Genomic DNA, 144,179 nt, shown 5'->3' on the forward strand with positions numbered 1-144,179 from the left:
AACACTAGCGACCACACTTTGTGTTTAGGGTAGCGTGGGCTGTGTTCCTGCTCAGACAGGAGCCATCAAATTAGAGGCTTTGCAAGTCGTTCATCAAGAGAACTGCTTTGGCTGTAGGCGAGTCAAAGGGAGCTTTGCCATCGCCGGCGCATTCCTGCCTCCCCTGCACAGCCTGTGCCAGCCATAGCCCCTAAGCTGGCGTTCTCTTCTGTTTTTAAAGGGCTGATGGATGGGGATGAGGATGAATTGTGCCCGGTCCCTACGTGTAGGAGAGGGAAAAGAAGCAACAGCAGAAGCAGTACCTTCAAGTTGGGCCCCTACATCACGTAGGAAAAGATCCCTCCTACAAACCGGTAACTACGCTCCCCAGATTCAGGACCACTTCTGATTTCACATTAATTGCACACTGACATAAGCTCGCTAGCACAGAAACCAACCCATGCTGGCAAAAACAGAGCCAGCAAGGGCTGCCTGCCTTACCCTCCTGCCCTCCCTGCTGCCAGCCAGCCCCTCCATGCTCTCCCCATCACTCCTGCTTGCTGTTATCTCTGCTGGCAAGATCTGGTAAGCGTGCTGCAGCAAGCCTGTAATTAGCTGTGAGATGTCGGGGTGGCAGCAGAAACTCACGGTGTCAATCAGCAACTCTGCCTTTTACCAACACACCCCCGCCCTGAAGCTCCGGCTCTGTTATCTTGGTTTATTGTGTTTATCAAGGGCGCAGATTGGATTTGAAAGTTTTGAAGATGTGGAGAGCCCCGTGGCATTTGAGGAAGGAGATGAAGCCTAAGAAACAGAGAAGTTAATATGGTTTCAGTTTGCAAGAGAGCTTGGAAATGCCACTGATGCTTTATTCATCTCGTCTCCCCCTGGAGGACAACAGTAATCTGCTTTTTCCTCTCTCTAGGCTCAATTTCCTTTACAAAGTAAAGTTAAAAGGGGCAGTGGCAAGTTAGTTCAATTTTGGAGACAGACCGTTTTCATCTGTGCCTTTCTTAATGCTTTTGGATTATTAAAACTCCTTTAAAACAGGATTTTTAAATTTATATAAGTAGTTCAATTTTCTCTTTCTATGCTGTTTCACTCCAGCAATTTCTCTCTCCCAGGAAAACCCAAATGACTCAAGTCTAACTCTTTTCATTGTCACCCTGGGCCTTATTTCCATCACGTCTTGGCTGCTGGGGCAGCACTGCCAAAGCAACGCAAGGGCAGAACACAGCCCACAAGTAGGATGTGGCCACGCTCCCCCAAACAAACAGAAACGAGTCCGAAGCCAAACATTTCAACATGATGATCAGTTGTATTTTCAGTCCATTAATACACATTCATTTACCAGATACAAATGGAGTGGAAAGGAAAGCAATCGTTAGCAGAAACAAGGATACAAAACTCAATTCCAGCAGCCTTCACAGAAGGGATATTCAGTGTTCACAACTGCACCGTCGGAAGGTACTGACGCATGGAGACCTGCACTCACACCTGAAGTGGAAGCTCTCCTTTTGTTGATTAGTTTAGCTAGACACACAATTTCAAAAAAACATTCCCAGAACTGTGACTTTCGACACTTCTTCTCATTTCCAAAGTGTCAGGAAAGAGGTAAGTTGGAATTATTTACATGGAGATTTTAAGAAAATACACCGGGAGGTTAAAAATAGAATAATCACAAATACTGGAAACTGCAACAAAAAAGCAGGCAGGGAAATGGAAAAAAAAAAAATAGAAACCCTAAGAGGACTAAGAGGATCATTGCATTCAGTGGTCGATGTACAGTTTGTGGGTCTGCTCCACTTAGATCTACCTCAATTTTGCATGCTTAACTTGATTCACTGCCATGGCGTTACGCTCGTGGTTTAAACCTCGATTCTGCAAAGCTCCTGGTTTCAGCAGGATCTCAGCTGTGCAGAAAGGATTGATCGTTTGAAACAATTTGCAGAACGAGTGCCACAAAATGTGAGAGTGTATTCACAGCTCGTGGGCCACTCGAGATGCCAACCTCTACTCATATGCCTGGTCTGGAGGCCACTTGCTTTCTTCACTTTGGCCACCACTGCATCATACAGCCCAAGTCCCTTCTGCCAGAAAGCCAGAGCAGCAGCTCTGCGGCTGATGGAAGTGTGTCAGTTTAGACCAGCGTGGATTTTGGCTTTTACATTCACCAGAAGGAGATGGTACTAGCCTGAAGGACCATTCAGACTTATTTCAAAGTTTCCACAAATGCAGCTTTGTGCACAGATTGCAACTCCCCAACTGTCCTAACTGCAAGTGCACAAAAGACTTGTTACACTGAAATAACAACAGCAAACCACATCTGAGCTTGATTGTACATGAATATTTCCTTGGAAGGAATAAAGGTATTGTAAATTATTAATACCAGGGTCCCAGCTAGGCAAAACCTGCACTGAGGTCTCCCCCAGGGACAGCACCAGGATTGCAAAATCATGTTGTGAAACCTGATCAGAAAGGAAAATGGCAAGTTTGGGATTTCATCCAGCAATCGTCACATCAAGTCAGGCAACAAACTGAGACCACGAGACCAGAAACTGAGTTGAGCACTTTGCATCTGCTGTGGAGCACTGCAGTAGTTCTCCTACAAATTATTTTTTATGATGACATTTTAGCCTTCATTTTTTTTAAACCATGCGTTAACTCTACAGTGAAACATTTATCCAGTCCAACACCTATGCAACAAAACACATTTTAAAATATCAGACTATTAAAAAGATACAGTAAAGAGTGTGAGTTCTCAAAGTGGCACGTGTTAAGGAATAAATTAATGGAGAAAGTGTTCTACTCAGGTTGAACTACAAAATAAAGTCTGACCCTGGGAGAAATTCTCATGTCCTACAGTTTCAACAAATAAATGTCGCAAGAAATAGTTCATGTTTCCAGGTTTACTAGTGCTTGAATCCACATCACTTGTTAAAGCACAGTATTTGCAAGTGATCCTCTCCAGTTGGAAGGTATTAAAAATAAACCCATGCTGGTTGGAATAAGAAGTAGTGATTGTTTAGGTGCAGAAATTAACTCTTTCAAGGCGTTCAACCTCACAGGCTTCTTAATATAAGAAATAAACCTCCAGTTGACAGGACCCAAGGAGCCAGCTCCGAACAGCGCAGCCCGTGGGTGCAAACCAGAGTCGTGCCTTCACTGGAAATGGCTCCAGCCCCACCATCTGTTTGGGGTTCGGTGGCCCCACGAGCACCTGGGGATGCAGGGCTCTCTGCACTGTGCTGAGGATGCCTTGCACACCTTGCTTGCATTTGAACGTTACTAAATTCCTGGCATCAGGAATTTAGCACCAACACAGGGATGGGATGTTCAGCGCGGCTCCTCCGTTCCCACCAAGAGAAGTGTCCTCCCGGACAGAGAGCCAGTGTGAGGCCCATCTTCTACTTTAATAATGAAAAACCTTCTTAATCAGCACCTTTTAATTCATGATCAGTCAATGAAGTCTCTTCTCCATGGCTCTGTTGTGTCACTTGGGACCAGCAGCCATGACATAGTGGACTGAGTGTTGAAGAACCCAGGTGGTTTTTCCCCAAAACAGCCTGGCAGAGGGGGACTTAATGACACTGGGGTTATGAAGCCCCCCATAGTTAGCTACTTACCACCTTAAAAGACAATATAAGGATAATTTAACAATTACAAGCATCTTTGCTAATATGAGGACAGGGACAATAAGAGCACTTAGAAGATGACAGGAGCCTTGCACTTCTTCAAGGTTCACGTGTACGAGTGGTGGAGTTGAATGCTTTCTTTTCAACAACGAATACAGATTTGTGAGACTTACAATGATTCTCTAACAGGCTGTAATTGTTTAAAGTTAGCAGCTTTGTTCAAACTAAAACAGCTAAAAATCTATCAGGAGAGAAAAGCACTGAACTAGCACTGACATGAAATAACAAGACACCTTTGATCTTTCTTGATTGCAAGTGGTCAGGGCACATATTGCTCTGGCTCTGCGGGGGGTGACCCTAGGTCAATTTTTTTTAAGGGAAAAAAAATCAAGGGAACGTACTTATCTGTGTACAGCGTGCCAACTAAAAGCATCAACCCCTCAGACTAAAGATCATCACATAAAATGCTGCAGATGCAATTCCAACAGGCCAAGCAGACCACAGATGCACCAAGCAGAAAGGAGCATAACTGGCAATTGCACCTACAAAACACGAGCATAAAGCAGTGGAAACCGTAGGAAGGGACTGAGGCTCGGGCTGCCCTGGAGGAACGTCTGGGGTTGTTACTTACTCGGGTGATGTAGCAGGTGCCTATTTACAGGTATGAAGATGTAGAAGACAATCAGCTAAAATGTGATGCCAGCTACGTTTTGGGGATAGCTAGGTGACCAGTGTGACTCTTTTCCAGTTAAAAACAGGTGATGCTGTTGGAAGAGCCGCAAAAGGAAAAAATAAACTTGTTTGTGAACTAAAGTAAATACCAGTGCATCTAGTCTTTTGACTAAGGAGAGCTGGGCACAGGGTTAAACCCAGCTAGTGAAGGGATCTCCCCGGATGCAGTGGCAGCAGAGGAGCTCAGCCTCTCACTTCTCCAGATCCGACTCTTGTTAGTCATTTCCAACAGTCTGATCTCTTAGTGTTTGACACAGCACTGTCAGGGAACACCTTCCCGGGACTGCAGTTGGAGCTGGACTTGAAATTGGGAAACATGGCTCACTGCAGGATGGAATAAAGACGCAGGACTGCAGCCCCCATGCGAGGTCCCGACACAGGAGTGGTAGTGTTTTGCCCAGGGATGCTGAATGGAATTGCTGCTTTGCTGCACTGTGAGATGCAAAACAGATTCGGAAACTGTCTTACAGAAATGGAAAACAGGACTGGGCATGCTGAGTTTTACCTGTGCTTGGGAAGACACATCCTGCATGACTGAGCTCAATATTCTGGCTGGTCTAATAACCAAGTAGACCAGAGACAAGCCTTTGCTAACTGCTCCCCTTCCCCCTCGCATTCATCCCATCTACAAAGCAACATGTCAGCTCAGTTTGGGCATGGTATCAGCTCTAGTTTAATGGCCTTTCTCTTCATTTAAATAGGGAGGAAAGAGATGGAAAGAAAGGCCTATCTATGTACTGCAATAGAAATGCATGAACAGACGATCCAGAGTGCAGGGCTTAGTTCGGCCCATGCTGGCTTTTGAGTTTCTGTCCCATCACATGCAGTGCCACTTGCTTTCCTTGAGCCCTGGGGATCTAAGGCTTGAGTTTAAACTTTGATCCTCTCCTGGAGAAAGCCTTCATGCACAGTTGGAACAAACTGATGTGCTGAATTTCTGTAAATGCCAGCCAGCTCCAGTGATTTCCAGCACCTCTGGCTCCATCGAGGCTGCCCTTTGCCAAGACCTAGGCAGCACCGTGCTGCATGAGGACTGCTGATTGCTCTAGCTGTGGTAGAAATGGTGTTGCTTTTTTTTTTTTTTTCCCCCCCAGAGGGAAGAAGAGACCAAAATGCTGATTCTGATACAAGATTGTTAGTCTGTTTGCATTTAAGAAGTGAAACACCTACACTTGGCAAGCTGTAGGACAGCCCAAGGCAGCACCAAGCAATCCAACAGTGTACGAAGTGGAGATGGGGGACTCCAGCGAGCCAAGGCGCAGACACCCAAAAGCCTCAGAAGCACACACAGCCCATGACTGCAGCGCAGCCACAGCAGGACCACAGTATGTATGCAACCACAACATACAGCTGGCAGGAGTAACAACATCAATGGGGATTTGTTTCCTGTCCTAGGAAGTGGCCTGCATCCTTTAGGTGCTCAGAACATGTCTTAAGTACTAACTCCTCCAGAGGTTAAATGACTCATTTGCCATAATTTCCAAGTCTTTCTGTTCCTCTCCTTTGCTAGTGTCAATTTGCTTCAAGTTCCTCCACCAAAATCCTTAAGAAAGGCACATTAGCTTGGTGGAGATCTTTTTCGCCTCCCTTAGCAATAAAAAGCTTTCCAAAATCCCGTATCGTTCATCAACTCGTCTCTAGAGAAACAGACTTTAAAATGTAAAGCAGTCTGCGTTTTAAGTCCAAACCTCCATGGGTACCATGGACTCCTTTGTTCCGACAGAGGGAAGCAAATACTCTTCCTCCAGAAAACGAAAGGGGAATTGTACTAAAAACCCACGAATCTTTTTTAATTCTTCTGCTGCTTTTGCAGGATCATCATTCGCTAATTTGGGCTTGTTGATGAAATCACGCAGTTGGGTTAAATTATTCACCTGGTCACTGGGAAGGCATCGAAAAACCTGATCAAAACAGAAAGAAGTGACATGTCAGGGTGGGGGAAATACTGCAGTGCAGAGTTCCCAAGAAAAACCAAAACATCTAATACAAATTCCCTGGGATGGGAATGACTTAATTAACAGACTGGAGGAAAAGGAGGGAAGATGTACGTGCGCATCTGTGATACGCCGGAGCTGGCAGAGGGAAGCTCCAAGGCTTTTTATGATCACTGAAAAAGCTCATTAAAAAACAGAAGTAAAATTTGCTTCTACTCCAGTTACGCTACAGCCAACTAGAAGCAGTAAGTACACCGTGGCCATTCACCAGAGCTATAGATGACACAAACAAAAGGAGAAGTCAGAACTGCTGCCTTCTTGGGCTGCCATCACACTTCGAGAACGTACAAACTCCAGTTTCGTGTTCACAGCTTTTGCATCTGACACTACTCATTCCTTCAAAGCACCTCGGAAGGTCCGGCCCCAGGAGCTGGGCCTGCTGCCCTTGCCCTCCCCGTGCTGCTTCTCCTGTTGGCATTTGCTGCTGCCGCGCGGAAAGAAGAGAGGGAAAAGGCGCCGCATTCCTCACCTTATCGAAGATGGTGGCGTTGCGAGCTGCCGTAGAAATCCACACCTCCTTGAAGAATTTGTCACAGACGGGATCCTGGTGTTCCGGACTGAGATCAGAGCCACCGAGGACAACCCTAGGAAGACAAAAGGATCAATGCTCATGGAGGCTGACGCACTGGGCACTCCCCCTCTGGAGAAATGCCGGGGGAGGAAAAGGTTTCACTTGGGACTTGCCAAACCCTGCGTGTTCCCAGCACCCTCCTGCTCCCATCCCCTGCAATAGTCTGTCAGCCACAACGCTGCTCAATTTTCTCTTTTTTTTTCAGTGCAGTAACTGCCCAGATGGGAAATAGGATGGGGGAAGAATAAAAAGGAAAAAGGTCTTAAATCAAAAATGGCTGTGCTGTGGGCCAGATGGCTGCTCCAAGCTAAAAAACTTCCATTAGCAAGAGACACCACCACCCAAAATTGAGAGTGTGAAAACAGGATCCGGAGGCAAAGTACCACTGTCTTGTTTATGAGCTCTGCTAGTGAAATCCTGGAGCAAAATGATTTGTAAGTCAAGCTGCCAAGCTGAGGGCAGGAGCGGCATGAGAAAGGCCAGTGAAACAGGAGCAAAACTCTGGGCTAAATCCAGGCCAGGCAATGCCAAAACCAGAGCAGGCAGCAGCAGCCCCGTTGGTTTGAAAGGCTGCGGGCAGGGATAATCCCGAGCATCCGCGCTCGGCCAGCCCTGTGCGTCCCACCTGAAGCACCGCAGCCGGAGGGACTGGGCAAACTTCCCAGCGCTGTAGTCCTCCCCGTCCATCACGGAGGGGACGGTCTCGGTGTCCTGCACGATGATGGCCATCTCACTGTCCCGCTTCCCCAGCATGCTGCGGTCGTTGATGTTGGCAGAGCCTGGCGAAGAGGAAAACGAAGCACCGGCAATGCATCTCCTGCCGCGTGAGATGCTCCTACATGCCCTCCCCATCACCACCCCCCAGCCCCAGGGCCCTCTGCACCCCTCGTCTCCATGAGGGACCGTCTGTGGCTTCACCAGAAGGCTTCCTTATGGAAACACAGATCCTGAGACCCAGGATTTGGGGGGAGAAAAAAAAAAAAACAACCTTAACTTTTGCAGGTTTCAAAAGGTCCAGGCTTGGAAGAAAGTTAAATCATATTCAGGCCCGGGCCAACATTTCAACATTTTCAAAAGTTTACTCTCTCTGTAACTTCCCAGATGATTTTGCTAAAGGATGACTGAGCTTTCAAAGGTCTTAACTGCATTTGGTTTGGATGCCAAGTTACATGACGCAGGATGGGCTCTGTGGGTAAATCCCACTCTTATCTTTAGTAGTGTAAAAAGGGGAAGTTTTTCATTTGCATTTGGAAGGCAGGGGTTTTTTGGAAAGGGCATCTAGGAGGAAGGGCATCATCTCCTCGCTATGGGTAACCAACACCCAGAGCCTCCTGTCCTGCCAGGACCACGCTTTAGCATCTGCAGACATGAGAGCTCAGGCGCGGTCCCTGCTAACGCAGCAGCAGACCCCAGGGCTCCGGGGGACCCGCCGACCACGAGAGATGTTTATTCTCTGCTCCTTGCCCTGTGCTTGCCATGGCACTACTTCACGCTGAGTAAAACCCAAACCCCAGAACGGAGAGAGGTGCTTTCCAGAGGGGCGCAGCGGGGACATCTTCCCGGCAGTGGGACCCACGGGTGTCCTGTGCACAGTTCCCTTCTCACACCCTGGGAAATAACCACTCCAGTCCCAGCAAAGCTGCTGGGGGGCAGCAGAAGTTTCCCCACTGTTGCATTTCTAGTGTATGGATCTGGCGGTGCCTTTCTTTGGGGGGGGGGGGGGGGTGGGGAAGAGGGGGGTGTCCCTCTCCAAAATGTACCACCCCTCTCACATAAGGGTGTGGGCTCGTGTGGCTGCTCCAGCCCCAACTCTACACCACGGTGGCAGCTCCCCAGCCTGCGTGTGCCGTGCAGGGTCTGACACCTGCAGCACTGCTCGAGACCAGCGGAGGCTTTATCCCCCCCCCAGACGGGTTCCTCTGTCCCACGCAGCCGCCAGAAGGCGAGGAATGGGGGATACCATGGCACTTGTTGGCCCCAAGGGAACGGCAAGATGCAGACAGCGATAGAAGTCCTCAGGTCACTGACCCACAAAAACGACCAAACAACAGCAAAAAAATATCTCCAGACGTGGCCCCCAGCTTCGTAAGAGACCCTCAGGCACTAGTTAGCCATTTAGCCTTCCCAGTGACTGAATTAACTCAAGGGGAGCTAACACCTCCAGAAGAAAAACAAACCAAGGCCCTCTCCAACCTTTCACTTCCCTCTCCAGCACAGTAACCCCATTAGCATTTTATTCCAATGCACTATCTCTTTCTTGGGTGGAAAAGGGATGACACTGGCTCACTAGCCAGCACAGATGCACATGCTGTATGAAAATCCATCCTCAGGCTTATATGTACAGAAAATAAAAATTAAGAGCTGTCTCAGGCCCCAGATCATCACAGTTGCAACAACACTGCTCCTGCTGTAATATCAGAACCACCTCTGGGCTCCTCTGCACACTGGGGGCAGGATCGGACCCCTGAGAAGGCGACAGAGGAGCAAACCTACCCACAGGTCATTCCAGACTACAGGCTGAACTGCTACTTTGAAGGAGGGGAGTATTTTGAGTCTTGCAAAATCTGGTATTAAGTTATTCTTTGGTAAAGTTTTTATTGCTGATATAACAGATCAAAAAGGTTTTCTTTAAAGAAACAGGCTAAAATTCTGCTTTTCTGCTGCGATGTAGAACTCTGAGCCTGAAGTCTCTTTGCTTTGTGATCTCACAATAAATATGGTAAGAGAAATGGATGAAATGATATCTATTACTTGTTATAACATATTTCCCCATTCTTAGGAAACGGAGCTGATAAATGACACATGTTGTCCAAACCTTCCAAATTTTACGGCACATTCTGTTCTTTAAGAAACAGATGACAAGTCTCACAAGTCTTCCTGCTAGAGCAGAGTTTGATACAAGACAGATGGACAATATTCCCTGCACTGGGATTCTTTTCACTGTTTCACAGAGATTTAAAACCATTTTACGAAAACAAATTAAATGACAGCCCTCTAAATCCTTTCCTCCCTCCTACCTACCCTCCTGATAAATTTACGAGTTTGGTTTTTTATTTTTTTTTTTGTTGTTTCTTTAACAGCAAAATATTTCACAAGAAAGAACTCACAACATAGAAAAGCACATGGCACTGCAGCCTGCACTGTGTACAGGGCAGAGAAGCGAAGGGACTAATCCAGATTGAATCGAGTGGTCCAAACCTCTTGCGCAAGCCCCCGCTCACCGATTATAACTGTGTTGTCATCAGCAATAAGCAGTTTGCTGTGAACATAAATGAGCTCCGTGACCAGTTTGCCTTCCAACTCTGCATATGTTCGAAGTCCACAGAATGATATGTAGTTTATCCACTTATCTCCAACTGAAAATTAAAAGAGAACAAAAGTGATGAGGGAGGTCAAAGGAGAAGAAAGATAAAAGACCTGCTTTATATAAAGACCCATATGAGTAACAGTTCACTTCTGATTTTTTTTTTTTTTTTTTTAAATAATAAGCAAACAAATAATGGAAATAAGTCTCTTCAAAAATAGACTTTAAAAGCTGCCTGTGGGCTCTGCGTGCTGCTCTGATCCACTGTCTGCTTGGATACCTCCACTTTGGTGAGAAATGACCCCAATCTCCCTCGCACAGCATGCAAGTGCTCATAATGGATCCGAACATCTTAAAATAACTCGACTATGCGACTGCTCTTCTGCAGATCCTGCAGAGAGGAGGCTGGAAGCAGGTGTTTTGTCCATACACGGCATGGAAAATATGTCCTAATGTACTTGTCTGCAGTTCAGATTTAAACAAAGACCTAGAACGAATGAGGCATTATGTACGCCCTTAGTATTTGTGATATGTGGGTTTTCACAGTGCTCCGATTCCCAGCGGAGCAAATTCAAGCAGGCATCCTCATGGTGAGGAAGCAACTCAGGAACAGTGTCGTGCTCAAGCAGGTTTTTCCTCTCCGTGCTCGACAACTGCCAGAAACAAACCCAGGGTGGGATTCACGGGGGAGGCCGAGGGCTCATCGCTCCCAGAAGCGTGACCCTGCTCAGGATATTTTTCCAAATAACATGATCCCGAGCAGCTGCAACCTCGCCGTGCTCCTCCCCGGGGTCCTCCCCTCCTCCAGGTCCGGGCTGCATCCAAGCGTGAAGTCTGACAACCGGCCACGGCTCGCGTGACCCGACGGACCTCGCCGCGGGGTGATGGCACAGGAGGAGGTCACTCACCCGCCCGCAGCACACGTTGCTGTGAGATGCCCCCGTCCACGCCTGAACCCCGCAGCCACAGCAAACCCACGTTAGTAAGAAGCCGGGGAATCCGATTTGTTTTTTGTTATGGATGTATCCATAGAACAGCAGCCTCCCAAGACTAAGCAACACAGGGGAAGTGGAATAAAGCTCTTACCCTCTGTCTTCAGCTGGCTCAGGATTGAGTTTTCTCCTCTGCACATGGTCCTAAAAAGAAGGTAGGCAACCATCAGCACCACCACGACTCGAGGCAACGGCATATGCTGAAGCAGAACCGGGAGAGGTAAATTGCAAACACATATGCCTTTTAAATACCCCATGCAAGCAGAAGAAACACGGTGCTTCCAGAGCATACATTTTTCCCAAACAACTGTTGATACAGCAGGGACTGCTCATTTCCTAAAGAAGCCTGTACCAACCCGCCTAGGAGCTGGGGAGCATTTTTGCCTTCTAGAACACACTGCAACCATGATAAACATGCTACAGACAGGGCTGCTACCATCTGTGCCACAGGTTTGAATACGAAGTCACATCAAGAAAAAAGGTCAACATGTGCAGAACACCAAGACAGCGAGTTTGTATGATTACAGCTGGGCTGGAAAAGACACAGCTGGCATCTCATCTCATTCAAAAAAACCAACCCATGAGCAATTTCTCAAGACCTATGGCTGCCCTTGCAGAAAAAAAAGCTCAGGCAGAAGGGGTTGGTTAGGGAGACGTGCTTCTTTCCTTCTGCTTGTGTCTCCTGCCCTGCTCGTCCTTCTGGAGGTGCAGCAGGACCCCTGCAGACCAGCAGACACGGGAGATGTCACTCCGGAGGTAGCAGTAGTCTCCACAGACCCACTGTGCCCTGGCCATACTGTAACACAGCAGTCTCCCAGTAAAACCATCTCGCCTTGGGACGTTTTGCTTTCCTCTACAGCCCGTTCCCAGCGCAGGACTCCCCAGCACCGCTGCGTCTCAGTCCTTCCCATGAGACCTGCTAGGTTGCAAGTGCTCCCCAAAAACATCCATCCCAAAGCGGGGGGAATTGCACCGGGGAGGATGCTGTTGCCTTCACAGGGCCGAGGGGTAGAGCCAGGTGAAACATTGGCCAAAAAGGCAGATTTGAAGACAAAGCCCAGCTAACAAGCCCGAAGGGTTGCAGGCTCCCACCCCGCCCCAGGGGCGATGGGGATGCTGCCGGGAGGACCCGCAGTAAAAGCCACGGTCGGTGCCTGAAGGAGAGCGGGAGAGGGAGAAGTCCTGATCTGATGAGCTAGAAGGAAAGCAAATGCACTTGGCAGCGTTATGCTGCACGCAGGGAGCAGCTAAGGCGCCAGGAATCAGGGGGGGGTTGTGGAAGGGATCGGGGGACCCACCGCGCCAGGGCAGAGGCAGGGATTTTGCTGCACAGAGCACCCAGCTTTACCCGCCGCGCTTCCCCCCTCAGCTAGCATCGCCTCACCTCCTGCAAATCCTGAGCCTAGCAGAGAAATGAGCTTAAGTACAAAGTAAAAGCTACACAAACAGTTTTCTTCTCCATTCCCAAACGCTGTGTGCTTGCACGGGCAGCACACGGTGACGGCAGCCGGAGCCCCGGGCAGCCCGGGAGACCCCCGACAGCCCTGCCCGCAGCGGGGCTGCCCCCCACGGTACCTGTAGTTGAAGTGCATTATGGCCTGCAGTGCGTTCCCTCCGCCGGTCGAAATGTCACCTTCAAACCCAGGCAGCAGCGGGATCACCACGTATACTCGGAAACGCTTGTTTTCCCTGAAAAGGTAATTTGGGGGCAGGGGGGGAAATGTTAGCCTGCAAATGTTACAGCTTCGTACAAGGTGAAGTCCCTTCGGTTGCACTTTTCCTGGGCTGATTGACTTGGTTTTCATCCAAGGCTCCTACATAAATTTTAAGGGAGAAAAGTGTAAAGTCTATTTCCAGTTTCAGGTCTTTATTACCAGTCATCAATACCTCAGCGAGTGCTCAGACCTTCAGGAGGAGGAGGAGTAATTTACTCTCAGCAAACAAAAGAAGCTAAAGGAAAAAAAAAAAACAACACATTTTCACTGACATTCAAGGGCAAGCTAATTATTTTGCGGATTGTTTCTGTCACTACAGAAGTTCATTTGAGCACCCTAATAGCCTAGTCACACCGATACTGGTGCAGACTGGTGTGTACAGCTGCCTGGCAGAGCACAGCAAAGATTACAGAGCTATCACGGGCAGAAAACCAAAATCTAATCTGATGTTTCCACTACATCGTGGTTTTTAGAAGTCAGAAACATGACAAAAGGTGGAAAAAGCTCAGGGCACAAGCAAAGCACTGATCATTCAAGGAAGGCAAGTATTTCACTGATCCATCACAACCCACAAAAACTCAGTTCCAGAGTTCCCTCAAACTAAGCTGTACCCTAACCGTGACCCGGATCAGGACAAAAGCTACTATCTCAGCACTGCCTGGGTCTTTTCTTAAAGCCCACCTCTGGGTTTTCTTAGCTGACAAAAGTCAGTTGCATCTGCCCTGCCAGCGCTTTCCAGGCACCCCTGGGTGTTGGCAATCCCCTGCCCTGCGCCTTGAAGGAGGATGAGGATGCTCCATTGAAGGGTGCTGCCACTAGATGGCAAACACAGTTTAATCAGGACAAAACCATTTCAGGAGCAGTCTGAAAATGAGGAAGTCTGCAGTTTTTGTGAAAGTATTCCTTCCTCAGGCAAGTCATGGCTGTGAATTTAAGAACATGGGAATCATAAAGCACTGGGGTCTTGTCTGAGCTGGGAGGGAGACAGTGTGGACCTGCGTTTCTTTCATTTCAGCCAGTGTGGACCTGCGTTTCTTTAATTTCAGCCAGTGCTTCCTTACAGCTGTGCTACGTGCTGTAAACTAGCTTTAGTTTGTCAGCAGACCTCAGAAACAGTTAATGAGGTCTTATCCTTACAGGACAAGAGACTTTGAAATGAAGCCTGTTTGTATCATGAAAACGATCTACCAACAACAGCAGCTTGTTTATCTAAGCCCAGTGCTTATTAAACTAGTTAGAGTCACCCACAAAAAAAAAGAAGAAACCAAGAAAAGAACATTATTAGTTACATGAACTGAAAATATTTAGTTTAGAAGAGTGAGATGTGTACAAGCTTAACTAAAGACCTTAGTTTACAATTAAACACATCTGCGTCACCTATGCTGTTTTCCCATGGCAGTCTGGAACATAAGTGTTATGATACCAACCATTTAGGTCTGAATTTACTTTTAATCTTAGGCAATGCCAACTACTCTGGAGTGTGCAGAATTTGAATCTTCTATTCAGTTAGGAATCCCTGACGTTAAGCTGGCACAATATTGGCATAAAATTGGAGTAATCCAGAAGCGAGCATCACATCTGAAAACGGGTCACAAGAATTTGTGTGACTCCCTTTTGTGTTAGACTTTTTGATATCTGGACAGAATGATGCCCGTTACATAAACTTTATATAACAGGAAAATCTTAATGGATTAGCTGGAGAATTTGCTGCTACCTCAGTAGCATTGCTGAAAGCAGCCAACTGATGCAATCAGTTCCCAAAGGCAGGAAAGGCAACTCAGAGCGGTGTTCCAAGGGGACACAGCATGGAGATGCCAGGTCTGGCTACCTGCGAGCCTCAACGCTGCAACACAGACCCCAGCAAGACCAATTCCAGCAGCGCTGGCACCACTTCCCATTTACCCCAGGCGAGAAAATCCACCCCATCTTTCCATCCTTAGCTAATTTCAATTATTTGGGCTATGCAGTGCAGCTCACAGATTACCAGCAACTCCACCCTCTTTCTCTGCCCTGATGTTAATGGCATAGCAGGTAACACCCATGCCCTCCCAGTTTGAGCAGTGCTCCTCTTTCCACAGTGGCTCTGGACAAAGCCTTGCAGATGCTGCCCATACCCTGGCGTCTCTATCTGTCTGTCTCAGGTGGATTGTCTTTACTCAAGTGGGAATTTCCAAGCTCAAGCGCCAAAGAGAGAGAAATTTCTGTGACTCCAGTGAGAGCACCTCTGGGAGAGCAGCCCCTGCATAGCTCTGGACAATTACAATATGGAAAAAATAATCATTGCAAGGAACTTCTTCATGCACTGTAAAAAAGCACATGAGGGATGAAAGGAAGACGTTTGGAAAGTTTTCTGTATATTGTGCCAGCAAGACCAGGATGCAGTTTTAGAATAAGATATATATGTATCTTAAAGAAAGACTCCAGGGGAGCAACCTTAAGCAAGGCAGTCCAGGATCAAAGCAAAGACAAGCCACTACCTGTGGTATTAATGTTAACACAGGGTTAGGTTTGCTGAAGTAGAGGAGTGACTAAAACATGGTTGGGTTTGATCCATCCAGGAACAAAGGATGGTCCCTTTGCAATGGCTGGAGGTTGTAAATACCCTCTAGCACTTACCAGAAGAAGTTGTTCAAACAATAGCTGAACCCTACAGTCAAATCCTTGAAACATATTTGCTTCCTCTATTTGAAGCCAATCCTCTTTATAGATAATTTAAATAAACCACAAATCCTAGTTCAACCTTCTCACCCATTAACTCACCTTACCACACAGTTCAAGACTGGTTGGCTATGGAGCAAAGGTGTCACTGAACCACAGTATAAAGGACTTGCCTTTAAATGAGTTCCATAGTTAAAAATACATTTGCATCAGAGTAAGTCCAGAAAATCACTTTCTGGATGCAAAGAAACCACTAAAGAGTCTCACTGCTGCAAACACAAGCAGATGTTTGACCTAATCGGTTCTGTGTTGGAAAAGCTATTGTACAGCTGTGTCCATTAAGATATTATTTCACACCACACCATATAAATGCACCTGGAAGACTTTCATTGCCTTATTAAGAACAGGTTACCTGTGAGCTTTAAGAATCCTCTGAGCAATCGCATCGCCGATCTTGTTCCAGACAACTTTGTCATCAGCACAGCTAATAAAAAACTGGTTCTGCAGGAAAAGCAAGCAAAGCTACTGTCACTGGCAGTAACGAAGAAAAAAAATATTTGCACGCTTGATTTCAGACCAAAAGCAACTAAAGATAGCTGGGTTTGTGTGCCATTTGAATTGGTGCTTTTTTTTTTAATTATTATTAAATGATGCGTGTGCCTGTGCTTGTTTAGAGAATTAGTCCTTATTAATCACACTCCTTAGAAAATTCACATAAAGAACGTCCTAACAAGAGGCTAAAAAAAAATAAAATAAAACCAGAGACAAATAAACATCTCCAGCCAGCCAGCACCAGGAGTCTCTCTGACACGGGAGATTCCTGCAGCTCCAGGCTGTACAGATGCTAGACCAGCTCCGTGAGCGGGAGGCTTGGGGATGCACAGGGGATGCTGCAAAGCCATGGAGGGGACAGAAAAACTATTGGCACAGATCCTGGAAGCTGCTGGCAATTTTGCAAAGATGTTCAGAAAAGAGAGGTCTACTTTTGCGGCCAGAAGGCCGTCAGCCTGAAGTCAGTGGAAACACCCTCAAAAATTCAGAGCATATTCTGTATTAATACGCGTATGATGATCCTTTTGGGTCCCTTCCAACTTGACATGATACGTATCTAAATTCATAAAAAATTAAGACCCAACCTCATGAGGAAGAACTGCCCCGATGGCTGCGAGCCATGCTCAGAGCACCAGGACCCTCCTGCTTTCCCTCACTGCCACTCACTTCTATATATATGTAGTGCTTGCTGTTTTCTATCACGCTGACGTAGGCATTGTGGATGGACTCCTCGTGGTATTTAATGCCGGCAGACCAGTCAGCAGCAGAACGGATCACCTGGAAAGCAAGAGATTAACACCTTCAGCTCTCTCCCATCCAGGACAGCACAGCATTGCAACTGAATTATTGAAGAGGCAATGCTCTTCCCTGGCACCGTTCTCTTGTCAGGATTTCACTAAATATGGTAGTATGTGCAACATTCAGCATTTGTACTGCATCTATAGTAAGCAGAAAGGATGCTCAAAAATAGTATCAATGCTTAATAATGTTCTGATTAAAAACATAAGTGCCCTGTCCCATTGCTGCGTTACTGCCCTCTCCCACCTCGGCAGTTTTAGATGCGATAGAAGCAGCATAGAAGTTCTGCTCTTGCTTAAGGTCTTACAATAAACTTCTTTTAAAACAACCTAAGTTTCCAAGCTTTAGGGGTGCACGTCCAATCAGTGATCTCCTCTCTAGAGATATTTAAAGCTGGTCTCCAGCTGAGGCAATGCATTCTTCCCACAAACAAGCGGTACGTAATTATGCAGCCAGACTGATAATGCAGGCTATGTCTTTGTCCTGAGCACTCAAGGTCATTTATTTGTTCTGCCAAATTCTTGCACAAGCCATCTGATTTGTGATGATGCGATTTAAAATTCATAGCAGTTCAGCTGCCCGCATTTATTTAATAATTTTTACTGGAAATTCACATTTAAAGTAGATACTGTGAGATCCCTGGGGCATGTTCTCCCCCCGCCTCCTGCAGTTCTTGTGCAAGAGGGCCAAACCAAAATGAGAAACAACCTTTGCTCGTGCTCTTGGTCCCGCAGCAGACAGCTTCCCACCCCCGACAGCCAGAGATGCTGCAGCATCTCCCACTCCTGCGCTTTGAATCAAGAAGCTATGCCCCAAGTGACATTTTCCTAGATGTAAATGTAGTTTTTAATTAAGTGTTGGCAAGGTACATGCTCAGGGGAAGTAATTACTCTTGATTAGCCTCTGTCTTTAAACATTGTCAAGACAAAAACATTGAAACAATAGCTTTAAAATAGCTCAATACAGCCATTATACCGGCACTCAGGGCCAGTCACACACAGAACAAGATCCCAATGCTGAGGATCTGTGAAATGCGTGTGTCAGTATGTGAAAAATCCTGATCTCTCTCGTGGCTCAGTAACAGTTTTCCCTGGAAATCCCTCCCATGGATTTCTTCGAATTCTCCATGTCCCGCTTCTGCTTTGCTCCACGTTACTCTCCCTGCCTCCCCGACATCCCGAGCCTGAGCAATGCTGTGACATTACCATCACCATCCACCACCAAAGCAGGCTGCTGGCCGTGGCACAGCTGAGGACTTTTGGGGGCTAATTAATTACCAGTAGTATACCAGTAGATAAGGATTTGACCCAGGTGCTGCATGCCTGAACCAAACCAACCCTCTCGTCTCCAGAGCACCGCTGAAGGTGGCACTGAGGAGCATTGCTGTTAAGTAGCACACGACTCCTGAGCTAATTCCTTCCCCTAGACAGAAGGAACCCTTTCCCACAGGCCACCAAAAAAGAGATCCTACAACTTTCCTATTTGGCTGCCTGCTTGGCCAACAGGAGTGAGCACGCTGCAGCCTCCCAAACTGAATGTTGGGCTCACAGATGCTCGAGTGAGGGAGCCAGCCTGAACGCAAGGGCCATCACAGCATTTGCTGGTCCTAAACAGCCACCCTTTGCTTGCAGAAACCTCTACGAGGCAATGCTGCTCATGCCTGTGGGGTTTCAATCACTCATTTGGTTTGCAAAGCCAACGCTGCGTGCTCCCACATGCCCTGGACCGGGCACTGCTAAAACCCCACCGAGCACCACGGCAGACAAGAGCTCCTGAACAAAATTCCACTATTTCCATTAACAAGGACAGAAAAATAGTTTTTTTTCTGGGTAGAAATCACGCTATTTCTTCCACACACACAGCTGAGGCTACAGCCTGGGCAGGAGCTCGCAGCCCTTCCACCTTCACTGGCACAGCCGGCGATGAGCAGCCATGCTGCCCCTTCCCTGTCTTTTTGTCCTTCTGCAGTGAAAACCAGGGGCCATAAAGCATGCCCCTGGATGCTGGAGACCTCTGGCAAACAGAATCTGGAATTGGAATTGCACTTCAGAAAGCTGCAAATTATAGCTTCATAGTGTACAAAGTATTGACATTTAATCTTTTCTTTTTTTTTTTTTCCTTTTTGCTAGCTAACTTTGTCCACACTCCAAAGAGCTGCTTCCCTTTTCAAGATAAGTCACTGAGCCCTGCACTGAACAAAGTAACTTCCACACCCTCATTTACAGATTTAGAGCAGCAATAGCTGAAAATGCTGTGGGCAAGAAAGAAAGGTCTTTTTCTAAATTGGGAGCTTGATAGCACCAAAGCCCCTCGCTTTGAAAAACAACTTTACTGCCAGAAAACAAGTTTATTCCAAACCAGGGATGCCACCTGATCCAACAGTGCCATCACTCAGGACCGTCCTTTTCCAGCACGTTGTCCACCTGCCTTTCCCTGCTCTCTTCTTCACCCCCTGGCACGTCAGCACCTCAGCTCCCTCCACACACCAAGCTGCCCTTACCCCAGAACGTGGCAGTGGCTCATCCTAAAAAGCTGGCTCAGCATCACCCAAAAAGCTTACATCAAGTATAACCTCAAATGCATGTGTGGAGGGAAGAAGAGGTGACAGGAGATGCTGCCTAGGGCAGCAGAACAGGGTGTAAGGTGTTCCACCTTGGACCTCCTCCAAATGAAGTTGTTTTTCATCTGGATCACCTTGGAGGCCAGCACCGGTCACGGCGCAGCTCCGCAGCCACGGAGCCAGGTGAGGAGGTGGCAGGCCAAGGCCACCAACGCCGGTGGCTCTGTGGCCACCACCAGCAGCATCTCACCGATGTGGCTCATGCCCCGAGGAAACGAAGCTGCGGCTGTGGCACTCAAAGATACACACCTTGAATCTGCCTACACAGGCCTTCCCTCATCACTGATACTTCACCTCACACTTCTGGACATCTCTCCTTTCCTGTCAAGGTATTTAAAGTGAGCTGGTTCAAACCCAACCTCTTTTCCTAGGGAGAAAAGGCCACACGCTGCCCAGCACAGCACTTCCCGACCAGAGCTGCTGTCTCCATGCTCCGCTCCTCTCCCTCAAGGCTCTCAATAGCAGCCCTGAGGGCTGTGCCGGGCTTGTCATCCCTTTAAACTTCTTTAACCGCTACAACAGTAATAAATTTGATGTTCGCTATGGGCTAGTGCATAAATCCTGAACAATGCAAGCTCTCACGCAGACTTCAAAGAGGTAAGGGCATTAGCTGTTGCCAGAGCATTAAATTTTCATTGCATTTACATCAGGAACTGGATATTGCCTCACCACGTCAAACCTTTTGCAGCACTGGCTTTGGCTGATAACTGCAAACTCTGGAATGGAAAGAGAGAGCTGGAAAAACCTGGCACCGCCTTTGGCAGATGGCTATTTGACTCTTGCAAAAAAATCACACTGCTATTACAAGCAAAGCCCAAAAGTTCAAATGAAAGAGGATGAGAGACCATGTCTAACTAAATCTGTGGAGCTGACAGGTTCCTTTCCTCCTTCCCGGCCTGTTACCTCCACGTTGCTTCCTATGAATATTGCATTCACCCTCCCTGTCCAGGGAAAAGCTCCCATCCGTGCTGCTCCTGCTATCCCCACTGTCCCAAAAACATCTTCCTGCTCCTCTGACAAAGGAGAGCAAAACTAGATGGTACAATGAGGTCAAAATCTGTTGCTGACAGGTCAGTGGCTTGGGCTTGCGGCAACATTGCAATCCCCACAGACCCTTTGTGTTTTCCCTCCCTCTGATCTGCCCACAATTGAAGACAGATTTACAAACAAGCTCAGAAACAAGAAAACTGGCAGCCAGCTTTTCTTCAATCACCCCACAGCCAGGGACAGTCACTGGAGTCTGGATTTTACCTCAGGGCAGTAACTTCTGCCTATAAAGTCCCTACACAGCACCAAAATGGGAATAACACAGGTTTGGTTGTTGGCAAGCCAAAGGATTCAATATCAAGAGAAACAACAACATTGCTCTAATTTTTCTGGATAAAAAAGTTGGTGAAAATTTGAAGGTATCTGCTTATTTCTGAGCTGGACCGTACCACTGAAAGGAGGTGTGAGCACCTGCAGCCCTCTGGTCCAAAACTAATATATTGGACAGGCAAGAGACTGATATTCCTGTGACTGCAAGAAAGGAGAAGCCACACAGGGACACCCCCCTGCATACCCTGGGAGCTCCAGAAAAAGGCAACCAGGAGGAAGGGGGGGCGTTCAAATCCAGGCTCCATGTGTCTTCCCCTCTCCCCACCTCCTGCAGCAGCCAAATCTGAAACCTTCATCAGGAACAGAGCCTGAGCCGCTCACGGACCCACAGCGGGGACTTCAGGGATGCTCAGGGCACTCGTGTCATCTGAGGACCTATGGAAACCGGGCCAGTGTGAGCATCTTCCCTCTGTGCCCAGCAAGATCACAGAGTGGATCCTCTTGGAAACTCTGCTAGGGCACATGGAAAATAAGGAGGTCATGGATGACAGCCAACATGGCTTCAATAAGGGCAAATCGTGCCTGACAAATTTTCTGGCTTTCTACTACAGGGCTACAGCATTGGTGGATAAGGGGAGAGCAACTGATTTCATCTACCTGGACTTGTGCGAAGCATGTGACACTGTCCCACACCACATCCTCGTCTCTACACTGGAGAGACATGGATTTGGCAGATGGACCACGCCGTGGATAAGGAATTGGCTGCGTGGTCGTACTCGAAGAGCTGAAGTGAACAGCTCAGTGTCCAAATGGAGAGCAGCGACGAGTGGCGTTCCTCAGGGGTAAGTACTGGCACCGGTGCTGTTTAACATCACTGTTGGTGACATGGACATGGGATTGAGTGCACCCTCAGCAAGTTTGCTGGTAACACGCTGGGGGACAGGGATGCCATGCAGAGGGACCTGGACAGGCTGGAGAGGTGGGCCTGTGCAAACCTCATGGAGTTCAACAAGGCCAAGGGCAAGGTCCTGCACCTGGGTCAGGGCAATTTCAAGCATAAATCCAGGCTGGGCGAGGAGTGGATTGAGAGCATCCCCGAGGAGAAAGACTCGGGGGTATTAGTGGATGGAAAAACGACTGTGAGCCAGCAATATGCACTCGCAGCCCAGAAAGCCAACTGGGGCTGCACCAAGAGAAGTGTGGCCAGCAGGTCAAGGGAGGGGATTCTCCCCCTCTGCTCTGTTCTCATGTGAGATGCCACCTGCAGTGCTGGGTCCAGCTCTGAGATCCCCAAGAGAAAAAGGACATGGATCTGTTGGAGCGAGTCCAGAGGAGGACGATGTCTGGGGGGCTGGAGCAGCTCCCCCATGAGGCCAGGCTGAGAGAGTTGGGGGGGTTCAGCCTGGAGAAGAGAAGGCTCCGGGGAGACCTTTGAGTGGCCTCCCAGGGCTTAAAGGGGGGACAGGAGAGGTGGGGAGGGACTTTTTATCAGGGGGTGGGGATAGGGAAAGGGGTAATGGTTTTAAACTGAATTAAGGTAGGGTTTACATTAGATGTAAGGCAGAAATTCTTCCCTGTGTGGGTGGTGAGGCGCTGGCCCAGGGTGCCCAGAGCAGCTGTGGCTGCCCCCTCCCTGGAAGGGTTCAAGGCCAGGTTGGACGGGGCTGGGAGCCCCCTGGGCTGGGGGAAGGGGGCCCTGCCCGGGGCAGGGGGGTTGGAACTGGATGATCCTTAAGGTCTTTCCAACCCAAACCTTTCTATGAATCTGGAAGAGACAGCCAAAATTACAGTACGTGCATGCAAAACCATGCCTCGGAGCTCAAGGAGGTCATCCAGAGATCACAACCCCGCTGCAAGCAGCTCAGGGCCAGGGGACCTGCACCCAGGCAGGGTGCACCAGCTGGGCAGAGGAGCCACCCTCAGGGCTTCCACTGTGCTTGGTGCTGCAAATGCGCTTTCCCCACAGTCCTCCCTCATACCAGAAAGGCTGGTACGTTGCAGAGCAACATGTTTTCAGCCTAATATCATACCGTTTTATTTATCTGGCTATATGCAGGGATGGGCCAACCTGACAGGTCTCTAAAAGCTGCAATTCAACATAAATTAGAAATGAGCAAGGTAGTTTCAAATGAATAATTTACAAGACAAACCTGCTCTCTTTTCCCTGTTTATTGCATCACTGAGAACAGTTCCTGATTTCCTGGAACACACCAGTTATTTGAAATGCCCCAACAATGTCGTGACGAGGCTGGTTTTCAAACAGTTCATCCATCACTCAGCATTGGTGTATGCAGCATTTAGCATCACCATTTGAGCTTCATCCCCGCCCCCATGCAACTGAAGGAAAGTTGGACAAAGACATGCTCAGTTTAGTTTCTCCTTTGGGAACCGCTTCCAGTTCTGTAATCAGTAGAACTTAACTTTTTGCTGCAGCAATCCCCATGATTTAGAAGTTGAGGTATATCCTGAGGCTAGAGCATGCTCAGGGGACACAAGCCCCCTCAATTCCATGAGAAAAATTTCCCCAAAAGCTGGTATCACAGACACAGTCAGGGAGGCATTTACAGCCACAGGGAAGCATGATAATGCCTGAAGTGAGATTGTTTCTCAACAAGCTGTAAGCATTGTTTTAGAGGCTGATGTAAAACGCCCGAGATCCATGCCACAAGGCCCCTGTGCTGGCCAACCCTCACACCACACGGGGAGGAGCAGACAATGCCCTGGCAAGCCATAAATCCAGAAAAATGTGTCTTGTTACCCTAAGCTTCCCCAAGAATTGCTGCCATTTGGGTGGACCCCTCTGTATGAAGAGCAAAGGCACGCACTTTTCCTGGCTTTGGTCTAATTGCTCCTATTTCATATATCTTTCATCCACAGACACACACAATTGTTTTGCTGCTTCAGCATAACTATTTTGACTTTGTATTCTTCAACAAGTCCACGCTTCTGCTGGGTAATAGTAGTATTCAATAAACGCACTCAATATAGCTAACAGGGTTTTAAATATAGGTATCTTGGCAGTTATGACTATGAGGAATGATTGTCACAAATGAGACTGTGGGCTGACTGTGCAGAACTGCAGAGGACCCACAGGGCTGAGAGGCTACAGAATAAAATGCAGATGAAGTTCAACGTGGAAAGCAACAGCCCCTAGAATCCACTTAATGCTGGACTCCAGCTGCCCACCACCTGCCTGAATGAGGCATTGGGGGCCTGGTAGACTGCTCTGAGATAAATATCCAGTGGGCAAACTCAACCCATCAGGACTTCCCAAAACATAAAAAACAAATGTTAGGCATTAGAAGGGCAGCAGAAAAACTACCCCAGAAAATTACATTTATACACAGTGTTCCCACATCCTGAGTACTGCATACAGCTTGGTGGTATAAATTAATTCATCTCTACTAGAAGAGTTGTATTATCTTATTGTAACCGAGGATCTGACTACCTATGCTGTGAGTTAAATTAGAGTTTTTCATTTTATAATTTCAAGTTCTGCAGAATGTCTGTTAGGCATGAACAATTCTTGCTGGAATGATGCAAAACAAGCTCTCTTAGGAGAAGGTGAACAGGAGACCATCAACACCCACCTGGACTGTGGCATGAACAGCCTCGGGCACCTGATACTTCAACTCATTAGCAGTTTGCTGAGATTTTGGCAAGAGGAATGGGTAGGACAGGGATCGATACTTGGGCTTCATAATCTGCCCGGGGAAAAAAAGAAAAAAAAAAAATCCTTTAAGATATTGCAACATAGCAGAATAACAAAAAAACCCTAAAATGCACGCCTACAGAGGGCACACAGATGAGGCAGGGACTTTATTTGTTTCCGTGCCCCCAGCAGCGATGCCCACACCCCACCTTGGTGAAGTTCCAGCGCTGGATGAAGTGTCGGGCGACGTCACGCGCCGCTTTGCCGTGCACCACGGAGGAGATGTCGTGCCAGGGCATCCTCGGGGTGGTGTATCTGTCAATGAAGTCTACAGAACAGGAAAACACGTTTGGCCTCCTCAGACAAACCATATCAATGTGGAAAAGCATGGTGTCCCCCTCCTCAAACTGAAGTTTTTGGGACACGACCCCAAGGGTGGTGCAGATGAATTTCGATTTATCATGCAATCGCCCACAGTCCAAGTCCATGGACTGAAACAGCATAGCTGGCCCTAGAATCTCTCAAAGGGAGTTTTGCTGCTTCTTTCTAGCAGCCAAACCAAAATAGCTTCGTTACCTATGGCTCAGAAGCAGGAAAAAATACAGTTTGAGACTGAAAAGATGCAGAACAGGGTTTGGGGGAACATAATGACTTCCAGGATGCAAAGGCACTTACCAGCAAAAGGTTTGTCAAGTTGAACCCAGTCTTTAAAGACAAAGTTGCAATAGTCTTTTCCATGCCAGAACCTGGTTTCCCCAAGCAGCTCACCGACACCCGTCTTCAAGCTGCGGATGGATCCTTTATCTGTCACAGGCAAACAAGATAGCAAAAACTCATGCTCCAAAGTCAGGGCTGCCCATCACTCACCACTGCCATGGTTAAGCATTGGTGGGACTTGCCTGTCCCAGTTGGCTGACCTATTTTCTCCCTAGTCTTCCTGTTGCTTTCAAATGATGCATATTAGGTTTTTTTCTTCTCTATTTCAGTATTTGTTGGAGAGGTAATATATAGAAGTCTGTTATGGAAACAAAAATCGGATGCTGAATTCTCTCTACGTTGGACTGAAAAAAAAATCACCCAATAATCTTTTGTCTTTCCACAGTCCTATGATATATAAATATTACCATGTGTCAGTCCACTCCCAGCAGTGACTGACCTTAGTGGATCCTGGGTACAGGAACATCACATGCATCTTCTTCTTAATATATTTTACAATACTAACGAACTAGTTCCAACTTCTCTGATAGAAGGTTTATTATTTTGCCTCTCTAGCAGAGTATATCTCATCTAACAAAAGCTAGTCTCTATTAACTAGAATGAGGTCATTAAAGAGCTCATGTTCCCTCATTAAGTACTGTGGGGCTCGTTTGTTTGATTTTGTATTTCCAAATAACAATATCAACTTTTGATACAATTTTACATCTTGAACAAATGTATCCCAAATTCCAAACTGATGGTGATTAAAAATGCTCCAAAATATTGTAGACAGGGATATTCCCTCCTAGCGGGAACCCTTTTCTAGAGCACATATTTTGGACTCAGAGTGAGCTCTTTCCTCTCTCCTAAGAAAACCAAAAATGTTGGCCTGGGCCATAAACATTTAACTAGCATTACTTCCTGATCCTGAAAGCAGCCTTCAGCGACTGTACCAAATATCAGTACGATAATTACACAGTAACATGCCACCAGCAGAAGCCTTCTCCTAACCCAACCACATCACCAGGCAACCACGAAAACTCCTTTAACACAAAACCCCCCCTTTCAACATTCAACAAAATACACATGGGCAGCAATGCAACAAGACCAGTTTGCATGAAGCAAGCCCTGCCAGCACTGCCGTAACCCCACCGAGCCGAGCTGAGCCAAGCCATGCCAAAAATGCCATGCAGCAGGGATGCACCACAGCTGCCTCGGGAAGACTGAGCTTCTAGTGAGAGTCCAGGTGGAGCTGGGGAATCGCTGACTCAGCATGCTCAAATGGGAACGGGTGGGACACGCCATCCAGCCCAAACCCAGTTCACGCACCGGGCTATGATGACTGCACACTGACTCATGAATGAGCATGAGGTGACCACAGGGGAGACCACACATCCTTTCCATGAAGCAAATGCATCTCTTCCTTGTTACCTGCCACACTTTATAACCAATATCTTATGACTGGCAATTAACGCCTTAGAGGAAGACATTAGCAAGAGGAAGACGTTGAAGAACTGCTCCTCACCCCGCACCAAAACTCAAAGGCATCTTGATGAGGTACCATACTTAAAAATGCCCTTTCAACATCAGTCCAGAGATCAGAACAGCTCAGTGCTCATAACCACCCAAGTCCTTTCTCAATCAAGTATGCTTTTAGTGATTTTAATAAAGGACAAAAGGGGTGGCCCCCCAAGTCTTCATCCAAACAGAGATCGGGCAGCAGCCACTTTGCTGTTTCCTCTTTCTGCTTGCATTTGTCTTCCTGCATCAGGCTTATTTTAAAATAATTAGTGCAAAAGTTCCCAATTCCACTAAGAAGCCCCTTCCTTCACAGGAAGAGAACTGCTAAAATAATATGTCAGAATCAGACCTATTTCCTTAACTGTTCCCTGCTGTCATTATTGCAAATTTCTTTGGGTTTTTTTCGTTGTTGTTGTGGGGTGGGTTTATTGTTTTGGGGGGCTTTGGTTGGTTGGGGTTTTTCTCCCTCATTTTTATTTATTTATGCTGCAGTTTTCGAAACTTCTGGAGAAGGTTCTTCAGCCAGGATGTCCTGAGAGGGGTGCTAAGGATGCCATGAGAACAAGAAGCAGTGAAGGCCGATCCTGGCACCCAACCTAACTCTCACCATTGTTACAGTGCAAAAACATTGGCAGCTAAAGCCTGAAGGGGTCTGCACCTCTGCCTTCCCTCACTTACCCTCCCGAGGCTCAGCAAGCCCCTGTTTGGAATCACTGTGGTGATGGAACATTTTCAGATGGGGCCTTAAACTCTGGATTATATTCGGTTGACTTCTAGTGGTGTTACAGTAACCTGCAGAAAGTCAAGATGCTCTATTTATGACAAAAACACAGGTCCACTTCTGCCAGAGTGGTGCCTGATCCTGTCTGAAGACACTTTACATGACAGGATCTCAGGAAAGACACCAATTTGCCAAAACTACAAGTGATCAGCAGGCAAAGGACCAAATTCAAGACCTGGTTTTAAACCAAACATGTCCTCAGCTGACCACAACCAAGGCAAACGATGCTCCAGCAAGTCTTCCTCTGCAATGAGTGATGGAAACTCAAATAAGTTCTCATCATGACCAATATACAGCTTCAGGAGCTGAGGACTTCAAGAACTGATTTTAGGAGGGACTCCATGCTAGAACAGATGTCAAGCCTATCCTTATAAGTTTAGCTTTAAAGCTGTTTTTAATGTGGGGAATTAAAAGCTGCATACAAATATTCAACTGTTGAATAGTCTTTCCTCTGTAGTAAGTAGGTAAATTGGGAATATTTCCATTTAAGTGAACCATTTAAACCTGAGTAACACTATGAGAGGGGATAATCACATTCAGAAACTGTTTTGCTTGTTACAATATATACAAGTTGAAAAAGGAAAGATTTGATTCTCCCTTGCAGAACAAGTTTCCAGCAGTAAAAACATTAAGTATCACGTATGCTGTATCATGTCCTCTGAAAGCTCATGACAATTGCTAATTAACTAAATGCAAATCCACTTAAAACTTTTCTAGTATGTTTTGCAGTGACACAGATTTACATATTGACTACACATAGTTATTATTCTGATAGTTAAGAAATTCATCAACTTCCCTTCCTCACAAAGAACACATTACCCTAGAAATTATGTGAATCTGCATGTACGCCCACCCACCCACCTCCACACATGCTTTATATATGTTGTTTATTTGAAAAACATTACTTACTTGATTCACTGTCTATGCTGCTGACGCTGTCAGCGTGGTGCATGCTGTGTTTATGGAGATGCTTGTAAATACTGAACCTTGAAAACTTTTTGGGTTTTCCTACTCCTTTCATTTTTGATGTGTCTGCGGCATCATCAGCGTTTCTCTGGAACAAGTGGCTTTCTGGGGACAGAGCTTGAGACTGCAGGGGGACACATTCAGACGACTCTGCTGCAGACTTAAAAGACACAGGAGGTTGTTGCAGGTGATGTACGGACAGGTTCCCCTTTAATTACAGATTAGCATGCCTATCAATGCACAGAAACAACCACGAGCCAAACACTGCTCCATGACAAAGACACACTTCGGTGGGAACTACAAACGCTTTTGAGAGAGTCTGTACCGAGGAGGCACTTGACAGGAAAACCCTGTAATACTAGCAGTATTTGATTCTCTAAATCTATTCTGGATTATTACTCCCCTTGAAATTCGCATAAATTTAGACCTCTTTTTATTACAAACGTAGCCTCCAAATTGTGACCGCTGCTCCAAGCTCCAGGAGAAACCTAGCTGCTCACCTCCATGCCCAGGCAAGGGCTGGTCAAGATCTAGCCCTGAAGAGTCTTCCAGTGCTCAGACACTTCCTCCTTCTCACTCCTTTTCAAACCTCCTAAACCCAACCCAGCTTGCACGTCCCCACCGCAAACCCGACGCGCAGGCGTTGAGCACGGCCACCAGCTGGAACAGCCTCACTTACTGCCAGGTTGGTCGCCGACACCGACTTGGCCGCTGCCACTCGTTTCACGCTGCCCACGTCGGTCAGGCGGTGCTCGTCGTCATCCCACCTGCCGTACGCCAAGTCAATGCCGCCCACAAACGCCACGGACTGGTCAACAATGACGAGCTTCTCGTGGTGGGCCCAGAGGTACACGGAGGAGGACACGTGGTCTGGGTGTCTCATCACCTGGGGGGAACACCAGAACTCAACCTCAGCATCACTGCCCAATTTACATACCTCTAGCCAGAAAGCTGCTCGGATTGTTGGTTTTCTCCTTTTTCTTTTTCTTTTTTTTCGGGGCTACTCAGGATGATGGGGAAACACTGGAGTTTTTAGAAGATGCCTCCACACAGATTGCTGTAATTACTGGAGCTAGACGACACCCCCCATGTCGGGCTCAGCCTTACTGGCAAGCAGGTGCTTCCCCATGACACGGGTATTTCCGAACCGCAACGGTTACTGATTTTGGGATAGGTCGCACTTACAACAACAGAGTTCGTAAGAGGACCATAGCCAAGGAAACTGTTTCAATGAATAAAATCACGCTTTCAGTAGAGCTATAAGAGCTGAGCTTTCAAACACCAAGTCTGCTCTAAAAGAAAACAACATATTGGTGATCTGACTCACTTCTCATTTTACTTACGTAGTGGCAACAACTAAAGAAGTTGGCTGTTTTTTTCCCCATTTAAAATCAGCAAGTTGTTTGACATTTGTTTATGAGATTCTTTTTGATATGTGTTTCTGGCAAAGTAATTTCTATATCTTAGCATACATTATATAGTTTTGTTTTTTAATTCTAGAGGAGAGCCACTAGACCAGCTTCCTGGGGAAAAAGCTAGTTTCACTTGGCTGCTCCCCAAACCTGTTACACAGTTGGCACGTATCTTCCAGTTACACCTTCCAGTCTTGCCACAACAATGATGGTGAATGGATGCTTCCCTTCACCGTGACAACCGATCAAGTGACAAAAAAATCTATTAATCTAGAAGTTTGTTAGCCACCCTGACCTATAACATGTATCTTATTGCTCATTAAAATACATATGCCTCTAATTTCAAGAGACTGGATCTAGCCTTATCTATTGGTTCACGTATCACAACTCATTTTCTTGGTGGCAAAGCAGCACAGGACAGCGCAATGCTGTTCATTTATGATGGGAACGTAAACATCCAGTGCCCATTCCCACCATCTATATATGAACAGAAATGCTGAAATGAGACAACGTTCTCAAATTGTAATTTTCCATTTGATGTAACCCCACTAACTTGTCACATGAAATAAGTTTCTTGTGAATTAGATGAATAGTTGCTTTGGCAAGTCTAAACTAAGCAATTTTATGTTCAATTATAACCAAAAGAAATTAAGTTGCCAGATGTAGTAATCACTGTATGGGTGATTTTCAGACTACTTCCACTGCAATGGTGGGTATCGCTGTTCTTCTAGTTCACACCTAAATACACCGAGGGTCAGCACTAGCTATCAAGAACAAATGAATGCAAATGACCTTCATACAACTGCCCGACGTACAATTACCTTAATGTTTGGATGGAGGTGCATGAGTGTCCGCTTGCTATATTCACTGTTGATCCCTAGGGCAAGCTCCACCTCTTTGTATAGCATAACAAAAATTCTCACTCCTTGTTGCTGTCATAAATGAAAAGAAACACATGGTACGCGGGTATGTCAATGGATACAGTCCATTTCCAAAGCGAGCAAAAGCTAAGAGGCAGTCAGCATGTTGTGCCTGCAAGCAGAAATGCAGACTGAGATTACTTGTTCTTGGTGTCGCTCTTGCAGGTCCACCACGGTGACCCCACAGTGTGGAAGGGCACACACTGATCAGGAAAGCTCTTCAGCTTCCCGAGGAGGGCTCGGTACCTGGATTCACGTGTGAAGAGCTGAGCTTAACCAAAGCCCATCAACAGGCTGTCCTCACAGCAGTCCCTTTCAAACATCCTTTGAGGTAAGATTTTGCAAAGGTGATTCACTCCACATACAATCGTGTTGCTCACAGACACTGTAGTTAATTTTTCTACGGCTTCATGTTGCCCTGAGGTTTGCCCACAGTTAAAAGCCTTTGCAGGACAATGATACCAGTGCGGTCATATGGACATCCCTCTCCTAAAGGAGATGCAACCAGCTCAACACCAGCAAACAGGTTCTTCCCGCGGGTAGCTCCTGGAATACACTGAACAGTGCTCAAAGGATGGTGCTTTTTGTGACCTGAATGGTATCCACAGGAGGGATTCTAAGGACACTTGTGAAAGCACTTTCAAAACATTCAAGTACTTTCCAAACCTTGGCAGATGCTGGTCACACACTGGGACACCTTCCGTTGCCATAAATCAGCATGGTTTAAAATCTTGCAGTGGAGTTTGGCAGCTTAAACTTGGGATGTAAACTTTCCACAGCCTGCTGCCATAAAGCTGCTACTGAGAGCTCAGGCAGTTGTGCGTGATACTCTGCTCTCTGCTGCACCCAGAGAAGTCCAAGGTAGCCCTGTACATACAGAAGGGACAGCCTTACCCCTATACCTAGACACCAGCTTGCTGACTGCCCTCTCAAATCAAAGAAATGCCACTAGTGAAAGAGCAGGCAAGGATTTCCAGGAACTAACCTTAAAACACTCCTCACTCTCACAAGGTATTTATAGCCATAGGAAAATCCATGTCAACATGACAACCAAAGCCAAATTCTTCTACCCAGTGAGCATGCCTCTTGGCCACGTTTCACCTGCCAGGAAATAAGACTACTTCCAAATCAACATGAATCAGACACAAAAAAACTCTTTTTTTTTTTTTTTTTCTAGGCATGTGGAAGGGTGAGGACTGTGATGACAACTGCGAGTCAAAGACTATTTCAGCATGTTCACCTGGACTCCTGCCCTTCTACCACACCAAGAGTTCAAGAGACTTCCCCAGCCATGCTTCCCTTCCTGACTCACCGCTCACACGGTGCAAACTACCATTTCTAGCATCGGTGTTATCACAGGTTGGGTGAACAACTGAAGTACAGCCCACGTCCACGAACACCTCACACTCAGCCTCTCTGCCTGCCTTGCCTGGCTCCATGAAACATGTTCTCTACAGTCTGGATGCAGACGTGCTATTGGAAAGCAGAGGGCAACCAGCAACAAAATAAACTGTTTTCTGAGAGGAAAGCGCTTAAAGAAAAGAGAAACAGAGCTAGTAGTTGTAGTTGCTCATATCTCAAAGAGCTCCACAGGGAAGGAGAGCATGCAACAGCACAGAGTTTTGCATGGCAATCCTGACCGGGAGTGGCAGAAAGGGCTCTGGGTCAACATCAGGTCTGAGCTTTTCTATTCAGGAGGAACAGCAGAGGAGAAATTAAAACAGAGGGAAAAAAGCCTTATCAAGTTCATACAAGCATTTGCTTACTGAACGTAAGCATTTATTAACTCGGATAACATGGCAATGCAAATAGAAGTCCAACTCTCCAAGTCATGTTTATCACCTCCTTGTAAACAAGTTGAACACCACAGTCCAGCTCTGGGGAAGGTGATGGTGCTTGTGTTTGTGCACTTCTTTTTTCATGCTTTGCTGAAGCCCTTTCCCCACAGCAATATACCAGGACCCTCATAACCAGAGCCTCCACTGAGAAAGGACAGGCAGAGAGGACACAGCTGATCTGCCTCATCTTAGTGGCCACAAGAACCATGAGAATACAGAAAAGGATTGGTAGGAACAAAGAAAACCAGGAGACATACAGGTAGTAAGAGACAGCTACCAAAAAAATAAATCCTTTTCTAATCCTATAACTTATCATTAGAAATATTAAGAATAATAAAAAACCACAAAAAACGTTCAGGCTTTGGCCTTTCTTATATGCTCCACTAAAATTTATTATTACCAATGGTAGCAGTGGTGAAAGAACTATAGAATGAAGAGCTTTGGGCAGCATGGCCTGGGCAGGACAAAGGCAAGAGGGGCTCCAACAGGGGTAATGGGGTTGGGAGACAGTAGGATGATGTTTAGTGTCAACAGGCACTTCTTTACTACAGCAAGGAATGATGGGTGAATAGCAAGAACATCAGTTCTTCGATGTTCAGTTGTAGCAAGGACCTATGCAATGTATCAAGTATGGAAAACCCAGTGAGACTATCGTGAGATAGCATGAACCTCTGGATGATACCAAGTGACTTTTTGCTAATGACATCTGGATTTTCTTGGCAGACTGATGGTACCTTTCACAGCTTCGGCTCCGGAAGCTTTAGCACAGACATACAATACATGGTGATGACAGACAGGATCTGCACAACGCAGTAACAGCCAAACTACCTACCAAGAGCCATCACGAAGTGTTTAGTGGTTCCTGTACCTCTAAATTACATATGCCGTAAGGAGGGCACCTGACAGCAACAGCTCCTTGACCCCACCAGGAGCTGGGGTGGCCGTAATGCCAAGGCTGAAGTGACCCAAACCGGAGGACTCGAAGGGGCTGTCAGAGGATCTACTCTTCTGCCTCCAAGCTCTTTCAAACCCAAACAGGGGGAGCAAATTAAAAACACACCGTTTTCCAAGGCCATCTGAAATAAGGCTTGGCCAGCTTAAATTCTCATCCCTACCAAAATAAACAGTGCAAATGCTCCAGTCCCAGTATGACCCTGTAACTGGGTGGGCACACGAGGTTTTCTGCAGGGTGAAGGTTGCAGCTGGAGCTCACTTACAGCTTTCCGCTTGAGGATGCAGTCCAGCCGCCAGCGATTTCCTTCCACAACGGGTCGTTTCATGAAGATTTCTGGGCTCAGCCTAAGAAAATAAAGGGGTGGAAAAAACACAGCATATGTAATCGGCAAACAAAGCATTGGCCTAAATAATCAACTTGGGAAGCAAAGAAATCAAAATTTATACAACGCGGATGTGAAGGCTCAGGTCCCAGGGTGATGCACTCTCCAACATCATGCTCTTTGTTTTTTAATAACAGAGCATTACAGAGGGCAAGGGATGTGTCCAGCACATTCATCTTAGTATTCAACAACTCATGAGACCAAGTTCAACAGTCATGTATAAATGGGGAAAATTGTACTCTATCTATGAAAGAAAGATGCAACAAAAGAAAACTCCAAGGTACATTTGAAAGAAATGTGTAGGCATAAAAAAAAAGAGTGGGATTTCAGTTTTCCTATTACTTAGGCTGAGCAGCATGGATTTGTGCTGAATTTTCCTTGCTGCTTAAAGACAAAGCAATATGATCTCTCAATAAGAGGTTTTATTGATTCATATCTTTAAGGATTATAAGGAATAATTAAGCAATCTCACCTAACTCCTGCAAAGCAATGACAGAATTTCATTCCTTTAATTTTGTACCAAGCATGGGAATTTGTGCTTGGATAAAGCATATTGCTATATCCTAAAAACATGTTTCTGACAACAGCATTTTTATGTTCAACTCGAGTTTCAGATAAGATTTCGAATTCCAAGATACATTAACAATTGTCTGCATAAAACATTAAGAGGCAAGGGGTCTGAAATGCAATGCTCTTGCACTGCTACCTGATGTTGCACATGGGGATCAAGTACCACTGGGTTTATCTGTGGTCACGTTAGGAAACAGGTTTACCTCAGTAAATACTAACACTGTATTTAGTTTTCTCATTATCTTGCCACCTAAGGACTAATCTTCCCAGCTCCTGTGGGCAGTGGATTAGCAGCAAAAGGCTCATTTTACCGAGGGAGAAAGAGAAGCACAGAGATGTGCCCAAGGTTAAAGAGGACATCTGAGCCGTGGCTTGGGAGCCTGCCCTACCATCCCATCCCCAAGGTCCATGCTGGCTCAGCCAGAGTAACCTCCACAAAGGCAAGGCACAGGCAGCTGCCACCAGCATCCTGCTGAGAAACTCTGCCCGAGTCCGTGAGAGCACCCCTTTTCTGCCTCAAGCAGGAACCAGAGCACTGCATGAACTTATTGAATTGCTAGTTAAAAAGTAGGCAGAGTCAGGTCCTCTGGCAGTGGGCAACACAGCTGAGAAGGGGCAACAGAACTCCCCCTCCATTGTCTGTCCCATTTAAATGCAGAGCAAAATCACAAGCCCCCCCAGATGCTCTCCTCGCTGGCATCAGGCTTCCCGAGACAGGGAGGAGCAGAAAGGAGGATCCCGTGCAAAGAGCACTGCTGGAGGTGTTTGAGCATCCAAGTTCCCTTATACACTGAAAGACATTCATGCCTCTTGGGTTTGCAGCGATTTACAGTCCTGAAGAGCACCTCGAGCCATAACATTTGCAATTCAGGTGGTGCCTTCACGCAGTTTCAGGCCTTTCCTTGGAAGGATACAACGAAGCTGTTGATTTCAAGCATGCGCTTTTGCTGCCAAACCCTCCTGAAAAGGCCTTTGAACACAACACAAGGAGATGTTTGGGTGTGCTGCCAAACCATCTGGCCGCACGGCTAGCTGCCATGCTGTAGGGCCTCCAAACAGTGCCGCATTGTCGGGAACATCCCAAGAGAGACGGCAGGTCAGCATCTAAATATGTAAGTACAAACCACCAATCTGTGATGAAAATTTCTTCCTTCGCGGCTTCCATGGCATTTGCAACATCTTCAAAGTACCACTTGGCATTTACATACCTGTAAAAGCAAACACAGCACATAGATCTAGGCTTCCTCCCCCTCCACTGAACAAGGTCCATAGCTGAAGCCCAGTGGGGTTCTGTGTTAATGACATTTATGTTCTCTTCTCAAATGCAGACACAAACCTGATTTCAAGAATTAGGTCAACACGCAGGGAGAATTTCATGCTGTTATTAGTAGCTTCGTGAAACGGCACAATAAGAGATTAAGTGCCACTTCTGCCAATCACACACAATATTCTTTGGTTGTGCTTGATACTCGAGCTGGGTTTGGCTCTCAGGAAAAGATGGTGGAGTGGTGTTTGCTTTGATTTACGGAAACTATTTGGGCAGTGGTTGCTGCAAGGCAGAAGCTGCAGTGAGAGCACAACGAGGCGCTTCCATCTATGATCAATTTTTTGAGGTGCTTATGGGAATGGATTAGTGCAATCAAGTCACACTACAGACAGGAGGATTTCTCTTTGGGGCTGCTGTGTGCATAAAGCCCAAGCACCCTTAGACTATACACAGATTTGCATTTGTCGACTCTCTTTCACCGCAAAGCCAATCTGAAAGGTCTGAACCTGATGCTGCTCTTCAACTAGATGACATTTGCATCTGAACCCATCTCTGGTGCCTGGAAGGGCAACGCTACAGCTACAGAATGAGAATCAGCCTTACAAATGCGATGAGCAGGACATATCTCGCGCTACAGAGCACGAAGGATGTGACCAGACCATGGGCTGCAGAGGAGCACAGGCAGGACAGGCTGCAGCACAGCTGCTTTGGGATGGAGCTACGGAGAAGGGAGTAGCCAGCGAGGCAGACCTTTTCAACAGCACCTGCATTACTGTGGCCTTACAACCCGGAGCCCAAAGACCTAAACCCTTAGGAAACAGCATTCCCAGAATCAGAAACTGGGATAAAATCGAAGCTGGGAATATCTTGATGAAAGAGTAGTTCTGGCTTTAACTCATAAGCATCCTCCCACTTGTGCATCAGGATACCGTTTTTATCATTATGGTAATAAATACCCAACGCGTTCAAATTCAACCGAACCTGGAAAGCTTCCTTTTTTCCCACCCCCCCCCTTCACTAACGATTGCCAGTCCCTACCGCCACCGAAGGCTACCAGCTCCGTCCCTCAGGGCGGGGGGCCGGGGCAGGCGGCGTGTGCCGCAGGTAACAGCGCCCCAAGCCCCGCCGCCGTCCTCACCACTTGGCCAGCGTGTCCTCCTGCACGGCTGCGTACGAGCCGAAGCGGTGCTCCGTCAGGAAGTCCTTGCCGTGCTTCCGAACGAACTCGTCTATGCCCTGCCTCCACCACTGGGCATGTCGGTAGCTGTTACACTTCAAAATCAGCGACCTGGAAAACAGACGCTGCATGGGGCAAGGGGCCCGAGCCCCGTATATTTCATCGGGCTGCTCCTCGCCGTCTGCACACGTCGGCAAGTGCACCTGTATCAGTCATATTTTATTTCAGTGAAAAGGAAGGGCTTTGCTGTTTTGTTTGCAATTTAACACGTTGGCACTGAGCTGCTCTGAGTGACTATCACAGTATCACACTGCCAAGAATCAAAAAAACCCCCCGAAACAATGCAGATTTATATTAACAGCATCAGCTTCACTCTGAGGAGAGCTGGACCTAGCCGATGCAGCATTTTTTAAAAGATTAACGTATACTGTATGCTGCCATAAAACCATTATAAATACTTCTTTATCCCAACGAGCACATCTTTTGGGTGATATGCCGGTTGGAATGTAGAAGAACACGTCCCTGCTTGCAGCACAAAAGAACAAAGCGCCTAGAAAATTACCGTAAGCAATTGCTGCAAAAATAGACCGTGGAACTCAACGTGTACCATGGCTCAAGCAATAACCGCAAGGATGGACAAACAGCAGCTGTGGCTCCAAATGCCTCATTAAGACATCGGAAACGATGAGCATTACAGGCCAAATCCCCAGCAGGTATAAACACAGCAGCAGCTGCCCCGGCGGGAAGCTGAGCTGCACCACATCAGCCCAGCGCCCCTCATTAACCCCTCCTGGAGAGGGGCATCGATTCTTCCTTAAAAAAGCAAAAGCAAATTAAAACCAGGATAAATAAAGTCCGTATTTCTTACCTAGAGAGATTGTCGATCTGCAACCCGTATTTAGTTTCTGTTTCTTTCTGGCCTATCTTAATGTTGAACTCCTTATCTACCAGCAGGACAAAGGCAATGGCCCCTGAGTCTGGCTTCATGTACAGCAGGAAAGAGTCCTTCACCACCAGCCACCTGTACGGGCACAGCAACCACGTAACTTGTATTTCACCCATGTTAGTCTTAAAAAGTTGAGCCGTAAAAAAAAAAAAGCTAATAAAATGTAAAAGTGCTTCCTTCAAAACACATGCAAATCATTTATCAGGGAAAGGAAAGCATTCAGCTAAATGGTAAAATTTCTTCCCAGGGTATGGTTTTCTCGAGCAGAAAAGTGCCTATTCTATGAACTTGGGTAATGAGTTTGAATTCAATGTTCATAGTTATTTGCATGCCTCCTTTTTACAGAAGTCTTTGAAAATACAGCTTTTCTTGTCTAACTAAATCAATGAGAACCTCCCTTCCCACAAACCTCCCAGCCACGTGCCCCAGCACTGGGACAAGGTGCAACAAGGATTCCTCCATCTCATATTTTTATTCAGCTTGTATGCTACACAGGAGTTACTTGACATTTCCAACATTAATTATGATGCTAGGATCACTTTCACTCCTATCAAAATATATGAACGAGGCATTTTGGAAAGCTTTTATTGCCAAGCAACAGGCACTCTGTTAGAAACACATGATGAGAGATGACCGGCAGGTTTTACATAAACACCGTAACCTGAAAGCAACTCTGGGAAAAACCACATTTTTTACTGTGAATGACATTTCTAATTTTTTCTCCCCCTGCAGCGTATCTGAGGTAACCAGCCCCCTCTGTCCCACACAGGTCTCCACCACCAGACCTTTGCCTCATTCCTCTCCACACTGAGAAACACACAAAGCAATAGAAAATACCAAAAAAAATCTGTTCGTTCTTGTATCTTGATTAACAGCCCCAGCTCCTCATCTACTTCCAGATCCCCTCATTTTTTCTTATTTTTTTTTTAAGGGCCTTGAAAGAGTTATCCCAGTACCACCTCTCACTTGGTGCCAAAATACTCTCCTCTCCCTATTTGGCCCACAACTTCACTCCCAAACGTCACACAGGGTACGTTTCCAAGCGTTCCCCTTTCTGTTTTTCCCAGGCAGCTCTACATGCCTGAGAAATCCTGCCCGTGCCCGTTCATGGCACCACGCCACTGTCTTCCTCCATGTCCCTTTCCACAGCCCCTGTGCCCATAACACACCCAACCCAGTATAATAAGTGCAATGAATTTGGGGTATAGAAAACCCAATGCCCGCAGCAAAGCTGCTGTGGGAAAAGCCTGGTCGTGGTCTGCCCCATGCTCAGGGGGAGCTCTGCCCCCAGCCTGACATGTCCCAAAATCCTCCACTTCAGTAACCCTCTCTGGGAAATATTACTGTTATTTGCTTATTTATTGATGCTTGTGCTGCCAGTCCCAGGCCATGGCAGGGATTTGGTGCCCCTCTTGTGTTACTCGGCACACAAGCCCACTCAAACAGTTCTCCCATCCCCTTTTTAGGCTCTAAAGGAAAACTGAGATCCATCAGAGCTGAATGGGCTCCTGTCCCCACTAAAGCCTGAGCTCTGCAAAACATAGGGAAGAGTCAACTAAAGGGTATCAAGAGGAAAAAAGCATATTTTTTTTTTCATAAAAGAGAAAAAAGAATTCGAGACAATTCAATTATTCTGTAAAATTACATTAAGAAATGGAAAAACTATGAAGAAATAGGATTGCTTCTTCACAGGAATGCAGAAAGATTTTGTTGGAAAACAGAATTTTTTAAGATAAACCTAATGGCAGCCCATTGGCAATGCTAAAATCCAAAGGTGTATAATGCTTGGGGAAGCTCTTGCAGACCATGCAATTGTTGCTTTAAGATGGATACGTGCTATTTGGATTTTCAAAAGGAAATATTTGTCCAGGAAGAGCAAACTCCAGAAAATACCCCTTGCATTTTTTGAATGCTAGCTGGTAACATACACACACCTCCATAGCACACGTCTCCCCACGCTGCAGCCCCAGGAAACGCCAAGATCTAACACAGAAGGTAAAGGGTTGGGGAGAGTAAGTTACATCTGTCTGCAGCAGGAAGGGACATGGGAACAGTCTGGCTTGTGAAACTCCCATGAAAACACTGGCATTTGAGCAAATGCAGTGATAATGAAGAGGAGATATTTTTAATTCCAAGGTTAATTGCACCAAACAGAGCTTCTTACTGTTGCAGGTCATGTCTGATTTAATCCAGCTCCAAAGCAGTCCAGATAATGTTTCAATTATTGTCTTTTTGTAAATTGAGAAAGGGAAGCTCAGAAAACCAGGATGCAATCTGGCCGGGGCAGTGTCACCAGCCACGTCCCCTCCCGAAGGCACGGAGCCCCTGGGCACTCCTGCAGCAGGAAAAGCTGGGCACAGACCAGGGGATTATTGCAGTTTCTCCCAGCTTGGGGCTGTAGGAAATCCCAGTTTTTCTCTGGAGCAACATGTCCCTTCTATGAACTTCAAAACCAATGGAAAAAAAAAAAAAAAATCATCCTCCACACAGGAGGGTAAAGGGGGAATAGCCTATGGACCCTTTTGACCTGAAAATCTGTGGCTTTTGTAAAAAAGCAAGAATCTCCCATATAGACTTTTTCGGAAAAAAAGACACATTAAGATTTTTGTATGTGTGCCCGAGGAGCACGTAGCATCGCCACCTTCGCCCCTCCCAGCAGTACCTTTTGGACCATCGGTAGCACATCCTTCCCTGGCCGCAGCAGTTCAGGCCAGGTATGCGGTGGCCCCCCGAGCGCTTCATGATGAACCCTTCTCTGCAAGGACAGAAACACGGTCAGGGTGGGTGGCACGACTCACCTGGATGTGCAGGGGGGGCTCTCGGGTGGGGAGGATGCTTGCTGAACCCCCCAGCCCCTGTGCCCAGCGACAGCTCCTGCCGCCTCCAGCCATCCCCAAACAGCCTCTGGGCCGTGCCCTGAAAGCTGGAAAAACAGCAAAACCAACCCCCCAGTAAGAAATCATGCGGATTTAAGAAATGCAGGGCCCTGTTTTATAGAACAAGCAGAAGAACAAGAGGGTCTACAGGTTGCAGAGAGGGAAGGGGAGAAACCCTGCAAGCCAGCCTGCGAGTGGCAGCCCGCATCTCACAAAGCAGCCTGCTCTCAAAATTATTTCCCAAAGTTGCAGCAGTTCTGTCTGAACATTAACAGTTTTTTCTATCTGGATAGCAAAATATTCCCCAGTCAGTTATTGGTGAGAAAGGAAAGCTATTATTTTGAACAAAATTTATTTATAAAGCCTTGCTCTTGGTGAATCATAACTCGCAAAGACACAGCTCACAACTCACATGCCCTTCGGCCCCAGCTCGTGGATGAATGACAGCTGGCTTACTCCAATGAACTCCATCTGGGAAAGAGAAGAAGATTCACTCATCTTTCGTACTTCAAAATCCACAAAATATTTTGCTTCATCAAAGCAACTTGTCATAAACAGAACCTACAGCAGATCCTAAGCAGAAGTTACCCACCATCGCTTCTTCAAGAAGACCAAGTAGTTTGGTTGTGTTTCTTGTTTGTTTGCTTGTTTAAGTGTGCTTTAGAGAACACATCTCAAGCAAGCAGGACAACCAAGATTAAATGTGTCACGGGGACCCACCAGTATCCTCCCTCCTGGATCACTGGCTGAAACAAGGACTCAGGTTTGACCCTGTTTGGGTGTCTGTGTGATCTTGGCTAACTGCCTGAACTCCCTCCTTCCTCTAGTGACTCCCCACAAAAAGTCTGGAAGGGGAATGAGCACACATCCCCAGGGGTGGGAGCACCCTATTCCCTTTGCTTCCCCTACCCCATGGCCACACACCACACGGGGGTTCAGCCCCTGAACCCACGAGCATCCTCCAAGCCCATCGCAGCAGGTCGCTCCCACTCGGCGCTGTACACACGCCACAGCCCCAGCTGGCCCCAGGAGCCAAAAACCCACAGGAAAGCCACAGCAGGGCAGGAGGAGAGCAAGTTCAAGCGCACTCCCTGTGACTTCTGCAGGCCTGCACAGAGCTCCACAGCCGGCACAGCCTGAGGAAGCCATGTGCCGTGCTACCAGGGCCACCAGCAAAATCCCAAATTCAAGCAACTGGCCTCCTTGCACCTCCTCCTTCAGCAGAGATCGCAGCGGAACGTAATGACAACCAAAGCCGGTGAGAAAGCACAGAACGATTACATTCGCCTCCAAAAATAGGACACCAGGCGATTTTGACCAAGCAGGCTTTATCTTGGCACAGCGGGACATTCCTGACAGTCTGCTGGTTATTAGCCCTGGGCCCCATTAGCAGGGAGAAATGCCTGTCCCGGGTGTCCCGTGCAGGGCAGGGATTAGGCAGGAGCAGCCCTGCATGGCAGAGGCTTGTCTGCACCCAGGCACTTTTAATTTATTATGGCACAAAGTTGTCCAAGCGCAGAAAGTTGCTCAGGGCAGGGGCAGGGCAGGAGTTGCTCTCCCCTTTGGTCAGGCAGCAAGCCGGAGGGAACCCTCTCACCACGCATTTTGGCAACCAAGCCTGCTGGGACAGGAGCCCAGGACTCAACCCACGTTCCCAACTGCAGTCAGGACTTGAGGCAGCCTCGGGGCCAGCTTCAGGCCATGCCCCACAGCAGCTCAGGTGCCAGCACCTAAGGAAGAACTCTCCTCAAAGGTGGCCACTGTCACCTGCTCTTTGGCAAGCCAACCTCAGGGCCCTTCCTCATCAAAATCTGATTTTACACAGGAATTACACGGGCAGACCCATCAGTCTCAGAGAGATTTTCAAACACTAAGTATAACAAAGAGTATCAGTAAATTTGGGGCAAAAGTCTATCTTGCACTGACAGTGAGGCCAGCTTCGGCTCCCTTCCCAACACCGTAATTTTTGCCCCACAGAAGCAGCAGTAGGACAGAAGATCCTTCCTCCTCCTCATGCTCAGCTGCTCCTGGGACCTTCCCAATGGCCATGGAGAAGATCAAGACGTGTTGTTCTCCTCTGAGCAGCTCAAGGACATGACGTAACCTCTATTCAGTAGAGGTGAATTTAATGCCCTCATTTTTGGACGATCTGAGCCTGTTTTCAGAAAATTATTCCATGCTTTTACTACCAATGTTGCTATCACCGCTCTCACTACACAGCCTGGAAATGCACCAGGTGAGCCCTACAAATGTTTTAGCTGTTTCTGCAGTGACACTTGGAGCAGGATGGGGAGCATCTGAAAACCCAGCGTATCCTGCAAGCTCTTCTCAGAGGCCCCAAATGAAGTCTCAGGCCAGTTCTTTGCTCTGGATCACATTTTCATTTCTTCAGAAAATGGCTGACAATCCCTATCAGATGAAGCAGAAACCCAGACATCTCTCTCAGTGGCCACACAGAAGAAAATACCAGCACATGAATGTCAAAACCCTTTGAAAATGTTGGCTGCAACCAGAAGGCTGGCAGCAATTTGAGGAGCACTGCATGCACAGAACTACATGCCCTCGAAGAAAAAATAAAAACCATGAGGAAAAATTACTTGCAGAAACAAAACTACTACTACATAAAAATGAAAGAAAGATTGTCAGGCAGTGGCAGCAACCTGCTCTTCAGCCAAGGAGCCTTTGAAAAGGCTGTGACAGTGACAGGAGCCCATCAAACACGTTGATGAAGCAACGCCAATTAGGAATATTGGCTTGTAAAAAAAAAAAAAAAACACCATAAATAAATTCCACCAGCTAGAAAATGTCTCATTGCAGTGGAAAATACCTGATCGAATGATTTATTATTATTGCCGCATTAGCTATTTTTACTGTTACAGTGCCTTTCATCCGAGGTGCCTGTCATTCACAGAAAAACCGGGAGGGGAGCGCAGAGCAGCGAGGCGCTTTCATCTCCTTCACATCTGAATTCCTGTGCTGCCCAGCTGCCTCCCCAGGGAGCCGGCATCCTGCTCCGGTTTCAGAGCAATCTGCAGCAGAATATTTTAAGTATGAGATATGGGCCTAAAGAATGCAGTTTCAATGACATTGTTGTAGCAATAAAAACTAAAAAAAAAAAAAAAAAAAGAAACACAACAGGAAAACACCAGACAGGAGTGCTCAGCTGCAGAAAGACAAGCTGTGAAAGGTGAAGAACCAGCTGCAAGGTGCACGAGCCACGGTTTTAAACTGTCCCATTCCACCAGCAATGTCGAGCACGCATGATTTATGTAAGCAAAAATTTCACCGAGCACCCGCATTTCAGAAAGAATTCAGCAGCTCCACACTGTGTTTTCATTTCGATCCTTGTTTTTAATTTAGTGGGCTAAAAAACCCATAAGGAGTCGATTAGCAGCTGTGGCTAGCAATAAAATGAAGTTACACTGCTCTTCAGAATATTGTTCAGCAAAAGATGCCACCTATTTCTAATACAAAAAAATTGGCTTACGCTAAACCCAAACTTAAAAAAAAATTTAAATGTGCTTCAGTTCAAGTGCAATAACTAAAAACATCGAAGGATTGGGTGGGGACCTCTGCAATGGTCTGCAGATCAAAGTGCCATATCAGAGGCAAAACGGCAGCCACTCTCTCATATCCAAGTTGTTCTTACGTTGTACCACTTGCACTTAATAATGCAAAATGTTACAGACACACACACTCTGGTTCAACCAAATCTTATTTTTCATTTTGCGTGGGCATCTTTCCACTATTGCAGCTCATACAAAAAAAAAACGATGCAAACGTCCAAATAATAAAGATGGAATACAATCAAGCCCATGGGCCCTGTTTCCTAGTAGTTTTGGACTATATTCCCCAAATTTCTATTTCCCAGAAAAACTTGTGGACAATTAACACACTGAGATTCCCACGACATTAATTTTAATGGTAATTGTCTTGAAGCACATCAGCCCAGAAGGACTACAAAATGGTTTTGGAAAGGACTAGAAGACATGAGATTTAATCATAAGTCACATAGCCAAAAGGAAAACAAATTAAAATAATGAAAGGTAACAAAGTCTGGGTTCTGATCACAAAATACAGTGCATCTACCAATCTATTTGCGAACTCCACACAAAATGCACTGTTACAACAAATGCTGAGAAATTAAGGGATATGTGAGAAGGCTGTAAATTTTATCAGTCAGAGCTACCCAGTCAAAGCAAGCGACACTTGATGCGTCTCTAAAAGATGATGCTTCAGTAGGTTCTATTTCCACAGCCTGCAGGAGCATCACCGAGAAAGGCCAGAGGATGTACAACCTCGGCAATGTCATGTGGTCACTGTGGACCTGATCCTCAACCCACTGGGGACTTCAGGTCTGCAAAACCATTACAAGCTCAACTTGCAGGCATGACTCTCCCAGTGCAGGGCACGTCCTCGAGACAGTGTATGAAGTGGTGATCCTTTCACTGACAAATAATAAATTAACCACAAATGCAAAATAAAAGAAATAAAAAAGCAAAATAATCAAATTGTGCAGGTCAGATATAAAATCATCTCCGAGGAGATGCGATTGACCCAAGCAGGCTCTTCACAGGGACCAAGGGTTACACATCAGGCAGGTCGCAGCTTGCCATTGCAACTCCATGCCTGACTTCACGAAGAATTTAGGATTTTAAAAAACACCTCGGCACATGGATTTGATGAGAAGAGCACACGCAGGAGTCAAGACACGCTCCAAGATCAAGACAGTTACAGCATTTGTCAGCATCCACGCAAAAGACTCCTCAACCACAGGGACAGCAAAGCCCTCACTTTGTTCTAAGGAGGACAAATGCAGTTCCAAGGAAAACGACAGAAATCTTCGCTTTAGTCTCTAGTCTGACAGTAGTGGGGGTTGTTTTGGTGTTGTGGGTTTTTTTTGTGTGTGTGGTTTTTTTTTGTTTGGTTGTTTTTTTGAAAGAAATCTTTTTCTCCCTGCGCTTTCTTCCAGCATTGCCTGCAGGACCCGCTGCACTTAGCAACGCTGCCACCATTAGCAGCAAAGTCCTCACTGAATGCTTCACTGCAGCCAAATCCAATGAAAGCCAACAATAAACTGAGATTTTATGTGCGAAGTGACATCTGGCTCTGGGAGCTGGGGACAGAAGGGTGATTCAGCTCAGGAGGAGGGGAGCACCCCACAGCTGCCCGGGGAAGGCAGGATGGCTCATCTCCTCACCCAGCCCCCACCACAGCAGCCTGCCCCAAACCACAGCCTGGTCAAAAGGTCACCCACCTTCTTACATGAGCAGAAATTCTCCAAAGTATTTGAAAAAAGCAACACCTGCCTAAGAGTGACAAGACAGATCTGCACTGTAAAAGAACTCTCCCCCGCTTTGCATATGCTACTGATCAAAATTGCCAAGTTATCCCAGTCTTGCCTTTAGAACAAAAGATGACTCTTTTCCACGTGCAGACTAACGCAGCTCTTGACTGCGTTGGACTTCAGCTCCACAGCCTGCCCCCAAAAGCAGCACTCCGTAAGGAACACAGTTCCCTCGGCCTGAGTCTGTAGATTTCCTGCAACCCAAAGCACGATGGCCAACCCTGGATGAGCACTTTGCCCCATCTAACCATCAGTGCTCAACACGCTGAGCTCTGCAATAAGAGCACACACAGCTTTCAGGCAAGACATCCAGCTACAAGATGTCCAACATCTCCACGCAACCAAAATCCTGCAAAAGAGCGGAATACCTACCAAGCAACAACAAAAGCCAAAGAGAGGAACTGGTTGCTACAGATACCCAAAGTACAGTCTATATTTCTGGCTTGTTCGAAAACCAAGTGTTCCCAAGTTATCACCCCTTGTTCAGAAACGTCACTAAGCTCTGCAGCTTCTCAATACATGCTTCAGGTTTTGCTGATAATACAGAAGATGGAGTAACACAATCATTATGCAGCCAAGAAAAGTGGAAATAAATTATCATCCCAGGGAAATGTTACAGCTGTGGCTGACAGGTGAGGACTATTGAAGAAACATTAAAGGGTGGCTTTCAAAGGAAACGTTTTTGCTTAAAATAGGCCTGAAGTTGGATTTGACATGTCTCCTCATTTCAAAGAGACCATCAACTTGGGGAAATAAGTCAATTACCATCTAATTTTGGAAGCGACAAAATACCCGCAGAGGTAAATGGCTATTACTCATGCAAACTCAGTGTCACTGATGTCCACTGAAACAGCACAGAACAGGAACCTGAGACAAATTTGCACCCAGGACCACGCACAAAGCCCAAACTGAAGGAGCCATTACAAACATGGTTAGGACTCCAATTGTTTCAGTATCTAAAACTTCAACTTACCGTCTTAAACTCTCCAGAATTAAGCAGAAACCCACTACATCATACATGTAACAATCAGCATTCTGGACTGGACTACCCTGAGGAGGTTATCACTGTGCTATAACAGTGACCTCCAAGACTGAGCCATTCACTCTCTTGCTTTGGTTTTAATAATATTACACCCACGGTGGGAAAATCAGCTAAGCCAAACTGCTTGCAAAATGGCTGTAAAATGTTTCTTATATAAGCTGCATGTCTTCTTCCAGTCAGTTCAACATTTGTAAAGCAAATATTCTTTAGGCTTCTCAGCAAACTACTTGCTACTTACTGTTCCATGGTAGTTCCTGTACATCGGCATTTTTAAGATCTTTGTCAAGTAGTCTTCCAGCTGTTTCTACAATTAAAACATTGAAACTTTAGGTAAGATGCAGGAATTTTCAAGAAAAAAACCTCACACAATCCAACTTTAGGCATTAGGAAGCAATTCAGACACACTTTTCAGCTTGAATGGATAAATACATACATTATTATGTGCTCATGGAACATTATAGCTCAGCAGAATAAACAGTTTGATCACGTTGTTTACTGTTCACAGGTCTGTGTTTGTACCTTCCACCAGCAGACCTGTTCCTTGGCACTGTCACTTTAGAGGTCAACTTTCCTGACTGAGCCCAAGTTTCAGAACCGTTTTAAATACAAAAGACAGTCCCTGCTGTTTCTGACTCACACAAATTAGCTTCGTGAGAAAAACACAGCCTCGGACACAACCGAGAGAACCTGTTTAACCAATACACCACGTTCACGGGGTGAGGAGCACAGTGACCATGTCACCCTGTCCCAAAGCCATGGAGAGGGCAGTGGCTGGGCCACCGGTCACCAGAGAGCCTGTCCTCCCCAGCCAGGAGGGGAGGAGAAACCATTACAGGAGGGATAATCTCCTCCTGTCCTCACAGTAAACTGGGCAAAGAAGAGACTAAGGTGTTTGGGCATGGGAAACTGGGCAGAGTCCTACAGGACACAAAACAAACTGAAAAGAAACAAATGTCATCGGGACCTTCGTCCTTCTCCGTGTTAACATCACAGCACTGAGCTACCCAGGTGGGCAGTGGGGGTGTACATGCCCATGGTGAAAGCTGTGGGATTCACACAAAGAAGTCAAGGAGGGGGGAAACAAAAAAAAAAAAAAAAAGAGAGAAAAAGATCTAGAAAACATTTGTCTTCCTCCTTTAAACAACGTTTCTCTCCTGAAACTTCCCACACAGCAGCAAAGCCATGCACAGCAGGGAGGGTTTTCCACGCTGCACAGCCACAAGACACAACCTTTTAGGACTTGAGGCCTCAGCAGCAGAATGCCCAAGGAAGGAGTAAACAGCAGAAGGAGATAAGCACAGGGTGAACAAACATGGGTTTTTACAGACTTTTTTTTTTTTTTTTTTGCAAGCAGCAAATCTGCAATGAAGAGGTAGGAAGACATCCACCCTCTTCATAGAAGGGCCCATCTGTTAACATCTGATGAAGTTACACACAACACGTGTGCCTTGGCTAAAATTATCCACTTCAGCATCAAGAGCCTGACTGTCATCTCCTTTTTCAGAGGGGGACAGGACTGAAATCTCTCAGGTTTTGATGACCATGGGGCTGCCTCCATCACACAAGTTGACTCTAAAGTGCCTCTTCTATCTTTAAATAGGAGCAGGTAGGAAGAAGGGAACCACCATTCTTGGCATCGTTGTTTTCTTCAAATGCAGAGGAAGACTCTGACAGTATGAACCCCCGGAGCAGCATCCTCCTCTTTGCACGGAGGAGAATCTGGCTTAAAGCTGGACTTGTCAATGCCTAAGTCTGTCAAGCAAAAGACTGCAGAGGTAATCAAACAAGGGCTCTGATAGCGTGTGGCTTTGCAAGCAACCTGCCTGACACCTCTGCACCCGAGAAGCACCACCACCCCTCCCTGAGCATCCCTCTGGCCCCCGCACACCGAGCCGGGCGCTCACCCTTCTGCTGGAGAAGTGCTCTTCCCGCACCGTGCTCTCCGCCGTGTGCGGCAGGCTCGGCATCTGCCTCGGTTCTCCCCTTTTGATGGATTGTCTTCTCACCGTGTGACTGAAAAGAAAAAAAAAAAAAAAAACACAACAAACCCCAACGTCAAGCCAGAGCACTGGGAGTGTGTGCGTGCCTTGATACGTAACCCTTCTTCTGCAGTGCTTTTAGTTTTCCTATCCAAGCTCTTAAAAACTGAGATGGGTGGGCAGGAAAGCAAAAAAAGGCAAGCGTGGATGCATTTAAGAAGTCAGTGTGCTCCAACTGGCTCACAAACAAAAACACAACACAGAAATATCAGAGTTTGATTTTTGAGGGTCCCCTTTTGCCCTTATAAGGAAAGGGAGCCTAAATCCTATTCTCAAGGAATTATGCTCCCCCAGCCCTTAACCCTTCATAATTTCACCCTTCCTAACATCATCTCCCCACGCTTCTCCACATCAGGAGGCTCTTGCTGACCTACACCACTTCTCCCTTATACTCCCAGTCACCCCGAGCACCAAGGCCAGCCTGGGCAGGACTCACCACCCATGCCAGGGGCCCCCATACCTCCCACATCCAGCCCATGCTGCCAGAAAGCCACAGTGCACCAACAATTTCCATTAACATTAACACAACCCTTCCCCGAGTTCAAGGCAAATTCAGATCAAAAGCTGATGATCTGGGACCCAACATGCTTTCTGTGTCAGCAGAGATATGCTTGCACCACTTAATTATAGCTGCTAAATATGTAAAGATTAAATATTTTAATTATAGCTGCTAAATATTTGTAGAGACTGAATTCTTCCACCCTCTCCTCCTTACAGCAAAGTAAATGGGATTGGTGAAGCCAGACTGATACGCTATTAAAAGAGAAAAGAAGATCCCATCTTCCCAAATCCCACCGCGTCCGCAGGGCTGCCCACTCACCTCCTGGTAGGGATAGGGATGCGCACGAAGGCTTTGTACCTCAGCAGCTCCCTGTGAAACTCCTGGAAGTGCTTGAACTTCCTTTTCACCTGCCAGGTGAACTCTCCATGGGTCAGCTCGATGGTGTAAACGTTGGGGCTTGGTACCTGCAGAGAAGAACACCACCACAAGAGATGCAGCTCTGAAATAAGTCATTGCCACACAGCTGCTCATCTAATTTTACTTAAGGATAATTCTGTCTCACAATTTCTTGTTCTGCTTTATTACATTTTATAAACATACAGGTAACCTTCTCTCAAGCGTTTTCTAAGACACAGGCACTCCTACTTCCTCAGCAGCCCATCAACAAGCACACACAAAATTAACCCGCAAAGAGCATTTTAATACAGTTCTAAGGAAATTAAATGAAATTTCTGGAAGTTCTGACCTTCCTTGTGGAAGTAAAGCGTTCAACTTCCAACACACGCACTCGAACAGGACATCCCGTGAGGTACGTCTGTGTGCCCGGCTCTTTGAACCCATGGGTGTGATAGATGGCAGAGAAGGGAATGCACACTGCAAGGACCACAAATCCCATTAGTTCAACAGCCTTGTAACAATCAATGAGGGCATGAAAGCCAGCAGATGGTTGCAATACTCTAACATGGGAGCATTTACACAGCAGCATTAATTCCACTAAAATATACCAGATTTTATTTAAGGGAGCTTAAAGACAAGTTTTTACAGAAGGGACTTGACTTGAAAAGCTGAAGCGCTAAGAGTAATGCCTCCTGGTCCTAAATCAGGGTGAATGGCTGGGCTTGGTAAAATCACTGAGGTTGTACCCTCTCTGCCAACAGACTATTGGTTACTAAATCCAGGCAGCGCACGGGGTGGGAAGATACAGGTGTCAACTCACCGGTGCCTTTTGGGTCATTTAGCACCTCTGAGTCAACCTCCTCCCCCTCGAAGTGGAGCTCCCTGGTGTCCAGGCTCTCGATGATGTTGCTCATGTCTGCAGCGATCTTCTTCAGCGTCGACGTAGCTGCATGGCGTTCTGCTGTCAGCGACATCTCAGGGACCTGCGCACCGGCGCCACGGGGGGCTGGGGAGGAGGAAGGAGAGGGGCTGTCATCACCCCCTCTGCAACACCTTAGCACAGGGGGGGCTGAGGGAAAACCCTGGCAGCATGTGGCCCCCGTCTTCCCTCGCCCACATCCACCCCAACTGTCCCTGCTGCAAAACACCCAGCCCCGCAGCTACAAGAAACCACTGCCCAGAGCAAGGGGAGCAGTGAAAAAGCACAGGTGGCTTCAGGCTACAAGAAAACATTTCCCTCCATGCCAGTGACCACAGGACTCATACATTCCACTTGTACTTTAAAATGGAAAATACATAATATTTAACTTTCCAGATACAAAAACCTGCAGGGGGTTGGTTGTGGCTTAGGAGTACCTTCACATATTGATTTCAAAGGAAAGCAAAGAAGCTTCTGTATCAGCTCGCCTGAACGTCTCAGCTAGCTCTGTAATAATGACAATGCACCAGAAAAAGCACAAGTTATATTAATCCCTGGCCAGATCCTAGACTTAATTCTCACAACACTGGATTTCCTGGGTTAGGCTGCACAGAGGAAAAGCTCACTCAGAAAATCAGTAGGCAGTTTTTTTTAAGTATTCTTCCTTTAATTGAACCAGTGATATAAACTCCTGGCATTATTAAGATTTCCTTCATTTCTATGCAACTTACACAATTGCCTGTGGTATGTGCAGCTCTCGTGCTCTCCCACAGCTCCATCCTCTCAGCAGGCTCAAAAAAAAATCACAGCCACGAGGGCTCCTGTCTGGGGTGCAGAGTGGGGACCCCAATGCCCGCAGAAAGCCTGGGAGCAACACGGCTGGATGCTGCCCCTCACCCCTCCAACAGCTCCCCAGGGAGCTCGCACCCCTTCTACAGCCCAGGTGGCTGCAGGGGACCAGCCCCCTGCCCCTTGGCGATGGGGACGGCGGGCAGTGGGGAGGCTGGTGCCTGCTCAGTGGCACTTGGAGATGTTGGGAGACTGATGCCTATGCCACTTCCCACCTTTATTCCCACTCTCCCCTGCCAGGAACCTGAGTCAGGACAAAAATGTTGAAGGAAGAGGAGAAAAAATGAGGGGGGGGGGAAAAAAAAAAAGTTATGAAGCATGTTCACTCAGATTGGCGCAAGCTTTCAGCTCTTGTATTTGCAAAGCTGCTTCTTCCTCTTCTTCCAGGGTCTGCAACTCGCCACGGGGCTGCAGACCTGGCTGCTGGTCCCTGCACGCAGCTAACTACAGCTCCTGGGCATCTCTGTGATAAAAAGGCTCTTCAATCTTTGTTCTGCTCTGTAATAAGTCACAGCTTGATAGCTACGCTGAAAAACTATGGACAGGACAAACTGGCAACGTTTTACAGAAGCCAATACAAGGACGTCCATTTATACTCATGGAAACTCTTACATTGTGTGAAAGAATGATTAACAAAAAAAAAAAAAAAGAAAAAAGTGCAACATTTCTGATGTTAAATTCTGCAAAGAACACTGTGCAATTATTCTTGAGTGAGCTCCATAGAAAGAGCTGGATATGCCGTAATTTGGAAATAATTTAACATTTTAATACTTCATGTGTTTAGCTGCTTTTGAAAGAACATTCTTTATTATCATTGCCTCTTGAAATAAGTACATAATTTTATTACTACATAAGGCTGATATCATGTAAGCCCAAAAACATGCTAAAATCAGCTGCCTTCAGAAAAAAAAATATATATATTTGCACACAGACTTGAATCAAGAAAAACTGAGTCAATCTCTTCTACCAAAGTAAAGGCAAAATCAACAGCTTCATTTTGGGAATGAGGGTCTTGGTGGCTCTGCCACTTCAGGCTCTAGGACCAGACTGGGGGCTCCCTGGGTTAGCACGTCACTTCGAGATCCACCTGAATAATTCAAACGCAAACCCACACATGTATACTCCTGGGTACCTCATTCCCCTTCTGTCTGGGGAGGGCGAAAAAGGAATTTCCCTTCATCGTCACAGATGGAAATATGCTGAAAAGTGGGAGGATGAAGCCCCTGGCACTACCCACCGCCCTGCCCAGCTGGCACAGCCTCGCTGCAGCCGCAATCCGGCACCGGCCCCCGGCTGGAGGAAAGGCCCGTTCTCACCAGCAGAAAATTTACACTTTATCTATTACTAACAACATACTACGGGGGACTTGAATTACTCTGAGATCATAAGGTACTTTTTTGGTTTCTTCCAGCAGTGAAGTCATTCCACCAGATATACACTGGCTTCAGATGTTTGCCTTTCCCCCTAGAAAACAGACATAGATAAATAGTATTCCCAGGAAGGAGGCTGCACTATCAGGCTTTCCCAAATAACCCAGGGGGCTGAAGGAGGGCCCAGAGCTGCCCCACACAAGGCAGCAGCGCTTCCCCTCTCTGCACTGACACGTACAATAAAATCCTATTTCATTTCCCACTCAGCACTCCTCGCAAAGAATTTTCTTGGCCATCTCTATCTGGAAATAAAGCAGCATGTTGCTTTGTATTTATGCTGTCTCTATTCACACTTAGAAACAAAATGCAGTTTATTTGGGGTGGTGGTGGTGTGGTGTTTGTGTGTAGGGTGTTTTTTTTTTTTGTTTTGTTGGGGTTGTTTCTTGTTTTTTTTTGTTTGTTTGTTTGGTTTTTTTTTTTTTTTTTTTTTTTTTTTTAGTCTGAAGAGATGCTCTTCCTTCATGGAAACTTAATGCACTTTCCAAAACAAGAGGTTTGCACAGTCAAAAAGGATACAAGCCCAAACACCCTTAGTACATGCCGTGCCAGCAATTACACTTGCAAGAAATCAGCAGATAAATACCACATTAACAGGGCTGGAGGAAGAGCACGCGGTCAGGAGCCAACACAGAAAGGGTATGCACCCTCCCTCCTCCTCCTCCTCCCCACCGTGGCAGGTACAGCTGGGCTCCTCTTGTCAGATTAATTGATGCGCTCGGTTAATGGATAAACAATTAACCAGTGTATGCAATGACTATCTGCTAAGGACCACAGCAGGGCTGCATAACTCAGGATTTCTTTTTTTTTTTTTTTTTTTTTTTTTAAAGCTAAAGCTGTTTTCACATCTGGCACAGACAAGTCCTGGGATAAAGCAGAGTCCAAACTCAGTCGGAGCCAAGTCAGTCCCAGCAGCAAGATTCCCCACATTGAGATTAGAGCCAGATTAAGGATTTGAGAGGGAAAATCTGACTTCCCTACAGCCCTGTCAGAAGCCCCATGGACCTGGCAAGCCCAGCCCCAGGCAGGCTGGGAGGGCAACACCGGGATCAGCTGGAAAGACTGGACATCCCACCTCCCTCTGAGAGCTTCTGCAAATTGCTTTACATGGTAAGAGCTATTTAACCTCTCGGCCAGCGTTTCCATGCGGACACTGTCTGCATTCCCACAGGCAGGCTGAGGTAGCGCCCGGGTTAATCTGCAACAGGCTGGGTACAAACACGTGCCAAGCACGGTTATTCAGCAGCAAGACAGAAGGGCTCCATCTCCATCAAGAAGGCCCTGTCTATCTAGTGCCACTCACTGCTTGCACTAATGATGGGCTAGGGAATGGGTTTATTAAATACACTGATATTGTCAGCTTTGGAGGCTGCAATTATGTGAAGGACAGAGGGAACTCAAACCCATAGTGGCAAACTGCAGGAGGGTGGAAATAAGAGGATGAAATTTTTTCAGAAGTAGTGCTACGTTTCAGTATTTGGCATCCAGGATAGCAATTAGGCAGCAGTTTGTTAAAAAGGGAAAAAAAAAAAAAAAAAAAAAACCAAAAAAACAGAGGAGGGAAAGGAAAACAAGAATAGAGACCAAGGCGTTCAGTGAGTCAAGAACCAGCAACATGAACAAAGGCAAAAGCTGTGCCAAGATGCACAAAGAGGGCTACTGCCTGCAAGCCAAAAAGGAAGACAGGGTGGGAAGAGTCATATCTAAAGTGCTTGGCCTGTGCGAGAACAGTGTCAGGACTGAGAGGAAGGAGAGACTTGGAGGAAACGTGACAGCAGTCTGCAAGCCTGTACAAGTCTCCTGTGACAGACAAGAGAGAACTGCCCTGAATTGTAGGTTTAAAGCAGAGGCTAGGGAAGAAAACCCTGTCTGATGGCGTGGGACCGCCCAGGAAGGGTTTGCAGAGTCCCTCGGGCTGGAGGTCTGTAAGGGCAGGCTGTCCTTCCTGACCTTCCCAGGGCAGGGGAGGAGGAACGGCCGCCCCAGCTGCCCCCCACCCCCCGAGACCCCAGCACCCCACGTATCCAAAACTGCCGCCCCGGCAGCCGGGAGCTGGCCCAGCCACCTGCATATTGACAGAGGGACCGTGCAGCTCCGGCTTCATCCATCTCAAAGTCTACCCTGGCGAAAGCAGCAAGGAGGAAAAACCACTGAAAAAAAGTCAGCAGTAAAGGAAAACTTTGGAAAGAATGAACAAACAAGGAAAAAAAGGGGAGATGGTAAAAAACTGAAAGAGAAAAAACATGCTCAAAACCCCACAAACACTGCTGAGACCACCTTTGTCCAGCCCAGTGTTCAGATTATTTCCTCTTCCAAGCACATTTTAAGATCTCTGCCATTCACTGGGCTGTCCCCATAGCAGGCAAGCCCCAAACCTCTTGAACTAGCAAAATACATAATTTGAAATAGTGACTGCACCAAGAATCAAGATTTCAACTACAGGAACAATGACGATAGAAATAAAAATAAACCATGTTAATCCCTGCACCCTTGCGAATGTATTGCAAAACCCTAGCTCAATCCTGTAACTTTGCAAACCTGATATCTATTTTTATTATTTGCCATTTTGGTTATGCTTTAACCCCAAGTTATTACTTAAGGGATCATGTGACAATCTCAGCCTTCACTGGAGAAACTGTTTTTCTACTTGTTGCACAGGACAACAAAAGCACAGCTCTAAAGGCATGGAAACTGGAAAGCAGAAAACACATATCTTAGTAAATATTCATGAACAGTTCTGTGCTTTGAAGACATTCAGGTCCTGATGTGAAAATGTATGCACAGCTGGTAATAGCACAGACTATCTAAAATTTGGTCAGCCGAAGTTTTTTCTCTTACACATATCATGGCAGATCTCCAACAAACTCAGATAATCTGCTCCCTAACAAGGTTAGGATGCCGACAAGCACCACGCAGAGCTCTGAAACGGAGAAAGCCTTCATTTGGGAAAAAGGGGAGGAGGGAAGATAAAATACATAAAGTAAAACCAGGCATTTCCTGCTAGTGCCTTCCAGGGATTGATGCTCTACATCAACTCCCATCCTCACGGCGAGAAACACTATAATCCCTGAAAATTACCCTCATTCAGTTCTCACGACATCTCTCCCAGTACAGTGACCTTTTGGCAAGGGCTGTGACAAGCGACCTCTGTTCCCATACTTGGCTTTGTCCCCCAGCCAGCGCTGGTGGTGGGACCCACGCAAGCCGCCCCGGCTGCACGGAGCAGCACAGACGGGCTCGGGCTAAAACAGGGCCATGAGATGGGCTCAGTGAAAAGAAAAAACAAAACAAAACCCAAATGACTTGAGCCATGAATTTCCTCTCTCCCCCTGCCGCTGCCAGGAGCCTGGGTGCCACAAAAGCACCGAGAGCCCGGATGAGATGCCAAGGAAATCCTACGCACGATGCCCTCAGTAACTACTTGCCCTGCCCGGTGGTGATGAATCTTTTCCACGCAAATATTTCCTAATTCATCACATGTTAAACCTAAAACTAGCTTTGGAGCAGCCCTCCGTGGAGAAATACCCTTGTCTGACAAGAGCCCCTTCTGAGGAGTTAACGTGCATCCCCCAGGAGGAGCGGGGCTCATCACCACCCCCAGATTTACACCCTGGCACACCGTCCTTCCACAGCCCTTGGCAGGGGTCAGACCTCCACTGAGCAGCCGGGAAGTGTCCCCCACGCTCAGGGTCTCTGCCACCACCTGCAAAGAGGGTCTTGCTTTTCCAGCCCAGGAAAACCACATACCCATATGGATCAAAAAGACACGCACTGATTTTATTTTTCAGTATACCTTCCCCTACTAGTTAATTTAAATCCAAGGGCCCCTGTAGGTAGCACATTACATTCCTTAAGTATAAAATTAAAAGACAAGGGGGTTCAAAAATGCTCAGCATGACTTAACCTTGCTCTTAAATTCACTACATGGAAGCCATTTAGCCAGACAAGCGAGCGGCCAGCATGGCACATGGAGACAGCTCCTGAAAATCTGCCCTTATCGATGCTCGCAGCACAAAAGGATTAAGGTTTATTTTTTAAAACACACAAAACAACCCTTGAATAAGAGCCAAAGCATTGCTCCCACCCTGGAAAGATTTGAAGCTGGAAAAGAACTGAAATACAAAACCAAATCAACAATAAACATCGTGTTCAGACATCATCCTGACCTAAATTTCTTACCTTTGGCCCAATCCTGATAAAACCAAAATATTTTAAAATGCTGTTTCCAAAACAATTATTCTCAAAGTTCCTACATTTAACAGCAATACCTCTAAAAGCAGGAACCAATTAGTGCTTCCCACTTTAATGACTGCAGCACACTTCCCTGGTTCTGCTTTATTGATTTCCATAATCTTTTCTAACTGTGGCTCACAGCCAAGCCACCGGCCTGCCCGGAGGAAAAGCTAAAAGCCAGGGGAATCCACACAGCCTGCCTGCAACAGGGGACGAGATGCTTCAAGACTGGGATTGCCTGGAGACAACAGGCAAATCTAGAGGAGTCCCTGCTGTGTTATCCATACCGGGGCAGAGCCCCTTCTGTGTCTGTAGTGGGGTCTGCAGCATCTGTCCCCACAGAGAAGAAAATGGGGGGGGGGGGAGTCAAGGGAAACAATGAGGTAAAGCACTGGTCATCACAGCAGGCAGTGCCGTCACTGCGTGGTGACTAACCCCCCCTTGCAGTCAGAAGCCCTCTCCGTGCTGTGTTTATTCCCTACACCCAGGACCAGCCTAAGCGTCAGGCACCTCCCAAGGACTCGTTTTATTTGCTTTACAGAACAGTAAAACATAAATATCCACCGATGAGCAGCGGCCGCTGATCTCACACGGACATGCTGGGTGTTCTGGCTCCCTCTGCCCACCAGCACACCCCAAGAACTGCTTGCTGCAGGAAGCACAGCCTCTCCCGGAAAGCTGACTGTTAGGTATTTATCAGCGATTAATGACAGCCCTTCACATAATTAATCATCGCTGTGGTTTGGATTCCTCGGGCACGGATGAGGGCGTGTAAGCACAGTGCTCACACCTCGTGCCGTGCCTCCTCTGTGCTCAGCCCCTGGAGCACCGTGAACCCTCCACTCTCCGATGTGATCACAGCACACGTTCTGCACCCCTAAACTCAGGAGCACTGCTTATAACACCCTTAAAAGCTGGGACAGGGGATGCCCAGGGCCTCCAGCACCCGGTCATTTTCCCCCAGAGACCCACTAGCACTGTAGCAGCAGAGGGACAAAGAGAATTGGGTGACAACACCTTGGGTACCAGCAGCACATCAGCATCCCCAAACACCACCACAGAGATGGGACAGGGCACGGCCACGGGAGTCCTGGGCTGAAGGAAGAGAGCAGCTGGAAAAAGGACCAGCTTGCAACAGCACAAACAGTAGGAAGGCCAAAGGATTCAGCACTTCAGAGCGCTGACAGACACACAGAGCTTGGCACGAGGCAGAGACCATGAAAGCTTTATTTAAAATTCTAAAAGCAAAGAGCTTGTCAGGGTCAGAGCGTGATGCAAAGAACTCTTGGCGTAACAATCTCCACAACAACCAGAGGTGACAAGGACCACAGTGGTGTTCGCAGGATGGAAAGCATGGCTGCCACTCATATATAGTTGAGCACGTCATATAAATACAGGACATATTTTCATGATCTAACCGTATAGATGTCTACATGGCTGATATCCATACATCACTCAATGCTATTCCGGTATCTCCTGGTGCTGCATCTGCTCCAGCGACTGCCACCTGCCAAACCACATTCCCGCAGGGAATTTCAGCGGCTCGGGGCCGAGCGGGCGTGCTGGAAGGCAGCCCAGCACCTCCATCCCACGGCCGGGTTAGGTGGCAGCTGATAAAATGCAAACATAGATCTTCGCATAACTCCCTGCAGCCAAGCTAAATCCGGGGAAAGCGCTGCAGCCCAGGCACGGGCAGGGATTGGGGTGACGGCAGCAGCATCCCCCAGGCATCGCTCTCCAGCCCTGCTCCAGGCTCTAGATCAAGGCAGAGAGCACAGGTACACATCAGGAGGTCACTGCCCCTGCTCCAGCTGCAACCCTGCTGCTTATTGCAAAGTTGCCATTAAGTGGGAACACGATTTGTCTTTTCTCCTCCTGCTGTCAAAAACCACATGCAAAAGCACATGAAGGTGCTAACTTTTTGTTGACCCTTTACATGGCTTGCTCAAAGAAATGAGGATTTTCTGCGGGTATCACAGCGATGAAGAGTACCAGATTGAGACCATGTATTTTTGCAAATAGTTTATTGCTTTAATAAAATGCCGTCTCCTTTGTCTAGAATTTTTTTGTTTGCTTGTTTTAATGGGACTCCTCTAATCATTTTCACTGGAAAAAAGTCAGCATGAGCAGAAGGTCAGGATGGTGGCACCTCATTGCAGGACTCTGAGCACTCCCATGCAAGCACCAGCCAAGCCCAGCTCCCTCCTCCACCTGGGGGGTTCAAGGTACAGGCTCATCTCCCAGGGCACCACCAGCTTCAAGGACAACCACTGCAGGGTGACCACCACTGAGGTTTTGTTTGCCCACCCACCCACCCAGGCAGCCCCCGGGGCCGCGCAGGCATTTGAATGGTCCCGTGCTGAGCGTCAACCTCTGCCAAGCTGCTTGCTGACTGCGTGCGCAGCGTGTCAGGGATGTGCTCTGGTAAAGCCAAAGCATGGGATGAACATCAGGTTCATGGGAGCAGGAGGAGCTGGGGCATCTTGGGGACACCATGTACCTCCAGCCACCCCAGCAAGGGTATGTCACAGCCCCTCTCAGCACCTCAAACAGCACCCCGCTGCCTCCCCATCCCAAATAGGACCCTGCACCACCCGAAGAGCACTGTCAGCCACTGTCCCTGCCTGAGACAGGAACAACTGGACCCACCAGTGCAAAGCCCCATGGCATGGTACAGCCACACACATCCCCCCAAAACACTCCCGTGCATGTAAACCTGGATTTACCACCTTTCCAAACTGAACTCCCTAATGAATTTTTTTTTTTAAAAAAAAAACAATGCTTTTAGAAGACATTTCATGCACTCTGACTAATAAACTCCACAAGAATATGGTGTCTTCATCCTTTCCCGATTTCCATTCCTTAGTCTACCCCTCAAGCTACAGCACTCAGTGGCCTCAGCTCCCACCATCGAGCTGGGACACCCAGCACCACATGCCCATCGTACCGTAAGGCATGGTGCCCAAAGAGCCAGCCACAACACGTGCCAGAGGAGATGACAAGGGGGCACATGCCTGCTCCTGTTCTGCATTTCCAAAAGCACCTGCTTATCCTCATCCACGGCCAACAGCAAGCACCAACATGGGCAAACATCAGTCCTCGGCCTCCCTTTCACACCCAAAAATCTACCAGTTCACAAGCTTCTTCATCTGGATATCTAGATTAATACTAAAGCCTTCCAACAACTGCATTTTCCATCTCCCTGGCCAGTTAAAACAAATATTTGCAAACTTCTGCTTTACAAGAACAAAACAATTGGCTTGGGGAAGCCCCAGAGGTCATTGGAAGAGAAGCTGTGAGCTGAGCTCAGAGACCAAAGGTGACCTCGTCCACAAGACTTTAAAAAAAGGCTTCAGGTGGCTTTGCAAATCAGCATCTCCCACGGAGACCCTCCATAGGCTCATAACAGCCCTCAGGACACAGGGTACTCAAGTTACTGAAAAGTTAACTTTTCCATATATTCGAAGTGTTTGCTTCATTATCAGAACTAAGGCTGAGAAAATAACTACAGAAGTTCAGTTTTGATTTCACAAATAACTCTGGAATGATGGCTGAGGGTTCACATAAGTACCTGCTGAACTAACATCAAACCCAGGCAAATTCAACAGAAAATTGCTAATTACAAAGAAGTAACTTAGAGAAACAGAATACCTCCCCTATGTTTCTTGCTTAAATACAACTAAATACCTGCAAATTTATGCAAAATAGCTCATTTACATACATTGACAATACTGACAGCTTCCTTGGAACAAAAAGATGCTGCTGATATTTTTTTTCCTCCGTTCCCAGAGGGGAAATAAAAATGCCTCCATCAAGCTGGCACAGAAGCACTCTGATGGCAGGCAGTGAATGACGGTGCTCGTGTCTGAACTCAAATCGAGCCTCAGCTGCCTCCTCGTTCTTCTCCCTTACCCAAACCCCCAGACCTCCAGCACCTTACAAGCACTGCGGGCATCTGGACAAGCCAGAGACACCCTGCAGCTCTTCCTCATTCTGTGCAAACTCCTGTATAGCATTTTTCCACATGTTCCTAGATGAAATCAGAGCATTAAGGTTATGACTTACAAGCTTAACCCCCTAGACCTCAGCACAAGATGAGCCAAAACTTAAATATTATTTTTTCCCTTAACTTCCACAGCCTTCTGGAGCAGTGCTGCTCAGAAAGGTGTCTGCAGAGAGTTTTCTACATGTACAAAAAAGCTCTTTGGCAGAAATAAAAGTAATAGCTTTGGCAGAGAAAAAAAAAAAAACCTGAATGGGCTCAGAGAACAGTTCCCATCTTGCCGATTCTTTTTCCTAGTGAAAAAAATGGCTCAGCTGCCAAAACTCAGCAGGATCAGGTCTAACCACAGAAATTTCAAAGCCACCCTGAGTCATCTACTATTCTTTCCTGGTAAGACTTAACACTGGGTGGGACACTTACATTAAAAAAAAAAAAAAAAAAAAAAAAAAAAAAAATCAATTTGCAGGAAACATCCATCATGGAAAAATACACTTCAGAACATCTCATGGGGACTACATAAATAGGCATTTAGAAAAAGAGGACTGAGAGCACAAGTAATTTCTTCACAAAAAGACTATGATGCACCGCCTGCTCCCCAAATATTTTCAGCAGCCCTTTAGCTGTGACAGAGAGAGGACAGCTGAGCTTCCTGGGAGACCCCAGCACCCATGGGTGCTTCTCACAGCACCCAAGAAAACACCAAGCAAGGCAGACATGCTCTTTATGAGGAAAAGTCAACTGCATCATGTAACTGCATCTGACTTGAACAAAAAGAGAAAAATGCAGGCCCAAAATATCCACTTGTTTTACGTTTTGTGTGTCTCACTCAACATTTGTTGAAAGAGAGAAAACTTATTTTTTAATTTAAAAAAAAAAAAAAAAAAAAAAGAGTGAGGTTGCCTTTAGCTGGGTAGTGGGGCAGAGTTATGAGGTACCACCATGGCCACAACACCCCAGGTTACTGAAAGTGTTGGAAATGTGCAACTAATTACTCTTGCTAGTTTGTTTTTACCCTGGGGACCCCTGGAGGCTACGAGCAGCGGATGGTGAGAGAAGCCAGCGCTGCGAGGCGCATCTGATGCGAGCGCGATGCAGCCAGCCCCGTACGCTCACGGGAGGAGGAGAACAAGAAATGAGGATTTCTGCTTAAAAAACAAACAAACAAACAAAAAAAATGTCTCCCAGAAGTCCAGGTGGGAAAACGGGTGAAGTTTCTGGGAAGTGGCTTGGTGATGCGTCGGTGCGGGCGGCACGGAGGGGCCCCAGGGCCCGGCCCCAGCGGGACCCCGATGGGAGAAGAGCGGAGAAGCTCCCGCACGGCACGACAACCAGAAACACCAACTGGCTGTGAATCACCCGCTTGGACAGAGGCCCTCAGAGCCAGCTCTGTGAGACACTCTCAGCCTGATACTGCCTTTTGTCTCTGCGGGCTGGAACGCTCATGCTGGAGAAGAGCTGTCTGTCTGTGCCCGGACCCCTTCCCAGCTGTGGGGAGGGAGCTGTGAACAGCCCCCAGAGCTGGGGAGCAGCACGGGGATCCCCCCCCCGCACCCACCGCCAGCTCCAAGGGAGCCCAGGAAAGCACCAGGCGTTTATCAACAGGTCTATCTTATTTCACCAAAAAGTTCTGACATGTGGGCTCCTTGTGCTGGCAGAAATAAAAATCCAAGATGGGAATCAGGCCCACTCACAGCTCGAGCTGAAAAATGCAATCAAGGAAATTACAATTCAATTCTTCCACCAACAGAGGTGTAAACCAGAAAAATAACTCCCAACTCAATGAATATTCTAAATATTCGCTGCTGCCAGTATAGCATAAACAGGCCTCCACACCCAAGGAAGAAGTCCTTCTGTTGAGTAAACCTGCAAAGAGCGATGAGGCTTTTCATCCTCAGCTCTGCACCTCCTCCCTCAGAGGCTTCCCAAACCCCACTCCAGATTGCCCAAGGTGGGCAATGGAGGGATGCTCTTACTCTTCCGCAAAATGTCCAGCTCATCACTATTCATATGACCTTTTTATTACAGCCTTTCTCTCTAGAGTCCGTTCCCTAGGGCAGAAGACCATTTCTTATTTTATTTATGCCTCCTCTGCCAGAAAAGAGAGGATAGAGGAGAGCGGGACAACGTTATTACCATAAGATAACTGATGCAAACTGGTTACTCTGCTCTCAAATCCTACTAGAGGTAAAGCACAATTTTATTTGGTGGAGCTCAGTATGGTCAGCACTGCAAACCCAGGGTACAAAGGGGAAGTTTTAAGGGAAAACAGTTGCACAAACACGATCAACTGAAGAACACAGAGGTGCAAATGCTGTGCCTGGCCAATGCCGGCTCGGCGCGGACCAGCAGACACGTGGCAGGGAGATGCTGCTGGGTTCATTCCCACCCAGCCCCACTCTTGGGCACATTTTCTTAACAACAAAGCAAGCACATTAGTCTGATAAGATTGCTATCTTGAGGTGATTACCTCGATATTAAAATCCTGCATCTCTTCCTGGCAACAAACCCTCACCACATGGTGCGTTGTCACCCGGCACGCCACGCTCGCTGCCGGAGCGGCAGCGGGTCCTGCTGGCTCCGTTCCCCTCCCTGACCCCTCTCTGTAGCAAGTTTTCCCTCACCAGTGTCTAAACAGACTCACACAAGCCAGAGCTCTCTTTAAATTGCAAGTTTTTATTATCAGAGGCAAAACTCACCTCCCTGCCGGGATGTGTGGCTTCCTCTCCTCTCCGGCAAGGAGGCAGCACATGCCAGGGGGATGCCTGACCCTGTCCCACGTCATTTTGGGGTCCCAACTCTCCAGCGTGGCAGCAGCAGCCACCAGACAGCTTCTCCCCCCCCCCCCCCCCACGCCAGCAGATGGGTGCCCAGGGGATGTGGCACCCCAGCACAGGCGAGCTGTCTGACAGACACGAGCCCCGTTCCCGCTTCGTTACATAACCCCCCAGGTTTTGGTGTTTATCTGCTTTAAGTATCTAGAAAGCACTAAATGCCACGGCAGCGCGTGGGCACGAGGAGCGAGGGATGCAGCGAGCGCTCAGGGCAGCGGCGACGGCACGCGATGCCGACCCCAGTGATTAGATGCCTCCCACTATTATCGCATGGAAACAGAGAAAACTCAGAGTCCTGAAGACAAAAATACATATATATATATATATATATATATGTAAAATTCACAATCCGCAATCCCTCCTGTTCGCTGCCCCCAAGCACAGGAGCCAGGGTAAGGGTACATGTCCCCTGCCCCAAGGACCATGGCTGCCTCCGGCCACCTTGTGCCAAGCAAGCTGGCGAGCAGCATAACAAATATTTTGTAAAGAAGAGCTGACAAACAGAGTTTTTTTTTTTTTTTCCCCCCAAATCCCTCCATCACCTTCTGCTTTCCAGGGCGTCTGCACATGTGGAGCTGGTATGTGCATCTGACTGATACTCAGGAATCCACAAAAGTGAGTGGCAGGGCAGGGACACCTTGCTAAGTATGTGTTAAAAAAATATTCTTATATGCATATAAAAACAAAAAAATTGCTCATATATACATATTGCCATCCTGCAGCTCAGCAGGGCCGAGCTCTGGCCTCACCTAGCCAGCTGCAAAGAAGCCAGGCTGCATGCCAGCTACTCACACATCCCACATCTCAAAGAGCACAGAAAAAGTGTGGCAAACACCACCTGAAAAAAAAACAAAAAACCCTTTTGGGGGGGGGGAGCTGGCCATGGTTTTATGAAGGAAAAGAAAAAACTTAACCGCAACTTCATTTCTCCTGGTCCTTGCAGGAGTGTTTCCAGAGTACAGGGTACAGCAAGTTAAAAAATACATCATCGATTGTGAGCCAGACAATAGGAGGAAACAGCATGAAATGTAAACGTTTGCTCTTGCACTCTTCTCTCCTCAGCCGGGTGCTTACTGACATCAGACACTCCAGCAACTCAACGCCCAGATCAAATTGATTCCTCAGCTCTATCACACTCAGATTCAGGGCCACTGTACAATGCTCACTCCCACTGAAACTTTTTTTTTTTTAATTATTATTGTTGTTTAAATGACTTGCTACAAAATAGCTGCTCCAATGTGAAACTAAGGAACATCCTGTTTGCAAAGGCAACAGGAGAAAGGTGCTTCTCATAACAGAGCATGATGGCTTGCTGCAGTACTCCTGGGCTTTGGTTATTTCCGAGACTGAATTCCTCCTTTGGTATGTTCATTAGGTAGAGAGGATAAATCTAGAAGCTTGTATGAACATTAATAACTGATACCTTCTTTATGACTTCAAGGGAATAAAATTCGCAGCAACACTGGCAGCTAAGTGCGTTCCCCAGACATTTCTCTCCCTGAAGATTTGATAACTTGCTTTAAATGAATTACCAGAGAAGGAATAACTGTAAAAACCCAAGTTTAGTTCACAACCAACAGTCAGAGGAGACACAACGGCACTTCTTTGCATGGTTTACCGAGGAAGAGATTTCTCAAATCAGTGCTAGGGAGCAGACCCACTGTGAAACACGGGATCTTTCCTTTACTGCAGACACACCTGCAGTCTAAAGAGCACTTCATAAATTACAGGGGATAACAACGTTCAGCTGACACAAGCCTTTACACTTTGCTACTATTAAGAAAAGCAGTAAAAATTTCAAGGTGAGGCATGGGATTTCAGCCTGCTTCATGAAATAATTATTTCACCAGCAACAGTCACCTACTTAGCACTTATAATTTAATTTATATACTTGAAGAAGTACCTTCAGCAGTTTAAAGAAGCTGCAATTCTGATCCCAGCAAACTCTTCCTCAGCTGCAAGAGCTCAGGAGACACCTGCCAGGAACAGCATTATTTGTGGCAGGAGTTCAAGCCTCTCAAAATGAAAAAAAGCATCACGGCCCCTGGGAGAAATCACTTCGTCTTTTCCAGTAAGTCCAGAGCCTCAGCACTAATTTTCAGTAATTCTGAAGAGGAGGATGTTATGTATCTGGACAAAATGAAACGTGCAAATGGGTATTAAAGTAAGACCCTTCAATCTTCTCAAAGTAGGAAAGTTAAATCTTAGCACAAAAAAAAGAAAAAAAAAAAAAAGTACCTTTCAATAAACTTTAATTTAATCAGCTGAACCACAGCCTCCAGGAATCTCTGTAAATTTTAACAGGGATTTTTCAGAGGGATCTGGGTTTTTCCCCAACCTTTTTTTATAAACCTTGACCCTCTCCCCCAGGAAGCTCTGACCAAGCCGGGGGCTGGACCCCTCACTGCTGGGGAGGGCTGAGCCCCCCCAACTCAGCCCCACGACGCCAGGCGATGGGGACACCGTGGCAGCGCACGCACCGCAGGTCTCCCAGATTCTGCACCCCCAGCCCTGGGGAATACCAGACAGGCTTTCCCACCACTAAAAAAAGCCCTGATTTTATAGGTTTGGTGGTATCTCACAGCAGAAGGATGGGAGGAAGGGCTCCTTGCGAGCGCAGGTCAGTTGCACAAGGGGGGCTGGTGGCCGCTACCCCACCTCAGCGCTCAGCACCCGTCCCCTGAGCAGGGATCAGGGATCCCAGAACACGTGGGCAGCACTCAACACCACCCGGTAACACTTCCCCTGAAGGAAGGGGCTTTCTGCAGATTCACAGAAAATACAGTGCAGACCAATGACAAGATGAAAAGGAAGGGTAGCCCCAGAGCTTAAATTCAGAGCAACCCAACTTCTGGCAAAGCTGGGCAGGATTTGGCCATGAGATCCAAGCCACAGAGCTCACACTCCTGTGAGCATCATGAGAAGAGGCGGTCAGGAATTAAGTTCCCTGGTTACCTGCAAGCCTCTGGCGTGAGCTCATGCTATCAAATGCCAGAGATTGCACGGGAAGGAAAACATGAATTCTTGAGCGATTAAAGACACTCGAGACAGAGTTCCCACCCCCCCCCCCGAGCTGCAAACACAGCCAGCTACGAAACACAATGCCGTACAAAAACAGAGAGCATTTGTCCCAGCAGCCATGGACGCTCCAGCCTCGCCGTGACATCCCATCACTCACCATCTCCAACCGAACCTCCAACTAACAGAGCTTCATCCACCCAATCAAACTACCCGTGTTTGTTCCCCAAACAGCCACGTAACTCTGACGGCTTCAGAGGCATCGTGCAGATTTACTTAAAGGAGGGATCTGGAGCCCACGCAGACCTGGACACATAATACGTATTGTCCTGCTGGGTACAGAGAGCCCGCAACAGCCCTGACCGCGCACGCAAGACGCTCCCGAAGTCAACGAAACTGTGCCGGCATGAATCATTGCCCAGGCCACATCGGAGCTATTTCAGAGCTGAAGATTTCCAAAAATCTGCCTCTGATACCCAGAAAGAGCATAGTGTCAAATACAGAAAAACAGCAACAGGCAGCGAAGGGTTTCATTGCAAGAAATGGAGCCAGAAGGCTGCCAGGATGTTGGGAAACTCTCCGGTTTATCCCATGTCCCGAAACGGTGGCTGCTATAAGGGACAGGGCAGAGACACCCCTTCTGGAGCCACAGCAGCCAAATACACCTCAGCCACAATAAAGTTCACAGCAAATACAAAGCCGCCGTCCCCCCGTGTCCTGCTCGAGCTCCCACGGCTGCCTCCAGCCTGGCGCTGGGCTCACCAGCCCCGCTGATCCAAACCCACCCCTTGCAAAGCTTGAAAAAAAAAAAAAAAAAAATCATCCCAAACCCACCCATTACAAAGCAAGAAAAAAAAAAAAAATTCATCCCGAACCCACCCATGCAAAGCTTGAAATAAAAATAATCATCCCAAACCCACCCATTGCAAAGCTTGAAATAAAAATAAAGAAATCACCCCAAACCCACCCATTGCAAAGCTTGAAATAAAAATAAAGAAATCACCCCAAACCCACCCATTGCAAAGCTTGAAAAAAAATAAAGAAATCATCCCAAGTATGTCCTGCGGAGCCAATAAACACCTCCCAGCGGCAAAGTTCGCTGCCCAGCCCCGCCGAAGAGCCGGAGCAGTGAATTCACTTAGAAAATAAACGCCCTGCGCTTAACCAACCGCCTATTTTCTCCCCCAAAAGTATCCCAAAGCGCCTACCCCCTCCCCAAGCCGCCCGGGGAGCGCAGCCCCCCCCCCGAGGGGAACCGAGCCGCTCCGTCCCCCAAAACTCCGGCGCTTTTTCCCCACCAACCTCCTGCCCCGGTGGCAAGGGCAGCTCCATGGCGCGGTCAGGGCCAGCCCGGGGGCCCCGCTGCCCCCCCCGCAGCCCGGCCCCAGCATCCAGCCGGGCTCCCCAAAGGCAAAACGAAGGGCGACCCAACGCCCCCCCCCCCGGCGCTCCAGCCTATGAGCACTGGCTAATTAAGGGGAAACCACTCCCCGCCAGTTAAGGAGAAGATTGGGATACTGGCAGGAAGGGTGGAGGGAAAGGGCGGGGTGGTTTAATTGGTTCTGCCCCTTTTTTTTTTTTTTTTTTTTATGGTGGGCGCTCATTAGAGGGGGAGGAAACAAAAAAAAAATATCAAGACATTATTTGTTAAGGGTGAGGAACAAGTCTTCTTTTTTATTGCAACTTCACAGCCCAGCGAGTATAAGGGCTCAAAGTGATTTGCTCTGCTCTCGTGCAAACGCAGCTTTCTCAGAGAACACATTTTTTCCCCTTTTGTACTCTTCTTGCAGAAGCCCAATTGCTTCAACAGGGAGAAATCAGTTTTCCCCTACTGCCGCCAAGAAATTACATTTGGTGAGGGGAACAAATGAAAAAGTCAGTGCAAGTTAACAATGACTTAAGTACACATGCAATGTTATTTTTAGCAGAAGACAACCTAATAATTATGGTCACATATTGTTTGTATCTGAGCAGTACTTGTCTGCATATGCTGCATTTTTCATGTTACTTCCCATACGCCCTTTTTAATATGCAAAGAAGCAGATTTTTTAGCAAGAGAGAGAAAATTTGGGGGATTATAGAAGCATTGATCTGACAAGTGGAAAAGCAAAAATGCTCCATACGTTAAAGAGCTATAACAGTCTTGCATACTGCCGTGCTGGTAAAATGCCTGAAACCTGTCTGCAGTACTACAGCTTCCACCACCCTGCAGCTGTGCAGGGGACATCTTGGTGACTTTTTCCAGGGAATTCAGTGTTCCTGCTTCTGTCTCGACTGCAAGATTTCAATATGGCTGTTACGATAGCTTTCTTCCTTAAAGGATTTTTTTTTTTTAATTTTTTTTTTTTTTAGCAGTGAGGAACTGAATTATGGTCCTCAAATCTACAAATAACCCAACTTTTGTCACTGCTAATGCAGTGACGGGCTCTACTCCTGCTGTGGCACTGCAATATTGAAGCATCTCCACGTTCTCCACCAGTTATGGTGCTTCGGTTATAGGCACACCTGCTGCACATTGCCTTAGCTCATTTACACTGGGTTTACTATGACTTGGCTTACCAATGGCTTAAAACAGCGTGAGTGATGTGCTTCATGTTTAAAGTCTAACTGAGAAATCTAAGGTGGGTTCCCGATTGCATTGCAACACAGCTTCCATCAACTCACGCCGCTGAGCTCAAACACTGCCACACTCAGTGTCTACGGAGAGCTGTGAGTCAGGGTGGCTCACCAGTGCTGCTGTACTGAGCAAGGAAAAAGAGAGCATAGACATTTCTAACAGTGTCATGAGAGAACAAAGCAACGGAGAGAAGCAGGGTGGAGCTCTGCAGGAAAGAACAGGGGCAATGAAAAATATGGGAAGTCCCCCTCTATCACTGGCAACACCCTTCAACCTCAAAGAGCTGGAGAAACCATGCTCGAGAGGGACACGTCACCCACCACTGCAGAGAGGTTTCATGCTAATGCCAACATAGGGGGTGGGAACTGGTGGGGAGATGGCACATGGAATTGGTGGAGAGATGGCGTGGGGAATTGGTGGAGAGATGGCACAGGGAATCAGAAGGGAGATGGCACAGGGAATCAGAAGGGAGATGGCACAGGGAATCAGAAGGGAGATGGCACAGGGAATCAGAAAGGAGATGGCACAGGATGCATCCGTCTGGCACCTGCCTGCCCGGGATGCCCCGTCTCTGCCATCCTCTCCAGCCTCACCTCTGCTAACTCCACAGCTTCCTCGGGCAGGAGGCCAGTGGGCTGCAGGAGACCTCCACCATCTCCCATCTCTGCCCACCTCTCCACGTGTGTTGGTACAGAGAGGGGACCTCTCAGACACAGAGAGGAGCGGCTGTCTCCGCAGACATCACCCACCCATCACCTGTGCAACTGCCTGGCTGAATTCTTCACACGCCCATAAACCTTAGCTCAGTTAATGCATATTTAATTTCTCTGCTGCTAGGTTTATTTTGGCAACCACTGTGAGCAGGGCTAGACCAGCAACAGAAGAGAGCAGACACTCTTGATGAGCATTTTGGCCTCTACATAGCACAGTTCCCCTCTCCTGAGTGCCACAACAGAGCAGGTTCTCCACCCACAGTTTTCATCTCTCCCAGGAGAAATCCTGTTGTGCTTGTGCCCATTACTGATTAGCTACACTTCCCATAACCTTCCCCGTCCCAGAGGCAATTCCTAAAGTGGATACCTGGCATATACCTGCAAAAATATCTTGAGCTCTGAAGAAACACAATATTGTCTGTCAGACCACATCCCCAATCTCGGTTGCCAGCTGGCATCACAAACACGGGGAGAGGAATGGAGGGACAGTGGTTACTAGACACTAGGAAAATGCCAAACTATGACCTCAGAGCAGGCAGGAGCGAGCGTCTGACAGCACAAAGAAGCCATCAACTTCTCCAAGCCTTTCAAACCATGTTCTTGGGCCCAGAAAAGCAGTTTCTCCTTTCACTCTATGTCAAAAAAAACAGTTTTGCCCAAGGGCTGGAGCGCAGGAGGGCCCTGGGCAGTTTCAGTGGGCCCATGGCAAGGATCTGTCTGACGTGTTGAACAAAGATGCGTCCTAAATACAGGGGTTTACTTAGAGAGTTTTTTCTCACCAGGTTGCTTTTCCCTTGCTAAATGAGCACAGCTACACTACGACAAGCTCCAGCGCTGTGTTATCTACAGCATTACAACTAACAGGCTGTTCCCCAGCCCCGTGCTGCTGAACTGCTGCCCTTCGGCTGACACCAGTCACAGCAACCGACACATTCCTGGTTAGGCAAAGCATCAAAGGTGGCAAAACCAAACAAACAAACCACCAATTGCTTGAGTTGAGCCCTCTTCTGCCTGCCCTTCATGCCTGCAGACAACCTGCAGGACCTTTTCCCTCCTTGTATTTCCCCTTTAGCTGCACAGATGCTCCCTGGCCCCGAGCACTGGTGACGATGGTGCCTCTGCAAAGCCATGGGGGACAGAGGGGAAAAACTGGGAGGTAGTTCAGGACCATTTGGGAAGGATCTTGCAGAGCTGCAGGGGAGGAAGGAACAGTCTGGCAGTGAGATGAGGGCTGGCTCTGGCATCGCACGAGGCTTGCAGGCTCCGAGATGGGACATCACGGTGCCTCCTGCTCCTGCACCCTGTCCACAACCTCTGCTAAAGCCATGCTGCCTGTAGAGCAAAGGGTCTGCGAGTGGTGGTGGATCTACTGCTCCTCTGCCAGCTTTTCAAACGGCCATTCACTTGCCCTGTGACACACTGACTCTGCAGATTTTTAGGACAGCAGGGTTGGTGCACCCTGTATACCCGAGTGTCCCCTCACTGGGAACTGCAAATGTGTTTTGCTGTAGCCATTTCAGAGCAGTGCGATGAGAAAGGGCCTGAACACGCTCCCACGAGGTGCACAGAGGGATGGGGCTCAGCCCTGGCTGCCAAGACCACCACAACTCCCACAGCGGGCAGTGGGGCCCTGGGGATGTGTGTATCAGACACCCCAGGAAAACCCCTGCCACCAGTGGGGCACCAGACACCCCAGGAAAACCCCTGCCACCAGTGGGGCAGCCACCGGTGATGCTGCCAGGAGCCCACCCAACATGGGCCAACTGGCATTAAGCCACATACAGGCACAAAAAAAAGTGATTTTTATTGTTTTGTCCCATAAGACCAGTATTCCAAAAGGAAAAGGTGGGGAGGTGTGTGCGTTTGTGGAAATGACATTGTTAAATACATTTTTTCCCCCGCCCCCTTCAAGGACTGCGATTGTCTTCCTAATTCTGGAGGAAGAGGCAGGGCAGGAACTTTTGCTGAAAGGCACATAAACATGACGGCCTGACTTGGCCACGGTGCCTCCTGGGATTTGTAGTCATATCTTCTCCCACCCAACTTGCTTTTTCTGGAGCAGCTCCGTAGCCCAGAAATGCTCCCCATGACAGCAGCCCCATCCCAGACCTCCCCGCCTGCATGGCCAGGGGCCAGCGGGACCCCTGGACTTTAGTTGCTACGAGACAGCCCGGGGGCTGCTCAGGATCCAAACCTTATCAGGTTTGGCCAGAATATTTCAGTTTTTGTTCACACCCTCCCCCTCTCACATAATTCCCATGGAAACAAAAACAAAGCTCTTGCTGTTTGGGTTTGGTTGGGGTTTTTTTTCCTTCTCTCGAAGCAGGGGGGTGAATGAAATTGGTAAATGAAAAGATAAAATATATATATATATATATATGCATGGAATAAAACATGAGATACCACTTCTAGCTTGATCTACCCTGCAGCAGTGCATCTCTGATCTGTGTCACCCCTTAAGAGCCTCAAGGGACAGAAAGGAGCCTCAGAGCTAAAAGCATACATTATTTCTTGTATTGCAAACTTGCTTTTGGGCAGGAAAAACCCGAAACCTGAGCCCTCGCACCCGCTTCCTCCCCGGCACATCATTCTGCAGATACCTGGATGCCATCGTGTGGCAGCCGCCCCATGCAGCCTGCAGCAGCTGAGGGGCAGGGCTGCAGGGCAAGGCTTTAAGGGAAAAAAGGGGGAAAAAGACATATAAAAGAGTTTTTTTGCAGCAATTCACAAAGCTTAAAAGGAATGCCAGGCACGTCAGTATATGAAGCACAGTATCTGGAGGAAGGAGAGGGTGCAAACCGTCTCCTTATGGTGTTAAGCTAAGAAACACACTGTCTTTCTATTTAAAGCCCTACAGTAAGATGAATGCCAGGTTTGAGTGAGCTCAAGAAGTCCATCTGAAAACAATTTACATGCTCCTCTCTACCACAGGATCTGGGCACCTGACAGCTTTTAACCCCTCGCCATCCCCATGCAGCAGGATACGACCCACCTTTACGTGTTGGAGAACTGAAGCCCAGGTCTGGAAAGGTGTTTAGTTAACCACACAGACCAGTGAGACCAGCTTTGGGATGGGGCCACCGGCCCACGGGGAGCTCAGGGCTGCTGCCCCCCTCCCCTCTCCCTCCGCGTGGGAACTGACGCTGGGTGCAACCCTAGCTGTGCCAAAGACAAGGGGTTTGCTACCAACAAGGGGTACCCAGGCATGTCCTGCATGCCAAGCCACCCTGGCAAGGCCAAACCTTCCTTCCTCCCCTACTAGCACCCCCAAATTGTCTCCTGCAAGGTGGGAGGAAGAAGAAAGCGATACGCAACCCAGGGCGAGGGTTTGGGGTATGCCTTGTTTTTCCCTTGTCTACCTCAGCAGCAACGTTTCTAATGTATTTTAACATGTATTTCATTAAATGGTGAATTACACATTTTATCATTTGTCCATAACAGGTTGTCAAGCCAGTATGTTATTATTAGCAACAGGAAAGGAACTAACTGAAATATTCCTAAAGTATGTAACGAGCACTTGAGTAAGAGTTAAGTAATGAGTGCTTCTTTAGCGAGGAATCCAAGATACGCTCCACCCATTTTGTTAACAGACAAAGGCTTATATAAGCTGGATGTTACATAAAATCCTAAAATAGGGAGCCGGAGAACTCCCCCACCTTTGGATGATAGTGTGGCTGCAGCCCACTCATACCTGAGCTGCCAGTGAGCTAGCTCGGAGCTAACAGGCAGCCGAGGGCCAGGCCTGGCCAAAGCACCAGCACACGGACGTGCCCTGCGTGTCCTCACACTCGCCCTGAGCACAGCTGGGGCTACGAGTCTGGATTTGCCCTCACACTTCTCCAGAAACAGCCCGTACGGTAACACGCTCCAAGGAGCTTTATCATCATCACTGTGATGATCAGAGGCTGTGCATCCGCTCCTGTGCTCTCTCACGTGCCAGGCTGGGCTAAGCACCGTCTGATCCCAGGGTGCCATCCCAAGGGAATTGTAACTGATGCTGAGGAAGGAGTACGCAAATGGGACGTGGCCATGGGGAAACTTCTCCAGGACTCTCCCTGCCTCCAGGAATTTCCAAGCAAGGGACTTTCTAAGCCAGAAGCGCTGTCTGCAATTTCATAGTGCCTCGCAGCTATTTCTTTCAATGAATTGTCCAGTCACGTTCTGATTTCACATGAACTTTCAACTTCCACAATATCATGCAACAAAAAACACCACAGTTTACCATAATTTCTCTGCAGAGAAAAGGGAATCCATGTCTTGCAAGGTCAACCACTATAGCTAAAGAAAAGAAGGCTGGCAGGGGCTGCAACCTCTTCATCAGGTCTTGTATGGCTGAAAGGCTGTCTGTCTCAAGACAAATCGTCTGCCTCAGCAAAGAAATACTTTTCCTCCCTAGACACCTTGCATCCCACCTTAAAATATACTATTTAAAATACACCCAGACAATAGATTCAGCCCACACCAATGGTTACTTCCTAGACATGAGGTCAAAAAGAGTCTCAGAAAAGAGGAATTGCGATTCTCTTCACAACCCAGACACCCAATCTGCCTTCTAATTCAGGTCTCAGATGCAGTTTCATGAGAAGTCAGGGATACTTATCTGGTCGGGGGAAAAAAAGGAGGAGAAAGATCTTCAGACATGGGATTGTTAGCCAGGCAGAGCAAAACGTATCAGGAGTTACTCTCTGGACTACAAAGGTGCTATTCATCACAGTAATCAGTTTGCTCTGCGGTACTTGCAGAAACATGCCAAGGCTGTTATGTGATTCTGACTGACTGACTTAGCGTTTGTGATTTGCCTAACCTTTGCTCTAAATAAATGGGAGCTGCATGGAGGGAATTTTGATGCAACTCCCCTGTTTCTAGAGCATCCTCCCTGGCTGCATCCCACAGGCTTTCCTGGGGTTTGTTTTAAGGGAGAGACAGACAGAAGGCAGGCAGGAGGAGAAAATTAAGAAATTAAATGCAAGCCGTCTGGCCTACAAAAAAAAAAAAAAAAAAAAAAAAGGAAAAAAAAAAAAGAGGACAAGAAAAAGAAATCAGAATAGCCTGACTTTGGTTTCTATCATATTATTTATCTTCAGAATTAAATCCAGATGACATAGATAAGACAGTGGTGACCCCTAGTGCCCTCTCCAGCTGCAGCTTCCACTGTTATTCCCTGTATTGATATTTGAGCATAGACAGAGGGAAGCAGCAGCACCTTTCAGATCTGTTCTTCATTCACAAAGCCTCACTCTCTCTCCCCTTTCAGAAACAGGATCTAATTTCCTCTCACTACTCAAACTCTATCATTGCAAGGCATTCGCTGCAGCACCCCTTTGTCACTATCATCTGGGAACAAAATTAAACAAATTTACTTGTGTAAGAACTTATTATATTCCATTGGCTCTTTATCATAGTACATTTAAATTTATTATGCTTACAGAAAAGAAAGAAGAGCCTATTTTGCTAACTCCAAGCTTGTCAATAGCTAAGACCAGCCATTCAAACTCCTGAGAAGAGACCTTTGTCTTGTATAAAGTCTATTTTGCAGTCCCAAGCTGCTGAAAGGACCGAGTCCTTCCTGTGACAGCCATCGGTATACACCTTTTTATTTCACTTTTTTTTTTCCTAGCAATGTTAAAACTCTCTGTTCCTGTGACTCAAACCACACCAGACGTACCCGGCTCGCTGAGCTGTGGGATGCTCGCTGGGAGCTTTTCCTGCTGTTAGCGTGGGGGAGCAACGCCTCATTCAGAAAAATCTTAAGACACCTCCTTGCAGATTACTTTGGGATGCAGGATTTCCCTCGAGGAAACAAACGATCTTCGCATAAGCCTGAAAGAGCTTTAGCTTCCTGATAACAGAGGGCATTGGGCATCTCCCCTCTTGCACAGGCTTCCTGCCCTGCTGGGGTAGGGGTCCGTGCCCCACCACCGCCCCGGGTGCGTGGTACCACCCTATGCCCCACTCTGGGCAACAGCATTGTGCTTTTTTTTTTTTTTTTTTTTTTTTCCCCCCATCATTTGGCATCTCAGAATTTCACATATTTAATAGGATCTTGTCACTCTCTCCTCAGCCAAAGCAACCACCCGCTGACAGTCCCTACAGCAGCTTTTCTATCCTCAAGAGAGCAGCAGACGCCCCTGCGCAGCCTTGGGCCTGCCACAACTTTGTCTAATGCCTCTTCAGCTCCCTATTTCTTCCCTGCCCCTCTCAGACAGGCGCCAGCATCGGTGACCATCACCCCAGCACCCCTCGTGCCGCATCTCGCTGGCCGCACTGAGGCCCCTCCACAGCGCCCGGGTCCCCAGAGCTGCCACTCAGTCGCCCCCCTCGCACCTCAAGCCCTGAGAACGGTTTAGCACTTCCCAAACCCAAAGTCACTCCCCAGCTCAGCATCAGGGAGCCCTTCCCAGGGCTGCCTTTACACCCCCAAGCTCTGCGAGGAGCACAGCCTGGCTCTCGCACCCCACACGCAGCCCCAGCTTGCTCCCTCAGCCTTGCTTCCCCCAACCCCCCCAGATACTCACGGTGCCCCCCCCCAGCTCACGGAGCCCTCGCCACGCACCCACCACCTCCTTCCCCTTTTGCCACCCACTCGTTTCTTCACCAGAAACAACTTCCAGGTCTTCCTCCCCAACATCTTCTCGCTTTCGCACAGATCCACCGCTCACTCGTCCCCCCGGCTTGTTGCCCTAAATCCTCTCCACCCCCCAACCAGGAAAGCCCCCCCACCCTTCTCCCGCCCCCCAAGCCCTTTGCTGGCACTTACCCCCGTGACTCAGCCCAGCCCAGGATGGATCAGCCGGAGGTGAGGCGGGTTGATGCCTCTCCAAGCGTTTTACTCATTGCAGGGCTAGGCGGGCATGCTGTAACTAAAGCGACTGCATTTTTTCCAATGGTATTACAAGTTCTTTATCTGTTCTGGACATAATATTGTTCTCCTTCCGTGTCTATTCTCTGAATAATTTTTTCCTCTTTTATATGTCTAGGCGCACATGTCCACTTGTTTAAATTAAAAGCAACAGTTTCTGGATTGAAGTTCCTCCTAATGTTTTATTTTTAAAGTAGGCTTCAAGGGGAGGCGGATAGGAAGTGTTCGAGTCATTGCATAATTTTAAGTTGGTTTTGACTGGTATAAATCTTACTTTCTTTTATTGTAGAGTGCTGAGATATCTTGTGCTACCCAGCATACCACCAACTCTGCATTGCTCCCGTGTCTCTGGATCCAGCACTGATCCAACCATCCCACTTTATTTTTTTTCCCCTCTGTTTTAATTAGGTATATGCAAAAATCTCATCCTCTGAGCCACTGTTTATTTCTTTCACCATGTTCCATACTGTTTCTCCCGAGTTTCTTTTCCTTTTTAGCATTACTAAACACCATTTTCTCTTTATTTCTGTTGTGACGGCATGTGATCCCATACGGAGAGGACACTACAAAATCTCCCTCTATAGCACACCTATCTTACCTTTCTATAGGTGCATTTTTCAAAAATAGTGTATTTTTCTCTGTACTCTCATTTTTGTATTTTGCTTGGTGCTATCTCTGTGTATTCCAGTTATGGTCTGCATCTAAAACAATTCTGCCAGGCTTACATATGCCTATAGCTACTGGCAGTATTAGTTCTGAGTATTTTCATTTAAACTCTGGCTTCATTCACTCACACCATTAAAATGCTCAAAACTAGCACATCAATATAATTTTTGATTATCACATGAATCAGCTTTTTTGCATGCTTTTGCAAAATTCTACCTTTCTGGTTCCTCATATCCTTGTTTATACTATTGGAAAGTTACTCTTGTGAAGTAAAGATGCTTTCTTGGATGTCACCTGAACGTTTGAATCTGAACCAGGCAAAGCTGGATTTGACACAAATCCAGCCAGTGAAATTGTTCATCATTAGGTGAAGCAGAATTATCATAATTAAAAATAACTTTATTAACGACTGGAGATTTTTTTACTTCCAAAGGCTACACTTGTTCAAGGAAACTATAAATCCTGTGGCTTGCCTGACACTGCAGGTCAGATGAGATGATCAGAATAATTTATTCTAGCAATGCTACTTAAAAACTTACAAATATCCGGGCAAACTAGTAGAGAGATGAATAGTCAGACAAGATAAGGAAGTTGCTGCTTCTGATCTTAAATGCTCTGAATTCGCTTACAGTCCTGCTGAGACACCCACTTCCCCCACAGCAACTAGTAATGCTTTTACTTCTTTTCCTTTTTACCTGACCTCTGTTATAGCTTTCAAAATCTTCCTGTTCAAAACTTTGTTAGAAAACTGGCCTAATACATCTTATACCACTTCACCTCCATCTTCCTGACAACGGAGAGCCAGTGTTTTGCCACAATCATTGTTATATTAGTGTCTCCCTGGTTTCTGACTTGTGTGAATCAGAAAATGAGTTGCTCAGAGGAGTTTGCTCAGTGCTCTGGAGAAGAGGGAAAGGTGCCGGGCTGGAGGCAGCTCTCAGACTTTGCTCCTTAACATGATCAGCAGCAAGTGCTTCCCCTGGAGTCCCTGGGCTGGGGTCAGGCAGCTTAACAGCCAGGCTGGCTCCGTCCCCTCCTGCCACCACCCCGGTTCCCGTGCAATGCTGGCTGGAGGAAAGAGGATTTTTATATCATGGCCCGTTGGATGGATCCCAAAAGGAAAAAAAAAAAAAATAGGGTTGAAAGCATCATGGTAGTTTCAAGACACCATGAGCTGGAAAACCCCACAGGCTCTGCAGGGGAGGCAAGAGGAGCAGCAGCCAGCCCAGCCGAATGCAGGGGGCTGAGGTGACCTGCAAATCCCCCAAAGAAGGACCAGACCCCCCACGGCACCGTGCAGCAAAAGCGTGCAAACACGCAGAAGGAAAACGCGGGCAGGAGCAGATGCCACTCCCAACAGAAGGCACACACAAAAAAGTTTTATTGTTCCTTCAGGAAATCCATACAGAAGCATAAAGCTAGACTTAGAAAAGTTATTTTACTCTTTGACAAGCACACAGGCAAAAAAAGCAATAAGAAATGCTTGTGCGCTGCCTTTCCAGAGTTTAGATCAAACTCAAAGCTGCCATCAGCCCCAGTTCCCCAGCACTCTGCTCCCAGTTTGCTCAAGCCCTCCACTAAAACAAGTAGCATAATTCTCTATTCCTCTTTTTTTTTTTTTTTTTTTTCAGACTCCCAGCCATTTTGCACAGTCCAAGTAAAACATGTAAAACCAGGCTTTGCCATAGGATGAAAACTGGAAAAGGAAGAACAAGTTGGAAAAAAAACCCAAACTAGTAAAGAAACACAAAACTCCAGCAGAATCCATGCAATTATTTCTATTCATACTCACCAACACGAGATGCACAAACCTCAGAAGAACACTGCTTGGGGTATATCCTCACTTTCCTTTAATTCTGTCCATAAATCTGGGAGTACCAGGGTATTATAAACCACAGCGTGCTCGGCAGACAAAGATACCCAAGCGTACAATACAGGATGAGTCGCCTTCACATGGAAGTCTTTTCAAAGGAAATAACTGGACACAAGTGTTTATCTGAGGCTCAGGATCAACGTGCTGAGCAGCACGATATATTTACCTAAATGTACTGCAACGCCCTTTTGCCTGGCTAATCCATCAGGTCCTCTTTCAACAGAGGAAAGCATTAAAAAAAAAAGCATTGAAATTTTTTGCATTTCATCCAGTTTTGCACTTTCTCAGCTGGCAATCGGTGTCCCATTATAGATTTCTGAAAATTAGTAGCAAATATATAAAGAACACTAACAAACAGAACAACCATGCAGCCTTCTAGGTGTCAGTCATTATTAAACCTTCAAATGGATGTGGCTGCAAAGTGCCAGATTACCCTGTTTTACCCTCTGTCACACTTACTGAGGGAACGTAAACCTAAACCAGAACCGGTTCTTCAGCAATTTAATTATAAGTATCACGCAGAACAGCCTGTAACACACACCCAGAGATGGGCTGCTTAGTTTTAACTTCCTTTATTTTTTAACTTCCTTTGGTTTGTAACTTTCTGCCAGTCCCTAATGGATACCCGGATAGCCAGTTAGATCAGCTGGAGGAAGGTCACTGCTGGGAGTTTTCTGGCTCTCTCACATGTAGATGAACAACATGAGTGCAAAGTGTTTAGTTGTCATTTGCTCCATAGCTATAGCCCCCATTTCCAGCTGAGGACACGGGAGGTTTCTGTGCTCATACAAGAAGGGCCGGCATTTATTTGGGTCACAGCATCATTCCTGGCATCTCTCCACGTAGATCCATATGCAAATGATCAACATTTACTTGGAATTTGCATTAATGTTGAATTGAAAAGCTGCTTCAGAAAACACCTCTTTCCAAATCTTTGGGTTCTCCCTGTAACCAAACATCTCCAGGCTGGTTTACGTGAGCGAAGGTTGCAGCGGGCGTGTTTCAGAGCTGCATGTCTGTATTTAGTATTGACTTAAGTAACTGAGGGCTGCCGTGAGCAAACTGCCCATCCCAGAGCCAAACATCCTTATCTCCTGGCATTGCCATTCCTTCTGCATTTAAAGCAAAACCACGCTTTGGAGTCAGGAATAGAGTTAAGCCAATGAAGGAGAGCACAATTGCACATCGCCTTCTACTGCTGTTAGTAGAATTCCCCAAATTAAACCTTTTTGAGAACATGTACCCTGCCGAGCCAGCCCCGGAAAACACCCACTCCAGCCAACTGGCACTTACCTGGGTCTGAACTAAATTCACTGCCAAGTTCCCAGAAATGGTGTGACATGCCGTGCTTGGGCATTAATCCGTGGGACACAGCCAGCGGTGTGAAATCCCAGCACCACACCGCGGATGCAGCTATTTCTGGAGCCCTTCTGGAGCCGGCAGAGAGGACCAGAGTGCCTCTGCTCTGGGAGACAGTTGACCCACAAGATGGATGAAGTTAAGAGATAAGCTGGTGAAGATATGCCAGCAGCAGCGCGGGATTGCCCATCGCCACTCTGGCGCTGAAGGCGCTTCCTCTTTCTGATGTCACTTTAGTGTTACACTGAAAGACCAGAAAGCAAAAGCAAGCAGCTTGTGGCCTTTTCTTTCTTCTTTTTTTTTTTTTTTTTTTTTTTTTTTTTTCAATAACTAGTTCCATTTTTATTGTTTTAAAGGTAGGAAAAAGTTACTTTTTATCTCAGAGCAGTGGGGAAAAATTTGTATAATATTCCTGCATCTAACCATATTAAATGGAAAGGAAAAATCCTCTGCAGTTTTCAAAAAACCAAGCAAAACTAGGGCTCTAGCCAGCCATTCTCTTCACTGCATTTAACAGATCTGTGATGCAAGGGTATTTACACTACTTTAAAAGTGAGTGAATAGAGATAGGGAAGCAAGGGGCTGCACAGTGACAGCAGAGTAAAAGTCGCTTCAGGATTGCAAGTTCTGGCTCAAAACTCCCAGCCCCTGACACAACGTGCTCATCCAGTATGACACCACTTGGTTATTTGAAATCTGCCAAAATATCTTGACAGGGCAGCTCTGCTTTCCTTCTGCTGCTTCTGGTGCCCACCTGGTCCCGGGGGAGCCACAGGCATGTAGCATCCCGGTCCCACGGGGGACACGGCCGGCCCTGGGACTCTTTCTAAGAGCATGCTGGGGAGGGACACACTCCTTCCCCACAACTGCTGAGCAAGATGGTTGTGGCATATTTAGGTGTCCAAATATTGATTTTCTTGCGAACAACCGGCAATTGCCTGGCCGGGCCAGGTGGGGCTCCCACCCCTCACCTGCATTTCCTTGGGTGCATCTCACCCAGCCATCACACGGCACGGTGCACAGCTAATTATAGCCAGCTGGCTAATTATTTCACATAAATACTCAGCATCACATATAACTTTCACTGAAATTACAGCCTTTCAGGGAAGAGGTAGCAAAGGCTCGTGCGGTGTTAGTGGCTTAACTTCAGCAATGAAAACTTGCTTCACCAAAACTGGGGCACAATGAAGCTTCCCTGCCCGCAGCAATTAGAAACAAACATTACCTGATTGCTTTCTGCAGCGAGAGCACTTTGTTATTTTCCTCCTGTGAGAGACAGAGAAAGGTCATAAGTGGTGGGGGGTAATACCTATCACTGATTTACTCTTGGCAAGTGGCGGTATTTGTTATGAACTCTTCAGAAGTGCTTAATTCAAGGTTTTTGAAAGGTTGTCTCATCTTTATACTGAATCACTTTTCCATCTTCTAGTTCCTGATACCGCAGCTTTGGTCAGGCTGAACTCGCAGAGCGAAGCTCTCCTGAAGATTCATTTAGCGGTGAAAAGGGATGCTGAGATTCCCCAGGAGAGATCTGAGCGAAAACCCTCTGGAAACAGAGTACATTCCAGTGGGGGGAAAAAAAAACAGGCAAAGGTTAGGTTTATTGTATTTCGGTTAGTATTTATATAGTGCTAGTACTTCTTTGAAGGCTAGTATTTATTTCAGTAAACTATTGCTATCAGTGAGCAGCTAAGTCCACCTGCCTTGCTGAGATGGGGGAAAGCACGCTGCGCTGTTCTTGAAACGCCAGCCTGACTTTTCACATTTGCACCCCAAGTCCAACTGTGTTTTTAAAGCTCTGAAGACATGATGCTGCTCGTTAACCAACACCTTTGGCTTGCTGGAAACCGAGCCTAACCCTTCTGCACTGCAAATGCCAGCCTCGGGCCTTTTAAGCTGCTGATGATATACTCTGCGATCTGATTTTCGGGAGGCTCCTCATGACTCCAGATGCAGTCATGACTGTTCAACGTTTTGAAAAGCAGACTTTAGAAGGGTGTCATAAAAGGAACACCTTTGACTTCTGATTGCAAAAGCCAGAGATCGCTTCAGGAGATTACAGCCCCCGCACAAATAGGTTTGTTTAGGGTGGTACCGCTATTAATGACTTTACTGACTGAGACAGCAGTCCACAGCGATAGTCTGGGAAAGGACTGGTTTTAATTAGGAGGACTAAAGCTTGTTGGGTGACCAAGTATGGTTCTGAGTCACGTCACATGAAACGGTACGGAGACTGCTTAGGGCCATGGAGTTAAGTCCTTCCTTTTAAAATCTTTCCTAAGACTGCTCCCCTGGGAGGAGGGAGCCAGCGGGGCCTTTGGCATCGCAGCACGCTGTTCAAGCAGGCACCACAAACACGTCTGATCAGAGGCTAAAGACGAGGATTTTGTGGAACCCTAACAACAGACATGCTGAAATATTCCTGCAGTGGAGACACACGGCTGAGGAGGGCATTTCTTCCATTCTCACACAGTCTCTATAACAAATTAAAGGGCCAGCCCTTTAAACGCCACGCTTTTGCTTGGGGTTTTGTAGTTCCGTGCAAGTGGAAGCAGTGCCTTCAGACAGTGACCTTACGATGCCCTCCCCCCGGCTCTGCACGGAGCTCTGAGCGCGCAGAGGCTGTGCCCAGACGGATGCAGAATGGCAGCAGCAGCAGGACCTGCCTTGCCCCATGCGTGCCCCCCTCCTGCCCAGCCTGCTTGCTCCAGGAGGCCTCGTCCCTTCCTCGGTCACCGCCGTGTAGGGAGGAGGAAGCCTTTCAAAAGATGTGGCAGAGCCAGCGAGCCTCGGTTCCTGGGTTTGGGGGGGGGTGGGGGGGGGGAGAGATAAGATGTCTTCTGGGAATTGTAGTTCCTGGGAAATATGAATTTGCAGCCTTCCCCAAAAGGCGAGCCAGGAAAGCCGGCAGCCTGCGACCGTTTCCGTTGTGCCGGTGCAAGGGAAAATGTGTCGAAATCAAGGGAGGGAAATTTTTATAGGCAACTCTGCTTGGAAATTAGCAGACTGCAGTAGGAAAACTCAAACACGCTGAGGAGAATTAGACACTAAGGAAGAAACTCTTTCTGCCTTGACGAGAATTGGGAGGGGGTGGGATTTCTTAGACTCTGCAGTCCAAAAGAAACTAGCCTTGGGGTTCACTAGGAGGTGTGGAGGCTGCTAGAGGAGAGAGTGTTGGCTGGCCAGGGAGACCCAGGTGCAGCTAAGCCCTCATGGCTTAAGGGGGATGAAAATATTCTGGTAGAGTTGAAGAAAGTAGCTTTGCAAAAAGGAGATGGAGAGTTTGGACCCCAACCTCTACCTGCCCTCTGGTGAAGAGCTCCTCTGCCTGCTGCTTTTGCCCAGGGATGAGGCTTTGGGGTAATGCCTGCTGCAGAGCTGTAAAACAGAAACTGTAGATACTGATAAAAGAAGAATCTGTTGGTATGAGCTAAGAATTACTGACAAAATTTGTATACCGGTTGTTTGTGGTTTACACACGCTACCGCAGTGTTTTCATGCTGAAAGAGGTAGAAGAAGCGTTTCTAAGGACAACTGTGAAAAACTGAGCACAGCACAGGAGCCAGACTGATAAATCAGAGAGCGGACATTACATTTGCCCAAAGCTTCAAATACTATTTTTGGGAAAGTGGTTTATATTCTTGTTCTGGAAAAGACTATTAGACTTGTTTGTAAGAAGAAACGCTGTCCTTGGGCTATGCAAAATTTAGTACAATACGTTCTGTGGGAAGTCTGAACGCATTATCTAAAAGTCCTGGAGCCCACTGGGACAATAACCACCTTTCATTACCCTGCCCAAACTCACCTGCACAGCCACCAGCCCTGCAAAGCCAGACCCTTTGGTCCATGCCTGGTCTTGGCCCTGTGCCATATACCTCCCAGCAGAACTGGGTTCTTGCCCATATTTATGTGCAAGCAGCTCAGCTGTGGAGGTCTTGGTTTCATTGCTGATGTTGGTTCCCCTGCAGCCTCTCGGGGCTTGGCTGGAGGGCCCTGTATGCACCAAGCTGTTTGAGAAACTGCTATTACTTACCCTGCTCTCCTGGTTTGGGGTTCAGCATCAATGGGAGTATCGCAGTTGCAAACTGAACACTAAATAACTGGAAATAATAACCAGTGAAGACATTTATGAGCTGAGTGTGGCCCTATGAAAATAAAGATGGTTGTTGGTAGCTCATTCATTACCATCTGCACATATTGGAAGTAAAGCTGATACCAACCATAAGGATCACAGTTTTGCAAAGGCATCTTAGATGTTATTTTCCACTTTTACAAATTTAATTAGCTCTCTTCCCCTCAAACAGCACAATACAAAAATATTTTTCCAAGTAATGTAGCCACTTTCTGGTTAAAGAAGTGGAGACAACATTAAAGCAAAAAAAGCATGCCTAAATTAAAACCGTTATTCTCATTTTCTGCATGGGCATTTTGGCAATTGCTTCATCTCTGAAAGACACAAACTTTTTGTTCAGTGCGTAATTCATGGGCTTCTAAACCAGAATGCTGATGGATGAATTCTTGAAAGATGGAGTTTAATCTGAACCCCCACATCTTTCTCTGGATCTACCAGGCTGGTATAAGTTCAGACAGTAACAGCCATATTCTTTTTCTCAAGAATAAACTGTTGTGATCTCTGGTTCTCCATCCCCACAGCTGGCAGGTTCACAGGGCTCATGCATTCTTGGGAGGGGGCACATTTTCCATTCTAGGTGAGTGCTGAACAAAACTGTAAGGAAAGGATCCGAAGAAGGAAGAGCGATAAGATAACAACACATAGCCCAGACGCACTTCCTGATCGAACCGCCCCTTTTCTTTCTCCAGAAGCCAGAGCCGGCCTCAAAAAGTTTGGAAGCGGCAGCTGGGGGGGCACGGTGAGGCAGGGGCAGCACCCCTGAGCACCCTGGTTAAGTGGCTGTTGAAATCACAGCTCTGGGCTGGCTGTAGCCAAGCCCAGGGTTCTCCCAGATAACAAACCCACACAGATAGCAGCGCACTGCACAGCCCGGAGCGCCAGTTCAAGGTCTGGGTTTGGGCCCGGAAAGCCATCAGCTCATGTTGGTATGTGTTGATTTCTGCATAAAGGTAATCTTTGTGCCATTAACGCAGACCAGCCTCTGGTTTCCAGAACAACTTGGTAATGGAGTTATTTTTTTTTTTTGTTAATTGTACTATCCAAACAGAAACTTATGGACCTGATATTCTGCTGTTAGGAAGCAGAAAATTAATCATACCAGCATACAAATGACAAGGTTGAGTAAAGACTCAGCTATTGTACCAGCAGTTCAGAAAGGAAATGTTTTACGTATCCCATGACACCATCCCACCGTGTAGTTTTCCTGGAGTCCTGAATTTCCCAACACTGTGATGCCTGCCCCCAGTTTGTGGTGAATAAAGTGATGTTGACCGACCAGTTATTCAGTGTATCATCTCAAGGGTAGCGTTAATGCCTTCCCCATTCGATGATGTAATATTTTATGTGCAAAATGCATCTGGGGCTCTGTAAGCCTTATTAGCCCTTACTATATCCTTACCAGGATTTGGGAGAACCAGCATTTGTAGAGTACCTCCTGCACCGAGCTGCTGGTGGGAAGAGGCACATGAAGGAACCACCCTTGAATTCGTGAGCTTGAATCAGCTCCTCTCCAAAACAGCCCTTCTCTGCCATGTCCAGAAGGTGCTGAGCAAGAGTCGTCATCCAAATGCTGGAGGTGCACAACACAGATGCTCCTCGGCGGAGCAGGCAGCTCTGTGCAGCTCTGCTGCAAAGGGGGGTGAGGTGCAGGGAGAGGTACGGCCGTCGGGGATGACCTCCCGAGCACGTAGCTTTCCTCTTCATCCTACAAGTTGGACTGAAGCTTGTCTTTCACAGCAACACCTCACCTGGGTTTAAGGACTCCAGGTGACAGTGGCTCCACTGTCCTTGCTCAGAAACCGCTCTCCCTAATCACCCTTTCACCTAGGATAATGAAGCTTTCAAAGCTGAATATTTCTATTTCAGCCCTTCCCTTGGGATCCTGTTACAACTTCTCCAACAATACGCTTATGCCATCAGATATCTTTTTCACATGTAGGGGCCTGGAAACCCTGCTCATACCTGCTGTCCCCTCACCGGGCTGCATCTGTGAACGAATCGTTCCTCTATTGCGTGCGCAGTTCCCCGCGTGTAATTCAAGGCAGGGGGGTTGTTTGAACTGCAAGCATGGAGACCACAGGATGCAGAGCGAGGAGGACCAAGCAGAAGGACACCCAGCAGCAGCTCACCCGTGGGTGCTGCACCACCTCGGGCCCGGGGACACCTCGGGTTTGCCCTGCGGGCACATCTGCCTTATACAATGAAAGAATCGCCAAAAGGCTCCGGCTCTGTCTGATAAAAAGGCAGCCAGAGAATTGCCCTCTCCCACGAGCCCCAGCGCTCAGCCTATGAGATAATAAAGGCTGGCCTTTTCTTTCCAGCTGTATTGTTTTAGTACTTGGAAAATAGCAGCAGGCTGAGCAATGAGTCATCTGTCACTAGATGGGGTTAAAGTAATTTCCGTTTTCTGTTGCCATGGGGAAATCAACGTCCTAAGATTTGTCCTTTCTCCCACTCAAACATGTGGGAGTAGAAAGCCTGAAACTCAGCAGGGCTAAACATTTTTTTTTAAATTTATTTTTTATTTTATTTTTTTTCCTCCCTTATAAACAAACTTCCCTCCGTGGCCTTGCAGCTGTCAGTCTGTTCCCGGAATCGTCCGGTTAACAATGTCATTCCCCTTGGATTGCAAAAAATCCAGAAGCAGAGTTTAAGTAAATATTTGACATTCATATAGGAGTTGCTTCATGTTATCACTTATAAGAGTGTCTGGTGCTTTTAAAGTTTTATGTGTACATTTGAGGGGGTTATAAACTTGATATTATACCAATAAAATCGAAACTTCAAAAAAAAAGTAAATTAAAGTAGCAGCTCACCCAGTATTCAGAATATGGTGTATAACAGAAACAGGAAACAGGAAATTGCAGTAAATGCCATTTAAAAGCCTCGCTAATGTATAGCTTATATGAGTAGCAGCATAGCAACATCTAGTGTTGATCAGGGATATAGCTGAAAGTTATCGACATACTTCATTAATGGCTGTTTGATGAAATCTGCAGGCAGGCTTTGCCTGGACCACCACACCGCTACCCAGCCACAACCTCAGCTCCTTCTCCTGTGTGTTTCAGAGCATGTCATTTTTTCATGATCCGTATCACTGCCTGCGTTAGCTTTGCAGAAGTGCAGTCATCCGGTAATGCTCTCAGTCTGTCTCGATCACTATGGAAATTAATGTGGTTATATTTAAGAGCTCACTCAGTAGATCTAAAAGTTTAAATGCGATTCGGTGCAACCGTGGCCAAAACTTTTAGCATCTGAACTGAAATTAAGAAAGCAATTCCTACCTGGCAGCTGATCACGTTACCAACTGTATTTAAAACCTGGGACCAATTAAACATTGCTGTGAAACTGGTATAGTGCTCAAAGTTACTCCTTTCCCTAGAAATGAGCGTGGAAGTGTAAGGTTGCAATGCTAAGTGGTATGTCAGAGAAGGCTGTGGTTTTGCTCTCCTGTATCACCCCACAAATTCAGGGATTACTGTATTATGCACAGTTTAAAACCATCTATAGGAAAAGTGATTGGGGTGCATTTTGAATCTATCACCATATCCCATGTAGACACTTCGTTTCATTTGAAAGACACCCGATGCTCAAAGTTAAGTTCCTTGTTACTTAGCTCCTTTGTGGGTATATGTTATAGATTAACATTAATATAGTTTTGAATAGCTAAGTTTAACCAAACTAACCAAGTTTAACATAATGTAACATTAGTTTAGTTTTTTATTTTAGGTTTAATTATTTTTAATGGCTTTTTTAAACTCTCACAGATTTTTTTATATAAGCAAGCCCTTATATCAGGGCTCACTGAGGACTATTTAAATAAAGTAATTTGTCTCCTTCGATTACAGCTCCTATTACATGGGGTTTGCTTCATCTTCAGTAAAATAACATCCTTTGGGTTTTCTCAAACAAAACAAAATTCATGAATGGCTGCTTTCCAAATCCAGCTTTGTCTTGCAACACCCTGTGAGCAGATTTTTTGCCACGTTTAAGTTTATTACATGATCTAATTAGCATGACTGTGTAGGTGCGTGGAATGCACTGGGGGAGAGGAAAAATACAAGTGTACAAAATGCTGTTATATAATTTGCTATGGGGACACGCTTATTAAAGGCAGAGACCTGGATCACACTCTGGATACTTTTCAGCAGGATTTTGGGAGCAAGCAGTTGGGCAAGGAAAAAGAAAGGACATTCAAGTCTATAGCAGAGGAAAGGGTCAAGAGCATGAGAGTCTGACTACTAACTGATTTCTGTGACTTAAAAATTCAATTACAATTCAAAAAAGATATTCATTCTATACTCACGTTTGTTGCTTTTGTCTCCAGACAAAACAATTCAGTAAAATTCAATGCATGACTGAAAGTGAGGACTGCAAACTTGTCAGCTACACTGCAAGGCTCACTCTTCATTAGAAAATGAAATACTACTTCTAATTAATAGCAAGAAAATACAGATTGTTAACCACTCCAGCCATGAGAAAAGCATTAGGGTGTCTATTGGAAACATGCAGCCAGAACAGAGATCAGAGCTCTGCTTCATGTTATTAAGACATTAACACGGTCCTAACAAAATTAAAAGGGAAGCTAAGTAACAAAAAGCTATCAAGCTCTCTTCTTCCTGCATGCATGAAATGACATTTTAAAGTTATGTGTGATCTTTCAGATCCTTTAAAGGGGTCAGGCACTAGGTGCATCTGGCATGCTGATCTTCTCATTCAGGAACATGAAGTCATCCCCTGAGTTGCATTCCTGAGTCAAGAATGTGTAATTTTCCATGTGTCACTTTACTGTCTTGCACACTGAACAGAGATTAATATTGATTTCATTCAAGATTGGGCATATTTAAGAAAATTGCAAGCCCTGCTAATTGTGTTTTAATTAAACTAGAAGTGGAATAATGTTTGAGAAAGAGGGCTGATGTTATTTGAATAAACGTGCTCCACACAGCCCGCCGCGCTGCGCTCTAACTCAGTTCAGCGCCGAATCCCACCCGATGGGGTGAATTGGGTATTATGGGATCTTCAGGGGTGTAAGTTTAATGGCAAAATTACCACTTGCTAAATTTGCCGCTCTGCTTTCCCCAGCTGTGTGGAGGGGACGTTGCCATCGCGGTGGCCTGAGGAGCCACCACCGTGCAAGCTGGTTTACGGGGATGCGCCTGGGGCACGTGGTGGTACCCAAAGCCACCCTGGCTGGTGGCAGCACTCCAGGGGGGAGCGGGGGGGCACACGTCTTTGATGAGTTTGATGGTTATCAGCAGCATGACTCGGGGATTGCATATGGTAAAGGACACAACACAATTACTTTGGCTCTTGCAATCAAAATATTTGCTGTGGCGGGGAGGGAGAAACAGGGCTCCAGTCTGGTGAGCAGTGGGAGGCACCCAGCCCTAATCCCTTGGAAATCAAAGGCCTTTCCCCCACCATGGCCAGGAGCAGATGCTAGGAGTGACCTCCAGCCTCCAAAGCGCCTCTTGAAGCTCTCAGTGCCCTTATCTTTCACATTTGGGGCAACCAGAGACACCAACAGCACTAGCTGTGCGATTCACTTGCTTTCAAGCTACAAGCTAGAGCCTATTCCCTCTAAATTTCTTTGCTACAAACACGTTATATCAACAAAAGCTCTTCCTGGGGAGAAGGTAGTCCTGCTCTGGGGGGCACATCTGTGTCCCACAGAGGCTGTGGCACCGGCGGGGCTGGCTTCATGCTGGCTGCGATGGGCAGGTCAGCGTTGGAAACAACAACCCCAATTGCTGTCAGAAACCTTCTGGCTCTCTTTGTACTGGGAAGCAGCCTGTCCTTTTGGGAAGGGGGAAATCAGAGAGTGGGCTTTCTGCAGCCTAAAGTGAAGGGCAACAAGTCTGGAAAAAAAAAAAACCCAACGTATTCCTGGAGGTGAAGGGGCCTTACTTACCACACCGTAATACCTTCTGTTTCTGTAGGAATATCTGAAGACAAACAGAATAGTGCTTCATCATGCCAGGTAAACAGCTCTCACATGCCATGGCTACAGTCTCTAAGGAGCTCCTGTTTATTATGAACCACCTCTGCCTCAGCTTTAGCTACAAACCCAGCAGGGAGAGGCTCACAATGAAAATGAAGAGCTTGTCTGAAGTTGCTAGAGGGATACTTATTACCTTTGGGATTATAAGATTTTTTTTTTTTTTCCTGGAATTTTTGCCTTTTTTCCTTTTTTTTTTTTTTTTTCTTACAAGCCTTGGTTCTTCAGATGGAGCATTTGCCCTGCCAGTCCCATTTGGAACGGAGCTTTGGTAGTCAGAACAAAAGCGTTATCAAAGGAAAGATGTTAGTGATGCTACAGAGACTTTAGAAAGTCAGCTGTGTCTGAATTATTTATTTCCTAGCTCTTGTGAACTATCTTTGAACAGATAAATCCTTGGAATTATATGAAACTAAAGCAAGAGGCTCCCTGGAGGTTCCTGATAAGATTTAAATTTGCAGTAAATATTGGTGTATTGATTATGATCGTGACCTGCCGATTTTTAATTTCCCTTTACAGAGAAAACCCAAACTTTCTCTTCTGAACCTGATATGGATAGTTAAAAGGCTATAAATGTAAATTAACATCCTCAGGGTTATGCTGGTGTAATTGAGACCATAGTTTAGCTCTTTTCTCTGATTCATTTCCTAAGCTTTTGCATTTCCAAAGGGATGTTGTAAGTGATGCAATGAGACAACTACAACAAGCTTTACAGAATAAAAGCTCAGGTAGGCACCCGGCCAGTGAAATCCTCACTGAAACCAACTGGTTGCACAGTGTAAAGGCTGATGAGGTGTTTTGGGATGAGGTCCTGTGCCTGCGAGGGTTAAGAGGTGCTGGTGGCCCTGTGGCTGTGGGTGAAGCACTGGGGAAGTCAAGTCAGAATGGGGAGTTGAAGAAAGGTTGAGTCTTCTCCCACTCACTCCAATGGTTGGAGGGGAGTATCTCCAGGGGAGTCCTACCCTTGGTTTTCCAGTGGATGTGATAGCATTCTTGTGATTTGGATGGTAATGATTGAGCCAGGGGGTTTTATAGCCATGTATTACCACTACATGGCTGGTAAACCACGAACCAGTTTGTTCTTTTCTTTTTAATCCAAAAGGGGAGAGAAGAAGGTTTTTCATGGCACTGTCATTTTTGTTGTCACACCAAGAATTTGACTACAGTACTTCATGGCTTTCCTACCCTTCCATCAATCTTGGAATGTTTATTTTTTCTTCAAACATAGCTGTTTGCAGCACACTCACAAGAACTCTTAACACTGCTATTTGTTTACTGAAGACATCAAAGCCTTTTTTTTTTTTTTCCACAAGCCTTTGAGTAAGTACAATTTGCAAACAGCCATGCAAAACCAAGGTGTGCTTTGTGTAGAGCAAACCACAGAGCACTGAAGATACAGATATTTTCTTCTATGAGATTCTAAATTTTGCTCTGCCTTATCTGTCATTCCTCAGTTTCTCAAACTATTTTTTCCTAACTGAGAGCCCTGCAGTTTCAGCAGATCTTCCTATTGCCTTCAAGTTGAGTAGAAGAATACAACTGCAAACAGGAACAGTAGCTGCTGTCACTGCTGATCTACAACAAATATTTTGTACCATATATGAGAAGATACATTTCCTTGTTTCACTTTGACCATTGAGATGCTATGCTAATGGAAAGCAGCACTCCGAATTTTTTGCATTAGGTCCTGTCAGCTCTCGGTTCAGACCCAGGCTGTGGGTGCTGGGCAATACGCAGCGGGGGAAATGGCAGATGTTGGCAGCAAATTAGATAACAAGATCTGCTGAAATTAATGACCTAAGAAATACTGGGGCATCCTTTTTATGGATTTCCTAGAAGTGCTGAGGGTACATTAAGGCCAATCAAACTCCCACTCCTTACAATGTAAACAGGATTATTCCTTGTACGGAACATAAATCAGTATAAACATCACTGTTTGGGTATCACTGGTATTTCTAGTGATACTTGAAGTATTGCTGCACCACAAACATGTATCTCACCATTCAGAGCCCAGTGGCAGTCTTCAGAGAGCATTAAGCATTGACAGTACCTCACAGGAAGCATCTCCATGGAGGACAACCTAAAGTCTCTCCAGGGAGAAGGACCTACTGGAATAGTACCAAGAGATCAGCTCCCTCAAGACATACTCAACTGGTTGTCTGTGGTATGGACAACAGGGAGGAAGGTGTCAACAAAGGAGGAGGACAGGACAAAGACTGGCCGACACGGTGTTTATGCCACAGGGAAGCAACTTACCCCAAGCTGCGTTGGCTGAAGGTTACAGGGCAGGCAAATGCCCAAGGCTTTCCAGGAATCGGGAAGGGCGATGTGCAAGGTCAGTGAGGGTCAGTAAGGCAGATCTGCATGGACAAAGTACAGGTAATGAGAAATGCTGACTACATTGGTTGGGGTGGGATGGTGTGCTAAGTGCCTTTTCAGCAACATACAACTTACTTTTTAATCACCTGGCTGTGGGTGTAGTTCACCCTGTCACAGCAGGGGAAGACGTGCTGTACAACCTGGTGCTCGTGGCAGCTTTGGAGACCTGGCACAAGGCACACGAAGGAGACCGTGTCAGGAGGGGCTGGGTGGCAAGAGGATGTGCTGTTCAGCAGCTCATAACCCTGAAAAGACCAGGAAGAGATGCAAGGGGCAAGCAATACAAATTTTAATCCTTTCATTAGCTTTAAACCAAGCAAGCAGCGCTGGTACAACAGGGTGCAGCCAAAAAGGCTGCAAGTATGTGGGACAGCAGTTTTGGTCACTACCCTTGACTTCGGATGATGCTGAGCTTGAGTAGAGCATCTGGCTCAGCAAGGCAGGGCTCAGCCTCCCAGAAGTGAGGGACAAAAGGAGGAATTGTTCCACAGTCCCAGGGTCCCCATGGATTGGGAACAGGGACGCGGTCCCCTTGGTGACACAGCCAGGCTGCCCCTCCAGCCCAGCACTCAGGTGTCTCCTGCAGAGTACTTCCAGAGTCTTGCCTTAAGAAATTAAACAAAATGGCAAAGCCTTAAAAAACAGTTTTAAGCACATCCAACTTTGGGATAGAGCGTAAAATTTCTTGCCAGAGAATTTAAAACAAACTGGAAACTGATCATCTACTCATTTAAACGATGTGCCTGGAGCTAAACCAGCAAGGCTGAATAATCTCCGCATTGCTTTCATCCTTCTTCAATTTTTTTCTTTGTTCCATCAGCCACATGTGCGTTAAGTGTAAATTGAAGGGCTCTTAGCTGAAAAAGCAGATTGTGAAAAGGGCTTGGCCCTCATCTTACAATTCGGCTTCAGTATTACAATTACTCTTAATAGCACTCTTATTTTGTTGTATTATTTATTCTGGCTAGAACCCTCTAGGATCCCTTGAAGGCTTTTTTTTGTGGTGGATTTAGCCAACATCCACTCATGAATCCAGATGTTTTTGCTTTTATCCACGGGAATTTTATGGTATGGATATGCCAAGATTATAACTTCAGGCTCAGCCTCAAGACAACTATTTTTCAAATTCTCTAAATCAAAAATGGAAAGTGCCATGAAAAACCTGGGCCTTACTTCATTTAGCATGCCAGAACGGAAATCAAACCACAGAACAATATTGCTCAAGGTTCTGGATTTGTGTTGATATAGTCTCCTACACCGCACCAGAAATTACAGCCCAGATCGTGCTATTTTCTGTGTTCTCGGACACAGACTCTTGCCTTTAGCACATCTTCAGCTCTTCTTTCCATTCAGCAGCCTGAAGTTAGGAGCAAAGATACATGTGGGGCCAAGATGCTTACACTGGAAAAAAGATTACTCACTGCAAGCCAGAGTCATTGCTGGTGTATTTAAATGAATGAAAATGTGCCTGTGTATGTCAGCTCCCCATCATCAACACAGATACTCTTCCCGGTCAAAACTGGTTCTGAAATAAGGGCAGTGACAAAGTGTACCCTGCCCTGATGGGACCTGGTGAATAACACAAGTGTCTGCTGTGCCTTTGACAGCACTTGGGAAGAACAACCAAACCCAAACTCATTCCTTGCCCATAGTGACAAAAGCAGCATGAGGCAGACATTAAAATAACCTTAATAACCTTCTTTCCTGCACTGCCTGGGGTTTCCTTTGGGCACTCTCATTTGTTGCATCCTGGATTTCTTCCCTGCCCCCCGCTTTGTCAGTGTAAGAATCCTGACTGAAGTTGCTGTGCGGTGGAGGTCGGTGCCAGCGTGGTGGCCAGGATGGTGTTCCCCGTTGGGGATGGCCATGTCCTTCCAACGGCCCCGAGGTAGCTCAGGAGCACGAGAATAGCAAACGCAGGAGATGCACAGAACAGGCCTCGCTGGTGTTTTGGCAACAAACAGTAAACATCATCTGTGGCCATGCTGTGCACGAAAAGGATGGGACGTTATGCCTGAGTCCACAAAAGGTAAATTTTAGCTTTTTCTCCAGGACATTCCCAACTGGCCTTGGGTACACACGAGCAGGGCCCTGGTCCTGCCTCTGCTGTGCACGACCCAACCCCTTTTAAAGCCGCTCTGTGCGCTGGACCAGGGACAAACACGGAGCAGTTATTCCAGCCTGGCAGAGGAGAAGAGCCCGTTCCACTCCCCAAGAGGCTCAAGCACAGCAGCTAGTTGTTGCTTGCTCTAATAGCATTAGTTCTTTACCTGCAGAGTTGTTGGATCAAAGGAAATTTAAATTACTCCTAAAAGCTCTTCTAAGGCTTCTCCCAGCGTGGAAGAGCCTCTCAGCTGGCACAAAGGATGGAGCTGGCTCCACAGCAAACCCCACTGGGGGCAGGGATGTGCTGGGACAAGAAGGCTGGACAAGAGTGGGGGAGCAGGCGCCGAGAGCTGAGCACCCAGCACCCAGCCAGCCTGCGCCAGCTCAAGCAGCAAAGCTTTTCACCCACCTACCCCAGAGCTGAGCTCAGCTGCGTCGAAATCCTGCTGCGTGGAGCTGCTGAGGGCAGGGGTAGGTGGTAACTCTGTGCAAGGTGCCATCAGTCGGGGTGACAGCCCGGGGGGCTGTACGGTGTCACACACAGGAGGCAGCAAGGGAGCAGCAGAGCTAACCTCCGTGATGCATTCAAAGGGGAAAGCGCTTTTCTTGCGAATAACGTGGGTCAAATGTGCTGTGCAGGGCTTACAGAGGTTGCACGTTAAATATTCCACCAGCACCGTAGTTCTGCCAGTTCCGATCACATTTTCTGGTTTATAATGAGGAACTTTGTGAGTATTTAAGTATGCAGTTTAATTTTTAAAGGCCACCCACTGTACTTATATGACAACTGCGTAAGTATACCTGTTCTAATTTATTCTTCTAATATTTTTCATAAAATACAGTTTCAATGACTTTGTCTTCCTTGTGAAAAAAAAATCCACATTTTTCTTTAATAGGTTCACATGACATTCAAGCTACTAATTTTCCTTAGCATCACACCCCTTTTTGGACACAGAATAAAGGAGATTGAATATAAAAAGCAGGGTTGTTGTTTTTTTTTTTTTCCAAGTTGGAAATGAAGAAACACAAAAATACTGAGGTCTTTAGTTTTTTAAAAAATTCTCTCATCAGGTCAGAGAAGTGATACAATGCTTTTGTCTCCATTTCAGTGGGAGTCTAGTTTTGCCTTCGGCATATTGAGCATCACGGGCGCCTCAGTGCGCTTTGCCGCTCCCATCACATCTCTTCTCCTTGGCCCACACTGCTCGTTTGCTGGAGTCACGGGGCCCAACCACCCAAGTTACACAATCCTGTTCCCCTTCCCCTGCGCTGACTTCCCAAACCTCTGCAAAGACCCATCGCGTTATGAGTGGTACCACCTCACCCTGCAAATATTGGACCTGTGCTCGAGTCTGGCCACATTCTGTGCACCTTTAGTTTTTGTGATGACTTCTGTGAGGCTCCTCCCGTTTGGACACTTAAACATGAGCATCGGTCACGGTGGGGAAGGTGGATTGCCAGCTGTAATGCCTTTAGCCAGGAGGGTGGCATGGCTGTGCAATGACAGGCAGATCCCAAATGCTCTCACATCAGGATCAGAAGTGCCCCTGAAGCCACGTGCATCATTCCAGTAAATCACTTTATGAAGCAGTAATTTGGCCCTTCGTACCCATTACATCCCAGTGCCGTTGCAACTAAAGGGACACACCTTTAGCATACATAGTCTGGGCCTCTGGATTTAAAGGCTGTGCAAAATTTGATGGAACTTATACAATTTGCTTTTGACATTATACAAGGCAGAACCTGAAGATTTGTCTTTCTGCTCTTCCTTACGACTGGGAATGCTGGACTGCCATTAATGCACGGAGCTGTTAAAAACTGTGCAGACATAGGTCTGTTACCTGAACAACAAACAAGGTGTGAAAAATAACCACCATCTGCTATGCATCACCTCTGCTCCAGGTAGAGCCTGAGGCAGCAGCACCCTGGCAGTGGGGGAGGATGGGAGGGGAGGGCAGGAGGAGGAAAAGGCCTTTGGGTGACCCAGAGCGGAGCCAGAGCCCAAGCACCATGCTCCCGACCTGCTCCTGCATGAGGCACAGCACCGATCTCCAGCCCCGACCCACCTCCAGCCCGCACGCCCTGGGGGACTCACTGCTGGCTCAGACGTTCGCAAATTTTGCTGCACTGAGGAAAATCTCACCTTCTGTGCATCCGATCCCGTGGGGATTTTTCCTTCCCTGTAACCTTTGGAGCAGGTCTTGAATCCCTGAAAAAAAAATAACAGTGTTGCCATGACAACAGTCCAGCAGTGGGCTCCTCCAGGGCATCTGAGGAATCAAAACACGGCCAGTGCTTCCTCCTGCTCCATCATCACCCCCCCATGGTACCATGGCCCCATCCTAACTCCTCTCCCTCCTCTCGTGCTGAAGTAGACTGCAGACTACTTTGGGCAGAGGTCTGTCTGCTTCTGCATTACCGGCGTTTACTGAACGATAAATCACACTGCACAAGTGATGTATGAGCAGGTATCAGACCACGGCACGAGCTTATGTGGGGGCAGGGGGGAAAGGCCAAGAGGGTCTGCAGTCTGAAGGACTGGACAGCTGTTGGATATTGTAATCTCCTAAGCTTTATTGATAAGATTCATAACTTTCATGCCCTCTCTGGTATTTTACAAAGGATATGAGGTGGTCTGTTGTTATTTACAGTCACTGCTTTGCTTCCAATACACAGCATTTCTCCTGCCCCTCTTCAGCAAAGCCCTGCAACTGCTGAACCCTCTGGTCCCAGCCCAGCAGAGGATGCAAAGGGCCCCACCAAGACCAAAAGCATCCCCAGATGCATCCTCTCCTCGAGCAGGGTGGGATACCAGCCCTTTGCAGAATCAGGCCCTGCTTGCCCAAGCATTTTCTCCCGTGGGTGGCACAGCCGGTACCTTGCCCAGAGACTGGCTCCAGCTGAGTGCCCAATTGATCCACCACTCCTGAGGCTGTTCCAAACCCCCATCCCTCCCCTGCAGCACTTCTGTCTGCCCTCAGACCAAGATTTATGAGGGTTATCCATAGATGCGGTTGCAAGAAAAGCCCAAAAGCTTTTGTTGCAGTGCCGCAAGCAGCACAAAACCAGCAAAATCCCCTTCGCATACCTGATCCTCGCTGAAGGGGTACGAGCAGGACACCCAAACAGATAGCAAGCTCTGAAGCAGGGCCCGAGGAGGCTGCGTGGATGCATGCCAACCTGACAGTGGGGTTTCATTTAACAAGCACAGATTTAAGTGTGGAAATCAAATATGAAACAGTCGTAGCCAGCATTGTCTGCATTCTTGGAGTGGCACTAAACTAGCAGAAAGAAAAGAACTGAGACACTGGCCCAGACATGCTCCAGCTGTCTGCGACTACCTCTTTCCTCCTCCACTGAATGTAACTATTCAGCTTGTTTTCATTTCATTATTGGATGTTATTTTTTGCAACCTGGGAAAAGAATAGAAAGGGGGAAAAAAGTCCTTAAAATGCTTTTGGGTTTATTTTTAAGAACTAGACCATTTCTTTCCTTTTTATCAGTGGTAAAGTACACTTTAAAAAGTGTGAGGCCTATGGTATTATTAGTTAAGCATTTGTTTCTCAAATAAGGTCCTTTATTTCACAGGCAGCAGCACTTGCGTTGCTGTGGTTATTCACGTAAGTCACACTCATTTAGTACTGAGCAACATGCAATTAAATAGCCATATAAAACACCCACAGGGTGAGCAACAGCTGCCTACAGGTAACCTTAAATTTCATGCACTCACTTGCCAAATGTTTCAGCTCCAGCCATATAAATCCTCATTTGCATGTGGGAGCAGGGCATGCCCTTTCCTCCACCACCATGGGTAGGTAAACAGGAGGCACTCCTTCACCAGGCACAGCGCAAATCAAGCTTTTAATGAGTTGGTTAAAAGCCTGATGATACAGATGGCTATTAACGGGAGTGCTTCTCCACCCACTGCAGGGCCAGCCCTTCCCCAGCTTCCCTTCCCTCCTCTGCCTTCCTCAAGAGCACAGCTTATCCATTTTTAATGTTAAAAAAAGAATTTGCATCCAAGATCTGATAATAATTTATTTTCCCTCTCTTTACGCCAATTTTGCTTGACAGGGAAATGCCAGCATGCATCACCCATCCCCCTCAGCTGGGGATACTCCACCCGATGAAAAAGTCATACACTTGCCAAAAGATGGGCCAGGATTAGATAGTTTCCCACTAAGCATAGCGGGAATTCTCAGTTTGTGCTGGACTTCTCTGGAAAAATCTTTCCCCTGTTTTGGTGCTGATACACTTCAGCACAGCAGCAGATTTTCAATGGTGCTTCAAGGAAAAAGCAGGATTTGGAGTATTTCTCACCATTTTATCTATCTTCCTCTTTGGGACAAAGGCACATACACTAACACAGGAGCTCTCTTCATATCAGCTTTTCGCACTCCTGCAGTATTCCTGTCAGAAGGTCAGATATGCTCTCATGTGAGTTGTTGTCTCTCCAAACTGTTTTGTAACATCTAAAGCAGGTCGGTAATTCTAAATTTGAATATTTTAAGCTCCAACTGAGATTTTTGTAGTGTGCACAGAATAACTGCTCACTACATGCAGATCATTGCTTCCTAATTGGTGGTATTGATCTAATGATTTGTGTGAAGAAGTTTTAACCTTATTTTTACCTTATCCCAGCCAGTTCAATAAGGGGAGAACCCTTCCTACCTCCTACTCCAGCACGGTCCTCTCCTGGGTTGGCCGGACCTGCGCACGGCACTCGCCAGCGATACTGGAGACATCAAGCATGGCAATCCACTCCCTGAGACACCGAGACGACCCTGCCAGGCAATCAGGGAGCCTGATTAAGTTTTAAAGCAGATTGGAAGATGGGAAACAAATTTCAGAATGTTTCTTGAAATTATGTTCTTTCCATTTTATGGCATTTAAATTAGATAATTTCCTTTTTCATCCTGGCTTTTTTACCTTTGAGTAGTTTTTAATTCGTTGTTTAATGAAAATTAATTCTCATACTAGAATCTAATTTCTGTTCAGTAAGAAAAAAAAGATTACAATCTTAAGCGATGAGTTTCTCCAAATCCAGAAACCCTAAACATATGTTCAACACCAAATCTATGAGTAACTCCATTTACCTTAATAAATGTGCTTATCTCTAAGCATGTGCTTAAGTGGTTTGTTGGCAAAAGCTAAAGTACTTATCCCTTTCCAGAAGATTCTATTTAATATTTACCAGTATTAATCTGCTCAATAACTATAAACACCAGAAAAACAAAACAAAACAAAACAAAAACCCCACAACATTGAATTAGCTGTAGACAGAGCTTTTCTAAATAGGATTTCTACATTACCCAGGAAGGTCAAACTGTTCCGTGCTCAAGGGCTGACCCCAAAGCCACAGGAATCAGTGGAAGGGTGTTAACCAATTACACCAGTTTGGGGATGGGATACCCTGTGAACAGAAACACCTTTCTGGTTTTGGCACTGTGACTAATAGGCATAACAAAGGTTCCATGCTGACATTAAGAAAATTTGTTTTATGTATTGACATCCTGTTAACCTCCAGCACACTTAAAGGAAGCTGTTAATTTAATGGTTGCGTCAGAAAGATATGGCAGAACATGTATTGCTGAGCAAAGAAGGAAATCTCCAAGACTAATGTCAGCATTAACACCTGCACAGGACAGCACTGACTACAGCAACCTCTGTACAGAGCATAAGTTTAAAGAATCTGCCCTTGACAAGGAGAAAATTTTCAAATCAAAGTGGTAGTAGCTGATACAGACTCTCAATACAGGCTTTGGCATCTGCCTACAGCACATCCTCCAGCAGCAAAGCCTCTCTACATCCTACACGCCCTTCCAGTTGAATTTGATGCAAAATGGCTGGATTAATCCTGTCCCACCACTTGGAGGTGAAAGAGGCTGCACACAGGGTCTTATCTCACCCTGTTGTAAAGGGTGCTCGGTGGCCCTGAAGAACTAGGAAAATTTGTTTTGCTATTAAGCCCGAGCAGTGCCTTGATTTCACTGCAATTCGACTATTGGTATTCATTTTACTGAGTATCAAACCACAGTCGTGCATACATGCAAAGGTAGAAGTGGAAGGTAATAGTAAGACACTTACCTAAAATGAGATGCTTGACCTAAAAAAATAGAAAGATATAAAGGCCCTGGCTCAATAAATTACTTCAGCACACACCTAGCAGCAGACATGCAGATGATGCTGTTGAACTCAGTCTGACACAAATGCTGTAACTAGTGTTACAATAATCAGGACTCATTACAAGTTGGTTGGGATCTGAAACACAACTGTGCTCTAAAACTATGTTTTTAATTTCTGAGTGCCAGTACATCACTCAAAGTGATGAAGCTATAGTTTTCCATTACCTGCTCAGACACTGGCTCATATTTATACGCCAGAAAACACCTTCATTTACAAAAGCAAAGTAGAAGGATTATTTGGATTGTTGCCTTACTTTTAACAAGAAAACCTTCATCTTTGTGTCAGGCTGGCACTCACACTCAAGTTGAGTCCCTGCTCACTGACCCACATTTGATGCTTCTACAGATCTTCCAGGCATGAGATCATGGACTTGTGTTCTTGACTCCTGAAACTCTCAGCATTGATCCAGATGTCATTCTTGACTGTGGGTCACTCCTGACTTTGACTCATTTTCTGCCCACCGACTCTGTTCATCCGGTCTCCCCATCTGTCTCCAGCACAACTATCATTGTGCTTTCCCTGACTCTCCTACCCCACTCTTCAACCTGTAGCTCAAGGTCAGCATCACCCTTCAGTCCTTTACCCTGCTGCTTACATTTCTCACCCATTAGCCCATAACGAGAAATGGAAAGTTCCTTGCAGCTACAGCCAACCTAGTCTCCTAAGGTCTTTTTGCCCAGAGAGACAATAACTATGGTTCAAGCCAAGATACTATCTCTTCCAGACAAGGGAAGTCTGGCAACCCTGATAGCTAATGACCTACGTAAGCCTGTGTTACAATTTCACTTTCCATAATTCAACTAGTTTTTAACTTGTGAGGAAATACTATATGGTCCTTACAGAAATATTAAAGTTACTTAGATTTTGGAAACAGTAACAGTGGTCTTGGTTAGCCACAGTTTTGAACTATCATATTCACTTGATAAAGCTCAGAGAGGTTTAGAGACATTTCTACCAAAATAGAAAGGAAGAATTTGTGAGGCATTTCAGAAAACAAAATCACTCCTGAGTGCGGGTTCCTCCTCTCATCTGTCTGCAGTCGGTGCAGGTGTCCATCTGAACACAGAGCAGACGGCAGAATTAAAGCCTAAACCTATAATCATTAGTCAGGCAAAAATACAGTGGGTGATGGTCTGCTCAGCTGAACCAAGTGCTTTATGGCAGGTAATCAGCACACTCCTGCCCGATAACCTTTTTAATCTCTTGGGTTTCTAGTCAGCAGTTCTGCTCACGTGGGCAGCAAGCATACAAGAGCTATTTCCTCTGCAAGTCTTATAACTTTTATTTCAGTTCAGCACGCCTCCTTATTGAACTGTCATTGTCCACAGATGAGTTTTCTGAGTAATTAATACTGCAGGGGCTCTGATGAAGATACCATATAAGATCCTGCTGCTACAGCAGCTTCAGGTGACATTACGATTCTGCCACCCTTTTCTAGCTCTTCAAAAACATGATGTCTCCTTAGCCGGACAAATCAGGATCTAAATAGTGCTACAGCACTGAGATACAGGTTATTTTTCTTGTTTAAAAAAAAAAAAAAATAGCACCAGAAATGTTATTCTAGACAATAAAATCCTCTGTTTATCTAGTCAGGAGGAAATCAGCAGCAGCACCCCCCCAGCTTTCCACTGGCTGCCCTTGTATCACTGGGTGGTGTTTGCTTTAGATGGTTTTTCATAGACACCTTGCTACCACTGCCACCCGCGCAGCTCCACTGCTGTTAGCAACCAGGACAGCAAAAACAAAGTGCTGTCAACTCTTGCTCTGTCCAGAGCAAAGGAGATCGAGCAGCCTACTAAAATATTCCAGCCACTGCATGGCTGTAAATGGTAGAGCAGGAAGGGTGATAACCGTGTGAAGGTTTGCGAAGGGAAGAACTGGATCCAACTGCCATGACGTGTGTTCAGTGCAGAAGACTGACCTGAGACCACGTGCTCCTCACACAGATGGAAGGGTTTAATTCTGATAATACATTGTGTAAATACACAAAGCCGAGTAATCCTTATACAGGAAAAAACACTAAGGAAGCTGTGGTTACCAAATATGCAGTGCTTAGAGATTTCACTGAAGGCTTGGAAACGTGGGCTCAACAAACCAGCAGTTAAGGGACATATTTCCAAGCACGTGAAGTGCAGTTATCTGTCTTTGTGCGCAGGGAGGTTATACGAGTTCACATTCCCCAGCCCCAGCCCAGAGCACGTCTGGGTGTGCTGGGGGGACGTGCGGGCGACTCGCCACCACGCCTGCCGCTGAGCAAACCCTGACATTTCCATCCCAGTTCAAGCTTTCATGTTTGACTCGCTTCAGAAAACATCAGACATTAATCCTACCGTGCAGGTACTAATAACAGAGAAGAAAACATCACTGAAGTCCCTGTCAACCTTTTCCTCGTCAGGACACCTGATTTATTATTGACAAAGTGCTTCCTGCTTTAACATCCGACTTGACTGCAAATGCCTGTCAGAAGTAAGGAGCAGTTCATCTCCTCATCTTTTGCCTTTAGGGCAGTTTAGGTTAAATTCAAACCACATGAAAGGAGATGGTGTTTGCCTGATTTTACAGCTCTACAAAAATTGCCTTTTTATCATATTGGATGGAAATTTTTCTAACTGGCTCTGATAATTAATTGGAAATTAATCCAAGAACAAATAAGTGAGCATGCCACAAACTGTATATGGAAGAAAGACTAAAGAAGTAGTTCAGGAAAAATTTTGCTGGCAAAGATCAAAGGAAAGTAAAGGCAGTTGTTAATAGACATATTTTCTTGAAACAAGAAGTCCTGACTTTTGGAGGCAACAGCTGATGAATAAGAATCTGACAAAGCTGAATCTTGTAAAGTTCCTTTGAAACAAGGTACATGTACACCCTCGGAAAGAAAATAATTTCAAAATACTGGCATTTTTATGCATGTCTTCTGAAAACTATTAGTTACATTAATGTCTCTATTGTGTGAATAGCCTTCAAGAAGAAAACCATGCACAGATTAAATAAACAATCCAATTGCAAATCCGGTATAACATTTTCTTTTTCCTATAAAATACCAGCTATAAGATTTCTCTCAATCCTACTGAAATCATCTACTTTGACTTCAGTTGATCTAATGATTGGCCCACTTATGGAAGCTCAGACCCAGTAGAAAACTAAGACGCCTACATAGCTGATAGAGTGCCTGGCTGCTAGGTGTCTGCCTCCCAGTGAATTCCCATCCACACCAGTAACACTAAAGTAACACTAAGTTACTGGAATCTCCATACATGGCAGAAGTCATATACTTCATTGAAAGCCCAAAGCCCCAGATGCTGAGCTAGGCAACAGACAGAAGCAAGAACAAAGGAGGAGAAAGCCGGTATGGCATGGAAGCATTTGAAATCCTGGCTCTTTCCAGGTCTTTAAAACCTGGGCTGAGGCTTTAGGATGGCACTGGCTGAATGCAGAGCCCAGCACCCCCCCGAGGGTTCTTACAGATGCTCTTGGGGAGGTCTAAGTAGATCTTACTCTTCTTTTGACTCCTAATTGCCAGGGGAGGGACTGATGATGCTAAGGTTTGCCGTGGGCTAGAGGCTAAAGCCAAGAAACTGAGAAACACAAGTATTATACCTTCAATTTCTTGGAGGAGAAGCATGTCAGCAGCAGCTGAATTCTGTTTATAGAGTAGGGAGGAAAGACAATTTTGGGACCTCCCCTCAGCCTCGGGAATGACTATCTTCAGCACAAGAATGGTGCAAGGTGAGAAGTTTCCACCTTGAACCATGGCACCATTCTTATCACAAGATTCCTGGTGGCAAGCAGGAACAAGAACTGTAAGTAAAATTAGCTGTTATGTGGGAGGACTACCTCAAGGCCCATCTCATCCTTACAAGATTGCTTCAAAAGGGAAGGAGACACACAGAAGCTTTTCCACGACACCAGCTATTGCCTTGCTGTTGGTCTCCTCTGTCTGGGTTGGGATTTTGCCCTGTGGAACTAACCCAATATATTTGTTTTCCCACACACAGCCCAGTGACTAGCCAGGCTGAATAAACCCTCAGTAATCCCATTTCTACCCACAATTCGGATGTGCTGACCCCTGAAGGGATCTACCTCCCGGCTGACTGGGGGCACAGGGGAATTGATCTCATGAAGCTCTAGGAAAATTCCTCAGGCTGGAATGTCTGCCCTGCTTGAACTTACAGTTAACTTCAGCAGATGTGTCCTAGCTACCTTTTATAACCGGAATATAATTACACAGAATGGTTTCTTCAGTGCAAAGCCAGTTTAATGATTTCTGCCACAGTCCACAGCCGTCTGGGCTGGCAGCACCGATACGGAAACGCTTCAGTCTGAGAAAATCCTCAGGAAAGAGCCTCAAAACAAGAGTGGAAGGTAGCACAGACAGTTTAACTTGGATTACCTCACTGGCTGGTAAAACTCCCAAAACAGTTGCATGGTGGAATGGGAAAACATCAAATATAGCTGAAGCGTGTGTAGAGATGGGCAGGTCTTAAGTGACTGGATAAATGTGTGCTGTGCAGTAACTTCCCAACAAGTCTGCTGATTTTGAGACTAAATACTGTCTCTTGGTGTGAATCAGAAACTGCCCCTCTTCTGTCTTAGCCCTTCCCCTCTGTTCCTCACCCCAGTGCTGGTGTCTAAGGGTGAAACCTCGTGAGGTACCTGAGTCACATTAACAGCTCAGCGTCACCCAAAGAGGCAGTGCTGGTCCTGGCCAAATATTCCTACCAATTTCCTTGCACCTTGCCTGTCTGACCCCTTGGTGAGATGATTCAGCTCACTAAACCATCCAAACTATTCAGCTTGTGCTTTCGGAGGGCTCCTGCCCTGCCCATGCTCCGAGCTGTGGGCAAAGGTATGCGGCACACGTACAGCCGGTGGACCAGCTCCAAAACAAACGCAGCTTGGCTAGCACAAGAAATATAAAAAGCTGGACAAATAATACATACCCCAAGCACATTTTCCTACCTTTGTGAGATTAACATTGCTCCCTGAATGTCTAGTTCTCTGCTCTGAAGATTATTCCTCTCTGTGTAGGCAGGAGATCCCTGTAGAAAGGGAATACTTTATTACGAGAACATTCCTGTCTCTTCCTCCCTCACATACCCACGTCTCTTGAAGATATCATATCCCCCACATCTTCCTCCCTTTTCCTAAAAAGAGTGTTTCTCACAAGTATTTTTATTTTAAAAATCAGCTTGCCAACCCTTTTGCCAGTGAGCTGGAATAAGAAGCATCAGGCAGTGACCAGCACCCTTATATAAACCTCAGATGGCCTCCAACACTTGGTCTCTGGGTACCCCACCCAGGGAAATCCCAACGTTTACTGATGCTTTTTGCTACTCTTTGCTAGGTGCAGATGTTTCTCTTCTCTTTACTTCTAGGGAGGGAAAATATAGGAAAGAAAAACAAGCCCCGGATCCCAAACAGAGTTTGAGCTTGACAGGGCTGCAGACACCCCTGTTACTGAGCTCTGCCAAGTGAGACTTCCCAAATTATCACAGGAGGCTCATACCAGAAAACCTACCCCAAATTTGGTTCTATTTTATGGAGTGTGCCATCACCATCCTTCTTCTCAAGTGGAGGTTTGCTTTTGCTGGGAATGTGCTAAGTCTCACACATATTGCTGTTATTGTGTGGCTTTCCCTTCCTCTCACAGCGACTAAGCTCAGGAAGCCTTACATTCAGGTAATAAATATTATAGACTGATTGCAGTCAGATATAGCAGAGAGTATTAGAAAAGCCTCAGATGATAAACCTTCAGTGTCAAACATCTGAACCTACTGAGCGACACTGAGAAAGACAGTCTTGGAAAAAGTGAGTAGGAAAGATGAATATATTGGATTTTATTAGTTTACACATACCAAGAAGACACCAAAGTACTGATTTCATGAGGCTATCTAAAAGTAGATGTGCCAAAAGAGCTCTGTGCTGAAGGATTCCCACAGATAGTCAGAAAAATACCTTATAAAAATATCAACAATAGAATACAAGTGAAATGGCTGTGTTGATACACTGAGTTCACATCATTAAGCAACAGTGCTATGAGGTTAGCTGTAAAGCAATTCTCTTATTGAGATCTAAACCGGAAGAGATCTTTCCAACTTTAAGAAGCCTGAAGGACTCTTATGGAGATCCAGGTACTAACAGCTCACTAGAAACATCACCACTAATTCTTTACTGTGCTCCAGGCTCTAACTGACAGGATAGAAGGATCAAAAACATTTATCGAAGTCACTTTTGTCTAGTCATGCTTTTAGCTGAAAATATTCTGATTTCAAGTGATTTCTGCTAAATTCAGAGGGTTTTGGAACTGGATTTGGGGGTAATAGTCATAATACATCTGGGAACAACTAAAACCTGAATTTTAACTTCAAAGACCATTCCCATTTTTCCTTGCCATGTCAGCACTATTGGGATTACAGCTAGACTGCAAATTTAGAGAAAATGGAGAAGAGAAAGTGCTTTCTTCATTTCCCCTCTAGGAACATCAAAGAGCAGAGGTGACTTTGTGCTCCAGAGTGGCTAGCCACCAAGCCTTCCCCAGGTGATTCAGCGCAGTGACAAACGGGTGACAGGGCAGCTGGCACAGTGCTGGGAGCACCGGTTCGGCAGCTGAGCCAACAGCACAGATCACTGATTCAGAGGGGGAGGTCTTGCCCCCTGTGCCCTCCCCACAGGTCTACAAAACCACACCGGGCTGTGCCCCGCAGCTCAAACCAAGGTGACTACGCTGTGCTGCCTCCTCCCAGTTCAGTTCCTAGACATTCAGCTCAGCACTTTGAGCATGCTGAAATTCGAGAAATTAGTGGAATTGCCAGCGCTGAGAGAAATCAGGATCTCATCCAAATAATCTGAAATACATAAATCCCTGTGACAATCAAAACCAGAATCTCAGCACAGAGCAAGCACCAAGAGTAATGTGGTTAGTTTATCTCTGTTCTTTATCCCCAGTTTGCACAAACAAGGCAGCTGAATGACTGAGGGATGTTGCGTCCCACAGAGTCTTGGAAATTGTACTGGTGTTCACAAGATCAGAGACACACCCCATCTCGCAGCAATCGATATTCTAACTACAGAACGGTATGCAAAGCAAGAGATACAGTTATTCAGAATTTCACACCCTCTGCGGGGCTGCTGTATCCCACCTCGGTGGGTTTGTTAAAGGCCCCAGCAGTCCTGCTCTTTCCTGTAGAGCTCCCAAAGTAAAAACTCACATGTGGCTGTCACATAACCATTGACTGCAAACGGGTGGAAACCCACTGTACTGCCATGAGTCCTTCAACGCTGGTAACACCTCTGATTAAATGGGATCCCTGCTGGATCCCAGCTGGAGCAGAAAGGCTCTGGCTCTCATGCAGGGGAGCTGAGGAGGTCTGGCTACCTGGACCAAACGGCCAGGGCAGCGAGACAAGCCGGGCTCATCTGTGCTGCCTCATGAAGCCCTGCAGAGGCCCTTGCTTGCATAGTAGTCTCTGGACACAGTTAAAATGTGAGCTGTGTTTTGCTGGGGATTACCATGTTGTTACTGGTTCCCCTGATAGCATCAGCTCCAAAGTGCAGATATGGCCAAGGGGAATGCTTAAAGAATCCAGAGGAACTCCTCAGCTTTAATGTGTTTTCCTTTCCCCAAAATATTACTATACATTTTCTACAGTGACAGCCACGACTCAGATATCTCAGCAGAGAAGAGTGCCAGGTTATTTGGTGTGTGCCTGTATTTTTCAGCTGAATGCCTAAAACCATGAATAGAGCACATGGCCTTTAATATATGATTTTATGGAAATTATATGAAAGTGCTGCGCAGTACACAGTAGTCCCTTGCCTTCAAGACTTTTCTTAATAGTTATGCTTCTAAGGAATGTTAAATGAAACAATATACATCTTGGCATTTAAAGTGCTTTACAGAAGAGTCTAATAAAGTTTTCTGTGCGATGTGACTCTGGACTGGTTCATCCAATCTCTTCCTCAGTACACCTCCTTTAAGTACCAGAAATGAGCTTCCACATGGACAAGAGGTGGTTTAGGAAAAATAAACAGACTAGGAGGCATTTATATGAAAAGCACTTAAATAATCTAATCTTTGTAGCTAATTTAGGAACTCCTAGGGAAAGAGAAGGTAGAGATAAGGAATCTTAATGAGGTCAGGCCAAAAATCAACACATGATCAGCAATCAAATGCTTGCTGACGGCTGCCTGTTCATTATATGTGATGAGTTTGACAGTTTCTCAAGAGGAGAGACCATTACAAAAATAGTAAAAAGATTCCACTAAAAAACCCACTGAGCCAGTATTAAAGTCTTAGTAAACAGTAAAAGCCTGGTAAAGCATTGTTAGCCATTGCTAAAGTATTGCTAAGCAACCCTTTATCCTCCTTAGGACTGGATTAGCTTCATCACGGCAATAACTAACAGCCCTTCTCCCTGCTCACAACGCTGAGTTTGAAGTGCTATGTAATTTTCTTTGAAACTCAAGTGAGAGTTGCCACTCTAATTCCAGGCCCCTGCCGAGGCCGGGGGGGAGCTGCACGTCTGCAGGGAAACCCATCTGCGGCTCCCAGCGGTTTCAGAAGCCAGGCTGCAGGACACAACATCTAATTCATCTTAAAAGACAAGCATATTTATTCACTCTCACACTTCAATTCTTCACCAATTGTAATCAGCAGCTGATATCCCTCTTTAGTACTGATTTAAAGAAGCTTAGCCTTGCTCTTGCCTGAAGCTAGACTAGCTGCTCTCAGGATTTTTACTAAAGCTCTAACTGCAGTAAAAGACTGAAACCAGGAAACTCTTGGGCATAGACCTCACTGAACTATTGCTCTGAGGTAACAGCTTACTGCTAGGTATTGCTACCATCGTCCATCTTTATTTCGTACACAGTTTACATTTGTATCATCTTAGCAGGACCTCCAAAGTGCTCCTCCCCTGTTTATTAGTAAAAATCACCTAGCAGCGTGAGTTCAACCAGGGTATTAGCTCACCTAGTCTAACCTCTAAGCAAATCTCAAAGGAAGATGAGGAATAAGGGACTTGACCTGCCTCAACATCATCTGAAATCCAATGTGATGAGGGGTGAATTAGAGACCAGCACCAATAAATTGATATTTCAGAAAATCCAAGGAATTTAAGAAAAATGAATTAGGTGAGACTTGCAGGTCTTCCTTAATGCTGCCGCCCCTGTAGTCACAGATGTCGGGGAAGCAGCATACAGCACCCCTTCACTTCCCCAGACTATAGCCAGAAGGGGTAGGGAGTTCCCCGACACCTTCCCAGCTTTTGTTTGTCTCCATCTCGATTTCATTCTCAGATTAGCATAGACACACTAACAATAGCACTCCTCAGCCTACAGGGTGCTTTAACAAAGGTGCAGCCACTTTTTCTTTAGTCTGACAGATGTGGTTTGTCACTAGCTAGACACGTAGAACAGTTTAAATGCGTGGCCAGGATTTACTCATATAGCTGACTCTTCATTTGTTAAGATGATAATTTCCTGTGAACCAGAATTACTTGTTCACTCCAAAAGCTAAAGTCCATGCCTACACGAGAGATATTTGCTAACAGCAATTCTTATAACAGAAGAAAACTGTTAGACAGTGAGAAACATTGCTTTTTAGTGAAAGCAGAGTGACAGTTATAGAAATATACATTCAGATATCATGCCTGTGTCTGAATGACCATATCAGAGGAGGAAAGAGGTGCCATATAGGTCAGAACCCATTATTTATTACTTTTTGTTTAAGAAGAGTTCAAAAACTTGATGCCTTCTCTCGGAACCTGGATTCCAAGAATGATATGCTCTTACTCACATGGGTGAGCTGTTCTTCTCAGACGAGTAGGGCTACCACCAACATGACAGTCTGGGGAGCTCCGCACTGATTTAAGCAATTCATCTCCCAGCTCATAAAGAAAAATACTTTGATTTTTTTTCTTTGTTTCCTAAAAAGATAATGTACATAAACAACACAAGACAGTTTCGTTTTGTTAAATCAAGGGCTCCAGCTCCCTGAGGGAAGGGAACCAACGGCAACCCCAGCGAGGGGGTCCCACAGAGCCTGAGCACAGCAACCAGAGCCTTCAGCAGCCCCAGAGCCAGCAAGGGATGTACAGGTCCAGGGGCCACCCAAGAAGCCCAGTCAGGAGCAAAAGGAGACCGGACCAGATGAGCTGCAGTGCACACGCGAGGGGCCAGCCAGGAGACACCTTCTTACAACACCAGTCCAAAAAGCACAGGCTGCAACAAAGGTAGAGGCCAGCACTCCTACAGCATAGTTCAAACAGTGGGTAAGAGTCCTGAGCTGAGCTTAAATAGGGTCCAGGGGCCACGGTCAGGGTGTGGGTGAGGTTCCAGGTGAGGCTGCTCAGGGCCATTAAGTCCATGTGAGGCCCTGACACATATACATGCTGATGATATTAATTTTAAATACGGTGCATGAAGCCATGCCAGTTTACTCCTATGTGAGACCAAAAGCAGACAACAGCCACATATCAGAACCTCTCCCAAAATGATCCCATGATAAAGCCCTGTGGTTCCACTGTACCATGGGTCGCTGATGGCAAGCAGCCCACTCCCAGGTTAGACCTCACCCTGGCTGATGAAAAAGCTGGGCTGGTAACAGGCAGTGGCAGTGGGGTCAAATTTAAGTGATTCTTTTTCTGAGTTCCCAAATTTCCCAGGTTAATGCCACCTCAGTAACAGCACATCACTCAGTTTAAAAACTAAGCCTTCTTTCGTTGGTTTGACTTTCTTGCACACCAGGTCCCCTGGGGCAGAGCTCAGAGGAACAGAAATACCTGGCTTTAGGCAATCAGATTTGAATAAGTGTATGATAAATTTATTTTTCCTAAAATCCAGAGTGTATAGACAGTGCAACCCACCCTTCCTTCCACATCTTCCCTGTTTGGGGCTGAGTCTTCTTCCTTATCTCCAGCAAGCTGTTCTGACATTCTCCAGATACTCACATGAGGTCATGCAGAGACTTTTTGGCTAAGCACTCTGCTTATTCACAACACTTGCACATAAAGGAGGTTGGGGACATCTTCCCATATTTGAACCAAAGGGAGAGTTTTATCTCTGCAGGAGCCCCAAAGACACAATACAAATGTTTGCCTTACGCTGTTTCGCTCCTTAACAAGGCCCTTACAGCTTTCAAGGGAATAGATAGCATGGCTGTGCCAAAACTGGCAGTTTCCTGGAGAATTTGCAGTAGATAACTTTAAACAGGTTGAAGGTAAAGAAGACACCCAGTAAACTACAAGTCACAGCGAAATGGAATAATAAAACAGAAGAGAAGACTGGGAAAAACTGTGTGCTAAAGAAATGGTTTCTTCAGCAAAGCCAGACTGGGGCTTTTTGCAAATAACACTGATCGCTAATTAAACTGCTCCTGCTCTTTATATTTTCTTTTTACAAACTTGTTTCTCTCTGGTATAGAGACAATGAAGAACTCACATTTTCCAGCAAAGCTGATGTGCCAAATTGTGATCTCAGTAAAACTGGTGGAAACACACATAAAACATTCCCTTAGGGGAATGGGAATTGTGGGGTTCAGAAAAGAGCCCCTGTCACACAAATGGAGTTTCATTATTTGGTATGTGAGTTCATTATAAGTGGGTTCAATTATATTTCATCAGTGAAGAGAAAATAGCCCTTTCATCCAATGTATCTAGTTGAGTTGAATGCTAAGCACATCTGACGTGGCTTTTGGAAAAAAAAAAAAAGACAAAACAAGAACAGTAGCCATGTGAAAAAACAAACAAAATGACTAAGGCATCTCGGCGCCTCGGCAAGCTCTCTTTTCTCACGGAGCCATCGGATAAAGAAGTGAATGAAGTACAGTAGCTTAACATGCACCACATGAGTGTGTGCGGTGCCACATTTGCTGATTTACTAACTCGTTTTGTTTGAGGAGCACTTGAAAGGCTTTGACATTTACAGCTATGTAGGCAAATGTGAAAGGAAAGAATAGATGCTGTATCTCTAAGCTCCCAGCTGCTGGTAAATGTCTACTCAAAGCGCCAGCAATCCACATGAAATCAGGAGGCACTCCTTGCCACAGAGCTCCCCAGGTTTGTCTGCGAACACTATTAGAGCAAATACGTCAACAGTCAGTAGGGTTAAAAATGTAAATTGCCCTCTCAGCAAGATGCGAAGTCTCTCAATGGAAAGTTGTAATGCCTTTACCAAGTTTTCTATTCAAACACTGGGCAAGATGGATTCAGAAAACAGCCCAGAGCCTGCGGTTAACAGCCACGTATCAGTTACTGAGCATACACTGGGTATCCTAAATCAAAGGAGTTTTAGGATGCTTTCCTGGACTTTAATTGCAAGGACAGTTTTGTTTCTGTGTGAGTCACACACTATACAAATGTTTATTCTACTGTATGCCTCCTGCTTCACAAGGGCCTCACAGTTTCTGAGGACGTAACACACACAGATGTACCAGGAGCAGGACAAGCAAGTCTCGTGAAGTTTCAAATACTGTACTCAGCCATGTTATTTACATTTTGATTTTTCAAGCCCAAAAGCTTTTTGCCTTCCTAAATCAGTCACTGGAACCTATTTTTGATAGTGTGGGCATCTCGCAGCTCTTCAATTCAGCCTTAGCAGTCTTGTTGTTGGGTTCTTTGGTACAGTGTAATTTTTCTACTCTGCCATGCGATGCAGCCTCTATTTGTCTGCTGCTTGCTGACAGGCAGCACCATAAAAGTCTGCAGTTGTCCATACATCCAGTTATTTCATCAGTCTTTACCACCTATTTAGCAGGATCCTGCCCATTCAGTTAGGGTTTTTCACCCACATGAAGAGTAGCATGGTAAAGACTGAGGGGAGCAAAGGAAGAAGGAGGGTGGAGCAGGAGGTGAAGTGAGATGAAGAGGAAAAAGCAATGATAGCGATTGAGTAGGAAAGCAGTGAAAAGCTACAAGGGAAATTCAATGATTAAGACCAGCAGTAAGTGTCAGAGAGATGATGACAACTGTTTTCACAAGAGGGTTGGGGTGGTGTTGATTCTATAATGTGCAGACTGTGTGTGAAATATTCTTTACAGATTTTTCATTCAGTCTTGCTCAGTTGGAAACCTGCATGGAGAGTAATCGCCTGCATTTCCTTCCCATGGAGACTAGAATATAGGGGAAGAGAGTTGAAAGTTGCATGCTTGGATGTAATCCACAGTTAGAAAGCACTGTTGGTCCTGTAGTTTAGACATGGCCCATCTTAAATACGCTCAGATGGGCAAGAAATGGAAGGCAGACCTACTCTCTGCCAACCTAATTTGAAGAATTAATCTGAAGGAAGTTTGAAAGATGGTTTAAGAGGTCACTAATACTATTTCTTCCAGTTACACTTTGTCCTCTCCATCATCTCAGAGACTGATGTGGAAGACAAACTCCTAAGCAAAAGCATATGTGAATTTGCACTCCTCTTCCTCCAAGAAACGCTCAGCTAAAACTGCTCAACTACAAAACTCATTCAGCCTTCCCTGGTCTAGGCATTATTAAGATCCATTACTTTCTCCTGTATTCACATTCATGATGCCTACAAAATCAGTGTTGGAGGGATGCCACAGGGCATATCGGCATGTGTCCACTGTCCTTTCCCTCGTCCTGTGAAGAAGAGTTACTGCACGCTGAAGTTCCAAATGCAGCACTGGTGTGTTGTTACAGTGAAAAGTGTTACAGAAAAGTGGGATATTTCATTTACATCTCTAGCTAGATAACATTGTTTAACAATTAAGGACAAATTCCCCAGAACTGTTTGCTTAAACACAAATCGCACATAGTTTGGATTATTCATAGAATATTTGCTTTATTTCTCTTCCTAGTGGTTCATATTTATGACGCTCAAAATATTTTTAATTAAGAAACAATGCTGTCAACATATTCTTTTGCAAACTAAAACAATGCAGTGGAAGAAAGGCTGCTTTCCTCATCTTCTACTGCATATAAATGACTAATGCCATTCTGTGAGAATGCCTTTTGAAGTGCACAGTTGACCACTGCCACCCACCATGCACAGATCAGTTTTGATTCCTTCCATACACAGATCAATTCCTTAGGCTTTATGTTTCTTGAAAATCTGTATGACATCTTTAGATTGGAGATAAGGTCAACACCTCATCCCTTGCCTCAGATGATGAGTTTCTAGTCTTGATTCATGTTAACTTCTATCAAAAGAGAATATAAAATAGAATTGTAACTGGAAAGGAAAAAATAAATTAAGTAAAACAAATCATTCTTTTCTTCTGCTCTGATGCTGGCAATAAACATCACTGTAGCTGTGAAATGCAAATGAGTAAGGGCTTTCACTCACTGACAGCAGACATCACATCACCAGAGAGATGGCCTTGAGATCCCTGCCAGTCGCAGTCACAAGCCATCCCTATGGCAACTAAAGCACGGGCTTGCATGGAAGAATAATACTGGGAAAAGGCTTATTTAATATGCTCTAACAGCTGAAAATAAGAGAAAAGTCAGCACCACAGGAGCAGCCTAGTCTCTGCAGATCACATCAAGGGCTTCGTCCCCCACAGGCAATAAGGACTGCTAGAAGGTAAGAATTCAGCTGAGCTGTGGGGACATAACACTGGATGTCCTGGGGTCATGGTCCTTGATTATCCTGCCCCAGAATCTGATTATATCACACGATGACATTAATCTGGCCCACACAAACAATTCTCCTTCTTATAAAAAGGAAAATACAAAGGAAAGCCTGGAACTTGGGCACTGAGTAGAAAACACACCCAGGCTGAGAAGATGTTTGAATGTCATGAAACCCATGTTGCTCCTTCCAGACATCTCCAGGGGACTAAAACTGCTTCCAACACATCCTTTTACAGTCTACTTTCCACCTCATAGATACTAGCCTCTGCAGAACAATGTTAAAGTGCTGAAATGCTCCAGAATCCCAGAACTTCATCCTGAGCTGAAAAAAAGAGCAAGTATGGGGGCAAGCAGAGCAACTAAAATCTGTTCTGGACTTCATGATGATGTTAGAGGTTGCTGTCAAGAGAACTAAAAGAGTGGTCCCACCATGCGATGCCACTATTCTTCAGGGAACGGAGGTTTGCCTTCATTCCTCATGCCTTCAAGCTCTTACAGCTAGTAATTGTTCTACAAATTGATTTTTTCATACCTCCACTTGAATATTGAACAACAGAGACCTATAAGGACCCACTGTTTTTCAACATCTACCTCTCGTTTCTCATTAGCAATGATTATAGGAGAGGTGTGCATCACTAAAATTAGGAGTAAGATAGAAAAATTGACATGTTAGAAGCAAAAACAATCGACAAGAATTAATTAAACTCCAATAGGAAAACTGTTATTTGCTCTGAATATTCTAAGTGGAGGTTTAAATAAGGCAGAAGCTAAAATTTACATTCATGTTTCAGTGCTGCATTTAATAAATATTAATAGGCAATTAGCTATATAAGTAAGACAAGATTAGTTAGGAAGAAAATCTCCTAAAGAAGAAAAAAATGAAGAAAAAAGAAGAAAAAATTCCAGCAAGCTGAAGTATTTGCAGCAATTTAAATGAAAGTGAGATGAGCAGTGTGCCAGTCAGCGCTGCTGCTCTGGAGCCTTCCCCGCCGCACCCGGGGAGGCGGCTGGCCGAGCACTTGCTGCACTCCTAGCTCAGCCCTGCTTTCTGCAAGCAGCAAGAAAACCTGAAGAAATTGTGACTGGCCAGTAATGAGAGCAGCCGAGAAGAAAGTACTGAATTAGGTAAGAAGCCCAGACACATTACAAAAGGAAGTGGAGAACTAGTGTAAGTAATCTTCAGTGAATCACCAACCCGAGCAACCATGGAAAAAGAGTTTATTATCTGATAGTTACAAGTGTTGGGGAGGGACTGGATCACCAGAGGACATCTGCACAGTGTTTTCATCAGCCTAATTGTGCCAACATTAACATTAGCCAACAGGAACTGAGCTCAGTGTATTAAATAAACTTGCCAGTATTAACCTGTTAAAACTCTTTAAGTACTCAACTGAGCCAAGTCCTTCTTTGGCCCACCTGGAGCAGCATATGGCACCATCAACCAGATTAATCCTTTTAATCCGTATATTGTGGCAACTTGTAATGAGATACAGAGTTTTCCACTGTTTCTAATTCAGCCTTCGTCAGTAATGGTTTTCAGTCGCTGCTGCCTCATGGAAGGCTTTTCTGAAGTTATTCCAGTTACTGTTGTGACTTCATTTCCTAGTAGACTTGTGATTACCGTCGTGATTGGCAAATTGGCTGGTAATGTCAGCAGTGTCTGAGGCTGAGCGGGCCCCAGAAGTGAAGCAGGCTCGCCAGCCTGAAGGCTCCAGGTCAGGACACAAACGGCAGGACACCAGCAGATGAAACTCCAGAGACCTCTTCCAGCGATGGGTCCATGCAGGCTCTCATTTCTCACAGGAGAGCCATGCATCTCTGTGTCTTTTGTCATGTGCATCTAAAGATGCACCCTTTGGCTTGGTCTACCAGTCCTCCTCCTCTTCATTTCAGTGAGCAATGAAGATGCGCTCACAGGGAGCAGAGAATAGAAATGGGTTTTCCTGGACCTGTGATTTTTCCTTCTCTAATTGTTGGTCTATAATAGAGATAAAAGAGGTCTTTCTTCCAATGGCAGACCACAGAGCTCTGCTGTAAGGTCAAAGAAGAAAACAGGGCTTCTCTGAAGTAGAGAAATTATTCTCCCATGCCACGTATATCTGTTAAAATTTAGCTCAGTGGTTTCACACAGAGGTGCAGCCTGTGTGCAGCCAGACACCATTCACGGGGGAAGCTTTGGGTCTGAGCACCAGCTTGGACAAACTTAGTTGTCTGAGACGTTAAGTAGAGAAGGAAGTTGACAAGGAGGAGAAGCAAATATTGAATCTGACTTCACCGTCCTTCCCAGAGAAACAGCTTTCTCCTCTGTGGCCAGGACTGGCACAGACAACTTCCTCCCTGAATCTTGGTTTTCTTGGCAAAAGCTGTTTATTTTATTGCGTAATTTTTCTCCCGACGGGTCCAATCCTGACTTGTTTCAAAAGTATTTGGCAACCTCTTTCTCATCACCCTTTTGGTTGCCTCTGTGTTCTGTGGCTGCTCGTGGGGTGATGCACTGCTGCTGGGTGACATTTGCAGACACATTACTGACAGGAACAGAGAGCCATGATGATTTTCCGAGGTAAAACTTCCCGCTAGTGTATGTGTGTGTCTATGTTTGTGGATGTGTTGTCTCTTATTTTTCTTTGGCTTTCATGTGATGTCCCAGCTGTACAAATTACATCACCATCACCCTGATATAAATTCCAGTTATTCACACTCCGGACAGCCCTGCTGCTTGCATCTCGGAGCTGGGGCTGAGGAGTTTCTAACGGTCTCATTCCAGATTCAAGTACTTGATCCAAGCCTGTCATCCCTTGAAATCAAGGGTTATCTCTATAGATAATTTTGTAAAACGGTAAGAATGTATGAAGTAGAAGCATCTGAGCTGTATTTGCAGGTGATAAGTTTCAGAGTTAATTTAATCTCTTTAAGTGAGCCTCCTAGGTACAATTTTCACTTTCCTTGAAAAGTGTTCCTCTAAAGGATATGTTTTATTCTTGACTTGACCCAGGGTTTGGTGAAACAAGGATGGTGTTATGGGAGGCCGTGATCATGTAATGGGGGGCGAAAGCAAAGACTTTTTACATTGTCTGGTGTTCAGCGAAATGCAGCGCGCAAGAAGAGTACCATTGTTGGATGCTCTATGTGAGCAGTGCTGCTGAGCTGACGAGCTCTCTTGTAGACTGGCTTCCATAGCAGCTAACCTATAAGAAGACTTTGAACTGGAAGAAGGACTCAGTTCTCGCCAGGAAAACAAGAGGTCCCTTTCAGAATTTGATTCGCAATAAGTGAAGATGATAGTATTTTATATATACCGTGTATTATATGTCTTTAATTTATACAAAATCTAATAGAGGGGAAAAATGGTAAAAAAAAAAAAGTTTTATTTTTTAATATCTGCAACACAATTTAACATGATAAAACCCAGTTTCCAATCCTCTGCCACTTGGCCCCAGATCTCTTACCTTCCAACCCCATTAATCCTCACTAAGCCCCTTGTCTCAGCCACAAACCTGAGGAGCCCCTGAGACACACTCCAAGACACAGAGATTAAATCACACAGAAATCGGAAGTCACCTCCTTGATAAGAGATTCATGCAATTAAGACAAGGTGTGTTAGGAAAGCCAGAACAGAGTCCGTTTGGAAAAACAGAACTGAGTCACTCTAGGTTTATGTTGTTTGGGCAGGGCATGGCAGCAGTATTTTGAAAGTCTATGAAACTGTTGAGTCTTAAAGAAAACACTGAGCTGGTGGTTGGAAATGGTGGAGGAAAAATGGGAAAGAAGTAGGAGTGGTACATTACCATGGTGTATAAAACTAGAAAAAGTATTGACTAGATAGTACTAAAGAGTATTGAACTATTGATTGACAGAAGGAGTGATCTTGGACACAATGTAAGATACAATATGATATTTATGGAGAGTTATCATCACCATCACTAGTTACCATCACTAACTGCACAGACAACACACTACAGCACCCACATTCACTAACCCACCATATCTATTGTCAGTTGTGCTGTCCCATGCAGATCTGTCTGGAGGTAGTGTGTGTCATTATGAAAAATGACTAGAATAATCAAATTATTAATATACAATAACATATTAAAATAATACAATGTTTTTTCATGTGCAGACAGTTTGGTACAGAATTAGGAAAGTAAGTTGAGATGTTCAAGCCTGCCAGAGTGATCTGGTGGTAAGAAGCTGAGGGTTAAAAACTGCCTTGGATAAAAATCTCAACTGCATTTCACTGCATACTTCCAGGAACCAAGGCAGGCTGGGGAGGAAGCTGAAGTAATCAGGAAAGGCAGTATGCAAACTAACAAGAAGCTCTTGAATGAGAGTTGTTCCATGGCCATGCTCATTTATAAGTAGAGTTTCATGGGTTTTATTGTCTGTAGAGGTACAATGATTTTTCTGTGGAAATAGAACTTGAGCCTGGAACCAAAAGCCCAGAGAACAGCAAACACACTGCAGCAACAGCACTGACTGTTTAAAATACAAACTACATTTTGCTCTGGCTGGAGATCAAATTGTGGGTAGAAGTTCAGGTCATTTCTCTTTCTGTCCAGACAAGTCTTTCATTTCTAGCTAGCTGTTGGCCTTGCCATTTCCATTGAAGAGTTGCTAATACAGCAATGTCTTCTGTAGCGTATTTTAGACTTGCTGTCATTACTGCCTCTGCAGTTTGTCACTTGCAGTCCATTGCTCCCATTTTTTTCCTTTTCCATTCTGGGAGACCTTTCAGAACGGAGATGAAGTGGTGGATTTGAGGGGCCAAATCCATTTTCTTACAGACAGCTTGTCATGGTAGGATACACAGTGTTACGATTGTCACCCATTTCTGCTGAGTATTGTAGAAACCCAGGTATTTATTTGAATGCTCAGTCCTCAGACCCTTCCATGAACTTTGTTTACCCAACTTAATAATACAACTGAAGTATTGACACCTTGGACTGCCATTATGGCAACATCACTTTTAATTAAGAAGAGAGTTCACTACTGCATCAGTAGGAAAAAAGAAAAATACTTGTTTTCTTAATTTCAAATGTGTTGTGGGATATTGACCCATGAATTTAGGCCAATATACTTTAATTTTTGTGAGTAGAACTCTTATTCTTTCATTTACCCTTTATGATTCTTTAAGTGTAAATATCATAAAGGTAATATTCAAAACAAAGATGTTACAAAAAAGCATGAAGCAAGTATAGATTTTTTTAATGCTCTTAATTAGAGTCATAAAATTTCAGAGTACAAAATATCCATTTGAATGACTCATGTTATTAAATACAGGACTGTATGTTCCCATGCCTCAGCAATCCTAGCAAATATATCATTAGTGGTCCACAGAGAGAGCATGGATAGTTTGGTGTTGGTGTTCTTATTTTCAGCAGTTTAACACATTAATGATATAACTACCATTATTTTTCCATAAATGTTGTTGTCCCTGCCAGAGTATGTTGTATGATCAGAGATGCAAGGGGAAACAATTCACATGATTGTTATTGATTCACATTAAGACTCGCTTTCCATAGTCTGTTAAAATCTAGGCCACATTATGGAAGGCTAAAAACAATTAATATAATACATATTCTGTAACTGTAACAGGCAACTCAGACCCCTTTCCATTAATCTATATGTTAAAATCATGTCATATTTTCCTGCCTTTTTAATATATCATGAAACATATAAGTGGGAGACAAAGTAGAAGACATTGGGTCTCAGTACTTGTTCTGTTCAGGAAGAGGTTAAAACTGTACAGCACAACTTCAGCCAAGGCATTAGTCTTTTATTGGATCTCAGAAACATGAATATGTGGACCTGTGCAAAGTGCTAATTAATGACTATGCTGGTCTACAGGTGCTATGATCGCAGCCTATTCATATGAGTATTCATCTCCAGGGCTTGGTCATCATCTACTTAAATATCAACAGTCTCATCATATCATTGTCCCTCAGCTGAAACAGTTGGTAAAATTGACTCTTCACACTGCCAGTAAGTTGTTAATGTAAACACACACACATGGATTTACATAACATAGGAAAATATCATATAATAAGATCAGAACTCCTGTTCTCCAGCACTGCTGTCAGGGCTATGAGTGCTTTAGTAAGCCTTGTTGGCCCTGATTCACCTCACCTGGGACCTCCACTCACACCCATGGCTCCAGCAGCTCTATTTAAGCTCAGCCTGGGGGCCCCTCATGTCTTGTCTGAGCTGTGTTAGAGGGGTAGTAGTCCTCAGCTTGGCAGTGCTTCTACCTGTTTGGGGAACTCATTGGTCTAGAGCTCAACCTGCTGACTGATCTCTGGATTTGACTTCAGTCCTGTCTTGCTGCCCTGGACATATCTGGCAGCCACTGGACCTGATCCTAGCCCTGATGTGTGGATGGACTTCTTGGTTTTCATCACCATGATATTGCCTTATGGTCTGGACTCTTGGTTGAACCTGCCCTACTCACCTTTTTTCAGGTACTGAAGGAATGGTCTGTGACTGGAGAGGCCTCCTTGTCCTGCTGGCCATGTTATCCCCCTTGGAGTCCATCCCTTAAGAAGCTGTAGGCCCTTGTTTTTCCCTGACAAGTAGCTAAAAGCAAATACTAATGGAAGAGTGTAAGAGTAGTTCAGTGGGCATAGGCTGGTGGTGAAGTGATATTTCCTCAAAGTATTCTTTCAATACCTCACCATTTGCAGCTCATTGAGTCAGGGTTGGTGCCTTTATGGTTAATAACTGTCAATGAATTTCCCTTATCTGAATTTTTGAAGTATTCCCTTGAACGTATGAATAACTTTAGCATCCACAGTATCCTGCAGTAAGGAGTTTAGTGACAATACATAATGTAAAGAACATCCTCTGTTCTTCCATGTTTTAAACATCGTATCTGCTAGCTTTGTATGACACCCATCACTTCTTGAAGTGATATAATGTGAACAGTCAGTTCTTACTTGCCTTATGTGTGTCACTTTACACCATAAACTTCTGCTGCACTCCTTAGTCATGTCTTTTGCAGCCAAAGACTTGTACTTTACTTAGTTATTCCATATTTACATAGAGAAATGGATGTAGGCATGAGCATATGTGTGCACAACCTTCTGCTTATTAATACTGAAATTAATTAGGAGATGAGGGATGCCTGAGAATGTGTGCCTCCATGGCTTTAGGAATTTGGTATCCAAAAGAATACATTCATTGGTATGGGTTCAAACTCTTGCAAGCTCTGTTATGCAAATCAGACTGAGAAGAGTGCAACAGCATAACTTATTTACGGATATCTTGGTAGCCCTGCAGAGCAACATTTAGGGAAGCACCTGTTTCTCCCCTGTCAATAGGGCTGCTCTGTGAGATGCATTGTGCCTGTCTGCTGGTAATATGTAAGTGAAAATAATTTAGAGAAGAAATAGCACAAAGTTTTTAAACATTAATAACTGATCTGTAAAATGAGGAATCATTATTTTTGCTAGTAATTGGTTTCTGGTCTCTATTAAGTCTTCTAAGTCAAGAATACACAGGGTATGTAGTAAAACTAAAAAGGGCATAGACTGTATCTGACAAGATAAGTTCAATTACAGTTATTCCACGGTGTTTCCATAGGTATATAAAGGTCAGGTTTTGGAGAATGCAGCATTAGCCCAGATGTTCAAGCTGGGTACTGATTTTGTTGGAGAAATGTTACTATACTGGGAGCTGCTGTACATTAAGCTCTTGTTGGAGCTTGACCTTAAAGGATTGAGAGATGGTGTCATCTGGGCAGCCCCAACTGTTCTACCTGACAACACACATGGGGATGGAGGTGACGGGAGATGGGCTGGCAATCAGTGTGTTCCTGGTGGGGATGAACACCACAGCTTTTCCTGCTGGTGCAGAACAAGGAGAGGCAGCTCAGAGCTCTGTCAGCCTGTGCAGCTTGTGTGTCAGTAAATATCCACTAGCACTCCCATTCCAGTGGAAAAAAAAATAGAGCCTCCCTGATTTAGGAAAGAACTTACTGGTGGGTGTAGATGTCATTGCTTGACTGAGCAGTGTCACAGCAGCTCAACAGATCTCCCAGCATGAGGCTGCTGAAAGACCTTTTTTTCCCAGTTACCTTATAACTGTGCAAGTTAAAATAACTGCTTGCTCTCCCTGTCAGTGATGACCCAGGGCTCCTAGGAGTGGGACCTCTCACCCTGCTCCACTACTGAGTGTCTGCTGTTGCCAAGCTCAGACTATTAGCCTGTCTCCTCTAATGAGGCACTTCAGAGAAAGGAACTCACAGTAACTGCTAGCATGAAATAACTTTGCAATGTGAAAATAACTGCTTCCTGACCCTGGAGAGCATAGTTAGTTTTGAGATATGCTGTAGAAAACCTTGTGAATCTGGAAGAACTATTGCTTGCTTCTGCATCAGCTGACCTACATCCATCTGCTAGCCAAACTAAAACTTTGTAAGTGTTGTGCCCCACTACTACCCTGGCAGCATATTGGAAGTCAGAGCCATGTCATGGTGCTGAAAGTGAGCTCCTGTTTCATGTTAGTTAATTGTAGCTAATAACAAAGAAAAACCAATACTGTAAACAAAATTGCATCCATGGCAACATAGCCATTTACTCTTGAACTTCTCAAACTAGCAATAAATTAACCTCTTTCTCCAGTTTTACATTTTAAAAGCTTACACAGGCAAATGTGGGCATGTTCTGGCAATTAATAATCAGCTGAGTCAGAGGTCTTCAAGGGAGCTTGTAATGAAGTGCCAGGAAGTTCCTCTTTTATATTTAAGTTCTTATATCCGGAATGCAATCTGCATTGCTCAGCACAGTGGCTTTGCCTCCTGGGGTTATATCAAACAGATCCATTAAATTGTTTCAAAGGAGATTCTTTTTCTATTGCCTTTGACAGTTAAAAATTAAGTACATGGGTTTTCACTTGCTAGAGTACCTGAGTGTATGTCACGCAAGCCTGATCTGGTTACGCTTCCCTCCACAGAGGGTGCTACCAGTCTGTTCATATGGTCCCTACAACTACACCCGCTCGATATATTTGTCCTATTTTAGAGTAACAAATGAGTACAGAGATCAACTGGTTCATGCTGGGAATAGGAAGCAAATACATACTGATGGGTCATAGCCTGGTTCCCCAAATAGCATCCTCCTCACCAGTTCTTAGGTGGGGTCCTTGGCTGCAAATCAGGCAGAGACGTGTCAGAGGAGATTTCCTTGATTTCCTTGCAAGGGCTCCACTTCTGTGGCATTGTAACAGGAAAATTAGGTTAATGACTTTTCCAAGAGCCCTATATTTAGGGCCTACTATGTGGAGTCACACTTCCAAATGCACTTATACAACAATAACCGAAGGCACAGCAAAACTAATAGTAATACTGTAAGTGTCTACAGACCCGTTTGAATTGCACATTCTTGTTTTCAAGGTAAAAGATCTGCATCTCTGGGTAACTGAGAATTCTGGAAATATATAGATTAAATCTGGGCTCAGGACTTGAATTTGGCTCTTCACTGACCTGAATAAGGTAGAAGACAGTATGAGCAAGGTCATCACTTGGGTCAATAAATCTACACAGTTCCTTACAGCCTTTATCAACCAGGCCTCCTTATCTTGCTCCATCTGCTCCATTCCAGTGATATTTTTAGCATGCATTCACTGTACAGTTTTTCCAGTCTGGCTGCCTGACCCTTTGGTCTCCTAACAATGCAGCTGCAATGGAAGTGGTGCATGAGCAAAGGCTGCCAGTGAAGTGGGATTTTTTCCAGATCCCAGAATAACCCCCAAATTTGACCAATCCTCTCCCCTTGGAGCTGTTTTTTTAAAGAGTCAAGCTGGGAGGCTTTTTCTGTAAGGTTCTGTTAACCTATAAATGGCTGTAGCTCAGCTTTGAAGTTAACACTTCATTAAGATTAATTGGGGAAGTTCACACCTCTGCTGGGAGTTTGTCTAGCAGACTCTGAGACAGAAGTGGGTTGATTTATACACTGATGCCTGGCTCCTTTGCTGTAAACACAAGGGCAGTGACTGGCTCAAAGAACAGTGCAAAAACTAAAAGATGACCCTGCTTCCACAGGCTGGGTTCTTCTTGCTCCCGATCTTATTAAAGTAAATGAATGCTGATGAAAACTGTCTTGAACTCGCACTACAATTTCAGATGCTAGTCTCTGGGCATAAATGACTGGGGATATATGATTAAACCTTATGTTACTAGTGGTAGATAAACAAAGAAGTAAATTTTTCCATTTAGCTACTGCTGCCTGGAATGGGCTGGAGGTTATTCACTGCAAGGAAGAGAAGGGAAATGGGGCTGGCTCCTGCTGACACACAGACTGTGTCCGGTGCACTGCATCCACGGGAGAGGTCTCCAGGAGGATGTGGGGGGAGGAAGAGAGCTGCGTAATTTTGTCTCTTCCCCTTGTGTCAGGCCACATGATGGGAAGGAAGAACCTGCAACATGTCAGGTCCATCAGGACCAGGAAAGCTGATGCCCTTTTAGCTTCTGGACTTGGAAGTGATAGGTTTACAGTTGGACTTGTTCTTAAATGCCTTTTCCAACCTAACTGATTCTATGATTTTATGATTATTCTCAGTGCCTTTGAACGTCTAGTGCTTGCAACAAGCAGAAACCAAAATTGGAAACAAATCAAGTATGTTTTAAATCTCTTGTTACGGAGGAAGTTTTTGGAAAGCCTTACCTGTCAATGTGTTTTTTATGGGGACAAAAAGGGGAAAAAAACCCCCAAAGTTAGCATCCTCCTAGGAAAGGAGCACAAACCCAATCAATGGCCCCTATGTCATACCTGTGAAGGAAAATGGGCTGAAATCTCTCTAACTGCTCATCTGTCCTCCCTGGCCATGCTGTTGCCAGCTGTCCCTTGCCAGAATCCTGCTGTGCAGTTTGGTGTAAAGTCTCAGTGCAGATTCCTGAGGGTCTCAGTTAATGTGCCAGGCCTTAGGGAGGTGAGCTGCCAGCTCTGCTGGAAAGGCAGTAGCCTTCAGCAGCAGCAAAGTAGCACAAGTCCTTGTGGCTTCATCAGCCCTGACTTCTTTTTGCTTGTGATGATTCTTTTCAAACAGTAAATCCTTGAAAGGTTTCAGTTGAAAGGGACCTTAAAGCCCATCCAGTTCCAACCCCCCTGCCCCGGTCAGGGCCCCCTTCCCCCAGCCCAGGGGGCTCCCAGCCCCGTCCAACCTGGCCTTGAACCCTTCCAGGGAGGGGGCAGCCACAGCTGCTCTGGGCACCCTGGGCCAGCGCCTCACCCCCCGCACAGGGAACAATTTCTTCCTTGCATCTAATGTAAACCCTACCTTAATTCAGTTTAAAACCATTACCCCTTGCCCTATCCCCACCCCCTGATCCAGAGTCCCTCCCCACCTTTCCTGTCCCCCCTTTAAGCACTGGGAGGCTGCTCAAAGGGCTCCCCTGAGCCTTTTCTTCTGAACACCCATAACTCTCTCAGCCTGGCCTCACAGGGGAGGTGCTCCAGCCCCCCAAGTCATGTTCCTGGCCTCTTCTAGACCTGCTCAAGCAGGTCTGTGTGCTCCTTAGGTTGGGGGCAAATGATAATTTCTCAAGGATTTCTAGGACAATCAAAGCTGGGATGGTCCCAGGTAAATGAAATCCTCAAACAAATGGATGCTTCACCTATACATTATCTCCTAAGTAGTGAGTTGTACACCTCTGGGATACACCTGATCAACTGTGACAGTGTGTTTGTCCTAAACAGGACAGACCGCTGTGATGAGTAATGTCTTAAAATCACCAGTTTTTCAGACAGAGCCCTCCGGTAGAATAGCAGTGTTAATGATTGTACCAGCACTTGGGAAAAGGTGTGTGATCAAGCCCTTTTCCCTTGTCAAAGTATGGAGAAACAGTATATCAAAGCTATGATAGTGTTATGTATGGCATAGTAAATAAATCAGATCTTGGAGTATGTCAAAGTTTATATTCAGAACAGTTCATGCCCATAACCAATTTTCATTCTCAAGAGCAGATGAGTTGCAAAGTCCTGTACAACAGTGCATATAAACCAGAGCTGAAGTGGTTTAAGTGACCTCTCCAATCTAGCAGTGATTACCTTCCACAGTAATGACAGTGTGGTGCTTTCCATAATATCTGCTCAGCATTTTGAAAGGGTTATGATTAGCTGTGATATGACAAAATAAACAATGGTGTGTAGTGTTTGCACAACGGCTTTCATACTTACTGCTTTGTGCAAGATAATCTTGTGGCCTGAAGCTAGGAGACACATCCCTTGCAGCACAGTCAGCTTCTTTGATACATCTTTATCTTACATTTTACCGTGTTTATTGCTGGCAGAAAACAAGAGTAAATGTACAGATAAACTTGAGGGTCTTATCATCTTGGCTAGAGGGGTAATCCTGGCTCCATTCATGTAAACAGCTAAATTCCTTCTGATTCCATTTGGACCAGGGTTTCATCTCTTTGAGTACCTTTTTCCCCTCTATTTGCAGTCCTTGAAGTAATTACAGACTGCTGTCTACCACCTGCATTCCACCAGGCACCAGGATTGCAGCTGAAGGCTCAGCAGTGAGTGCAAGGAGAAATATCCTCCTTCTAAACTTTCAGATCGTCAGGAATTTCTGGGGCAGGGAATGTGGTGAGGTCTGTGAACCAGGGGCTGGAAACTCATCAGGCACCAAGGGAGCAGTTGGGGGGAAAGGGGCAAGTCTGGCTGCAAACTCATCCTCTGATGTGGTTGCTAACATAGGTACAATTCCCTGCATCACCAGTGAAGCATGAAGGCTAATATCTGTGTTAGAGAGAGACACCCATCAGCAGTGCATCTTGGAGTTTTAGCATCTTAATGTTGTTTCTATGGTACCAGTACCTGGAATCTTCAGAAAAATAAAATAAAAAGAGCAATCAGGGACCCACTGCCCTACTTCTATAGAGAAGTCCTCTGTTGTGTTATCACGGCTTTATATCTAGTAAGGGTGTTTCCAGTTCTGTGAAATGATCTTTGGTGTATATTGCTTGTATAGGTGGAAATACAACAGGTACATCTATAACGTGTATATTTCCAAAATAAGTATTCTACTTTTCAGGACAAACATTAGTACAGATGAAGATTAAGATACTGGCTGTCCTAGAACTTCAAATCTCTTCTTGGTTTACCTGTCAGATGTAGTTCAGACATCTACAGCACAAATCACTCTAGCATTGACCTTAGCTTGCCAGTGCTCCCAGCCGTGATCCAGTTCAACGGAGTCTGGGCTGATGTAAGCTTGTATAAATTGTCCATAGGAGTCTGGGTGTCTTGGTGTAGCAGGAGGTCCTGCACAACCCAGAGCTCTATGGGAGTTTTTAATTTACTAGCATCTTCTATCCAGAGTTTTGCTGTAAACAGTTTTCAGCAGTGAAACCACCCACATAGGTGGATATATCAAGAGATTCTTTTGTAGAAGAAATGTTTTGCTACATAAAAACAGTAAAATTGGCTTATTAGGAGAATTAGTGACTTTTACAGTGAATCTGTGTTAATTTAGAAGAACTGGAGACCATGGAGTTTTATCTGTATCTCCATTGCTTGGAAATTGAAATTCAGCTAATTTTAGAAACAAGATAGCCAAGTGCTTGCCATAGGACATTGGTTAAGGATAAACAAAAAGTCATGTCCTATGTAAAATACCATTGGAAATATAGGTTTAGCTACCTGAGTTGGAATTCCGGAGAAGCATCTGGCTCTTGAATAAGTTCAGTCATAACTACTTGCAGGTGAGCCTGTGGGATTCACTGACCCTGGCTGGGCTAATCAAATGAAAAGATCTTTTCTGGCCTGGACCAGAAGACTTTGAGATTAAGGAAGAAGTGTCCTGTGCTACACAGTCTATCAGAAAGACAGCACTTGGCCAACCATAACACCCTTGGTAATGTAATAGAGAACATCTTGCTTTTAGACTCCCTGGTGAAAATGGACTGTAGGATTGGTTACAGGTGTTCCTGTCAGGGCAACAGCAAATGCATTTTTCCTTAATTTAGTTGAAAAATCTCTTTCTGTGCCTTCTGTCCAGTGGGCACCAACACATTTCACTCCAAAAAAAATCTTTCAATTTATGGGGCTACAGCAGAACTTAGAAATATTGCAGACAAGTTGATTACCCTCTCTCTTAAAGATCAGACAAGAAGGAAAAGTACTGCCTAATTGACATGGTGGGCTTTCCCATCAGAGTCTTTATTCTAAGATAGTTTTCATATTTCCAAATGGAAAAACCTAAAGAAATGGTGAAGGAGGCTAGGTTTTATTTTTTGGCTCAATCAGCCAACCTGAAAAGGTATGTCTGTGAAGTCAGACAGGAAAGTAGTGAAATTCCTGGTTGTAGTTCTTGGAAATCATTGCAGAAGCAAAGCCAGGTTATTTCGATAGAGGTTGTGTTATCAGAAATGGTCTGGAAAGAACATGCTAAGATCTGGGTTTGATTTATTCTAGGACCTAGGGTTCGAGTTCAAATCCAAATCAGGATTAAAAAGGACTAGAGTATTCAGCAGGAGATCTTGGCTTCAAATGATAGAAACAGTGAGAGATCTAGCTGGCTTTGGTGATAGGCCAGGTTTTTAAATGACCTCGATTTTTGCACACCTCCTCTCACAGATAATTGAAGCCATATTGTGTTACATATATGCAGCATAAATTTGTATTGGTCACGTGTCTTTGTCCTGAGAAATTACAGTTTTTTCTCTATAACTGAGACAAAGAAGCTACTTCTTTTGATCCCTGACATCTTCCTTCCAGCTCCTGTCAAACAATCTGGGCCTAATTTGAATTTCAGTGATGAAGAATAACCTGATATTTTGCATACCGTAGTGAATGAAAGGTTAATTCTGTACATCTAAGTTTTATATTGTATGTTAGTTTGTTAAAGGCATTTTACCACACAGCTGGTGAGGGATTTTCAAAAATACAAGAGAGGCCTGTATATTATTTGTTTTAACTTTTCCTTTCAACTCTTTTTTCATTAAGTTCCCAGATGACTGCACACTCTTGAATGCAGCAATCTGTTTAATCTAGTTTTAGCCTTCCTTTTCCTGTTTTGCTGTTTACTTTTCATTCCATGCCAGTAGCTATTGAGGCAATACTGTGGGTCTATTATTTGTTTCAGGCATCTTGGAATATATGTGTTGGCTTTGCTCTGCGTGTGGATGCATGAGAGGGAGGGAATAAACATACATGTGGCCAATTAGTTAGTATGCTTAAATTAATGACAAGCAATCTATGAATCTCCTTTTCCTGAGAATTTGGAAATACTGAGGATGTTTGCCATGTAGCCTTCAAAAACTTCAAAAGCAGCTATAAGGTCACAGTCTAATACTCCTTCTGTATACTCATGTCTTTCCTAAAAATATTTCTCAACTTAATCTTCAGTATATGGAACAGGAGGGCAGAGGGGAATGGCAGTGTTTATGACCAAAGTGCAAAGATGAGGAAGAAAATTAAATCCCCCCAAAGCGAATCTTTTGATCTCTACTTAATTTTCCTCATTATGAACTTAACAGTACTAGCAATTATGTTTTAACTAAACACTGAGTTTATGGACCCATGTCTCTGTCTACAGATAAGAGAAGGTCAAGAGGAACTAAGCTAATGCCGTCTTTGCTTTTGCATATTTTCCTTGAATTGGGAGTATTGAATGGGGAACACCCAAACAAGTCACTGGAAGTCTAAACACCATCAGTGATTTGCGTGTGTGGGTCCTTGTAGTAGGTAGAATATGATCAAAGATGTCTGCTCTGGATATACACAATCCTGATAGGAAAGAGCCCCGGTGATATCACAGGTAGAGGGGCCTCTAGAACAGCAAAATTAACCCAGCTAGCCAAGTTTGGAAGAAAGAGTAAAAAAAGCAAGTCCTCTTTTTCTTTTTGGTTCTTGGATTGCAGAAAAACCTTCAAGAGTCAGAAAAGCTGAAAATGAGAGGAGAGAGGCTTAGGAGCGTATCTCCACTCAGTAGGAAAGTTCTTCCGTCAAACCACCCTCTGAAGCAGGGACATGAAACTCCTGTTTCCAGCAAGGTTTCTGCCTCTGGCTCTACAAAATAAAAACAAAGGATAGACTAAATTTTGGCCCATCTCTTTACCTTCATAACTAAGTTTACTGACTTTTGCCCATCAAGGAAATTCCTCATCCAGTTGATCAACACATCCATCATTTGACAACTCTATGAAGTGATCTCATCCTCTTCATCGCGCTGTCACTCTCCTGGCTTCACAGACTTACTTTGTCTTCTCTGAATCCTAACAGAGATAGCAACCTGAGCTTGCACGGTGTGACCTGACAGCCTAGCAGTCCCCAAGGGATGCCCTGAAGGGTCATTCCAAAACACTGACCTGTCATACTTCATCCTCCAGGTGGGATGACTGAGGTCTTCAGAATACCCACGTGCACCAGAAAGGAATCTAGGTATGCAATGAGGAAGTCAAACAAAGACCAGAGTTCCCAAAGAAGAAATAAACTATGACCTAGTCTGCAACTAGCACTGATACCATCTGAGGAAAATAAAAATATTCCTCTGTCTTTCTGTGCTTTCTTACAAAGCACAGAAAAAATAATGTAGCCAGACTCCTCTACTCTCTCTGAAACTCCTCTGAGACATATAGACAAATGACTTGGTACTGGGCGTTAAAGAGAACTTGCATTAGGGCAATACTCATAGGGAAATAGCTCAGATGAGTGTATTGGAGAAGTAAGGCATGTCCCTTATCACTGTTAGTCATTTATAATTTAAGATCTAAGTACACAACTAATTCTGAACTAATTCCAAAAATAAAAGGAAAAGAAAGAAAATAATAGTTCCTGAGAAGTCAGTATGCTGGCTCTGACCGACATTGGCTATGGGTGTGCCTGGGTGAACAGCACTGAGCTGAATGTGGAGTTTAAGCACAGACAGGTCATTTCAAACAGTCCTGCAGTTAAGCAACACTTTTCACCCTAGGGAAGTCTCCCTTCCAAATACTTCCATTGTTCCACATAGGCTTTCTTTCAAAGTTGTTGGCTGTTCTCAGTGGTTTTTCTTCATCTTTATTCTTTTTTTAAGATTTATGGATGTTTAGGGAAGCTGCTGTATTAATTTTCTCTGATGTTTTGAGTTCTGAAAAGCTATCACCTGCAAAGGATTTATCCTGATGAGGAATTATTTCCAGCTTTATTTGCAGAAGAAAGAGAACGCTACAAAATGAAGGGTGCTTGGCTTCTCAGGCACTATAACATGAGCAGTTCTGAATGGAGATCTGTTAGGGTGTTCTGGATATTTGCATGTCAGCATGCAGAAAAAGCAAGCAAATGCAAATGAATGTTCCTGAAAACAGCAGTGGAAAGCAAATATTTTTTTACATATCCTAAAGAGACCTTGTTATAAGGATCATGATACCAAGAGACAGAGGTACTAAACTTCCAGAGCGGGAAATGATGAGAACTGGTTCGCTCACAGCAGAGGAATTGGGACCCTCCCTTCCCAGGTCACAACTGGACCCCAGGGCAGTTGGCTGTGGCACCACTGTCACCAGTTGGTGCTACCACCAGCTTACCGGTGCAGTATGGTTTGCAAATATGTAGTAAGACACTTAACATAAAATAGCTGCACCATTGACGCTATCAGAAGAGAGATCCTTAATTAGACTGACCCTTCTTCTGTGAGGGACAGTTTGGGGGCAGAGTGAATAATGGACAGATGGAGAATTTGACAAGTTAGGGTAAAAAAGTTGAGCTGAGTAGAGGGTTAACAGGCAGAAGAGAAACTAGCAGAGTACTCCTCAAAAACGGACAAATAATGGATAGAGGCCTCAAAGACAATGAGGACCGTGAAACACTGGCACAGATTGCTCAGAGAGGTTGTAGATGCCCCCTCCCTGGAAACATTCAAGGTCAGGTTGGATGGGACTCTGAGCAACCTAATATAGTCAAAGACGTCCCTGCTCATTGCAGAGGGGCTGGACTAGGTGACGTTGAAAGGTCCCTTCCAACCCAAACCATTCTATGAAGCACACAAAAAAATAGGTAGCTTTTGCAGTGTAAAGGGAGCAACTGTTTATTCTTACTGGTCTACCTGCCACAAGCTAGACCCCATGACCAGATTATTCTTGTTTAGACTCCACTGAGATCCTAGCTCAGTGTTTTATTCTAGCTGCATCTCAGCATCCAGAAGCATTTAAGCCTTAGGAACCTCCTTTAGGTGGAATTTTGGCTGCATAAACCTGAATGCAGGAAGCCTTTCTGAACCCTACAGTGAGTGATTTATGCACATGTGCATGTGAGTGCATGCATGTACTCATCGGGGAAGCAAAAATAAGGAACTGAGGCAGCAGACACATGACTCAGGGTGTGTGTGAGATTGGTAATATAACCCCAGTATTGCTGGATTATCAGCAAGTTTGGACCTTCATTCTACAGCAGCTGGGCTACCTCCCAAGAAAAAATGCTGCAGGCAGCATTTATGCTTAGTAGTCAGTTATCCATGGGAGCAGGTAAGGGATTAGTGACCGGGTAGGGTTTCATGCCTGTCGACAGGGTGAACACTGTAGCTGCTCAGAAGTATTTAGCAAGACAGGGGAAATAATATGGCTTTTTCTGTTCTAAACCACAAGTCCTTTGCATTTGAACGGAAGGAGAACTGTCTCCCTTTGGTGGAATTCAGTATGTGACGTGTGCCTGGATGAGATGTGGTTCAAAGTCATGCTGCTGCACGCGCTTGGCAGCAACACTGGCTTAACTTGTAGCTGTCCTTCCCTTCCATCCAGGCCTGCCTCAGTACTGCAGCCCACCACCCCGGCCTCTGGGCCACTGCTTCTTGCGCCGTCTGCAACCAGTCACAGAGATACCTTGTCAGAAGAGATAAAAACAAACCCAAACGTTTTTCGGAATGCTGTTTTTCAGCCAGATCAGTTTTCCGACCAGATTCACTGCATTGATGCAAAACCCAGGACCAGCGCAAGAGAGGGCAGAGCCAGAGCTACCGACTAGCAGCGAGGGGCAGCAAGAGCTGAAGTCTGAACGGCTGCCAAAGACTTTGCATCATGAACCCACAGCTGGAGCTGCAGTTTGGGGAACAGAGCTCAGCCTGACCCAATTTGTATTCTGAACAATGCAGAAATACCACAGGTTTAGCTGGTTTTTACCTCTCTGTCTTTTGAATTGAGGGGCATGAATTTAGGTTTGCATCTTTCACCTGAAGGAACCTTATTAAGCAGCTTGTTTCTGCCAATGTAATTAATCAGGAGAAGGCTAAAGATCACTTTGCTTCATCTCAGATTCTAAACCCCATTTGTCTGCTCTTCCCTGGCCCATCGAGGCTCTCCCACATGCTGCGTGTTCTGGGCAGTGTATGGTCTCTTATTTTTAGCTATAGGTGATAGCAACATAGCTGCTTTAAAGAAATCCCACTAATAATGTCTGTTAGTCTTTGAAAGCAATTGAGTGTTAACAAGCTTAATTAAAGTTTACCTGCCTACAATTTCTTCTGCTCTCAATTTCTTAGCTTTCATTCTTTTAACCTGTGTCCCAAGTGAAAAAACACCTGATCGTTTACTTGATTTATCACAAAAAATAAAAATGTACTTGTTTTTCCCTTCTTTAGCAATATCTTCTGGCTCTTTAAGATGTAGCATTTGCATCAGCTCACTTTAAATGTGTTTCCTCCATCCCATGATTAACATAGCTAAATTTTTGTAAGTTTTAGATGCATGATTTACAGATTGTGAGAGTTTTCTCTTTAAAATTCAGTGAATTATGTTTAAAATACTCAAGTGCCATTTTTTAATTACTAAAATGGAGTCACAAAGCCGATGAATGGAACCGAGCAGTTTTCAGGATCAAGTTCAAGCTTGTAAAAAGAGATGAGTTACTAAGACTTAAACAAAAAAAAAAATTTCTCTGAATCTCAAATCTTTCCCCAACAAGAAAAACAGTAGTGCTCTCCCTCTCTTTCCACATGTACTATTATACAAGAAATATAAAGTAAGATACAGGCATATCTCGAGTATTTGTTGAAATTGCCACTCTGTTCATCATTGCATTTTCTGTGAGCCAGACAGAACTATGCTTTTTCCAAATAACTCTACCTTGGACCCTGATCCTGCATGTACTTACTTGATTATTCTGAATAGTTCAGAGTACTCTTATAACTTTCTCATATAATGAACTGCCAAATCTAATTTGAATATGCTAATCTCAGGTTAAAGTTAAATATAAACATAAATACATGCCCCCAGCACTCTGAAGGACTGATGCATTTTCCGGTTAATCTCTGAGGATTTTAGTGCCATTCAGAAGAAATGATCAATATCCCTTCAGTATTGCTTCCAAGTAGGTGCACACTTTCATAAGGTATGTATATGAATCCCATTACCGAAATGCTGGGATCCCTATTTTCTAGTTAAAGAAGAACCAAAACACCAAAGAACTAAGGGAGTGGTGTGATGACATGATACATTTATCTTTTGGACAGGGACTGGACAGGATTAAAAAGTGCTGCCATATGAGACCAAGTATTTATGTGGTCTAAACTCTCTGCCAGTTCCAGTTTATTTTAAGAATTCTGATGGATTAAATTTGAACAGCCAGGCTCTATGCCAGATCAGGCACTGTCCATCACTTCTATCCCAACTATACATTCAATCCCAGAGCAGATGCAGGCTTAGCATAAAGGTGTCACATTCACATGAACTGTGTTGTGCACTCTGACAAATTCACCAGACATCTCCGCTCTGGGATAAATATGCTGAGAAGGAATCTGAAAGTACACAGACCCAGCATTACCGCTCACGTAACCGTGGCTTTACAACCTTGGCCAAGAAGAGATGCGGTGTGTGGGAAAGGAGACCATGGCTCTTGGGGCATCTTTGCCCTTTCCCATCCTCATTCAACAGAAGAAACCAGAGCAAGTTATAAACACAGTGGACCACAGACTGCGATAGATACCCTGAGGATGTCTGTGAATTTGGGACTGTAAACATGGCTTGGTAGCAAAAATGGACCAGGGGAACCGAAGTGGATTGCTGAAGGCATGGGGAGGGACACCAAGACAGCTTGAAAAAGGATGTCAGGTGGAACAGGAATGCAGAGGACTCCTGGGGAAATCTTTGGGATAATCCCTTCATTTGGGTCTTTTACTAGCATTTCCAAGTGTCTAAGAGCCTAAAACCTGACCGAAACCTGGGCGCTGTAGTGCTGCCTGGCTGCAGCAAGGCTGAGATCTCGGCTTGGGGGTCTGACAGTTGTGAGAGCTGCGAAACGGTCCCGTGAGACGTGTGGCTGTCGCCGGCGAGGCAGCGCTAGCCACACACGTACACCTCGCCACCCCCCGCCTGCTAGCCTTCGCAGTTAAGCTATTTTCAGCCGAGACATTCAACAACCTTGCGCAGGGCAGGGTAGAAACTTGACTTGAGACTTAAGTCTCTTCTGCTTCGATGTGTGGGATGGCACTGAGTTGAGTCAAGGGATGGGGGAAGCGTTGGACACATCTACTGCCAGGGCAGGGCTGAGCCTACAGCCCTTGGCTGGGCTTGGGGAGGAGGGGGACCACGTGCCCTGCTTCAAACATAGACCAGCTGTGGGCACTGGGAATCTGCTCTGCCAATCTCACAGATGATTTAATCCAGGGAAACAGAAATAGATGCTCTGTGGTGAGGAATTGGTGAAGACTGCAACCCCAAGCAGATTGCTCTTTATTTTGCAACTCCGTTTCTAAAGCTGAATTAATGTGGGGAGAGGGGAATAAGAAACATCTGAAATAAATATGAGAGCTTTCTCAATCCTTCCAAAATGTCGATTACATTTATTTAGTCTTCATTATGTATGGCATGAGATTTATATTATAACATGAATAATTGGCATTTTTATGGCACCTTTCCTCTGTAACAACTTTCTTCTAGAGATCACAAAGCATATTTATGAATATCCATCAATTAAGCCTCACATAATCATTGTGTAGGTAATGAAAGGTATTCTATTTGCTTGCCTGTCACTTCAAGATTTGCTTAAACCACATGAATCTTCAAGGCTTAAAAGAAGAATAGCAGCTGAAACCTCTGAAGAATCCACCTGCCTTTTTGTTTGAACCTGCTACAAACATTTCTCCAGCTCTGTATCAGCTCTGTGGTCTGCCTTCAAGTGAGATATAAGTTCATCTTTGACCTATCAGCCATCAAATGACTCGGGTCCTACGTGGACACCATTTCACATCATTGCATATCGCAGCTGTGGTCTGCCTGGGTGCACACAATAAGGCAGGAGCACTGCCTATACTGCTGTGTTTGTAGTGGTCGCTCCTTCCTTAGTCAAAAATAATTCCAGGCTTTTGTTGCTGCTAGATCTTCATTTTGTTAAAAAAAAAAAAAAATCTTAAAGGTGGGTAGAATTTGGGTGGGACAGAGTGCGACAGGGCATGATGCTGACGGTAAGCCTAGCTATTTATTGTAGATAAAAGAAGTAATAGAATTGTAAAATAAGCATTATTTTTAAAATCATTCTAGCCTCAGGCACAGTTAGCTGAAGATATTTTTCCAAGGCCATACCAAAACATTTATATTCCAGACTCAAGTATTTATCAACATGAAGTAAATATGTTATCTCAGACATCACCTTTTAAGTCAAGAAAAGTTAGCAACTTGGTAAGTAATTTTTAAAACGTGACTGCTTTTCAAAGTAACACAGTGTATTTCTATGCAGTTTTCGGAAAGCTCTAGGAAAAGTCATTGATGGAGATGAATCTGATGTGAAATTTTCTTAAACCATTCGATGCTTTTTTTTTATTGCAACTGGGTGATTTTTTTTATAAGGGCCTCCCACCTGGCATAAAGATTCTTGTTTTATTGCAAATACATAGAGCTTTTGAGGAGATCCGTCTCTCTTATTTGAAAATCATCACGCCTTTCCATGATGTTTTCAAACAGGACTTGTACGTGGGCATGACTGGGCATCTCCATTCAAAAGCAGTGAGCCTTCTGCTTCCACACTGTCAGCCAGGGAATTGGAGATACTCACTACTGGCTAGGAAAAAAAAAAAAAAAAAAAAGTTTTCTAGGTGTATTTTTGCTGCATTTGGGCTTAAAAATATACTTAGTGAAATTCTGAAAGGAGGAGGAAACCACAAACGGGCAGCAACATGGCCAAGGCTCCCCTGGATACAGTGTCGGGAGGAAGGCTGGGATGAGGGCTGGCTTTTCCCTCACCTCTCGCTGGGATTTATGGTAATCTTGTGATCTAGGGGCTGGAACTACCATTCCAGCACCAGGGGGGTTTATGACTCTTTTGTTGTTTTAAAGTTATTTGTGCATTCACTGTACGCATTATGAAATTGCTGTGGTTTGTTTTGTTTTGTTATTTTTTTTTTAATCTCTGAAAAGCCAGACTTCGGAGCCACCAGTGTAGGACAGGCATGGAAAATCCTGAATTTTAACTAGCAGTGTTATCTAAGTAGTCTTCTTTTTGGTTTTCTCAGGTGCTTTTTTTAAAATTACTTTGGGGAAAAAATCAGTAATAATCGTTGTTTAAAAAGCTTATATTTAATGCTTTGCTATTGCTGAGCAAACCTGCTGAGTCACTGGCAACACTTTAATTTCAAAGCTGGCAACATTTCTCATCGATTGCCCTGTGTACGAAAATCTCCACATTGCATATGTATGTAATTAACAGTAGATAAGGCTGTTCTATTTAAAGTCCATGAAAAGAAGAAAAATCCTTCAAGTTGTACCCTGACTGATTTAAAATGAATATGGATTTTTGACAAAACACCATTTGTAGCATGCAGTATGAAGATTCCCAGTGTGCAGGGAAAGGCTTTCATGATACCACTAGAGAAGTCAAAATAAAGAGCAGAAACTACTTAGAAATTCACTAGAAACCTTGAAGGGAGCTAGGAATAAAATCCCCATGTATAGTGCTTCCATTCGGCAAGAAAAAGAAATGTTTACTTACTAAAGCATTTATTTCTAAATTGTCAGGTGTGGCTGCCCTTTACAGGAAAACGGGTGCATGACTGGCAAGGAAAAAGAAAAAATTAACTAGCAAAATAAATACTGTGAAGAGGAAGGAGATGGAGCACAGAGGAAAAGTACTGTGATAGAAAAGGGCAATGGATCAACAGAAGTTTGCTGGTATGTGCAGAAATGACAACATCTGATTTTTTTTTTTTTTTTTACAGTGAGAAGAAACTATTAAGCATATTTTAAATCATTCCTGCTTGCATTTTCTCCCCCACTTCTTCCTTTGTAGTTGTGGGGTTTTTTGTTGTTGTTTTTTTGTTTTTTTTTTTTTTAATGACAAGAAAGAAGATAAATTGCTGGTTGTAAAGAGTGCTGCAGGGGAAACACTGGGGATATAACCACCTAATTATGAATTTCCTGAATGTGCAACATGACCAGGAGCAACTGGACAGGATTAGTGCTGTATGTTTCATCTCCAGCTGTTTCATGAATACCAATCTACAAAATCTTCCAAGAAGAACATTTTTTTATTTTTTTTCCATGGCCCCTACTCTTGGCTTTAACAATGCAAGCAATACTGCTTTGTTTTCTTTAGAGCCTGAACTGAAATAAGAGCTTTCAACAAAACAAAACCAAAGCAAACCTAACGAGCCAAAGAACTGCACACTGTTAAGGAGATTTAGCTGAACTATTTGTAAAATATCAAAAGGAACATCCTTCTCATTGGCAAAAGTGGAACTAACACTGCAGAGATGCGTGATTATGAGACAATAAATGAGAGTATTTTCTTCTGGTGCAGTGGTCAGAAGTTATTGTTTTGAATAAGCACAAATGGTGTGTAATCTTCATGGCAAGCTTCTTGAATTGGTTAAGCGCCAATGCTCTTTGGAAGCTCTTGGCAGATGGGACCTTATTTAAACTTATAAAACCAATGTAGACGAAAAAATGTAAAAAATGCCCTGTGTAAGTCCTCGGCTTGCAAGCAGAAAAATTATGAAGACAATGGTGCTTCTCATGGAAGAGGGGACAACAGGAACATTTTCTTTCCATGATGCCTTTGTAAAGCTTAAGAAACAACTAATAGCATAATATCTCTGACAAACAACAACTTCTGGTGTGCCAGAAATCACATCTTTAGAATAACAGCACTGGCGTTTAGAGGGCCTCTTCTAGCTGCTGGTGAAGCCCCTGGGTCTTTTGTGACTTCTAGTAGAGTTTGACTGGGCATATTTATTGCTTACTAGTAGTCCGAGAGATTCAAAGACCAAATTAAGAACTTGCCCATTAAATGTAGTAAAAGGTTGTCCAATAGGTAACTGTTTTTATCAGAGTGATGTGCAATGCAAAGTTACCGTGCACCCCACTAACAAGAGAGGCAGATAATTTTTATTTCAGAGTGATTAGTCCTCTGATCTTCTCCCAAGAATAGGATTTTTGGGGCTTAATTTCTGCACATGTTATTGAGCATGAGAAATACTGACCTGTGTCCTAAAAAGGGAAAAATCTGATAATACCATGAATACAAACTCCTCACCAAACTCAGTCAGTTTATGAATGCAAAAACATGAGTATACGCTCAGTGAATAACTGGCATTCATTTCCTCTAAATAGAGAGGTACAGATAGAAATCCTGGTTCGTGCTAATGTTTACATGCCCTAGTTACTTAAAAAGTGTGTCCTGCAGAATTTGGATTCCCTGCAGTAAAAGTGATCATTAGGAATTACAAACTACTTATGCTGACACAGATCATCTTTTTGTGCCGGTCTCCACGGGCACTATCTTAAAAATAAAATATGGTAAAGTTTGAAGGAATTCAATGTACTAACCAATGTGCCTTTAGATTTCATTTTTTCAGATAAGAAATAAGACTACTGTGACCAGATAGTACTTTATGATTTTGAATAGACAATTGCTTAAATTGCACTAACTTTAATCGTTTGTGATACATAAAGGGCCCCAAAAAGGGTTTATTCACAAGCAAAAAATGATTATATGGTCCCATCTTTATTCTTTGGAAGGAGTAAGTTACATGATCACAAAGAGGAGAGAGGAGAGGTGCTACATCATTTTGTCCTGGATGTTTTCATGAGGAGATCATCCAGCTGTTTGAGCATCCTGCCCTTCCCACCTCGCTGAGCCCTTCCCCTGGCAGAGCGAGTGAGGGATGCTGCAGTGCCCACTCTCAGACTGCTGAGGGGTCACCTAGGCTCTTTCTTGATGAGTATGTCTCTCTTCATCCAAGTTGCTGCGGGCCCTCAGAGTAAGAGTCCGAACCCAGAGCTCTTGCTATGGGTAAATGTAACGTGTTAGACACCGAGTCCTGAGCCAGCCCACCCATAGCTGCTCAGAGATGTAGTAGCGTGCATGGAGAGAAAACTCCTGCGGCCACAGTCCCCCCAGGGTTTGGGCAGAACCATCCACCCTATGTGCTGGTGCCATGTGCTATTAAAAATGACTGAGGGCAGTACACCCCTGGTAAAAAAAAAACAAAACGGTATTCATCAGATAAATCAATCAGAGCGTTTTCTACTGTCAAACAGCACCGATGCCAAGATCTCAACCTGTCTGCTCTCCGTAATACAGAACATGCAGCTTGTCGCAATAGTAAAAGTTTAACTTGAATCCCATCAGAAATGTGAGGGAAAGTATCTTGTGAGAACAAAGACTATCTTCGCGGCTTTTACGACGATGTCTGATCTCCAAGGCCACATCCCCATTGTATGGAGAGAGTTTCCACAGGCCTCTCTCTGGGATTTGTCACCAAATTGGAGGGGATGGCTGACAGGGATGATGGCAGAATACAGGATTTAGAATTGGTTTGGATCCAGCCCCAGTCAACAGTGTCTAAATTGTTACTGTGAGATGGCCTGCTTGAAATGAGTTAGGGATTTCTGTCTGGTCCTTATGCATCTGCAGCTTGGGAAGGACTGTCCTGGGGACATGGATCCAAGAGAAAGACCAAAGAAGGTGACAGTATCATCCCTTTGTCCTGCTCCTCTACAACAGGCATATGTGGGGAGACGGAAGAGACACGTTGTTACGTTTCTGACAGCACTTGCTTCCTGAATAAAGAGAAAGATCTCACTGTGATAAAAGAAAAATATGCATGTTATTGAAAAAAACCCCAAACTCATCAAAACAGAAAAGTTAAGTTCATGGCTTTGGTCTGTGTTTATTTGGATGATAGTTTAGGTCAGTCATTTTCTCCAGCATAATTTGTCTGTCCCAGCTGTGTCACCACTTAACCTAATCCTTTTCCTTTTCAGGGGCAAAAGACGTTTCCTCCTGGTCTGATTAATTCTTTTCCTAAATGAGCTGGCTCAGGGAGTAAACCATTAAAGAAATAGTTTTATCTGTTATTTATGTAGGAA

General features: G+C 45.5%; 2 protein-coding genes across 6 annotated transcripts; one reads left to right on the top strand and one right to left on the bottom strand.

Annotated features, from left to right (window-relative positions):
• Positions 1-1,277: 1,277 nt before the first annotated feature.
• PLD1 (phospholipase D1) lies at positions 1,278-81,532 on the bottom strand. Of its 5 annotated transcripts, none has more exons than XM_032981924.2 (27): positions 81,454-81,532; positions 50,973-51,158; positions 50,502-50,629; positions 50,075-50,220; positions 49,120-49,228; positions 47,454-47,519; positions 41,239-41,297; positions 40,613-40,705; positions 37,873-38,025; positions 36,966-37,115; positions 35,685-35,768; positions 33,871-33,952; positions 30,717-30,827; positions 29,163-29,369; positions 28,427-28,643; positions 27,415-27,528; positions 25,195-25,323; positions 24,729-24,847; positions 24,458-24,571; positions 16,799-16,909; positions 15,993-16,081; positions 12,783-12,896; positions 11,302-11,351; positions 10,133-10,267; positions 7,537-7,690; positions 6,810-6,924; positions 1,278-6,247 (listed from the first exon to the last, which is right to left on the bottom strand). In XM_032981924.2, the coding sequence occupies exons 1-27, from the start codon at positions 81,515-81,517 to the stop codon at positions 6,023-6,025; spliced, it is 3,324 nt and encodes a 1,107-aa protein (XP_032837815.1). In that variant the 5' UTR covers positions 81,518-81,532; the 3' UTR covers positions 1,278-6,022. The 5 variants fall into 5 exon arrangements, with proteins under 5 accessions (XP_032837815.1, XP_032837837.1, XP_032837831.1 ...); XM_032981946.2 differs by lacking the exon at positions 81,454-81,532 and adding an exon at positions 80,099-80,389; XM_032981940.2 differs by lacking the exon at positions 81,454-81,532 and adding an exon at positions 80,080-80,389.
• Positions 81,533-91,747: 10,215 nt separating this feature from the next.
• TMEM212 (transmembrane protein 212) lies at positions 91,748-97,711 on the top strand. The gene is given in 3 exon segments (XM_042797102.1): positions 91,748-91,804; positions 91,807-91,923; positions 97,247-97,711. Coding segments are annotated over 3 exon segments (639 nt in total).
• Positions 97,712-144,179: the final 46,468 nt, after the last annotated feature.

This window comes from Tyto alba, unplaced genomic scaffold (assembly GCF_018691265.1).
Source record: "Tyto alba isolate M040663 unplaced genomic scaffold, T.alba_DEE_v4.0 Super-Scaffold_10, whole genome shotgun sequence".
In the NCBI taxonomy this organism is placed as follows: domain Eukaryota; kingdom Metazoa; phylum Chordata; class Aves; order Strigiformes; family Tytonidae; genus Tyto; species Tyto alba.

Bases quoted from the DNA above. Each gene is read 5' to 3' on its own strand.
- PLD1 (XM_032981924.2), bottom strand. From the start codon at position 81,517: ATGCCCAAGCACGGCATGTCACACCATTTCTGGGAACTTGGCAGTGAA. The intron at 29,370-30,716 runs GTAATTGTACGT...TGTTCCCCCCAG, and splicing joins ACCTCCATCCAAACATTAAG to GTGATGAGACACCCAGACCA. The intron at 11,352-12,782 runs GTACCGTGGGGG...CCTTCTTTTTAG, and splicing joins ATAATGCACTTCAACTACAG to GACCATGTGCAGAGGAGAAA.